This window comes from Pleurodeles waltl, chromosome 8 (assembly GCF_031143425.1).
Source record: "Pleurodeles waltl isolate 20211129_DDA chromosome 8, aPleWal1.hap1.20221129, whole genome shotgun sequence".
NCBI lineage: Eukaryota > Metazoa > Chordata > Amphibia > Caudata > Salamandridae > Pleurodeles > Pleurodeles waltl.
In genome coordinates this window covers 1,066,763,682-1,066,907,860 of record NC_090447.1, presented here as the reverse complement: position 1 = coordinate 1,066,907,860, position 144,179 = coordinate 1,066,763,682, and positions in this window count along the sequence as shown.

Below are 144,179 nucleotides of genomic sequence, written 5' to 3'. Positions count from 1 at the left end.
AAAATGATACCTCACTTGTGTGGGTAGGTCTAGCGCCCGCGACAGGAAACGCCCCAAAGTGCAACGTGGACACAGCCAAATTGGTGAAGGAAAACAGAGGTGTTTTTTGCAAAGTGCCTACCTGTAGATTTTGGCCTGTAGCTCAGCCGCCACATAGGGAAACCTACCAAACCTGTGCATTTCTGAAAACTAGAGACCTAGGGGAATCCAAGGTGGGGTGACTTGTGTGGCTCGACCAGGTTCTGTTACCCAGAATCCTTTGCAAACCTCAAAATTTGGCTAAAACAACACATGTTCCTCACATTTCTGTGGCAGAAAGTTCTGGAATCTGAGAGGAGCCACGAATTTCCTTCCACCGAGCGTTCCCCGACGTCTCCCGATAAAAATGATACCTCACTTGTGTGGGTAGGCCTAGCGCCCGCGACAGGAAACGCCCCAAAGCGCAACGTGGACACAGCCAAATTGGTGAAGGAAAACAGAGGTGTTTTTTGCAAAGTGCCTACCTGTAGATTTTGGCCTGTAGCTCAGCCGCCACATAGGGAAACCCACCAAACCTGTACATTTCTGAAAACTAGAGACCTAGGGGAATCCAAGATGGGGTGACTTGTGTGGCTCGGACCAGGTTCTGTTACCCAGAATCCTTTGCAAACCTCAAAATTCGGCTAAAAAAACACATGTTCCTCACATTTCTGTGGCAGAAAGTTCTGGAATCTGAGAGGAGCCACGAATTTCCTTCCACCCAGCGTTCCCCCACGTCTCCCAATACAAATGATACCTCACTTGTGTGGGTAGGCCTAGCGCCCGCGACAGGAAATGCCCCAAAGCGCAACGTGGACACAGCCAAATTGGTGAAGGAAAACAGAGGTGTTTTTTGCAAAGTGCCTACCTGTAGATTTTGGCCTGTAGCTCAGCCGCCACCTAGGGAAACCTACCAAACCTGTGCATTTCTGAAATATAGAGACCTAGGGGAATCCAAGATGGGGTGACTTGTGTGGCTCGGACCAGGTTCTGTTACCCAGAATCCTTTGCAAACCTCAAAATTTGGCTAAAAAAACACATGTTCCTCACATTTCTGTGGCAGAAAGTTCTGGAATCTGAGAGGAGCCACGAATTTCCTTCCACCCAGCGTTCCCCCACGTCTCCCGATAAAAATGATACCTCACTTGTGTGGGTAGGCCTAGCGCCCGCGACAGGAAACGCCCCAAAGTGCAACGTGGACACAGCCAAATTGGTGAAGGAAAACAGATGTGTTTTTTGAAAAGTGCCTACCTGTAGATTTTGGCCTGTAGCTCAGCCGCCACATAGGGAAACCTACCAAACCTGTGCATTTCTGAAAACTAGAGACCTAGGGTAATCCAAGGTGGGGTGACTTGTGTGGCTCGACCAGGTTCTGTTACCCAGAATCCTTTGCAAACCTCAAAATTTGGCTAAAAAAACACATGTTCCTCACATTTCTGTGGCAGAAAGTTCTGGAATCTGAGAGGAGCCACGAATTTCCTTCCACCGAGCGTTCCCCGACGTCTCCCGATAAAAATGATACCTCACTTGTGTGGGTAGGCCTAGCGCCCGCGACAGGAAATGCCCCAAAGCACAACGTGGACACAGCCAAAGTGGTGAAGGAAAACAGAGGTGTTTTTTGCAAAGTGCCTACCTGTAGATTTTGGCCTGTAGCTCAGCCACCACATAGGGAAACCTACCAAACCTGTGCATTTCTGAAAACTAGAGACCTAGGGGAATCCAAGATGGGGTGACTTGTGTGGCTCGGACCAGGTTCTGTTACCCAGAATCCTTTGCAAACCTCAAAATTCGGCTAAAAAAACACATGTTACTCACATTTCTGTGGCAGAAAGTTCTGGAATCTGAGAGGAGCCACGAATTTCCTTCCACCCAGCGTTCCCCCACGTCTCCCAATAAAAATGATACCTCACTTGTGTGGGTAGGCCTAGCGCCCGCGACAGGAAACGCCCCAAAGCGCAACGTGGACACAGCCAAATTGGTGAAGGAAAACAGAGGTGTTTTTTGCAAAGTGCCTACCTGTAGATTTTGGCCTGTAGCTCAGCCGCCACATAGGGAAACCTACCAAACCTGTGCATTTCTGAAAACTAGAGACCTAGGGGAATCCAAGATGGGGTGACTTGTGTGGCTCGGACCAGGTTCTGTTACCCAGAATCCTTTGCAAACCTCAAAATTTGGCTAAAAAAACACATGTTCCTCACATTTCTGTGGCAGAAAGTTCTGGAATCTGAGAGGAGCCACGAATTTCCTTCCACCCAGCGTTCCCCCACGTCTCCCGATAAAAATGATACCTCACTTGTGTGGGTAGGCCTAGCGCCCGCGACAGGAAACGCCCCAAAGTGCAACGTGGACACAGCCAAATTGGTGAAGGAAAACAGAGGTGTTTTTTGCAAAGTGCCTACCTGTAGATTTTGGCCTGTAGCTCAGCCGCCACATAGGGAAACCTACCAAACCTGTGCATTTCTGAAAACTAGAGCCCTAGGGGAATCCAAGGTGGGGTGACTTGTGTGGCTCGACTAGGTTCTGTTACCCAGAATCCTTTGCAAACCTCAAAATTTGGCTAAAAAAACACATGTTCCTCACATTTCTGTGGCAGAAAGTTCTGGAATCTGAGAGGAGCCACGAATTTCCTTCCACCGAGCATTCCCCGACGTCTCCCGATAAAAATGATACCTCACTTGTGTGGGTAGGCCTAGCGCCCGCGACAGGAAACGCCCCAAAGCGCAACGTGGACACAGCCAAATTGGTGAAGGAAAACAAAGGTGTTTTTCGCAAAGTGCCTACCTGTAGATTTTGGCCTGTAGCTCAGCCGCCACATAGGGAAACCTACCAAACCTGTGCATTTCTGAAAACTAGAGACCTAGGGGAATCCAAGATGGGGTGACTTGTGTGGCTCGGACCAGGTTCTGTTACCCAGAATCCTTTACAAACCTCAAAATTTGGCTAAAAAAACTCATGTTCCTCACATTTCTGTGGCAGAAAGTTCTGGAATCTGAGAGGAGCCACGAATTTCCTTCCACCCAGCATTCCCCCACGTCTCCCGATAAAAATGATACCTCACTTGTGTGGGTAGGCCTAGCGCCCGTGACAGGAAATGCCCCAAAGCGCAACGTGGACACAGCCAAAGTGGTGAAGGAAAACAGAGGTGTTTTTTGCAAAGTGCCTACCTGTAGATTTTGGCCTGTAGCTCAGCCGCCACATAGGGAAACCTACCAAACCTGTGCATTTCTGAAAACTAGAGACCTAGGGGAATCCAAGATGGGGTGACTTGTGTGGCTCGGACCAGGTTCTGTTACCCAGAATCCTTTGCAAACCTCAAAATTTGGCTAAAAAAACACATGTTCCTCACATTTCTGTGGCAGAAAGTTCTGGAATCTGAGAGGAGCCACGAATTTCCTTCCACCCAGCGTTTCCCCACGTCTCCCGATAAAAATGATACCTCACTTGTGTGGGTAGGCCTAGCGCCCGCGACAGGAAACGCCCCAAAGCGCAACGTGGACACAGCCAAATTGGTGAAGGAAAACAGAGGTGTTATTTGCAAAGTGCCTACCTGTAGATTTTGGCCTGTAGCTCAGCCGCCACCTAGGGAAACCTACCAAACCTGTGCATTTCTGAAAACTAGAGACCTAGGGGAATCCAAGATGGGGTGACTTTTGTGGCTCGGACCAGGTTCTGTTACCCAGAATCCTTTGCAAACCTCAAAATTTGGCTAAAAAAACACATGTTCCTCACATTTCTGTGGCAGAAAGTTCTGGAATCTGAGAGGAGCCACGAATTTCATTCCACCCAGCATTCCCCCACGTCTCCCGATAAAAATGATACCTCACTTGTGTGGGTAGGCCTAGCGCCCGTGACAGGAAATGCCCCAAAGCGCAACGTGGACACAGCCAAAGTGGTGAAGGAAAACAGAGGTGTTTTTTGCAAAGTGCCTACCTGTAGATTTTGGCCTGTAGCTCAGCCGCCACATAGGGAAACCTACCAAACCTGTGCATTTCTGAAAACTAGAGACCTAGGGGAATCCAAGATGGGGTGACTTGTGTGGCTCGGACCAGGTTCTGTTACCCAGAATCCTTTGCACACCTCAAAATTTGGCAAAAAAAACACATGTTCCTCACATTTCTGTGGCAGAAAGTTCTGGAATCTGAGAGGAGCCACGAATTTCCTTCCACCCAGCGTTCCCCCACGTCTCCCAATAAAAATGATACCTCACTTGTGTGGGTAGGCCTAGCGCCCGCAACAGGAAATGCCCCAAAGCGCAACGTGGACACAGCCAAATTGGTGAAGGAAAACAGAGGTGTTTTTTGCAAAGTGCCTACCTGTAGATTTTGGCCTGTAGCTCAGCCGCCACCTAGGGAAACCTACCAAACCTGTGCATTTCTGAAAACTAGAGACCTAGGGGAATCCAAGATGGGGTGACTTGTGTGGCTCGGACCAGGTTCTGTTACCCAGAATCCTTTGCAAACCTCAAAATTTGGCTAAAAAAACACATGTTCCTCACATTTCTGTGGCAGAAAGTTCTGGAATCTGAGAGGAGCCACGAATTTCCTTCCACCCAGCGTTTCCCCACGTCTCCCGATAAAAATGATACCTCACTTGTGTGGGTAGGCCTAGCGCCCGCGACAGGAAATGCCCCAAAGCGCAACGTGGACACAGCCAAATTGGTGAAGGAAAACAGAGGTGTTTTTTGCAAAGTGCCTACCTGTAGATTTTGGCCTGTAGCTCAGCCACCACCTAGGGAAACCTACCAAACCTGTGCATTTCTGAAACCTAGAGACCTAGGGGAATCCAAGATGGGGTGACTTGTGTGGCTCGGACCAGGTTCTGTTACCCAGAATCCTTTGCAAACCTCAAAATTTGGCTAAAAAAACACATGTTCCTCACATATCTGTGGCAGAAAGTTCTGGAATCTGAGAGGAGCCACGAATTTCCTTCCACCCAGCGTTCCCCCACGTCTCCCGATAAAAATGATACCTCACTTGTGTGGGTAGGCCTAGCGCCCGCGACAGGAAACGCCCCAAAGCGCAACGTGGACACAGCCAAATTGGTGAAGGAAAACAGAGGTGTTTTTTGCAAAGTGCCTACCTGTAGATTTTGGCCTGTAGCCCAGCCGCCACATAGGGAAACCTACCAAACCTGTGCATTTCTGAAAACGAGAGACCTAGGGGAATCCAAGATGGGGTGACTTGTGTGGCTCGGACCAGGTTCTGTTACCCAGAATCCTTTGCAAACCTCAAAATTCGGCTAAAAAAACACATGTTCCTCACATTTCTGTGGCAGAAAGTTCTGGAATCTGAGAGGAGCCACGAATTTCCTTCCACCCAGCGTTCCCCCACGTCTCCCGATAAAAATGATACCTCACTTGTGTGGGTAGGCCTAGTGCCCGCAACAGGAAATGCCCCAAAGCGCAACGTGGACACAGCCAAATTGGTGAAGGAAAACAGAGGTGTTTTTTGCAAAGTGCCTACCTGTAGATTTTGGCCTGTAGCTCAGCCGCCACCTAGGGAAACCTACCAAACCTGTGCATTTCTGAAATCTAGAGACCTAGGGGAATCCAAGATGGGGTGACTTGTGTGGCTCGGACCAGGTTCTGTTACCCAGAATCCTTTGCAAACCTCAAAATTTGGCTAAAAAAACACATGTTCCTCACATTTCTGTGGCAGAAAGTTCTGGAATCTGAGAGGAGCCACGAATTTCCTTCCACCCAGCGTTCCCCCACGTCTCCCGATAAAAATGATACCTCACTTGTGTGGGTAGGTCTAGCGCCCGCGACAGGAAACGCCCCAAAGTGCAACGTGGACACAGCCAAATTGGTGAAGGAAAACAGAGGTGTTTTTTGCAAAGTGCCTACCTGTAGATTTTGGCCTGTAGCTCAGCCGCCACATAGGGAAACCTACCAAACCTGTGCATTTCTGAAAACTAGAGACCTAGGGGAATCCAAGGTGGGGTGACTTGTGTGGCTCGACCAGGTTCTGTTACCCAGAATCCTTTGCAAACCTCAAAATTTGGCTAAAAAAACACATGTTCCTCACATTTCTGTGGCAGAAAGTTCTGGAATCTGAGAGGAGCCACGAATTTCCTTCCACTGAGCGTTCCCCGACGTCTCCCGATAAAAATGATACCTCACTTGTGTGGGTAGGCCTAGCGCCCGCGACAGGAAACGCCCCAAAGCGCAACGTGGACACAGCCAAATTGGTGAAGGAAAACAGAGGTGTTTTTTGCAAAGTGCCTACCTGTAGATTTTGGCCTGTAGCTCAGCCGCCACATAGGGAAACCCACCAAACCTGTACATTTCTGAAAACTAGAGACCTAGGGGAATCCAAGATGGGGTGACTTGTGTGGCTCGGACCAGGTTCTGTTACCCAGAATCCTTTGCAAACCTCAAAATTCGGCTAAAAAAACACATGTTCCTCACATTTCTGTGGCAGAAAGTTCTGGAATCTGAGAGGAGCCACGAATTTCCTTCCACCCAGCGTTCCCCCACGTCTCCCAATACAAATGATACCTCACTTGTGTGGGTAGGCCTAGCGCCCGCGACAGGAAATGCCCCAAAGCGCAACGTGGACACAGCCAAATTGGTGAAGGAAAACAGAGGTGTTTTTTGCAAAGTGCCTACCTGTAGATTTTGGCCTGTAGCTCAGCCGCCACCTAGGGAAACCTACCAAACCTGTGCATTTCTGAAATATAGAGACCTAGGGGAATCCAAGATGGGGTGACTTGTGTGGCTCGGACCAGGTTCTGTTACCCAGAATCCTTTGCAAACCTCAAAATTTGGCTAAAAAAACACATGTTCCTCACATTTCTGTGGCAGAAAGTTCTGGAATCTGAGAGGAGCCACGAATTTCCTTCCACCCAGCGTTCCCCCACGTCTCCCGATAAAAATGATACCTCACTTGTGTGGGTAGGCCTAGCGCCCGCGACAGGAAACGCCCCAAAGTGCAACGTGGACACAGCCAAATTGGTGAAGGAAAACAGAGGTGTTTTTTGCAAAGTGCCTACCTGTAGATTTTGGCCTGTAGCTCAGCCGCCACATAGGGAAACCTACCAAACCTGTGCATTTCTGAAAACTAGAGACCTAGGGGAATCCAAGATGGGGTGACTTGTGTGGCTCGGACCAGGTTCTGTTTCCCAGAATCCTTTGCAAACCTCAAAATTTGGCAAAAAAAACACATGTTCCTCACATTTCTGTGGCAGAAAGTTCTGGAATCTGAGAGGAGCCACGAATTTCCTTCCACCCAGCGTTCCCCAACGTCTCCCGATAAAAATGATACCTCACTTGTGTGGGTAGGCCTAGCGCCCGCGACAGGAAATGCCCCAAAGCGCAACGTGGACACAGCCAAATTGGTGAAGGAAAACAGAGGTGTTTTTTGCAAAGTGCCTACCTGTAGATTTTGGCCTGTAGCTCAGCCGCCACCTAGGGAAACCTACCAAACCTGTGCATTTCTGAAAACTAGAGACCTAGGGGAATCCAAGATGGGGTGACTTGTGTGGCTCGGACCAGGTTCTGTTACCCAGAATCCATTGCAAACCTCAAAATTTGGCTAAAAAAACACATGTTCCCCACATTTCTGTGGCAGAAAGTTCTGGAATCTTAGAGGAGCCACGAATTTCCTTCCACCCAGCGTTCCCCCACGTCTCCCGATAAAAATGATACCTCACTTGTGTGGGTAGGCCTAGCGCCCGCGACAGGAAACGCCCCAAAGCGCAATGTGGACACAGCCAAATTGGTGAAGGAAAACAGAGGTGTTTTTTGCAAAGTGCCTACCTGTAGATTTTGGCCTGTAGCTCAGCCGCCACCTAGGGAAACCTACCAAACCTGTGCATTTCTGAAAACTAGAGACCTAGGGGAATCCAAGATGGGGTGACTTGTGTGGCTCGGACCAGGTTCTGTTACCCAGAATCCTTTGCAAACCTCCAAATTTTGCTAAAAATACACATGTTCCTCACATTTCTGTGGCAGAAAGTTCTGGAATCTGAGAGGAGCCACGAATTTCCTTCCACCCAGCGTTCCCCCACGTCTCCCGATAAAAATGATACCTCACTTGTGTGGGTAGGCTTAGCGCCCGCGACAGGAAACGCCCCAAAGCGCAACGTGGACACAGCCAAATTGGTGAAGGAAAACAGAGGTGTTTTTTGCAAAGTGCCTACCTGTAGATTTTGGCCTGTAGCTCAGCCGCCACCTAGGTAAACCTACCAAACCTGTGCATTTCTGAAAACTAGAGACCTAGGGGAATCCAAGATGGGGTGACTTGTGTGGCTCGGACCAGGTTCTGTTACCCAGAATCCTTTGCAAACCTCAAAATTTGGTTAAAAAAACATATGTTCCTCACATTTCTGTGGCAGAAAGTTCTGGAATCTGAGAGGAGCCACGAATTTCCTTCCACCCAGCGTTACCCCACGTCTCCCGATAAAAATGATACCTCACTTGTGTGGGTAGGCCTAGCGCCCGCGACAGGAAACGCCCCAAAGACCAACGTGGACACAGCCAAATTGGTGAAGGAAAACAGAGGTGTTTTTTGCAAAGTGCCTACCTGTAGATTTTGGCCTGTAGCTCAGCCGCCACCTAGGGAAACCTACCAAACCTGTGCATTTCTGAAATCTAGAGACCTAGGGGAATCCAAGATGGGGTGACTTGTGTGGCTCGGACCAGGTTCTGTTACCCAGAATCCTTTGCAAACCTCAAAATTTGGCTAAAAAAACACATGTTCCTCACATTTCTGTGGCAGAAAGTTCTGGAATCTGAGAGGAGCCACGAATTTCCTTCCACCCAGCGTTCCCCCACGTCTCCCGATAAAAATGATACCTCACTTGTGTGGGTAGGCCTAGCGCCCGCGACAGGAAACGCCCCAAAGCGCAACGTGGACACATCACATTTTTTCATTGAAAACAGTGCCTACCTGTAGATTTTGGCCTCTAGCTCAGCCGGCACCTAGGGAAACCTACCAAACCTGTGCATTTCTGAAAACTAGAGACCTAGGGGAATCCATGCTGGGGTGACTTGTGTGGCTCGGACCAGGTTCTGTTGCCCAGAATCCTTTACAAACCTCAAATTCTGTCTAAAAAAACACATTCTCCACACATTTCTGTGACAGAAAGTTCTGGAATCTGAGTGGAGCCACAAATTCCCTTCCACCCAGCGTTCCCCCAAGTCTCCCGATAAAAATGATACCTCACTTGTGTGGGTGGGCAGGTGCCTGCAACAGAATAAGGCCCAAAACTTGTAGAGATAGAGGGGATAGCACAGCAAGTTTATAAGGACATATTCTTTTATACATCTTTAGACTGACTCTGCTTTGGGGACCCACATAAGTGAGGTGTCATTTTACTTGGGAGGCTGAGGGGAACACTGGGGAGTAGGAATTTTGTGCTGGAGTGGTGATCCTACGAAGAAAAGTCAGGAAAATATGCTTTTTTAAGCACATTGAGGTTTACAGAGGAGTCTGGGTAAGAAAATGTTGGGGGATCCACGCAAGCCACACCTCCCTGGACTCCTTGGGGTGTCTAGTTTTATAAAATGTCTGGGTTTGGTAGGTCTCCCTAGATGAAGGCCGCACACAGGACCAAAAACATAGGTGCCCTCTCCCCCCCAAACACAGGTAGTTTTGTAATATATCGTTTTGATGTACCCACATAAGTCTGTGATGTGCCAAACACTAAAATTTTGAAAAGAAACACAGTTAGGTTATGTGAAAAAGACCCCTCACCCACCAACCAAGTTGGTGGCATGCTTCATCATCGGGGTCCCACCTGAGGCACCTAGCGTGTCACAGGTGTGCTGCGACGCCTGATTACAGCGGAGCAGGTTTTGTCATTTTTACCACACATACTGGTTGGATTTGGCACGAGGGTGAGTGATGGTTCAGTGGATCAAATTTTACTAACAAGAGCTTTCACAAAAATGAAATGCACTGTTAGTAACTGAAAGGCAAAAAACTGAACCAATGACTCACAGCTCGTGAGCTGTAAAGCCGCGACAAGGCACCAACCGCTTTACAGTCCATTCACACAACTTTCATACATGACACACACAAGGCCATTCACACCGCCAGCCACGGGCCCAGCACATTACAACACTCACATCGACAGACAGCGCCACTCAAGGGCCCATCACTTACATACGCCCACATGCCTGATACAACAATCACACCAGCTGATGGGAGTGTGTGGACTGGTGTCCGGCTGGCAGTGTGTTGCAGTAGCCAACAGCAAGTCAATATGTACATCCTCAGCCAAGCCCCACTCCACCCACAATGGCATCATTTTTTTAATTTATTTTTTAACAGAGGAACCCCTAATTAAGTAGAAAGAATTACAAAACTACAAACACAAAAGCTCTAACTAAGAACATGACAGAAATGCTAACCATGAAACTAAACACATGAAAATACAAAACAGACATGAGTTTACACTCATGGTTGTTCCCAGAAATTCTTCTGGGTGTGGTAATTCTTAAAACAAGCACCGACACACAGCCCAGGCTTTGAAGGACAATCTGGGCAGTACATTCGAGTCTCCCTCCGGATACCTCTTCGAAAACACACTCTACATTTCTTAGCTGGAAAGTCTTTTTTGGGTGTGGGAGGAATGTGCTCAGCAAAGTGGCGATCTTTCAATCTAGCCACATCCTCCACCACTGCTTCTCTATGAACTCTGGCCTGTTCCACCACAATAAGGCTCTCTATCACTGACTCCTGAAATTTCACAAATGTCATCTTTGACTCTGGAGACCTATCCCTAAACACAATAAAAGCATTGAAGGTTGCTAAGTGGAAGAGGTGAAGTGCTAACTTCTTATACCAAACGAAAGACTTACGAATAGCAGTATAAGGTTCCAACCTCTGGTCAACTCTATCTACACCTCCCATGTGCTTATTATAATCTAAAATGCACACAGGTTTGCGCACTTCAGCAACCTGGCCCCAAACAGTCACAGGGGAAGTACTCTCATCATGGATGGTACTTAGCATGTAGACATCCCTCTTGTCTGAAAATTTCAAAGCTAGCAGCTCCTCGTTCCGCAAGGCACAGCACTGTCCTCTCTCAAGTTTTTTACAGACAAGCTCCCTTGGATAGCCTTTCCGGTTAGAACGGATTGTGCCACAAGCAACTGTGTCCACTCTAAACAATTCCTTGAACAATTGCACACCAGTGTAGAAGTTATCTACATACAAATGGTGACCTTTGTTGAACAGTCGTCTACCAAGATCCCACACAATTTTCTCAGTAACTCCAAAAGTGGGAGGACAACCAGGGGGGTCAATATTGGAATCCCTACCAGTGTACACACGGAAACTATACACATATCCTGTCCTACTTTCAGACAGCATATACAATTTAATTCCATATCGTGCCCTTTTGCTAGGAATGTACTGCCTAAAAACCAAACGACCCTTGAAGAGGACCAAAGACTCGTCCACACTTAACTCTTTGCCTGGAACATAGACCTCCGAAAACCGATCTACAAAATGATCAAGGACAGGCCTAATCTTAAAAAGACAGTCAGAATCTGGGTGATCTCGTGGCAAGGCTAATGCATTGTCAACAAAATGCAGCATCCTAAGAAGAAGCAAATACCGATTACGACTCATGGTCGCTGGAAATATAGCTGTTGCCATCAAGGGACTAGTAGACCAATAAGAAGCCAGTGACGGCTTCCTTATCAACCCCATCAAAAAAGTCAAACCCAAAAACTTTTTTAACTCCTCCAAATTTGTGGGAATCCACTGGGCAGCTCTAGAGTGTGGCCTAAGTCTAGCAGCGTTGTCCCTCAAATGCTGCTCCGCATACAAATTAGTCTGCTCAACAATCTCTTCCAAAAACACATCATCCATGAATAACTCAAAGAAATTGATAGGCATAAAGTTCTCTGTATTGGCGTTACACCCTGGGAGACCAGTAAAGGCAGGCAACTCTGGCTGCTCCATGTTTGGGGCAACCCAGACATCAGGTCTTATAACGGGAAACCTTTCAGCCCCAGGTTGCTGCACTATTGGCACATCAATGTCCTCCTCTAAAACAGGCCCTTCACCTGCACTGAGTGTGGCTTCATCATCAGAAGATTCCCCTCCAAGAGAAACATCACTGCCAGAATCTCTGACTTCCTCCTCTGCCTCAGATGCAGAGTCTGTCTCATAGTCATGATCAGACGGTGACTCAAAAAGCACACCAACCACCTGCTGAGCGGTCATCCTGCGGCTAGCCATGATCTCTCCTGCTAAAATTAACTGGACAAATTCACCACCAACAACCAGCATTGTGTAAGACAAGTAACAAAGTGTAGCTTTGTTAGTAAGAGTTATAAACTCAAAAACTATACCGCTCACTTGCCTGAAAAAGCTTGATTCACCAGCAACTACACAGCAATCACCAATGATATCCCACTAAAAATAAAGAAAGAAAGGCAAATTAGAAATAAGACAAAACAAATATCATTGTGCACAAACCTAAGGACAATTTCACACACAATCCTGCATTTAGTACACCCCCTACAAACATGTCATTCATGCATGGCAACAATACTCCTTTGGAGTAAATTGTTTTTACTTACCTAAAACATGCAACTGTGCAAACTGCAGGTCAACCACCGCCAAAACCGCAAGGAGCCACAGCAAATAAAGCAAAAGCTTTAAACTAGAACAAAAAGGAGGAACATTTTTTTTATCACAAATGCAAAGACTTCTTCAGTTGACAAACACCCCACCATCAAACATTTAGAAATTGGTGCGTAAGTGGATTCTGCCATAGGGGCAGATGGGCCTACTAATAAAATAGACCTGTCTACCCCAAGGAAGCCAGAAAATACCTTTAGTAGTGTGTCCCCATGGAGAGCGACCCTTGCCAAAGGGGACAGCCCTCAAAAAAAAAAAAAAAAAAAAAAAAAAAAGCACACACAACATTATCCCTGGTGCCTAAGTGGCTTCTGCCCCCCTTGGGGGCAGGTGGGCCTAAGAAAATAGGCCCATCTGCCCCCAGGGGGTGTAGAAATGGGCAACAGGTCAATGCCCCCCTTGGGGGGGCGCCCCGTGACCAAGGGGACGCCCCCCCACAAAAATAAACAAATAAAAAAAAATCCCTGGCGTTCTAGTAGTTTCTGCCCCCCTTGGGGGCAGACCAGCCTAAAAATAATAGGCTGATCTGTCTCCAAGGGGTGCAGAAATGGCCTGGGTACATGTGTCCCCAAAGTGGGGGGCGACCCTTGCCCAAGGCCCCCCCATCCACTAACACACACACTATCCCTGGTGTCTAAGTGGCTTCTGCCCCCCTTGGGGGCAGGTGGGCCTAAGAAAATAGGCCCATTTGCCCCCAGGGGTTGTAGAAATGGGCAACAGGTCAATGCCCCCCTTGGGGGGGCACCCCGTGACCAAGGGGACGCCCCCCCACAAAAATAAACAAATTTTAAAAAATCCCTGGCGTTCTAGTCGTTTCTGCCCCCCTTGGGGGCAGACCAGCCTAAAAATAATAGGCTGATCTGTCTCCAAGGGGTGCAGAAATGGCCTGGGTACATGTGCCCCCAAAGTGGGGGGCGACCCTTGCCCAAGGCCCCCCCATCCACTAACACACACACACACACACACTATCCCTGGTGTCTAAGTGGCTTCTGCCCCCCTTGGGGGCAGGTGGGCCTAAGAAAATATTCCCATCTGCCCCCAGGGGGTGTAGAAATGGGCAACAGGTCAATGCCCCCCTTGGGGGGGCGCCCCGTGACCAAGGGGACGCCCCCCCACAAAAATAAACAAATAAAATAAAATCCCTGGCGTTCTAGTAGTTTCTGCCCCCCTTGGGGGCAGACCAGCCTAAAAATAATAGGCTGATCTGTCTCCAAGGGGTGCAGAAATGGCTTGGGTACATGTGCCCCCAAAGTAGGGGCCGACCCTTGCCCAAGGCCCCCCCATCCACTAACACACACACACACACACACACACACACACTATCCCTGGTGTCTAAGTGGCTTCTGCCCCCCTTGGGGGCAGGTGGGCCTAAGAAAATAGGCCCATCTGCCCCCAGGGGGTGTAGAAATGGGCAACAGGTCAATGACCCCCTTGGGGGGGTGCCCCGTGACCAAGGGGACGCCCCCCCACAAAAATAAACAAATTAAAAAAAAACCCTGGCGTTCTAGTGGTTTCTGCCGCCCTTGGGGGCAGACCAGCCTAAAAATAATAGGCTGATCTGTCTCCAAGGGGTGCAGAAATGGCCTAGGTACATGTGCCCCAAAGTGGGGGGCGACCCTTGCCCAAGCCCCCCCCCCCCATCCACTAACACACACACACTATCCCTGGTGTCTAAGTGGCTTCTGCCCCCCTTGGGGGCAGGTGGGCCTACAAAAATAGGCTGATCTGCCCTCAAGGGGGGCAGAAATGGCCCTAAAAGACATGCCCCCCAAAGGGGAGCGACCCTTGCCCAAGGGGGCTCCCCCCCATCCACTACACACACAATCCCTGGTGCCTAAGTGGCTTCTGCCCCCCTTGGGGGCAGATGGACCTAAAAAAAATAGGCCGATTTGCCCCCAAGGGGGGCAGGAAAGGCCAACAGTTCTCTGCCCCCTTGGGGGGGGCGCCCCTTGCCCAAGGGGGCACCCCCCCCACATAAATAAACATAAAAATAAAAAACCCTGGTGATCTAGTGTTTTCTGCCCCCCTTGGGGGCAGATCTGGCTAAAAAGTAGCCAATCTGCCCTCAAGGGGGGCAGAAATGGCACGAAAAGACATGCCCCCCAAAGGGGAGCGACCCTTGCCCAAGGGGGCGCCCCCCCATCTACTACACACACAATCCCTGGTGCCTAAGTGGCTTCTGCCCCCCCCTTGGGGGCAGATGGACCTAAAAAAAATAGGCCGATCTGCCCCCAAGGGGGGCAGAAAAGGCCAACAGTTCTCTGCCCCCTTGGGGGGGGCGCCCCTTGCCCAAGGGGGCACCCCCCCACACATAAATGCACATAACAATATACATCCCTGGTGATCTAGTGTTTTCTGCCCCCCTTGGGGGCAGATCTGGCTAGAAAGTAGCCAGATCTGCCCCCAAGGGGGGCAGAAATGGCCGTAACTAATTGCCCCCCAAAGGGGAGCGACCCTTGCCCAAGGGGCCGCTCCCCGCGTGCCAGAAACAGGTAAGTAAACAAAAAAAAAAAATCCCTGGTGTCTAGTGGGCATTCCTGCTGCCCGATCGTAATGCGATCGGGCAGCAGGAATGCTCAAAGAGACACCGGGGAAAAGGAAAAGCCTTTCCTTTTCCCCGGTGCCTCTTTAGCCCCAACCCCCCACCCACCGGGAAGAGATTCTTACCTCTTCTCTCGTCGCCGCACAGGAAGCAAATGGCTTCCTGTGCGGCGAGGATCCCATAATGAAGTCAGCGTGCGATCGCGCGCTGACGTCATTATGGGGGGGTGGGGGGGTGGGGGGTGGAAGGGGAAGGGCTTCCCCTTCCATCCCCGACTTTGGGGGGTGGGAGGGAAGCACACAGAGGGAGCGAGAGCGCTCCCTCTGGGCTGTGTGCCGAGGACGTAGTGGTTACGTCCCGAGCCACAGCAGCACTGTGGCTCGGGACATAACCACTACGTCCGCGGCACAGAAGGGGTTAAATAACAATTTCATTGTGTTCACCCTAATGTTTCTTATCAATTAATTAATTATCAATTAAACTTTGACTTATTACAATTTACGTTTCCATTATGGCTGTTATTCCAAGGTCTCCATTGGGCAGTGAGTTGTTATCCCGAGAGACATCTCTCACATCTGCTTAGCTTTCGGCAGCAAGCCAAGAAAAATGTCAAGTTTTCAGAATAGATGAGATTACAGATTTAAATAATCAACACAATTCAGGAAATAACAGAAGCAATGTCCATATTTGTCAATTTTATACAAATAAGACTTTTATGCAGTGAGACACTTTATAAAACACAATTTTCAAAATAATAGTTTGCTGCGGTGAGGTAATGTTGACACAAACGTGAGAACTGCAATGAGCGTTATTAGATCTCAAAGGAATATAGAAACTGGCTGTCATATTTCAAAGCTATATATGACATTAGGTCACAATCCATTTATTCACAAATGATCAAGTCCAGACACTGAATAGGTATCACATCTAAAACTATGGGCTGGCAAGGCATCATCTACCGGCTGGCCCAGATATAGGCCCAACCCTTCAGCTACACTCAGTAATGGAGGAAGAAAATGTTCCAATGTAAAAAGTCTCACATGTTAGCGCTTAAGACCCAACCTTCATCTCTCATTTTCAGATCGACTTGGGCTCCTTAGCGAATTGATGCTCCGGGCAGCATTGAAAGCAGAAAGCTACCCTTCACTTTAGCATAGGAACACAACCGTTAAGATGCAGTTGCATGCTAGTTCCTGAACCATGATATGCCAAATCCAGCCTTCAGGCTAGGTCCCAAGATGCTATCTATAGTTACAGGTGAACCGTGAACTACTTTGGAGATATTACCCATCCTATAAGAATCAAGGACCAATGTACCCACCCTTGGGTGATGTAGATGACCTGTATTACAACATGTCTTTCTTGAGGGCTATGCAAGCAACCTCTAATACCTTCCACTGTAGTAAAGCTCTACTACCCCCTCTGCATTGATTATGGTACCCACATAATGCCCCTCAGGCCTCCATGTGCTCTTGAAGTACAGGGCTCTTTCCTCAAATGGCAGTACCCTTCATTTACCCTTACTTCTTCATTCTCAACAACCACATCCTAAGATTGGTGCTTCAGCTCAGGATGAATTTGAGTCTGGACTTTGGCTTAACAGTCCATAACTTCCTTGGTTAGCATACAGCCAGTACCTTTGATGATAGCATGTTCCGTCTGGTCCATGCATGGCTCTGCTTGGTCATGGCCTCATATTGTTTGCATGCAGACAGTACAGGCAGCACCTCGTGGTCAAACGTGCTGCTTCAGTGCAACCCTCGCTAAGCAAGTCATGCCTTGATTACTAATCTTGCCTGTTCCAGTCATATTTTGCCTCCACCCCTTGCTCCCCCTTTCAAACGTTGAATGCCTATCAAGGAGTTGATAGCCAAAGAGCTTTTTTGAGAGGCATTCTGGTTGCTCACACTTGCAGGTACCTATTCTGTCTGTGCCACTCACTGCTAACTATGCAATGTACAGGCAGACCCGGCAGACAGTCATTGAACTCTGGGCAAGAACACCTCCAGTTCTGTGTGACAAAAGCCATTGAGTGTCAGACTTAAAGTTGTGAGCACTTCTAATTTGTGCTTCTAATAGATGCAAGTAGGGAAACATTCCCACCGCTTTAACATGCGATGAATTAGCTTATGCAACTGCATGAAATATTTATAGGCAATTACAATTCACGTACTAATATGTCAGTAATAACAATATAGAAGCAAAAAAATTTTTAATTTTTGGTTGTGAACAAATATAGCATGTGAACATAGAAATAACCATGGTGTTTCTAAAAAGAATCTAAAGGCTAAATACACTTCCCCCTTCTTTGTATGGGTACCGTTTATTATAAGCAGGATCAGAAGTCACTTGATGAAATCCATCTGGGACATGAGATACCTCTTTCAGTTTCTATTGCGAAGTTGTGCACAGAAGGTTTTTCTAAAAAATACAGGGGTCAATAGACCGCGGGGTCATTTTGACTTTCCCGCTGGGCCGGCGGGCGATCGCCAGAAGATCGCCCGCCGGCCCAGCGGGAAAGCCCCTGCAACGAGGAAGCCGGTTCCGAATGGAGCCGGCGGAGTTGCAGGGGTGCGACGGGTGCAGTAGCACCCGTCGCGATTTGCACTGTCTGCATAGCAGACAGTGAAAATCTTTGTGGGGCCCTATTAGGGGGCCCCTGCACTGCCCATGCCAGTGGCATGGGCAGTTCAGGGGCCCCCAGGGGCCCCACGACACCCGTTCCCGCCATCCTGTTCCTGACGGGTTTTACCGCCAGGAACAGGATGGCGGGAAGGGGGTCGGAATCCCCATGGAGGATTCTCTGGCCCAGGGGAAATCCGGCAGGAAACCGCTGGATCCCCTTTTCTGACCGCGAATGGGCACTGAAGCACCGCCAGCCTGTTGGCGGTGCTTCCGTGGCCCGTGGCCCTGGCGGTTTAGGACCGCCAGGGTCAGAATGAGGGCCACAATCTTAAAAGACAAATCATTTTAATATTGGTCAGGAATTCTTTCATGACCTTTTTGAAAATCGCAACCTTTGGTTCATCCATAATGTAGGTATTCCCCATACTTCAAGGATAATATTTACTAAATATAAAATTAATTCAGAATCACAAAGCAAGGGCACACTAACTCAGGAAACTGCTCATCTTGCTAGGGCAAGTGTTTTTGAAGGGTAAAAAGGGGGATGTTAGTGTCCATCACCTGAGAGAATATTACACTATTCACATTATTGTTACTTGAAAGTATTGCACACAGTTGTCTAAATTATTCCAGCCATTCCTTGAAAGTGACATTTGTACCTAAAACATAGGGAGCTTCTAAAGCACACAAGGAAACCAACAACCAGAAATCTTTAGATGATGTTCTTTATTCTTAGTAAAAAGGAAAAGTGCTTGAAATATTGAATTGAAAAAGCGCTTTGGCACTGTTATCCAGATCCTCACTGTCACAATGTCACCTGGTATAGCTTGTTTTCGCAGGAGTGAAATGGACAGCTCTGAAGAAAATTCCCAAGCTCTGAAGAAAATTCCCAACCTCTGTGTTAAGCAAGGAGACCCAACAGTGTGAAAGCCTGTCATGACCAACCCGGATGAGCTGATAGAAGAGATATGCATTTTACATCTGGTTCTCCCTGGGCCCTAGCTATGTCCTCTATCTATCTAGGAACAAATACTAAATTGAGTGTCGAAGAATTCTCTATATTTCCTAAAATAAATAGAAGTGGGTATGTATAATGTAACATCCTGATTTTTTCCCCTTCCATCTAAACGATTGTGAGAAAACAGGGCTCATTGCAGACACCCCCTAACTTTTTGCCCCCATTTTTCACTTTTTCTGGTGTTTTCCTGACTCTGATGGCGCCCTGGGTACTGCTAACCAGTCCCAGGACCTGTGCTCTGTGTAAAATGAGCATGCAAATTAGGCTCATTTGTAGGAAAGTACCATCTTGCCTGGCATGTTACCCCCATATTCCACTGTATATATGTTGTTTTAGTCTATGTGTCACTGGAACCCTGCCAGGCAGGGCCCCAGTGCTCAGAAGTATGTGCCCTGTATGTGTTCCCTGTGTGATGCCTAACTGTCTCACTGAGGCTCTGCTAACCAGAACCTCAGTGGTTATGCTCTCTCTGCTTTCCAAATTTGTCACTAACAGGCTAGTGACTAAATTTACCAAATCACATTGGCATACTGGTACACCCATATAATTCCCTAGTATATGGTACTGAGGTACCCAGGGTATTGGGGTTCCAGGAGATCCCTATGGGCTGCAGTATTTCTTTTGCCACCCATAGGGAGCTCAGACAATTCTTACACAGGCCTGCCAGTGCAACCTGAGTGAAATAACGTCCACGTTATTTCACAGCCATTTACCACTGCACTTAAGTAACTTATAAGTCACCTATATGTCTAACCTTCACCTGGTGAAGGTTGGGTGCAAAGTTACTTAGTGTGTGGGCCCCCTGGCACTAGCCAAGGTGCCCCCACATCGTTCAGGGCAAATTCCCCGGACTTTGTGAGTGCGGGGACACCATTACACGCATGCACTGTACATAGGTCACTACCTATGTACAGCGTCACAATGGTAACTCTGAACATGGCCATGTAACATGTCTAAGATCATGGAATTGTCACCCCAATGCCATTCTGGCATTGGGGGGACAATTCCATGATCCCCCGGGTCTCTAGCACAGAACCCGGGTACTGCCAAACTACCTTTCCGGGGTCTCCACTGCAGCTGCTGCTGCTGCCAACCCCTCAGACAGGTTTCTGCCCTCCGGGGGTCCAGGAAGCCCTGGCCCAGGAAGGCAGAACAAAGGACTTCCTCTGAGAGAGGGTGTAACACCATCTCCCTTTGGAAATAGGTGTGAAGGCTGGGGAGGAGTAGCCTCCCCCAGCCTCTGGAAATGCTTTGATGGGCACAGATGGTGCCCATCTCTGAATAAGCCAGTCTACACCAGTTCAGGGATCCCCCAGCCCTGCTCTGGCATGAAACTGGACAAAGGAAAGGGGAGTGACCACTCCCCTGACCTGCACCTCCCAGGGGAGGTGCCCAGAGCTCCTCCAGTGTGTCCCAGACCTCTGCCATCTTGGAAACAGAGGTGTTTGTGGCACACTGGACTGCTCTGAGTGGCCAGTGCCAGCAGGTGACGTCAGAGGCTCCTTCTGATAGGCTCTTACCTCTCCTGGTAGCCAATCCTCCTTCCTAGGTAGCCAAACCTCCTTTTCTGGCTATTTAGGGTCTCTGCTTTGGGGATCTCATCAGATAATGAATGCAAGAGCTCACCAGAGTTCCCCTGCATCTCCCTCTTCACCTTCTGCCAAAGGATTGACCGCTGACTGCTCAGGACGCCTACAAAACCACGACAAAGTAGCAAGACGACTACTAGCAACCTTGTACTGCTTCATCCTGCCGGCTTTCTCGACTGTTTCCTGGTGGTGCATGCTCTGGGGGTAGCCTGCCTCCTCTCTGCACCAGGAGCTCTGAAGAAATCTCCTGTTGGTCGACGGAATCTTCCCCCTGCAACCGCAGGCAACAAAAGACTGCATCACTGGTCCTCTGGGTCCCCTCTCAGCACAACGAGCGTGGTCCCTGGAACTCAGTAACCCTGTCCAAGTCACTCCCACAGTCCAGTGACTCTTCAGTCCAAGTTTGGTGGAGGTAAGTCCTTGCCTCCCCACGCTAGACTGCATTGCTGGGTATCGCGTGATTTGCAGCTGCTCCGGCTCCTGTGCACTCTCCCAGGATTTCCTTTGTGCACAGCCAAGCCTGGGTCCCCGACACTCTAACCTGCAGTGCACAACCTTCTGAGTTGTCCTCCGGCGTCGTGGGACTCCCTTTTTTGACTTCGGGTGGACTCCGGTTCACTTTTCTTCTAAGTGCCTGTTCAGGTACTTCTGCAAGTGCTGCCTGCTTCTGTGAGGAATCCCTACATTGCTGGGCGTCCCCTCTGTCTCCTCATCCAGGTGGCGACATCCTGGTCCCTCCTGGGCCACAGCAGCACCCAAAAAAAACCTAACCGTGATCCTTGCAGTTAGCAAGGCTTGTTTGTGGTCTTTCTGCATGGGAACACCTCTGCAAGCTTCTTCACGACGTGGGACATCCATCCTCCAAAGGGGAAGTTCCTAGTCCTCTTCGTTCTTGCAGAACACCAAGCTTCTTCCAACAGGTGGCAGCTTCTTTGCACCCTCAGCTGGCATTTCCTGGGCTCCTGCCCACTCTCGACACTGTCGCGACTATTGGACTTGGTCCCCTTGTCTTACAGGTACTCAGGTCCGGAAATCCACTGTTGTTGCATTGCTGGTGTTTGTTCTTCCTGCAGAATCCCCCCTATCACAACTTCTGTGCTCTCTGGGGTAGTAGGTGGACTTAACACTTACTTTTCAGGGTCTTGGGGTGGGCTGTTTTTCTAACCCTCACTGTTTTCTTACAGTCCCAGCGACCCTCTACAAGCTCACATAGGTTTGGGGTCCATTTGTGGTTCGCATTCCACTTTTGGAGTATATGGTTTGTGTTGCCCCTATACCTATGTGCTCCTATTGCAATCTACTGTAACTTTACATTGCTTGCATTACTTCCTTTTGCTATTATCTGCATAATTTTGGTTTGTGTACATATATCTTGTGTATATATCTTATCCTCATACTGAGGGTACTCACTGAGATACTTTTGGCATATTGTCATAAAAATAAAGTAACTTTATTTTTAGTATATCTGTGTATTGTGTTTTCTTATAATATTGTGCATATGACACCAGTGGTATAGTAGGAGCTTTACATGTCTCCGAGTTCAGCCTAAGCTACTTTGCCATAGCTACCTTCAATCAGCCTAAGCTGCTAGAAACACCTCTTCTACACTAATAAGGGATAACTGGACCTGGCACAAGTTGTAAGTACCTCTGTTACCCACTACAAGCCAGGCCAGCCTCCTACATCATTATAATTGGCTATGTCAACTAAGTCTCTAGTATATGGTATGGCACGTAGGTGTAGGGATCCCAGCATAGGTAGTGCACTGCTGAAGTGCCCAGGGCCATTTTAAAGGCAGGCCTATATTGCAGGCTGCTTTTAAATTAAAGTTAAATGCAAATTCGACTTTTAAATTAAAAGTACTTCCAAAGTCTTAAACTACTCTATTTTTACATATGTCACCCCTAAGGTGTGCCCTATGTGCCCCTAGGGTTGGGTGCCTTGTAATTATAAGCAGGGATTTTTACATATAAGTCACCCCTAAGGTATGCTCTATTTGCCCGTAGGGTTAGGTTCAATGTAACTACAGGCAGGGACCTTATAAAAATAGTTTTATAAGCCCTGGTGAGGTAAAATAGCCAAATTCATTTTTCCCTCCCTGTAGTGAATGGCCTCCATAGGCTAAAACGGGGAGACTTTATTTTAATTAACAAAGTCCCCTTAAGTGTCAGATACCTCAAGTGTGGTATCAAATTAATTGTTATAATAAATCCCACAACTTACAATTGTTGGATTTAATATAACTAGTTAAAGGAAAGAGTTTTAAACTCTACCTAAAAAGTTGCCAACTTCAGCTCTGTAGTGCCCTTCTCTGATTGGCCAGCCTCTGGCAGCCTGGTCAGGCTGCCTTATTGATGTGTGAAGTGGCCTGGGATAAACACAAAGGATGTGCCTGGGGGAGGAGAACTAGTTCAGCAGATGGGGAAACAGGAAGGGGGGAGGGCTGCCAAACTGGTCTTCAAAGACAGGGAAAGACATTTGGGCCCACATTTATACTTTTTTAGCGCCACATTTGCGCCGCTTTTTGACGCAAAAACGGCGCAAACTTGCAAAATACAATTGTATTTTGCAAGTTTGCGCCGCTTTTGCGTAAAAAAAAGACGCAAATGCAGCGCTAAAAAAGTATAAATATGGGCCTTGGAGCTTCCCAGCACCTTCCTCACATCCTGCAACCCCAGACAATTAGGTGCCCTATTTATTAGATTAGGAGAGAGCAGGAGAGGGGTGTGTTTAGGATTTTTAGCAACACCAGGAGGTGGGCTCAGCCAGATGTAACCTCCAAATATCAGTTTCAGCCATGATGGATCTTTGAAGAATGTTGCTCCCTGGGACTAATTTTTGCCACACTTCCCAGGAAGTGGGCATCACAGGGCAAGAACCCTGCACCTGATTGAAGGACCAGGAGACCCCTGTTTTTCACCCAGGAGCAAAGATAAATATGGCAGAGCTGCACCCACACCTCAGATCCCTACCAGGTCCGTACAAGGAAGAACATTAGAAGAAGAAGGACTGCCCTGCCGGACCCCTGACCTGCACCTGGACACTGCACTCTGAAGGACTGCACCAGCTGCACACATGGTCTTCACCACAAGAAGGACTTTGCCTGGCTTCAACTGATTCAAGGACGGAATCCCTGTTTGCTACCGGTGAAAAATTGCTAACCAGAGTCTCCTGTCTCAGATCCTGAAGAAACTGACCAACGGACTACTGTCCAGTGGCCATTTTGGAGTTTGAACCAGTTTCATTCTGGGAGTTGTAGTCCGCACCCCAAAGAAGCAACTTAGAGCTTCTGGAAGCTTGGGTGAGCTGTGGGCTCCAAAAGAACCTTAAAAGACCTTCTGTAAAAGATCCAGAAGTTTGGAGACGATTGGAAAACGTTTTGGAAAAAGCTCCATAAAGGGACCTACCCGCCTCGGCAACTCTAGCCGGTTTGCCTCAACCACGACCCGGCCTGACTTGCAGATTCGTCCCACTGAAGAAAATCTCTGAAAAAGTGACTAAGTCCGAATGTAGAAAGTTGACTTGGACCTCCCGCACAGTGTATCCGAAGAGGACTCCAGGGATGTCAGATGAAGATTCAAGTTTGCCCTGGTCGAAGGATTTTCATCTAAAAAATCATCTAAGTCCGAACGTAGAAGTCTTTCCCGAGGGCTCCCGCGACAAGTATCCGGGTAAGTGCTCTAGGGAGGTCAGATCAGACTGGCGACTTCATCCAACTGAAGAAAATCTTCAGGAAAATGACTAAGTACGAAGGTAAACTTTTGACAGAGGCCTCCCGCTTGCTGAAGCCAAGCAGGGCTCCATTGAGGCCGGCTTTAAACTTTGATTTTGTTCTGGTAGAGGTGCGACTAGATTGGCGCTTTTCATTTCCATGCACCAAAAAACACAAATTCTTTACAAATTCATATCTCCGGTTCCCCTTATCCGTTTTTATTTGTTTTGGTGTCATTTTAAAGATAACGATATAAACTATTTTTATAAATTGGTGTTGGATTTTTATTTCTTTTTGTGTTTTATTTATTTACTATTGTGATTTTTAAATGCTTTACACATTTGTCCCCAAGTTAAGCCTTGTCTCTCGTTGCCATGCTACCAAAGGTTGAGCTGGGTATAATTTATTGAGACCTAAGTGGAGGTTAGCGGCCTATTGCTAAGTGTAGGTACTTACCTGCCTGTACCAACAATCTACTTTCCTACAACGATGAGTTAGTGCTACCCTTCTGGATAATTCTCTCTATCTATACTGCACAAAAAAACAGGGTGTGATACTCTGCATACAACTGAACCAATAACTATATAGGTTTTCTATGAGACTACCATACCTATCCTAGAGTCTGAGGAACTTCAGAAAAGATTTCAGAACTTGCAGGTACCATAAGAAAACTAAACATTAGATGTCATGGCTCCCCTTCTGCCACAAGACTGAAGTCGAAACATTAGTATTTTCAAACATCAAACTTTTGTTATCAATGTATATAGTCTGATAATGACTCTATACAGTTCTTTTGTTTATGAAAATCCTCAGAACTTGATTTTGTCCATTCTATAATATATTTGATATTCTTGTTTTCCCAGTGCTTAATTTGTAAATAAAAAGGTGTCTGAATCACAAGAAAAATGCAGCGTACAATAGAAATGCCATCAAACAGGAGCATCGAGGACGCCAGGATTCCAGAACACCAGGTGGAAGACACCACTTCAGGTACATATTGAAGGAAGTCAAGATGCTGCTTCAAGTATATATTGCAGGAAATCACTCAGACGACTAACATTTTCTGGTGGAGCAGCACCTAGCCTTAAAGGCTACGCACTATTCCCTTTAAGGGTGCTGGAGTATCTTGGGCCTGCATTCGGGCAGGCCCGACACTTCCAAACCATTATCAAAATGTGTAGGCTGTCATTGTGAGTGCCATTTTAACTCTGATGGGTGCAGTAGGGGAAGTTGTAGGGCCCACTGCAATTATGAGTTGTGGGATGCCAGTTCCCACATGATAATCTCCATTATTTCCCCACCTCCCAATTACTAGGATTCCTGGTAACAGTAATTCAAGGGTGGGACTTTTTATATGCCAGTTACCAGTCATGCTAGATAGAGTTCATCCAATGGGGCCAACAGATTCCACACTAATTACAAATACTTAATAAACATGTGCCACACAAGCTAGACCACACAAAATATAAGACATTGGCCCTCATTACGACCCTGGGGGTTGGTGGAGAAGGGGCGGTTTTACCGCCAACAGGCTGGCGCTCAACAATTTTGAATTATGACCATGGCGGTTACCGCCATGGTCATCCGCCACTTCTCCGATCAGACTGCCAGGGCGGAGACGACCGCTGGGCTGGAGACTTGGGTCTCCAGCCCGGCGGCTGTCACAATACCGCTGGTGGTATCATGACCTGGCTCACCACCATGGATTTCATGGGGTTGGGAACCGCCATGAAATCCATGGCGGTGAGCACTATCAGTGCCAGGGGATAGGGGTCTCCCCCACCCCCCACCCCCACCGAGTCTTTCCCCGACACCCCCCACCCCCCTGCCACCCCTCAAAGGTGGCAGGACACCCCTCCCCACCCCCACCTCCAACATCACATTACTGATTCACACCTGACACGCACGCAGGCACCACCAACACACATACCCGCACACACACCAACAAACATGCCAACAGCCACACACACAGTCATACACACACACCCACATTCAGACATACACTCACACATCCATACAGACATACATACAGGCAGACACGCACACATTTCCAAACACACAACACCCTGCATGCATACACGCACTCACACACCCCCTCTACATACTCACACGCACACCCCCATGCACACACACAACACACAACACCCCCCAACCACCTCCCCTAATGGACGATCAACTTACTTGGTCCGTTGATCCTCCGGGAGGGGACGGGATCCATGGGGGCTGCTCTGCCGCCAGCACCCCGTCAACAGAACACCGCCACGCCGAATCACAGAACGTGATTCAGTGGGCAGTGTTCTGTTGACGTGGTAGTGGAGGTGAAGCCACCTCCACTTCCCCGCCGACTGCCAGTATGGGTGCTGGCGGCTCTCCATCTGGAATAGGACAGAGGGCTGCCAGCAGTCATAATGTGCAGAGTGGAAAACCGCCTGCACTGGCGGTCTTGAGCACGGCGGTCCCTCGGCGGTCTTGTAAAAATACCGCTGAGGTTGTAATGACCACCATTGATTGGTAAGATCCTATCCTCTATATTTTCTCCAGTAACAAACATGTGAGCCACAGGAGTGCTCATATTTTCAGGTAATTAGATGACTTTGATCAGAATTTGTTTAGGATATGCATCTCTCCTGCATAGTTTGCAATCTTTTCCTCTGCCCTGAATGTCCAATTAAATGTAAATCGCATCCTGAATTATGGATTTTTGGCCTCAGCTTTATGCTAATCTGTGCATGGGGCCTAGGCCTGTCCTTTAGCACAAATCCAGTCCACGACCAATCCTGGAGAGCTTCACAAAGTACACTGTCAATAGAGGATTACTTCTCATGTCACAGGTTCATGCATCTAAGGAGATGGTGACAGCATATTGTAGTTTTGGAAATGCTAATATAACTAGTCCATTTACCTTTGTCATAGGAGTGGAGGGCTACTGGCCTGCTTTTATGAAGTTCTGCAGCTAAAGATGAGCCGGGATCCTTGCTCTGTGATCCTGAGTGCACATATAAGTGATTGGCTGAGCAAATTCAACACACACAAGCCTACTGGTTCGATTTTGGACCCTCGTGGACTGTTCATGTACACTAAAAGGACTTGAGATTCCCGTTCAAAACTGACATGCCTGAGAGTGAAGGTGACGGGACAAAAGACAATGAAGTGAGAAAGGGGGAAATAGGCTTCCCCTTAAAAATATGATTGTGTCCTTTTGATTTAGAAGCCTGCTGATTAGTCTCCCTGAAACTGCTATATTGTGGTTGGTATGAATGAAGGGCTGTCTCTCGACCTGACACTAGTCAGGCGTTGATGTTGATAGTCACATGTAGAATGCTCAAACTTCATTATACTTCATCCGGTGATGACCCGGTTGTAGGGATCATCACTCAAGACAAAGCCTGAGCCCAGAAGAGAGCCATAGAAGGATGCCACGGAATATTTTATGATACATTTTTTCACTTTCAACATCGAAATTGTGGGCTCAAAAATCAAAACATGCTTAGGGCTGTTAACTTAAAAATCAGGTGTGGCTGAAAATGGTCCCAATGACATGGAGTCACAAGTCAGACATTCACTTCATATTAATGATACAGCACATCATGTAATAGAGTTTGCAAAGAGAGCGTCCCTCCTCAATGACTGCATTTATTAAGCAAATATAACTTCTGGGCATTCTGATTCAGGCAAGATGACCACTCGGGCATGTGGTGCAGCAATAATTATTGGCCGTAGTAATTTCCAGCTATCACTGTGAATTTCTACATACCTTTTCTGGGGGACTTCTCAAGTGGTGTTTGTTCTCAGTAATGTTCATTTACTTTCCTAAATTTCTGTTTACCTTATCGGTGTGTGCCTCACAGCTGTAATGGAGTTCACAAGTGACACTCCATAATTGGCACAAAGACTTATCGACATATGTAGATGCAACTGTGAGATGCAACATAGCACACCTTTATGTGGCACTACGGTATTTTGACTCTAAATCATGTCTGCTGTAAACATTTATCTGTGGTCTTTATACATATCACATACATTTTCACATTTACGATCAACAACATGCAACAATCGCGCACATTTTAACTATACATGTAAGCTCTGGCCTGCACTAACTCTGACAAGGCATGGTATGTAAATAGGAGCACCTTTAATTCAGTCTGGAAAAACCTTGGTAGTGGTTCAAAAATCATGCGGGCTTAGGGACAGTGGACTGCATTGATCCCAGTAGCGGCACAAAATCTCAAAGACAAGTATCTGCTTAGAAAGCTGAAGTTCGTAGAATGTTAGGTGAAGGCCCACCAGCCGAAAAGGCTAGAAGCTCTCCGACTAGATTCGGAACAGTCGTAGTATGTGGTTTAACCTGAAAATCTTCAATCTGTTCATTTAAAGAAGGACGTCCTGAAGACTCTCTCCCCTTCTTATAATGCGTGAACCATATCGAGTATGTCTGTGCTGCATTTCTTTAAGTTTGTTTTTAACTGGCTGCCTCAATTAACCTTCAATTGTGGACCGCTCGATGTCTTTGACATGCACTTCCCTCCCTCATCAGCCTCCACGTGCCCCTTATCACCTTGGCTCCAGCGTGTCAGTGTTATCTCCTTTACCAGCTGGCATCTGCCCTGCTAATGCAATAAACCCTTAACCCTTTCAGCCGCCCTCCGATTCTCAAGCGTCTTCTTTAGCGTTTAACCTATTTATATAAAGGTTTTCAAATAATACTTTAATTTTTGATCCATTTTTCATTTATTTAAATATTAAATAGTTTAAAATCTCTTTGGCACATTCCGTTTTAATTAAAAGAAGATACGCAATCCATTGAGATGTGTTTGTCGGTATTTTGTTTTCTTTAGTTGTACCACGTTTTAGTTTATTATTTAGCATTTTTTTAAATTATTTTCACTCGTTAGATGTTGTCTGGAGCATTCAGTAAAATGCAAATTAGCAACGCAGAAGCTAAAAACGTCATCGTGTATAATTTGCTGGAACAAGTAGGGTGCAAAATCGTTGCAGCTTTGAAGAATTGTAACCAAAGTTGTATATTTACTAAAAACGCTCTTTATTTGTTGCCACAGCCCAATATATGCTTGATGTTTTCTTTTGAAATATGCATCTCACAGAGCCTTGAAACCTCTTTCGGTGGAGTCTGGGCTATATATTTAAAAATGTATTATGTTCACTCTAAAACAACTTCCTAATACTTACTTGTTCCCGCAGCCCAATCTGAGTATTTAGGTAAGAAATTTGCGTAATTCATGCGATCAACGGTTGCAGATCCCTAATCGTGATTGAGTTCATTATGTTTTCATCTCCAAATCACAATTACTGCGATGGAAAAGTCGAAATGCAGAAATGATGGTATGAGGAAGGCAACATTGGTGTTCCCTTTAAAAGGGACATGGGCGTTTGCCAGTTTTTTTCAAGAGCTTCACATGCAATCTGCATACTTCAATATCTAAATTTACTTTGCAAAATGGATGACCCAGTGTTATAGGTGAAAAATAAATAGTTTAATGCATTTGTAGGGGAAAGTATTCTCGATAATCTGCAACCAATGCAACTTTCCTTTAGTATTCTTGTTAATTTGTCAGAAATCTACCCGGACCATGTGAAGATTGTTTGGTGAGTAGATTCGAATTTTTAAATAATGTTTGAGCTTTGTATCCTTGTGAGAATGAAAGTTTCTGTAAATAAATAGGGGCACCATTGTATTCCGCTTTTTTTGGTCTCCCTTGACAGGGGAGTTGCCTTCAAGACCTATTGCCACTATTATACACTGTACACAACACTCAAGACACAACACACACAGAGGTACAGCTATACACTTATTTATTCAAAAAGGAGGGTTTGCATCGTCCTCCTCAGCAATTGACTCGTTTGTACAGCCCTGTTTAAGCATCAGCAAGATAGGCTATCCTTTGCATTTTAAGGATGATTCAATTTTAAACCCTTACCAGGGTCGGACCAAAAACCCAAGGCAGCCCATGCAAATTTTGTCAGGCCACCCCACATTGGGCGCATAGTGAGCAAGCCGGTCCACTACAATAGGGCTTGGGGGGGGGGTTCTCCCCTCCAAGAAAATTTGGGAAAGAATGGGACAAACGGTCCATTCTGCAACACATTTTTTATCATAAATTCAACTGTATTATTTTTTAAACAATAGTTGATTACTTTACAGTACACCAGGATACAGCAATCTTTATTGGGACTCTACAATGATTCCCTCACCATCACCCTCTAACAGTGCCTCTCATTTCTCCATAGCCCACGCTCACATGTATTTCATTTGTTTTATAGTGCTTCTCTTACCAGCATAGGGTTTTGGAGCACTTTACATCACACAACATACAGAGACATTGAATCATACATGTGTAAATCAATCTATAGAAAATGTTACATAAGACAAAGGGGACTACAAGGTGAAGGATTCACTAGTCATCCATACTGGTAGGAATTTTTTAAGAGTGCTTGTTCTGGGGGGCATAAACTCAAGATTCAGAATGTAGCACAGTGGTTATGGTTGACTTTGCTAATAACAATTTCCTTCAACCCAAACAAACCCTTTTTTAGCAAACTCAGTACAATCAAAGACTGGGAAAACATAACCTTCTTAATTGTACTATGCCATTTGCATGCAGCTCTTTGATGGCAGTTCCTAGCTCACTCTGCTAGATTGTGATTCTAATTTATAAGCTGCACAGAAACAAAAGGATCTCTGTGACAAAAGCAGTATCTCACTTTGCACATAAAATACTGTTCTGTGATTTTCATTGTATACGTTCTTTGCAAGAGGTATATTAACCCTCTGAGCAACTGTTGGACTTCCGTCCTTTCTGCAGTATCATCCCCAGACTCTTTTTCTTTTCCCTCCAATTATTGCTGAATTTGTTTCTGTTGGCTGTAGGACTCTGGGCACTTTACCACTGCTGACCAAGGCTAAGGTGCGGGTGCTCTGTACTTGAAACATGGTAAGATTGGCCTAGCCACAATTGCCATATTTATTTTACTTGTAAGACCCCTAGTAAAGTGCACCGTAAGTGCCTAGTGACTGTAAATTAAATGCTACTAGTGGGCCCGCAGCACTGACTCTGCTACCCACTATGGTAGCCCTGCAGACATGTCCCAGACCTACCACTACAGAGCCTTTGTATGCAGTTTTAAAATTCCATTTCAACCTGCCAAGAGTACCCACTTGCCAGGCCCAGACCTTCCTTTTTATCACATGTAAGTCACCCCTAGGTTTAGCCCTGGTGTCCCACGGGCAGGGCACCATGAATTTAAAAAGTTGAACATGTACTTTTAGGTTCAACATGTCCTATTAGTAAAAATCTATTCAATTTGTTTTCCACTATTGCATGGCCTAGCTCAACCAAAGGTTAACATTGGGGCTTCCTTTAAGCAGCATTTAGGTGCAAACTTCCAATTGGGAAAAAATAGAAATTTGAGTTTGGTGTCTCTGGACTCTCAATTTAAAACCACTATTTATGGTGAAGTCAGATTTTAAACTGTAAATGTAAAAAATGCCACTTTTAGAAAGTTGGCATTTTCTTTCTTTATCCATTAAATGCCACTGCCTATCTCTGAATACACTTCTTGGGTAGGTGACATCTGGCTTTTCTGCATTCCCTCTAGAAAGTCACACACAAAGGGAGCTGGGGTGTGATAGTTACATCCTTATGGCCCATCATCAGGCTGATGGGCCTTCCTGAGCTGAGGTAGATTGGGAAGGAGAAGCTGACACTTGCACCTGAATAAGGCTGTGCCTGTCCACACACAGAGCTGCATCCCCCCTGTAGTGTGTCTAGAGCCAGGGCAAGAAAGTCAGGGACCCTGTGCTCTTTAAACTTCTCTTTGATCTCAAAGGCATATGTGGGTATAAGTGCTGAACCCTTGACACCCCCCAAATCAATTCACTTTTGGGACCTGAAGAGACTCTGCTAAGAAGAGCTCTACTACAGGAGAGACTGCTACTCTGCTAACTGCTTTGCTGTGTTGGCCTGCTGCCTGCTGATCGCTGTGCTGTGGTCGGGACTGCCTTTTTGCTACTGATAGCGCGTCGAGTCCTTATAAATTACTTATACTTGGACACGCCGGAGGTCGGTGAACCTTTTGACCGGGTTGAGCTCTCCTCATCCAAAGAATTTCCGGATCCCTCAATCAATAATCAATAATCATTTATAATCAATAACCAATACTCGATTAGTAATGAGTCAACAAATTAGTTAAACAGAAAATCAGTAATTGAACACACCATGACCTTTCAGTCATAAATAACCACACCTGTTTATTAAAAGTTAATGAGTTTATTTCCCTAGATTAACAAAGCTAACACAATATAAGTAAGTCTCAAAATCAAATGGTATACATATACGAACATTACTAGCTGTCCATAACGACGGAAGAAACGCAATCTACGCAAAATTTGGATTATAATGCACTCGGTTATAGCAATGCAAATCACTAATAAGAGTAACTGAATTTGACTAATTGCATACATTGGTCAGCATAACAAGATTTCAATTCAGCACGATGCATCAAATGAATACCTCAACTAACCTCTGATTAGCATTGGCATGTGGGGCTTCATGCAAAAGAATTTAATCAACATAAATTTAGAAAAACTTCTAGCTTGGGCTCTGTCAAAATAAGCAGTTGGTACCTAAGAAGGAAAATACAATGAATAATACATTTATCCTTTCATAATTACCAAATACAATCAGCATTCAAGATAAGTCTTCGTCCTTCAGGTACCGGTTCGATCAGCATGGGGCAGATTTCAAAGGGGCAAAGTTTAAGTCAAGTTTTCCTTGCGGAAGCAAGGAAAACTAGGGGGGCAAAAGTTATTGCATGGGCAAGGCAAAGTAAAGTTAAAGTTAAAGTCTCCAGGGTGAGAATTCTTTAAAGTCTCTCTCTCTCTGGAATAGAGAAAAAGCATCAAAGTGACATTAAAATGGCCTCTCGAATCTGGCTTCAAAATGGCATCAAAGAAAAATGGCTGACTTCTCTTCGTCTGGTGGGATTCCCCGCCGCTGCAGCTCCACCTGCCCAGGCTCCTGCCACCTCCCAGCAAAACCAGCAAAACCGTAAGTACTCCCTGCACTCCCCCCGCCCAGCCCCTCGTTACTCACCTCTGTTTTCTGAACTTCTGTCTTCTGCTCTCTCCTCCAACTTTTCTTCGTACCTCCTCTGTCCTCTCTCTGTCCATTTCCCTTTGCTTTCTCCTCCTCCCTCTGGTAGCCATCTTCCTCCATTTTCTGCTCCTCTTCTGCAGCCCACTTGCTGCATGTTCTGCTCTTCTCCTGTGTCCTTCTCTTCCTCCTCACCGCATTTTCCTCGTGTTCTGCTCTTCCTCTGTGTCCCGCTCCTCTTCCTCACCGCATTTTCTTCCTGTTCTGCTCTTCCTCTGTGTTCTTCTCTTCTCTTCTCTTCTTCCTCACCGCATTTTCCTCGTGCTCTGCTCTCCCTCTGTGTTCTTCTCTTCTTTTCTCCTCTTCCTCACCGCATTTTCTTCGTGCTCTGCTCTTCCTCTGTATTCTTCTCTGCTTTTCTCTTCTTCCTCACTGCATTTTGTTCCTGCTCTTCCTCTGTGTTCTTCTCCTCCTCTGCACCCCATCCTGCGTGTTCCTTTCTTCTTCTGTGTTCTTCTGTGTTCTTCTCCTCCTCTGCACCCCATCCTGCGTGTTCTTTTCTTCTTCTGTGTTCTTCTGTGTTCTTCTCCTCCTCTGCACCCCATCCTGCATGTTCTTTTCTTCTTCTGTGTTCTTCACCTCCTCTGCACCCCATCCTGCGTGTTCTTTTCTTCTTCTGTGTTCTTCTCCTCCTCTGCACCCCATCCTGTGTGTTCTTTTCTTCTTCTGTGTTCTTCTGTGTTCTTCTCCTCCTCTGCACCCCATCCTGCAGGTTCTTTTCTTCTTCTGTGTTCTTCTGTGTTCTTCTCCTCCTCTGCACCCCATCCTGCGTGTTCTTTTCTTCTTCTGTGTTCTCCTCCTCCTCTGCACCCCATCCTGCGTGTTCTTTTCTTCTTCTGTGTTCTTCTCCTCCTCTGCACCCCATCCTACGTGTTCTTTTCTTCTTCTGTGTTCTTCTCCTCCTCTGCACCCCATCAGGCGTGTTCTTTTCTTCTTCTGTGTTCTTCTGTGTCCTTCTCTTCTTCTGTGGTCTTCTCTCCTCTTCTTCTGTGGTCTTCTCTTCTTCTTCTGTACTCTTCTCTCCTCTTCTTCTGTGGTCTTCTCTTCTTCTTCTGTACTCTTCTCTCCTCTTCTTCTGGGTTCTTCTCTTCTCTTCTTCTATTCCTCTCTTCTTTTCTTCTGACTCCTCTCCTCCTCTGTAATCCATCTCCTCCCTTCCCTATCTTCTTTCCCTTCCCCTCTATCTGAACCCCCGCCCTCTGCTTTCCCGCCGCCACCACCCGCTCGGCCCCCGCCCCCCCTGCTCCCATTCGTCGCCCCCCTCCCGCCTCCCGCCCCCAGCTGACCGCTCCTCCCTCTTATGGCGGCCGCTGCGCGGCAGAAACAGCGACCCTTGACCCTAGGGTAGGTCGCTTCCCCTGCCGCTGCAGCTCCACCTGCCCAGGCTCCTGCCACCTCCCAGCAAAACCATAAGTACTCCCTGCGCTCCCCCCACCCAGCCCCTCGTTACTCACCTCTGTTTTCTAAACGTCTGTCTTCTGCTCTCTCCTCCAACTTTTCTTCGTACCTCTGCTGTCCTCTCTCTGTCCATTTCCCTTCGCTTTCTGCTCCATCCCTCTGGTAGCCATCTTCCTCCGTTTTCTGCTCCTCTTCTGCAACCCACTTGCTGCATGTTCTGCTCTTCTCCTGTGTCCTTCTCTTCCTCCTCACCGCATTTTCCTTGTGTTCTGCTCTTCCTCTGTGTCCCGCTCCTCTTCCTCACCGCATTTTCTTACTGCTCTGCTCTTCCTATGTGTTCTTCTCTTCTCTTCTTCCTCACCGCATTTTCCTCGTGCTCTGCTCTCCCTCTGTGTTCTTCTCTTCTTTTCTCCTCTTCCTCACCGCATTTTCTTCCTGCTCTGCTCTTCCTCTGTGTTCTTCTCTTCTTTTCTCTTCTTCCTCACCGCCTTTTCGTCCTCCTCTTCCTCTGTGTTCTTCTCCTCCTCTGCACCCCATCCTGCGTGTTCCTTTCTTCTTCTGTGTTCTTCTGTGTTCTTCTCCTCCTCTGCACCCCATCCTGCATGTTCTTTTCTTCTTCTGTGTTCTTCTGCGTTCTTCTCCTCCTCTGCACCCTATCCTGCGTGTTCTTTTCTTCTTCTGTGTTCTCCTCCTCTGCACCCCATCCTGCGTGTTCTTTTCTTCTTCTGTGTTCTTCTGTGTTCTTCTCCTCCTCTGCACCCCATCCTGCGTGTTCTTTTCTTCTTCTGTGTTCTTCTCCTCCTCTGCACCACATCCTGCGTGTTCTTTTCTTCTTCTGTGTTCTTCTGTGTTCTTCTCCTCCTCTCCACCCCATCCTGAGTTTTCTTTTCTTCTTCTGTGTTCTTCTCCTCCTCTGCACCCCATCCTGCGTGTTCTTTTCTTCTTCTGTGTTCTTCTGTGTTCTTCTCTTCCTCTGCACCCCATCCTACATGTTCTTTTCTTCTTCTGTGTTCTTCTCCTCCTCTGCACCCCATCCTGCATGTTCTTTTCTTCTTCTGTGTTCTTCTCCTCCTCTGCACCCCATCCTGCGTGTTCTTTTCTTCTTCTGTGTTCTTCTCCTCCTCTGCACCCCATCCTGCGTGTTCTTTTCTTCTTCTGTGTTCTTCTGTGGTCTTCTCTCCTCTTCTTCTGTGGTCTTCTCTTCTTCTTCTGTACTCTTCTCTCCTCTTCTTCTGTGGTCTTCTCTTCTTCTTCTGTACTCTTCTCTCCTCTTCTTCTGGGTTCTTCTCTTCTCTTCTTCTATTCCTCTCTTCTTTTCTTCTGACTCCTCTCCTCCTCTGTAATCCATCTCCTCCCTTCCCTATCTTCTTTCCCTTCCCCTCTATCTGACCCCCCCCGCCCTCTGCTTTCCCGCCGCCACCACCCGCTCGGCCCCGCCCCCCCTGCTCCCATTTGTCGCCCCGCCTCCCGCCCCCAGCTGACCCCTCCTCCCTCCCTCCTCCCTTTTATGGCAGCCGCTGGGCGGCTGCGCCGCTGGCGCGCCAAAGGCAAGCCCGTCTGCGCCCGTCCACGCCTGGACCGCGCCCAGCGCCACGACCCTTGGCCCCCAGCACTCCCAAACCCCGCAGCACCGCTACGACCCCATCTCCCTCCACGCACTCAACCCGGGACGCTCCAGAACCTGCTTCCAAGCCAACCCGAAACGCACTCATGGACCCTTCGCATGCCTTACCTGCAAACACACCTTCCACTGCGACTGCACCCCGCCCGCCAGCCCATGCGCCAATAACCATCTCAAATGCATCCTCACCAACGCGCGATCCGTCCACAAGCACGCCATTGAACTATGGGACCTCCTGGACTCCACCGCACCGGAACGTCACCTTCATCACTGAGACCTGGATGAACGCCTCCTCGGCCCCCGACATTGCCATAGCCATCCCCGACGGCTACAAGATCACCAGGAGAGACCGCACCAACCAAGTTGGAGGAGGAATCGCCATTGTATTCAAGCACTCCATCAACGTCACCACTTCCACCGAAGACACCCCCCTCGCCGCCGAACACATGCACTTCCAGGTCCACACCGACCCCAGGACCACCCTCAGAGGAACTCTCATCTACAGACCCCCTGGACCACGCGCCCTCTTCAGCGAATCCATCGCTGACTTCATCTCCCCGCACGCCCTAGCCTCGCCGGACTACATCCTCCTCGGAGACCTCAACTTCCACCTGGAGCAGAACAACGACCCCAACACCACCACCCTGCTCGACAACCTTGCCAACCTCGGTCTCAAGCAACTGGTGAACACCCCCACCCACATCGCCGGACACACGCTCGACCCCATCTTCTCCGCCAGTAACCATGTTTCCTTCAGCCAACCATCCGTAATACACTGGACCGACCATAGATGTGTCCACTTCACCTTCAGACGCAAGACTCTCCACCTCCGCACACAACCCATCCCACGCAGACATTGGAACAAAATCCCCACGGAACAGCTACTCTCTACTCTCAGCGACAACCAACCCACCATCTCCACCGACCCCGACAACGCAGCCCTCAGCCTCACTCATTGGATCACCAACTGCGCGGACAACCTCGCACCCCTCAGACGCCTCCCAAGACAGACCAACACCAGGAAACCTCAATGGTTCACAGACACCCTCAAGGAATCCCAAAAAACCTGCTGTACCCTCGAGAAAGCCTGGCGCAAAGACCACACCGTAGAAAACACGTCTGCCCTCAAAAACGCCACCGCGAGCACCATCAGTTGATCCGCGCCACCAAAAGAACTTCCTTCACAGACAGACTGGACAAGAACACTCACAACAGCAAAGAACTCTTCAACATCGTCAAAGAGCTCTCCAATCCTAACGCCAGCTCCAACTCCATCACGCCCTCACAAGATCTCTGCAACTCCCTCGCTACCTTCTTCCATCGAAAGATCACCGACCTACACAACAGCTTCGGTCACCAGACCCAGCCAACCACCACAGAACCTACAACCCCAGCCATCACCCTCAACGCCTGGACTCACATCAGCGTGGAGGAGACCAAAGCTACCATGAACACCATCCACTCCGGTGCCCCCTCGGACCCCTGCCCCCACTTCATCCTCAACAAAGCCGACGACATCATCGACCCTCATCTCCAGACCATCATCAACAGCTCGTTTGCTTCTGCCACCTTCCCCGAGAGCTGGAAACACGCAGAAGTCAACTCCCTCCTGAAGAAACCTACGGCTGACCCCAGCGACCTGAAGAACTTCCACCCCATCTCGCTCCTCCCCTTCCCTGCCAAAGTCATCGAGAAGATCGTCAACAAGCAACTGACCAATTTCCTTGAAGACAACAACCTACTCGACCCCTCCCAGTCCGGATTCCGAGCCAACCACAGCACAGAAACCGCCCTCATCGCAGTCACAGATGACATCAGAACTCTGATGGACAACGGAGAAACAGTCGCCCTCATCCTCCTCGACCTCTCGGCTGCCTTCGACACCGTCTGCCACCGAACCCTAATATCTCCCCTCCGCTCCACCAGTATCCAAGGACAGGCCCTGGACTGGATCACTTATTTCCTCTCTAACCGCTCCCAAAGAGTCTACCTCCCTCCGTTCCGCTCAGACCCCACCGAGATCATCTGCGGCGTCCCACAAGGCTCCTCGCTCAGCCCGACTCTCTTCAATGTCAACATGAGCCCCCTCGCCGACATCGTACGCAAACACAACATCAAAATCACCTCCTACGCCGACGACACTTAGCTGATACTTTCCCTCACCAAGGACCCCACCAGCACCAAGACCAACCTGCAAGATGGAATGAAAGACGTCGCAGAATGGATGAAACTCAGCCGTCTGAAACTCAACTCAGACAAAACGGAAGTCCTCATCCTCGGAAACACCCCGTCCGCCTGGGACAACTCTTGGTGGCCCACGGCCCTTGGCACCGCACCAACCCCCTCAGACCACGCACGCAACCTCGGATTCATCCTTGACCCACTTCTCACCATGACCAAACAAGTCAACGCCGTATCATCTTCCTGCTTCCTCACTCTCCGCATGCTCCGAAAGATCTTCAGCTGGATCCCCGCTGACACCAGAAAAACTTTGACCCACGCCCTCGTCACAAGCCGCCTGGACTACGGAAACACCCTATACGCCGGAACCACCACAAAACTCCAAAAATGTCTTCAGCGAATAGAAAACGCCTCCGCCTGCCTCATCCTCGACATACCCTGCAACAGCCACATCTCCGCCCACCTGAGACACCTGCACTGGCTTCCCGTCAACAAAAGGATCACCTTCCGGATCCTCACCCACGCACACAAAGCCCTCCACAACAAGGAACCCGAATACCTCAACTGTCGCCTCAGTTTCTACACACCGACTCGTCAACTTCGCTCCGCCAACCTCGCACTCGCCGCCGTCCCTCGCATCCGCCGCACTACGGCAGGTGGGAAATCCTTCTCCTACCTGGCGGCCAAGACATGGAACTCCCTCCCCGCCAACCTCAGGACCACCCAGGACCACCTCGCAGTCCGGAAGCAGCTCAAAACCTGGCTCTTCGAGCAGCAGTAACCCCCCTCCCTAGCGCCTTGGGACCCTCACGGGTGAGTAGCGCGCTTTATAAATGTTCTTTGATTGATTGATTGAATAAGAAACGTTCCAAAGTCTTCAGGTTCTTCCATTGGAGGGTCCATGGGGTGGTTTCTCTTTAACCAATGAATGGTGTCCTTCTCTTAATGTTCACCTACGCATAAGGTGTCCTTGGAGTTTTGGAACACAGGTAGCAACAAAGTTGCCAATTAATTCTGCATCAGTGTCCTCATTGTCTGCACCTGCAGAAACTGACCTTGCTTCAAAGGGGATGAAACTTGCCTAGCATGCAACTTTTGAGATAAGTGTATTAGTCATTCTACTGGAAAAATACAGCTTTTGAAAGTTAAAAACACGTCTTTGTTAATACAAGTGAGAACTAAGCAGTTAAAATTGAGACCAGGCGACTAGGCCAAAGCCTCTGCTAAATTTGAGCTAAGCATATAACAGTTTAATGAGAAAATCATAGAATATAGCTGCAATTATGACGGATTACTACATTGTCGATTTTTTATGATTCATTAAGCTCTTTTATAATAATGGCGAACTACTCTGTGGGCACATTTTTCTACACACATTATTTTCTTTGCTAAAATCACATTGTCTTATGAATGTTTGTTAGTCTTTCTTTTTCCTGCTTCATCACTACTTGCTTTGCTGTGTTGACCTGCTGCCTGCTGCGTCTTACCTGGGCAGTGAGAAGGACTGAACATCATCTCTATATCCTCTAGAGGAAGCTTGAGTGACTACAAGGGCTTGCTGGCTTCCCATTGTTCATAAAGTCTCAGGGCCATCAAACACTTTGGCCCTCATTTTGAACACAGCAGGATTTCCCACCGTGTTCAGGCTGGTGGTCTTTTCATCGACCGCCAGCCCACTGGAAAACCCGCCGGCCGTATTATGTTTTCCCCACCAGGCCGGCAGGCGGAGATAGTGTCTCCGCCCGCCGGCTTGGCGGGGGACACAGGCATAACATTGAGCCGCCGCCAATGTTGGTGTGCGGCAGCTGCAGCAGCACCCGTCACGCATGTCACTGCCCGTAAATTGGGCAGTGACATGCGCGATGGGGGCCTGCACGGGGGCCCCTGCACTGCCCATGCAAAGTGCATGGGCAGTGCAGGGGCACCCCCTCTGCCAGCCTTTTCCTGGCGGGATATCCCGCCTGGAAAAGGCTGACGGCATATAAAATATTATCCGCAGGGTAGCACAGGTACCCTGGCGAATGGTGTTTCATCCCGCCGCCAGGCTGCATGGCGGCGGGAGCATGGCGGTGGGTGATGGCTGCCGCTGGCGGCCGTCAACCAGTTCATTATGTGGCGGTTCGGCCAACCATGCCGGCTGGCAGCTTCAGCCACAACTGCCGGCATAGCGGGCCAAACCGCCAAGTTCATAATGACCACCTTTGTCTTCTTGCCACTGCTGTGTTACTCTGCAACCAGTGATTCCTGCAACCGGCTGTTGACAAGGATTAGAGCATGCCTGATCACCAGCTGGTTTTCTGGAAAGAGTAAGTGCCTCATTCTGCTCCTGACTGAGCACTCTGTTGAGCCCAGGATCTGCGATTCCCCATTAAATTGTGCTTCACCCCTCTGAGATGGTGTTTTCCAATCACTGCCTTTCCTGGTGCTGCAGCAGCGCCTCCTTGCCTCATGTTGCCTTAGTGACCAGGGTCATGGCCAAGATGCGAGGCTTATCAGCCACCTACACCCACAGGAGCAGCAGGATGGGCTTGTAAGCAGCTGCTTTCATGTAGAACCTAACAATGCAGGCTCCACTTATGAGGCCACCCTGACATCCCCACAGTCCGGCTCATGCATTGACACTAACACTGGGGATATCCAGCATTGGTGACACCTCCACTCAAGGCACTATGTCCCTGTGGGTCCTGGGGGGTGTGTGTAGCTGACTCACGCTCCCTCACGGGCAGCTCTACTATACAAGAGTTGTGACCTGTGTGGCCCCCAGACTCCTATCTGACTCACTAGTGATTTGGGGGCAGTATTTGTTCTTAATACAGGGTGGCATCATCTGTGGAGGATCCCAGTTTGGATTTTGTCACTACTTCTCCTTGGTCTAGCACTCCTATAAACTTTGTGTTCTGAACACTGTTTTTTCCTGCAATCTTAGAAAAGACATAACTTGACAAATACTTATTACATTTTTGTAATTATGGTCACATTCTGTTTATAATATATTATCCTATTTTCATAAACCTGTGTGGAGTCGTTTTATGGTGTATTCCCTGTGTTTGTGTGTGTGTGTGTTTTACACACTTGTGAAACTTGTGTTTTACTCTATACTTAACACATTGCCTCTTATTGTAAGGACTGACTGCTCTGTGCCAAGCTACCAGCTACCAGAGGGTATGCACTGGTTAATGTAAGTGTTTATCTGACTTACCCTGACTAGGATTGTGGTTCCTATTTGGACAGGGTACATTCCTCTGCTAACTGGAGACCCAATTTCTAACAACTACCGTTGATGAGTTAAAACTGCTGCTAGACAAAACTCCAATCTCTCTCTAGCAGGTACACTAATCACAAGAATTTTCTTGGTACTTTTATTGTTGCCTGAAAACTGTTGGATATACAAGTAGCTCTGCAGTGATTTTAAAACGGACGTATTGCTACAAAACCAGCTTCTCTGTAGCAAAAGCAGCCCCCACCCTTCCAGCCTCCGAGGGAAATGCCTGATGCCCGGTACGGCCAGTCTGGCCTTGACCGTGACGTTTAACAATGGTTACTAGAAATTAGGGCTGGGCAAAATATTGATGTGATGCTTTGAACATGAACAATTTACCCATTTAGGTCTGCTTTGAGAAAGCAGCTTTCTGGCATAGCTTTTGTTACTATTTTTTAAATAGAGCCAACAAGACTGGCTTTAATGTGGTAACGCATTCAACACAGACAGACAGAAAGTTGGCTTGTGTGAGTTTATCATATGAACCCTGACCTCCTGGCTTTGCCAGTGTTTGTTTAATAAATGTGGATGGTTGAAAATAATGTACACTGTTTTTGCAATCATAATTGAAAACACTGGATTAAACACACAAGAAAGAGTCAGTGTGATCCGATTTGGTGCAACAGTCCTAGGTGCAACAGTCACAACGTTGCTCGGCCCTTCCCCAGGAGTTCTGTTCATTTGCAGAATGAGAAGTTGTGCATCTGAGTAAGCACCCTTGAGGCCACCTGTACAGAAAGGGTGATCGCCCAAGCTGCCTATTCCACCCCCAATGGGGCTCTGGCTACATCCTGAAACTACAGCGGGGTGATGGTTCATGTGAGATGGGTACAGCAGCCATCTAGGCAAAATTTCAGCACTACTATTCCCATTTATACACTGCTTGCAATACTGCCACAGATGAAGACATAGCAAACTACCTTGAGGAAATTGTTATTGTCTGGTCCTCAGATGCCCAGAGAGTCTTCCTCAATGAACCTTTCACTACAGAGGAGGTAATGCAAGCCAGAAACTCTTTAGATGCAGCGACGGCCCCTGGCTTGGACGGTATCAAATGCGTATTTTACAAAACGTACTAACACCTCCTTGCCCCCCACCTCCTGGAACCTTATGCACAGTTCCTCCAGACTGGCTCCCTCTCTCCTAACTCTTCAGGAGGCAGTGCTCTCCCTGCTTTTGAAACCAGACAAAGACCCATTGGAATGTTCCTTGTATTAGCCCTTATTCCTCTTAAATTTGGACAACAAAACGCTCACTAAATTATTGCCAACTCCTCTTGCCCTTTTACTTGAAACAATAATTTCACTCTTGCAGTCCGGTTTTGTTCCCCACCGTTCTACCTCGCTAAACCTCTGCACTAATTTTTCAGCACTACACAGGATATCACCTGGGCCACCTGCGGCCCTCCTTGATGTGGAGAAGGCCTTCGACTCGCTGGAGTGGTAGTTTTTAAAAGAGGTTTTATGGAAGCAGGGTCGCCCCAAGGGATTCACTTCCCTCCTTATGTTATTGTACTCACAGCACACACACGTGCCAATGCTCCTTGATGTCCTCTTTTGTCATCTCTAGGGAGGGACTCCTCTTAATCTCCCTCTACGGAGACAACATTCTTGTGCTGCACCCCTCACAGAATTTAGGACCCATATTACATGAGGTTGTTTGGTACAGACAAAACTCAGGCCTCAATATTAACTGAAACAAGTCAGACCTGTTCCCATTTACTGAAGCCATGGCTCCCTGGTTCAGCAATTATCCCATTAGATGGTATGCAGAATTCGTCAAATACCTTGGGATACACATACACCATGAGAAGGAACAGATTATTCACTTGAATTATGATCTAGCCATCAACAACTGGCAACGCAAATAGAATGCAGGATCTCAATCCCACTCTCAATGGCCAACTGGATCACAATCATTAAGATGGTGGGATTACCCCAATTTTTATACTTTATTATTAATATACCTATCCCGCTCATGATCTCCTTCTTCCAGACACTGTGTACATTGCTCCTTTGCCTTGTGTGCCCAGGCTGTTGACCCCGGATTGTCTGGGACACATTAACCCTGCCATATGAGCATGGCTGTTTTGGGATGCCACACTTTCAGCTCTTTTACTAAGTGGCACAATGCCAGTTTGCGTACCATTGGTATCATGGATACCAGCACCTCCCTTACACAATACTGTAAAGAGACAAAACAGGCACCCTGCCTTTATGAGCTATCTTGGGGATACCCTTGCACCCATTGGACATATTGCCCCTCTCTACAATCAGCTGGGCCTGGCGTAAACTCCTCCGTCTGGTGGGCCGTGACCTTTTGTAATGCCTCTCCGTTCCCATAGTGGACAACCCCTGACTTGCGCCCGCCTGTGAATCCCTGGTCAAAAGTACACTAGCCTGCTTTGACGTGAGCAGATTTGGGGACCTTTCCCAGATGGCCACGCTTTATCGCTTGCAGATGACACCAACTTTGGGAGTGCTCCCCTGAGGGACCACTTTATTTTCCACCACATACATAGAGCATTACCTGCTCATATACCCACATACCCCTTGTCAACTAATTAGTTTGTGCCTCTGACAGTGCTGTTTATCAATCCAAGTGGTAGACATTTGCGGCCAAACTATATTACTCAACCTTATCCTTATCCGAATCCGAGATGGTAAACTTAGAGAGATCTGGGAGCATGAACTACAACACCCACTAACTTGCAAAATTTGGTTTTACTGCTGCCAACAAGCCAAATTACTATTTATAAATTATAGACACACACTCATTCACTTCAAATTCTTTAGGCGTGCTTACACCACCCCCAACATATTAGCAAAGTATGATCCTGCCAGGTTCTCACTTTGCCGTAAGTGCCATGTGACTGATGCTGATTTCGCCCACTTGACATGGACATGTCATGCAGGAGGGCAGTACTGGAAAGATGGTTACTCCCTGTTATGATAGACTGTACCCTAAGCCCTGATCAACTTGTCGCTCTGCTGGAGTATGTGTGGAAGATACCTCAAGGGGTACTAAGATTCACTGCTCTGGCTATGAGGGAGTTGGCCATCTATTGGGCCAGCCCTTAGACCCCAACCACACAAACCTGGTTAACTAGCATGGCCTACAGCATTCCCCCTAAAGTATGCACCTCTTGTATCTCTGATGGTAGACCTCCCCACACGACGTGGCATTACTGGGGAGATGCGACCAATATAACAAAGGACCAGCCACCACCAGCCATGTCTCATGCATAGAAGTGCACACATGATCCTAACCAAATTACATATGCTATCAGTGGAATGTGTTTTTCACGTACATTATACTACGATGGCTCAGCCTGTATCATGTCGCTGCTCATTTTGTTCTTATTAGCTGTTCTTTATGGTAACTCTTTAATTTTTGTTTCCCTTTTTTTAACTACTTCTGCTCATTCTTTTTCCCTTTGTACGCCATTCTTCTCTTTCTCTTCTACAATTCTTGTGTCTCATGGGCATATACAACATAGTTATCATTGCACATATTTAAAAGTATGTTTAACACTTCATTATTTCTGCTATAAAACTGATAAATAAAGATTTTAAAAAAATGAAAGTGGTTTGGGGTTTCTATCTCATTTTGTTCCTGGAACATTATCTTCGAGTTGTCCCATTGGGTCAGACAGTAGTCTGCCCATGTTCAGAACTTAGCTTACCAAGAATGCTGCCCTAGATTGTGGGGACACTGACATGAACTTGCTAGGATTTATAGGTCACAAGAGACTGATTTGACTGTGGATATCGTGACACTGGGTTTCACACCGGTAGAATTATATCTTTATTCCCTAAAATTTGCACCAGTTTTCTGATTATTGTAATCAGTTCATAACTGTAAACACTGCTTTAAATGTTTCCGATTTTGGTGGACAATAGAAGATAACAATTACCTCCTTGGGATATCCCATCTGCTTTAGCACCCTACCATTTCACAAGGGCCTTCCTGTATGTTGCCTCACATCCTGGGAGTTACTGAGATACTTCTACCCCCTCACCAAAACCTCCTGCAGCTTGCTTTCTAATTTCTGTGAAAGCAGGTGCTGCCTCTCTCTCATTCTTGTTGGCAGTCCCTGCATCCTCTATTTTTATTGGGGGTCTTCCCATATAAGTCCTGAAATCACAAAAGCTCATCTTGCTGCCACCTCTTACCTTCAGCTGTAAATATTCCTTGCAGCGCCTCTCTCACCAATGTATGCACTGTACTACCACCAAACAGCTGACCAACTAAGTGATCTAATTGTGTTTAAAATGTGAATTTTGCCATATTTTCAATAAGAGAGGGGACAGCTTATTTAGTGGGGACAAATTCTAGATATTTGCAGAAAGCTGGTTGATTTAATTTGCCATGAATGAATTGAAATCAAACATCTCGGTCTTCAGTCTGCCAACATAAATGCTGATTGGGGCCTCAAAGTTGTAAAACTAGAGGCTAACACATCAAAGCTACTTGAAATATGGGTAACAATGGTAATGTTTTGATGATTGTACTACTGAATATCAATGCTCAGAATATTGTGAGACAAAAATACTAAGGACAGAATATCAAGGAACAAAATTAGTGCATATAGAGAAGCATATTTTGACTATTGCTAGGGTCACATCTGCGTGCCTTGAAGATATATGTACTACATAAGTACATATGTGGAGTCAAGTATAGAAAATCTAGACTTATTTACCTGTTGATATTTGTTTTTAGGTATTTTGTTTTTGATATTGTCTCATTAATATTCTGGGGGTTGATATTTAGGTGGCACACCATTTTGACAATTTACAAGGAGCAGACCAAACTGCCTTTTCTCTGAGTAATGAAAAGCCAGATCATCTACACCAAAACAACACTGTGCTACTTGCAGTTACACAGAGTACAGACACTATTTTGGATCTTCTCAGCACATATTTTCTATTCTCTGTGAAGTACAATGGCTGTGTTGCTTTTTATTGGAGGCTGATAATATTTAACTGTGTCCACCTCTATTTTTGAGACCTGCAGTATGGCAAGGTATACTCAAGTAAACCTGAATATAGCTTGCTGCAGCTAGTTATGCTGACGATTCAAATGTCACTACAGCATTATTGGTTTCTTCCAAACTAAGGGGAAATAGCATGCGAGCAGCGTGTTGATGGAGCCAAGTAAAGTGGACTATTAGAAAGTTCTGCAGAAAACATCCTAGTTGAAAATCAAGCCTCAGAAGAGACACAGATCCTGCCAGCTTCTTCCACCACTCTTACCTGGCTCCCACTGTCCATGTTTGTCACTTACTGTTTCATGCAAGGTTTCGGCAGTAACTGACACATTAGACAGCAGGAACTGTGACAAAACAGAAGCTGAGCTTCTGTATCCCTTGCTCTCCTTCATAAGTGCTGATCTGCTTTGTTTCATTTTTTAAGGGTTAGGCAAGTACAGGGGTTGTGTTTGCTTTCCCTTCCCTTCTTTTGTATCTTTGTCTGTCACCGCATAAACATGCCACAGGCAGCGTGGACCATCAGAAGAAAGAAGGGAAGAAGTAGCTGTTTTCCTCACCCACATTCTCTGTGTCTCTCACTTCCATGCACAACTGCACTTCCTGAGGAGAGGGAACCAAAGAGTCTGTGAATTATAGCATTGAAACATTGATGGCAGCAGATCTGTATCAGTGTTTGTAGCCTTATGCTGCTCTTTTGTCTTCAACAGGGTACATATCATTTAAATGTTCTGAAGCCCTTTAAAATGCAATAATGCTGACCAAGCATAAACCCATGGTTGGGAAGGTTAAAAAAATTACTGCATATCAGGCTGCATTCTGTACATCTGCCTCAAAATCAGGCACTTTGCCCTCAAATTATTCCTTCATGACTATGCATATCTTCACCCATTACTGTATTTGCCAGAGATCTTTAATTTTGTCTGCTGATGTGAGGAGTGAGATGCAAAGTTATGTGAAATAATGTCAGCAGACTGGTGTGAGTGAGAAATGGGTACATTGAACATATCTGGCTCAACAAGTGAAGTAAAAAAGGTCAACATATTTCTTACCTATTTAATGTCAGTAATAAGTGAGTTTGAGTGGGGGCTTGTATGATGGACCTTAATTTGCCTTCTGTCCCTTCTTGTTACGGTCACCATTCCTGCTGCCAGAGGTGGCAGCTGAGATGAAGGGCAGGTAGGGGAGCATAATTGAAGCAGCTGTTTATTGCAATGGAAAGCAAGCATTGCTTTTCCTTGTTCTGCTATATTGTAATAGCTTACAATGAAAAGCAGAGGGAATATGTTTATTTTTTGCACTTCATCGACAGAGCGAAGTTAGAATCTGTCTGCATGTTTCTACACATTCCATGCTACTGTAGTTTATTTAAACAGACTTGTTGAGCTACTATAGTTTGTTTTTAAAAATTACTTGTACTGAACTGTTTGAGTACCAATGTCTAACAGGTTTTGGATGTGTTTAATTTTGCACTAGAGGTTTTATTTTTATTTTTGATGTCTGCAAACATGCTCACTCTTTCTTTCTTATGAAAGAGCCACACACCAGGGTTTTGAGTGGTTTGTGGGAAAGGTGATGGTGTGACCATGTACTGAATGGCATGATGTACACCCTGGATTACATGATAAGGATAGTGTAAGTCACCTTGGAGATCCATAACCTAATAAAGGAATTCGGCTTTCAGCCTAATTTCTTTATCTGGCCATGGAATTCCTCAGTGACTTGCACTAGCCTTATAATATACAGCAGGGGGTACTTTATCTTTTATATTATAACATGTCAAGCACAGTCTATGAAAATATTTCTTGCTGTGGGTACCATACTCTGATTGCCTCCTTCCTCAGTTCTTCCCTGTTACACTTGTATAGAAATAGAAATATTTTCAGTACTTATCCAACCACTTTGGTTCCCCAAAACTAGCTGATTATTCACAGTTTTACTTAAATGGGTTTTGGGATTTCACCTTATATTTGGAGCAAGCAGGCTGATGTCCCTTTCTCAGTTTTCATGATGAGCTGAAAATTAACTCAAATCTTCAAATACGGAGAGGTGTTGACAACTATAGGTAATCACAACACAGTTTCTAATGCAAATCTAATTTGCTATATTTTCTGCCACATGGAAAGCCGCACCTTGTACTAAATTCATGGATTTAATGAGCCACTTATCTCATTACTGGTCTGGTTTGTGTGTTTCACTTTTTATGAGGGCACTGTTGTGCCCCCCACCTTTTATGTCACTCAATACCTATTGCCCTATCAGTCTCTCAAATTGGTGTCAGCAATCTTTGTATACAATATTTTAAAACTTTCTAAAACAGCTATAAGGTTGGTTTAGTGCCTTAAAGACATGTAGCTGATTACATAGTACAATGTATTACAGTAGTCAGGAGCGAGCCCTGCAGCTAAAGGTGCAAAAAATACACTCAGGCTGTGTGTTCGGGAGAAAGGCATTTAAAGTTCAGTACAGCGCCCACTATCGCGTGGTCCTTTCCATGAGACTAATCAAATCTCAATTACGAATATGTAGCACGCACGTTGGATATCTGGCCAACAGTGGAGGTAATATTCTGGGAAGAGGTAGGGAATAAGAAGTGTGACATAAAATGTAGCTTGTGTCCACCCTATGAAAGTATTCTTACTCATTTACGAGTAACATCACGTGATGGGCTCTTTAGAATCAGTATGGAATTAATGTTCACTAAGATTGATATAAGGAAAGTTTTGATGCTCACCTTTATGCTTGATGATGGTGGCAGGATAACAATGAGGGTATAGTTGCGGTATACATACATGAAGGATTTAATGATGATGAGGTTCACTGAATATGCGTAAGTGGTGGGACTTTTGATGATGTGCAATGCCTGGTGCAAACCCTGAGTTTGATCTGTTTGAACCGTGCTAATGATGAGAGAGATTGCATGGTAAGGGGACAAACTCTGAATGATTTGCTTTGGGAGCCATTTGAATTGCTGTGAAAATGACAGTGAAATGGTCATATGTACACCCTAGGAATGTGTGTAGACGTCCTTTAGTAGACATCTCAACATTAACTCTCACAAGAATTGATGTGATTATCAAAGAATAATATGGTTGAATAAAAAGTCACACTACGTTGTTATTTAGAATATGATTGTACAGGTGCAAAATTGTTACAGAAGAAAGCTAATAAAAAAATGTGAAACAGAACTTAGTTGGAGAGAGGGCTGTTGTACCATAATGGTGATGTATGAGTTTGAGGGAAACAGTCCACAGATCAACAATTGAGGATGCGCAATGATGTTTTTATAGTTTTCATTGTAAATATAGTAATGTGATGTATTTAAATTTATATATTTGTGTTGGCCTTGATGAAGTTCCAAGGCAGGGCTTAAATACATTGTCCGGGCAGTTGAAATCTGTTGAAGAATGAATAAACGAAGTGAAACATTGATCTAAGTTTGGACATTGCATGTAGTGGAACAAAATGACTGTGAACTGACCCCTGACCATCAATGAATGAAGTATGGATGAACTTTTTAAACACGCCAAAAGTCTTTGAACAGTAAAAGTTGCCTTCCCATGCCTAGAATTGCATATAATGGTAAGAATTGAGGTGTGAAGGCAGTCAGATCTCAGTGTTTGTGCAGCTGTTTGTTTTCATAATTAATACTAATATGAGACCTGTGCGGTGTAGTGGTACCATGACTGCCATATTGATTATTTGTTTAAAGTACTAAGCTGCACGGTAAATAAATTTCTCACCATTTCTTTGCCTTTTCAAAGCTTTTTTGGACCTTATTTCGAGTGCTATGGATAGGTTCTGCTACCACAATTGTGATGGATATCCCGTCTGCCATATTACAAGTGTATTATAGCAAATGGTAGTTGCAATTTGACAGAGGGGATACCTGTCATATTTGAAACAGAGTAGCCTGTCACTGAACTCTGGCCCTTTGTTGTGATCTTAACCCAGGAAAGAAAGTAATGCATTTTAGGGTGCTCAGAGGCAATGCTTCTAAATTCATTTATAATGACACCAGGGATTTGTTTTGAGTCAATTTCATGTTGCGAGGAGCGGCCCTTTGAGGAAGTGTCACTCCCCTTTGGGGGGCAATATGTTTTATACCATTTTTGTGTGTGGGAGGCGGCCCCTTGGGCAAAGGTAGCCCCCCAAAGGGGGCACTTGACTGTTGGCAATTTCTGCCCCCCTTGGGGGCAGATCAGCCTATTATTTTTAGGCCGATCTGCCCCCAAGGGTGGCAGAAGCCATTAAGGTGCCAGGGATTGTTTACTTTTATTTCTTTTGTTGTTGGGGGTGGCCCCCTGGGCAAGGGCCACCCCCCAAAGGGGGAACAGCACTGTTGACCATTTCTGCTCTCCTTGGGGCAGATTGGACTAGTTTTTATAGGCCCATCTGCCCCTGAGAGAGGCAGGAACCACTAGACAGCTGGGAAAACTTCTAAATGTTTGGTGGCGGGCTGTTTGTCAACTGGCGAAGTATTTGCATTTGTGATTATAACAGTTTTTTTCTCCTTTTTGTTCTAGTTCAAAGCTTTTGCTTCCTTTGCTGTGACTTCTTGCGGTTTTGGCAGTGGTTGACCTGCAGTTTGCGTAGTTGCATGTTTTAGGTAAGAAAAAACTATTTACTCCAAAAGGGTATTGTTGACATGCATGAATTATATTTTTGTAGGTGGTGTACTAAATGCAGGATTGTGTGTGAAATTGCCCTTTGATTTGTGCACAATGATATTTGTGTTTTTTTATGTCTAATTTTCTTTTCTTTTTTCTTTTTAGTGGGATATAATTGGTGATTGCTGTGTCTGTGTGGAATAGTTGCTGGTGAGTCTAGCTTTTTCAGGCAAGTGAGTGATATATAACTCTTTGTGTTAAAGCCACACTTTGTTTATTACTTATTTTAGACAGTGCTGATTGTTGTTGGCGCATTTGTCAAGTTACCTTTCTTAGAAAGGATCATGGCTAGCCACAGCGTGCCCACTCAGCAGGTTTTGGTATGCATGATTTTGCGACTGACTCTGCAACTGAGGCAGAGGAGGAAGTACGAGATTCTGGCAGTGAATTTTCTATCCGAGAGTAAACTTCTGATGAGGAAGCCACTCTCAGTGCAGATGAAGGGCCTTTTTTATAGGAGGACAATGATGTGCCAATAGTGCAGCAGCCTAGGGCTGAAAGGTTTCCTATTGGAAGACCTGAGCTCTGGGTTGCCCCAAACATGGGGCATCCAGAGTTGCCTGCATTTATTGGTTACAGGGGGTTTAGAGTCAATACGGAAAGTTGTTTATGGACAATGTATTTTTGGAAGCGATTGTTGAGTGAACTAATTTGTATGCTGAGCAGTATTTGATGGAAGCCCTGTGCCAAACTTATGCCCCACTCTAGAGCTACCCAGTGGATTCCCACAAATCTGGAAGAGATGAAACATTTTTGAGTTTGACTTTTTTGTTGGGGTTGATAAGGAAGACGTCCCTGGCTTCTTTTTGGTCTACTAGTCCCTTGATTACAACCGCTGTATTTTCTGCCTCCATGACTCATAATCGGTGTTTGCTTCTTCTTCGGATGCTGCATTTTGTTGATAATGCTTTAGCCTTGCCATGCGAACACCCTGATTCTGACAGTCTTTTTAAGATTAGGCCTGTCCTTGATCGATTTTCAGAAGTCTATGTTCTAGGGAAAGAAATATCTGTAGATGAGTCTTTAGTCCTGTTCAAGGGCCGTTTGGTTTTTAGGCAGTACATTCCTAGCACGAGGGCATGGTATGGAATTAAGATGTATATGCTGTCTGAAAGTAGTAATGTGCCCCCTTAGGGAGCAACCCTTGCCCAAGGGGCCACCCCCAAACAAAACACACACACACTGATCCCTGGTGCCTAAGTGGTTTCTGCCCTCCTTGGGGCCAATGGGCATAATACAAATAGGCCAATCGGCCCCTAAGGAGGGGGCAGAAATGATCAACAGTAATGTGCCCCTGTGGAAGCAATGCTTGCCAAGGGGCCGCCCCACCCAAACAAAACACACACCCACACCAATCCCTGGTGCCTATGTGGTTTGAGCCCCACTTGGGGGCAGAAGGGCCTGATAAAAATAGGCTGATCTGCCCCCCAGGGGGGCAGAAATGGCCAACATAAATGTGCCCCCAAAACAAAAAACACACACACACACACAAAACAATCCTTGGTGTATAGTGGTTTATACCACCCTTGGGGGCAGATGGGTCTAACTAAAATAGGCTGATCTGCCCCCAAATGGGGTAGAAATGGGCTAAAATAATATGCCTCCCTGAGGAGCGACCCTTGTCTAAGGAGCTGCTCCTCTTTATGTAACTTTAAAAAAAAATCCTTGGTGTCTAGAGGTATCTGGGCCCCTTGGGGTAAGATGGGCCTAATCAAAATAGGCCGATATGCCCCAAAGGGGGGTAGAATGGGCCTAAAAAATGACCCCCTTGGGGAGCAAACCTTTCCCAAGGGGCAGCTCCCTTTATATGTTTACTAAAATTAAACAAAATCCCTGGTATATAATTGGCATTCCTGTAGCACGATCGCATAGCAATGCTCAGAGAGACATGAAAAGGAAAGGAAAAACTTTTCCTTTTCATGCCTCTCTGACCACCCCTTCCCTCATCCTACCTTTGGTTATTGCTGTTTTTCATTTTCTGTCTTAATGTGACTGTTCATATTATTAGCACATGTATAACATTGTGCCTATAGCCTTGCCTGATCCATAGCATTACTTTAAAATGCTGTGTATATGTTTTTGCAGATCACAGATGTGTAGCTGTCTGGAGCCCCAGAATGGATAAAACAAATGTCATTGTTATATAGCCTGGTACAGAGCATCTGTTTTGACATTAGAGTGTGTTCTACTTTCACTGTTAAGGTGTAGTGTTTGTCACTGCACTGTGTTTTGTAAATGCATTCTTCCATACAGTGGTTATGCCATGGCATTTCCCTACAGTTATGACCATATGCTGTCATTATTGCACGTGAAGACACATGTTGAGGGGCGTGTATTCTCTGATGTTTTAGGCATGTTTCCTAACCCCTTTAGAGGATCACTGGGCAACCAGGAACTACTGGGCCCAACCATGGGGGTTGGGGTCTTTTATTCTTAATGTTTCCTGGGCCTGACATATTATAGGGCCTGAGCAACGGAGATTAGTACCCCTTCATCACTTAACTCTCGTAACAGTATAGGTTGAGCAGTTCAAGGCTCCTCAAGGGGCAAGGGGTAGATACAATGGGGTGAATATAGGCTTACAATTCAAAATACATTCAATAGCAGGGGCACATGAATGATTAGCCAATTCAAAATTATGTAAAAAGTAGTATTTATATATTAGGCTAAAGCAAAATATAGCGGGCACGTACTATACACACAGTCACCTGAGGTAAGGGCTCTAGTGTTTGCTAGCTAGGCCCGTGGGACCTACTTCCCTCTCACTATCTCACTAACAGTAGTGGTTATTCCCCATTCATTATATAAGGCATTCATGTTAAGCCACACTGTTAGAAATTGTGTTGTTGATTGACTGGGGTGTGAGCCCGGTCAAGGAACATCCATCACCCCTTGCAGGCTGAACCACAACAAGTCACTAAATGAACCTGTGCTTAATCCTGGGTAGCTTGGCATATAAAGCAAAGTTGTAAATTACTTATGCAGCACAGAAACAGTAATAAAGTAAAAACACAACATGAGAAAAATACCAAGCCAATTTCAAAACACAGAGTAAATTATAATACATTATTTTACACCAAAAGAACAAAAATCCCAAAAAAACGCCAGCCACGGATTTCTAGTCATGTGAGACAGAGTCAAAGTCTGAAAATATTGCCGACCACGTTGGAGTGTGGTTTGAATAGCAGAAGTGGACTGGACCCGGTCAGTGCTAACCTTCAGACTTAGAAAAATGATTGAGAAAAATGTTATACGAAGGCAAAGTGAAGGCAAGGTTGCAGGAGGTGTCCTGAGTGGAAGTGCTGTCGCCAGATAGCCTTAGGTTGAAGCCATGATGAAGATTTCTCCATTAAGGGATGATTTAGATGTTGGCGGTAATGCTCCATCATCAGTTTTGTGTCTGAAAACCTGCCCACCACCATGAAGGTCCACCCGCTTTATTTAGATGTTGGTGGTCCCATAAACTTTAACCCGAGTCCCGCTGACCCTGACTCTGCAAAGGAATCCCATCCACTACCACAGCGGTGTAGGAAAGAGTGGCTTATGGCAGGACTTCAACGACACTTACCGCTGTGCAGGTTTGGATATTCCATACTGTCAAGCAAAAAGTGGTGGTCCGACCGCCACTTCTTACTTGGTGGATTGGATGAAAAGCAGGTGAAAACTTACCTTTTTCCCAATTCAACATTCGTTTCTGGCTGGAAATGACAGAACCCTTTGTTGCTGCTGCCACGGGACCCCAGAGAAAACACATCCCCCCCTTGCTGGACCCAAAGGTAGGCAACCCGCATTGGGTGTGTATGTTGGGTAGTCACTGAACCTGGTCACAAGACCACACGAGACCACTGCAGACATGTACATGTCACAGTAATTTTTTATAAATTACTGTGACATGCATATGTTGGGGACGCAGCTGGGCCAGACATGGATGGGGGACACACTGGTACACAACACATATTGAACACATATAGAACTGTCATTATGGCATCAGTATTCATTGCCAAATGAATGATTACAAGAATGATAGTATATTCACACTTGTCAATTGTGCCAGTTTGTGAACATTGCAAGGAACATGTACCTGTCATGTTGTCTTTGAGTTATGTGTGTGAGTCAGGATGTGTATATGCCTGTGTTATGTGATTGGCTGGGTGAGTTGGAGGGAGGTGTATTGGACGATGTGGTTGTCTCAGCGTGTGTGCCACTGGCATATGGCATGGATGTTATGTATGTCATGTTGTGTGTTGCTGCGTGCAAAACTCAGGTGCGTAGTAATGTGTGACAGTCACTGTTGTGATGTGTGTAGTTGTGCTTGTGTGTGCTTGTGTAGATGAGTGTGTTGGTTGTTATGGTGGTGTTGTGTGTGGGTGCTGTGCCTCTAGTCTGTCTATGTTGTGTGATGGGTATACAAGTATGTGTGTTTGTGGCATGTAGGTGTTGTGTTGTGGTGTAATGTCAATGGATAATGGTCCGTATGTGGTGTATTGTGTCATGTGTGATACAGAAGGACATATAAGTGAAGGGTAGAGTGTGTGTGACTTACCTCTTTTCCACAGCCACTGGCATTGTCCAATGTCCATTGGTTCCACTGATGCCCTGAAACATTTAAATATGGCCAGCAGGAATCCGCCTGCCTGACGGCTGTGGAGAGCAGTCCATTGTGGCAGTCTTCTGCTCAGTCGCAATGCATGTAAATACAGTGGGCGAAAGACTGTCAACTTGGCATCATCTCAAACACGACAAGATCTAATTAGGACCTTAGTCTCTGAAATGGAAGTTGAGAATCTCCAGCAGGATGATGCAAAGGACTGTAGCTCAAGACAGTCCTATGTGGCCGGATACCCCTTTGGCAAAGAACTGCTGAAAAAGATTTGCTGCTGCAGGGAAGAACATAGAGGGAGAAGCCATGAGTAAATCTGACCAGCAATGTACCTCATGCAGATAGGCAAGCAAGTCTGTCTTGGTCTCTTCATAATTCTCTATGCAGTTCTTAGTCAACAAAACATTCGGATTCGGCTATTTGGACATCATTAGCAGTACCACTTTCAAGGGTCTAGGTCTGGAGAGGTACCTAATGGAGGGTCAGGACTCGCTCAAGCTAGGTCTAGGTATGGGTTCAAGATGAAGGAAGCATTTTGTGTCCCTGTGGTTTCTAACTGGAGGCCAGCAAACTATCTTTTATGAATCACTATGAAGTCCTGGGACAGTTAAAGATCCAGTCTTTGTCCCCAGGTAGAAGATAGCAGAGCAGCAGGAAAAACAGGGCTGCAATTCAGCAAGGCAGCAGACTTCAAGAATAGCAGTCCATTCTAGTAACAATCCTTCTAGCAGCACAGCAGTCCTTCTACCTGGCAGAGTAGTCACAAGTCCAGAAGTGTACTGAATGGTTGTTGTCCGAGGTCCTCTTTTTATACGTTGGTGATCTGGTTCCGTAAACTGGGAGAAGCTTCCAGACAGTGGCTTTGAAGTGCATGGAATTTCCTGTCAAACCTGCCCTGGCTCCTAGCTGGCTGTAGTTATAATGTGGGATCATTAAGCATTTTGTGTGAAGGTAGAGCACAGGCTGTTCTATTGCAAGTGGGGCTTTGTTCAGGTTCATCCCCCATTCTGCCAGCAGATGGCTCATTGAAGCACACCTAACCTTTCTGTTGTGGGACTCTATGGGAGGAATTCGCAAGGGCTAACTGTCAATTATTCCTAGTCATGTGACCCAGACCAGCCTACAGTAATAAAGGTGCTAAGGGCAGAAAAATGGCAACTTTCCAAAAGTATCATTTTTAAAATAGTCATTAAAAAACCTGGCTTTACTGTTAAATAGTGCTTTTTACTACAACTCTAAAGATACCAAACAAGAGATAGCAACCAACTCACATTTGGAATTTACAGCTTATTAAATCTAATAAGGAATCACCAAAGTTATCATATGGTAGGGATAGTCATCATATTTGTGAAAAATACATTTAGGAGTTTTTCACTAACAGGACATGTAAAACTTAAATGAACATTTCTAACCTTTTAATTACTCAGCACCCTGCCCTATGGGCTACCTAGGGCCTACACTAGGGGTGACATAGGTAATAAAAGGGGAGTTTAAGGCTTAGCAAGTGGGTTTCAATGTCAAGTCAACATGGCATTTTAAAACTGCATTTGGCCTGCAGTGACAGGCATGGGGCATGTTCTAAGGTGTTATTTGAGTGGGTGGCACAATAGGTTCTGCAGGCGAACTGGTAGCATTACTTTACAGGCCTTGGGTATATGGTACATGACTCTACCAGGGACTTACAGGTAAATTAAATATGTCAACTCGGCAGAAGTCAATTAAACCATCTTTAGGGGAGTGAGCACAAACACCTTACCACTGGTTAGCAGTGGAAAGAACAAATTCAACAAAAAAGTGGAGGGTAAGAGCAAAAGGTATGTGGATGACCCTGCAGAGAAGGCGAGGTCCAACACTTCTCTAGCAGACTTCCAGTCCTGCAATCAGTCTTACCTGCTCCTGCAGGGGTTGCGCTTCCAGAGTCCCTGAGAGCATTTCACTGTGGTGCAACCAGGGCTAATTTCATGAAGTCTCCCTCTGGCAAATGAGGTAGCCAACTTGAATCTGCACACAGGCAATGACCTAACCAATTTAGTGGCTGTCTCCTCTTATCTTGGGATGGGAATCCACTTGCCAGGATGACCCACAGGACCTTGCTACCTCCAAGCGCTTTCCTTTTCCTTACTGGAAACACTGGTCTTGGCAAGCAGGCAGGCACTGGTGCTACAGGCTCCTGGGGCAGGTGGTCTTTGATTTTCTTGGGTAATGTCCCCTCACCCAGCTGGAAGACAAGTGTGCCTTAGTCCTGGTCAGATGCAGATGTCTTGCAGAGTTTTCCCTTCTCAACAAACAGTTCAACTATCCATTTGATAGTCAAGAATATTGAGGGTCTTGAGCTCCTTCTTATAGTCCTTTTCTAAACACCAAATGTAATTTATGGTCTGAGTCTTTGAAGTTTGTGATGGGGGTCTGCTTCCTTTTGAAATGACTTTCCTCCAGAGAGCAGTCTGTCACAGCAGTAATGACTTAAAATCTGATTCACTCCTGAATGTCAGCCACAATGATTTGCACCTCAAAAGAGTACCACAGGTCCCCAGCCTTACTCTTTATGATTCTCTTAACAGCCCATCTTTATCCTGGGTTGTGTCCAGACTCCTAACCAGTTACATCCCTGAATCAAAGAGCAACCTTTGAAGTGTACCAAAGAGGACGTCTCTATCTTTCTTCAGAGTGTATCCTAACCAGCTCTCAGGAATGCAGCAATTCACAAATCTCACTGGGGGCTTTACTACTTCCACATGCTCATCCAGTCAGCCCTGGACCCCCCAAAATAGAACCCAGAGTGCTCATGTAATGTACCAGTCACAGATACACCTTAACACTGCACACACATGTAACCATGTGGGTGCTGCTCAGCCAGTAGGCCTCACTCCAGTGACACAGGAATAAAGGTCTGCTCACTACTACCGATCCCTACATGTTATGATGTCACCACTGCGCTCGAGCTACTTAACTACTGGCAAAGGCAGTAGCCTTACACCACCCTGATAGTAGGACTATGGGCTCCTTCCCAGTCTAACAAGACTGCAATCTGTGAGACAGACCTATGTCATCAGCTTGTGGGTAATATGGAATATGATAAATCCACTCAATATTGTGTTCTGAACAATAATCTTGCACCAATTTACCTTTAAAATGTGACCGATTGTCACTTTGGATTTGGAGTGGGACTCTGTAATACAACATTAACACATCCAATGTTTTGAGAGTGTTTCACTGAGTAACACATTTGCAAGGGACGGAAATTAGGTAGCCAAAATAAGTGTCCACTACTGTGCAGGTGTACTGACACCTGTGACTATTTGGTAGTGGCCCAATATAATCAATCTACCATATTTGCCCCAGCAACTTCCCTTTCCCCAACTGAACTCTGATAGTTTGCAGGACAGATCTCTGTTGTGTGTGTTGACAAATAGGACACTTCATGATCACTGTTTTTATTAAGTCTAGGGGAACATGCATCCCTCTAATGTCTGCCCACGTGTTAGTGACCTTCTCTCCCAGAAGTTCACATTTTTGGCACACCCACTAAGCCATCCCTACCAAGTTAGAATCCTTTGTCGACATTTCTGCCTCTGAGATGTTGGCTTTGTTTTCTCCAAGGGAATCAAACCATTGTTCTAGTGAGTCTGTGGGACAGTGGGCAACTAAGAGATACACAGTAACAGTTCTTAGCTCTAGCATTTCCCAAATGTCTTTGCACAATTCTTTGCCCCATACCTCCTTGGAATATATTTGCCAGTTATGTGCATGCCATGTGGAAAGCCAGGTGTTTAACCTATTGGAGGTAGACCAAGAATCAATATAAATGTGACAGGTCACAGGCAATTCTTGTTTCAGTGACTGATATACAGCATATAGTGCTGCATATTGACTACTCTTCCCATGTCCTGTAGTAGATAGCACCTACTTGGTGACTGGGTTATATGACACTGCCTTTCAATGTCTTTTGGCCCCTACATATGTGGCTGAACCATTGGTAAACCACACATGCTTCCTATCCTCAGGGGAGAAGGATGCAAATGGCTCACCCCCCTCACTGGTGATTCATGTATCTTGTGTACCTCCTGCATCACCTCATCATCCTGTGTGGGGGCTTGTGCCACTTGTTCATACAGGGATACTGTTCCTGCTTGTCCCACTCTGGCCCGGTCCTATATGTACCACTTCCATATTATGACACTAGCTTCCTGTGCATGTCCTATTCGGGTAGTTTTGGATGAACTCCTCACCCACTGCATATTGGGATCTCAGTTTTCAGAATTACATTATGACCTTGGATCATTTGCTCAGTATCCACTAGAGCCCAGTAACTGTTTCTCAAAGGGAGTATATCGCTCTCCAGCATCTGGTAGCTTTTTGTTCCAGAAAACCAGGGTCACCCGCTTTCTGCCCTGTTTTCGCCACATGCTCCAATTTGCAAAATACTCCTGAACAGTTCCATATAACTCAATGTGTCCTTCCTGTACTGACCATAAATCTAAAACCTGTTCAAACGCTTTCTTTGCCAATTCAAATGCAGACTGCTGCTGCTCTCTCTATTCAAACTCATGCTTCTTTATTGTCACTTTGTACAAAAGGGGCAAAATCTAACTCAAGTGAGGGATATGCTGTATCCAAAACCCAAACAATCCAATGAATCACTAAGGCCCTCATTACAACCCTGGCGGTCGGTGATAAAGCGGCAGTAATACCACCAACAGGCAGGCGGTAAAAAAAATGGAATAACGACCATTGCGGAAACTGCCAACACAGACAGCCACTTTAACACTCCGACCGCCATGGTGGTAGCAACAAACACACAGTGGCGGTAACCGCCAACAGACAGGCGGAAGACAATGTACCGCCCACACTATTACAAGGCACCAATCTGCCAGCTTTTCCGGGGCGGTACCAACAACATCAATAGCACAGCAGAAACAGTCTGCGGAACGGAAACCACTCACCTCTCAACACCCAACAAGGAACCAGGACGCCATGGAGCCCGAATTACAGGTGTTACCAATGGTGGTTTACCTCTTCTTCTACAGGAACATCAAAGACGGCGGCGACGACCACGGTGAGTGCTGCACCTAGCACACAGGGGAGGGGGAGGGGGAGGAAAAAGAAAGTGACACACACACGCAACATGCAACACCCCCACCCCCACCCACAACAGACACACAAACACAACCAAATACATCACAGATACAATCCATCACCCCCTAGAAGAATGCAAGGGCCAAATGAAATGATTATCACAAGTGTAATCATCGATAATCCTGATAGGCCAACATAACTTCAAAAGATCAGTATATACAAATATTTACAGCAAGTACACAAGTCTGTATACTGTTCCATTACATGTCCATGGACCAGTAGTCCCAAAAAGCATGGGTGAAGCCCACACATGACACCTGCCTCAAAACGGAGAGAACACTGCAGGGGCATCAGGCCGAAAAAAACACAGGCACCTCAGGGGGAAGGGGAGGGGGGAACACCTCAGCTGGAAGATGGTTCGACGTCACTGCCCCTCGAGGGGGCTCAATGCCCACTGCTTGCTCCTGGGGAGTGCAAGGCCACAGTCTCTCAAGTCTCTCTAGTGGGCGGTTTGCCCACTGCTTGGTCTTAGGGAGTACAAAGCCACAGTCTCTCAAATCTCTCAAGTGGGTGGTTTGCCCTCTGCTTGGTCCTGGGGAGTAAAAAGCCACAGTCTCTCAAGTGGGTGGTTTGCCCACTGCTTGGTCCTGGGGAGTGCAAAGTCACAGTCTCTCAAGTCTCTCTAGTGGGTGGTTTGCCCACTGCTTGGTCCTGGGGAGTACAAAGCCACAGTCTCTCAAGTCTCTCAAGTGAGTGGTTTGCCCACTACTTGGTCCTGGGGAGTGCAAAGCCGCAGTCTCTCAAATCTCTATAGTAGGTGTTTTGCCCACTGCTTGGTCCTGGGGAGTACAAAGCCACAGTCTCTCAAGTCTATCAAGTGGGTGGTTTGCCCACTGCTTGGTCCTGGGGAGTACAAAGCCACAGTCTGTCAAGTCGGTGGTTTGCCCACTGCTTGGTACTGGGGAGTGCAAAGCCACAGTCTCTCTAGTCTCTCTAGTGGGTGGTTTGCCCACTGCTTGGTCCTGGGGAGTACAAAGCCACAGTCTCTCAAGTCTCTCAAGTGGGTGGTTTGCCCACTGCTTGGTCCCGGGGAGTACAAAACCACAGTCTCTGTAGTGGGTGGTTTGCCCACTGCTTAGTCCTGGGGAGTGCAAAGCCACAGTCTCTATAGTGGGTGGTTTGCCCACTACTTGGTCCTGGGGAGTACAAAGCCACAGTCTCTCCACTGGTTCTGGAGGGGGCTTTGTGCCCAGAGTGTTTCATCCTGCCAAGGACTGGCGTAGTGGATGCTGTTCTCCACTGGTTCTGGTGGGGGCTTTGTGCCAAGAATGCTTTATCCTGCCAAGGACTGGGGTAGTGGATGCTGTTCTCCACTGGTTCTGGAGGGGGCTTTGTGCCCAGAGTGCTTCATCCTGCCAAGGACTGGGCTGAGAGTGCTTCATCCTGCCAAGGACTTGGGTAGTGGATGCTGTTCTCCACTGGTTCTGGAGAGGACATGGTGCCCAGAGTGCTGCACCTGGGGTGTGGCAGTTCCCATTCCCTCACCTGGGTGTGTGAGCCAACAGATTTTCAGAGAACAGGTAGCATGATACTCCATGGAGGCAGAGACACACTCCACCTGTAGCAGAGGCAGCAGATGTGCAGGTTGCGGTGCAGGTGGCGGTGCAGGTGGCAGTGGTCTTCGTCCGCCTACCGCGACGCTGCACAACGCCAGCGCAGTTACCTCATTTCCCCTTGTCCCTCTTTGCAGGTCAGGCAGCCGCCATTTCGGGGGCCCACATGGCAGAGCAACTAACTGCGCCACAGCACTTTTGGGAAGGGAATACGGACAGACAGCGCCACACACTGATTACATCACAATAGTGCAGAACACACTTGTGCAAGCTATGTGGTATATAAGCCTCTTCTCAACCTTCTCCTCCATAGGGCACATCTGCTGGGGCAGATGATGAGATGGTGTCATCCTCCGGTATACAGACCCCTGGTGGACCTGTCGACAATGGAAGACAGACACAGCATTATCACCTACAGACTTGATCGTGCCACAATTCATGAACTGTGTGCCCAGTTGGAGCCAGACCTGATGTCAGCTATCCGCCATCCCACAGGAATCCCCCTCTAGTGCAGGTCCTGTCAGTCCTCCATTTCCTGGCCAGTGTTTCCTTTCAAACAACAGTGGCCATGGCATCAGGGATGTCACAGCCAATGTTCTCTAATGTGTTGTCCAGAGTGTTCTCTGCCCTGCTGAAACACATACGCAGCTACATCGTTTTCACCCAGGTGGAGGATTTGCCCACAGTGAAAGGTGACTTCTATGCCCTGGAACATATCCACAACATCATTGGTGCCATTAATGGTACACGTGTGACATTTGTCCCACCCTGCAGGAATGAACAGGTGTACAGAAACCGCAAATGCTACCATTCCATGAATGTGCAGATGGTGTGTTTGCCAGACCAGTACATCTCCCATGTGAATGCCAAGTATCCTGGCTCAGTGCATGGCGCTTACATTTTGAGGAATAGCAGCATCCCTTATGTGATGAACCAACTCCAGAGGCAACGTGTGTGGCTAATAGGTGAACCCAAGGTCCCCACACAGTTTTAATAGGTGTCTGGGTACGGGAGAGTCCCTAAGGGATGGTGTGTGTCTAACAGATACCCCTCGATATTTGCAGGTGACTCTGGTTACCCCAACCTGTCATGGCTACTGACCCCAGTGAGGAATCCCAGGACAAGGGCAGAGGAATGCTACAATGAGGCAGATGGGCGAACTAGGAGGATTATTGAGTGGACTTTTAGCTTCCTGAAGACCAGGTTCCAGTGCCTCCATCTGACAGGTGGTTCCCTATATTACTCATCGAAGAAAGTGTGCCAGATCATCATGGCATGCTGTATGTTGCACAACATGGCTTTGCGACGCCGGGTGCTCTTTTTGCAGGAGGATGGGCCTGATGTTGGTCTTGTGGCAGCTGTGGAGCCTGTGGACAGTGAAGAAGAGGAGGCAGAAGAAGAAGATATAGACAATCGAAACAACATCATCATGCAATACTTCCAGTGAGACACAGGTAAGAGACTGGCACTGCTCCTCTCATATCAGACTACTGTAGGACATTGCTTGATTCTGCCTTTTTACCTCTGTGTATGGACTCTGACAGTTCACTTTGCCTTTACTTTTCACAGATCTGGGTACCACATTCTGCCTTCTGCTATGTTTACTGCTGCCCAACAACTGTCAAACATTGGTATGTGAAAAAGAACATTGACATTGATATTTGTCAGAGAGGTTGTAATAACACACTGGTTAAAGTACAGACTGACTCCAGATAATTTTTTCATTAAAGGGTGTTTATCTAAGTGCTATTCAGTGGAGGGGCATGCGCAATGGGCTTGGGTGATGGTGGAGGAATGTCCATGGTGGAGTCTAGTCTCTTGGTATCACAGGTGCATTGTCCAAGGGGGCACAGGAAGTGGAGTAAAGGCAGTTCAAGGTGGTCAGGGTGACAAAGTGGGACAGAAGCGTGACAATCAGGAGAGTCTTATTTCCTGGCAGGGGTTTTGACAATGTTCTCTGTCTTGTGCCTGGATCGCACGGACTGTTTGCGGGGTGGTTCTCCTTCTGCAGGGGGTGAGGTGCTGGTGGCCTGTTGGTCCTGTGGTGGGACCTCCTGTCCACTAGCACCAGCGGACGTGGAGGGCTGTTCATTGTTCAGGCTAGTGTCAGGGGCCCGTTGGTGTGCCACTGTCTCCTTCATGGTGTTGGCCATGTCTGCCAGCACCCCTGCAATGGTGACCAGGGTGGTGTTAATGGACTTCAAGTCCTCTCTGATCCCCAGGTACTGTTCCTCCTGCAGCCGCTGGGTCTCCTGAAACTTGACCAGTACCGTGCCCATGGTCCCCTGGGAATGGTGGTATGCTCCCATGATGTTGGAGAGTGCCTCGTGGAGAGTGGGTTCCCTGGGCCTGTCCTCCCCCTGTCGTACAGCAGTCCTCCCAGCTTCCCTGTTGTCCTGTGCCTCTGTCCCCTGAACCGTGTGCCCACTGCCACTGACCCCAGGTCCCTGATTGTCTTTGGGTTAGTGGGTTTGCCTGGGGTCCCTGTAGTGGTGGACACACTGCGGATTGACGTGTCCTGGGGACAGTGGCATGGGCCTGCTGGGTGGGTGCTGTGGTGGTGTTTCCTGAGGGGGAGGTTCAGTGGTGGTTTGGGACTGTGGCAGGGGAACCGACTGTCCAGAGGTCCCTGATGGGCCAGGCTGGTTATCTTGATCGAGACATGCAGAGCTGCTGTCGTCACTGTGGGCCTCTTCTGTGGGTGAATTGGATATGGCTGGCATCTCCTGCCCAGTGACATTGGGTAGGGGTCCTGTTGGGGTGTAAATGCATTGTTATTGTTTCTGTGTGTGCCATCTTGTGCAATGGGTGAGTTACCCTCTACTCATGTGCTTGCATTATTGCCTTGGCCCTTGTGTGATTGATGATTTTGTGGCCTGGGTGAGCCTCTCTACTGGACATGCTTTGGTGATGGGTGTCCATGCAGGTCTGTGATGGGTGTCCATGCATTGTTGTCACATGCAGGGCTTGGTATTGGGATGTGTGGGTTGTGATAGTGGGGTATATGTGAGGTGTTGGTGTGATGGGTGTGAGGGTAGCGGTTGGGGTTTGTGATGGCATGCAGGTGCAGGAATAGCTCTGGCTCTACCCGGGTGATTTCCTCCACCATGACACTGGGCTCCTCCTCAGAAAACCTGGGGTGCCATAATGTGGTGTGGGTGATGTGTGAGGTGATGATTGTTGCGCAGTGTGAAGTGTTGTGTTGGTGTGTGTTCTTTGAGGTGCGTGGATGTTGTATGAGTGATGGTGTTGTGTGCCTGTGGACGCTGGTGTTGTGTTTGCTATTCTCTCTCTCTCCCTGCTTATTCCAAAAAAGTCATTGTAAGGGGTTGTGGGTAATGTGGGTGTGTGTTTTATAGTGGTGTGAGTGTGTGGGTGTGGTGTGTGTATGTTTATCAGGTGTGTGTATTTTGAATTGTCCAATGTGGTTGTGTTTTGTAAATGTGTGTGTGTTTTGAGCACGGCGGTGTGTACCGCCAATGGATTACCGCGGTTGAAAGACCGCCACGTTGAGTCGTGGGTCGTGATAGTGTGGGCGTATTCCTGTTGGTGTGACGGTGTAGGTTTTGCTATCACCAGTTTATCACTGACCTTTGGTGTGGCGGACTTGTGTGGGTTTCTGTATTGTGGCGGATTACGAGATGTGGGTTGTAATACCTGTAGCGGATTTCCGCCACGGCCACGGTATCTTGGCTGCCGTCAGCACGGCAGTAAGTGGGATTTAACGCCAGGGTTGTAATGAGGGCCTAAGTCTCCTGCCTATTATGGGGAATGGCAAATCCTAATAGCTTTTGTTTTGCCTGCAGCAATACCTCTCTATGTCCCCGATTTCACTCAATTCCTAGAAACTTCACATTTGAGAGGGTCCTTGTGTCTTATCTGGATTGATCATCCACCCTTTGCTCTGCAAGAGTTCCACAACCCTGTGCAACTGAGTCTGCACCTGTTCTTGTGTCTCTCCCTGAATCATCACATCATCGATATAATGCACCCCTGGAATGACAGATACTTCATCTATGTGTTCTGCCACCAGCCGGTAACAGATGGTGGGGCTATGTACATACCCTTAGGGGAGCCATAACATCTTGTATTGTTTGCCACCTTGGGAGGAGCTAAATTGCTCCTAGCTCTCATGGGCCAATGGTATAAAAAAGAAAGCATTGGCCATATCAATAGTTGCATACCAGGTCCTTTTGTGTTTTTGTATCCTCTCAATTAAAGTGATGGTGTCGGGAACTGCATCAGTCAAAGGCAGTATATTTGTGTCCAATTTGTGGTAATCAATCGTCATTCTATATCACCAATCTGCTTGCATATGAGCCACAAAGGATTGTTTCACTCAATAGTGTCTGGAGCCACCGCACCTGCCTCTATCAACTCCTGTATAGTCTCACTTATTTCCTCATGCCCTCCCGGAATTCAGTATTGTTTCAAACGAACCACATTGGTTGCTGGGGGCACCTTCATGGGGGGTATCTTCAGACGACTCACCCACGCTGCTACCACTGAAATATATCTCTTTGATCCAAACTGATAACAACCATTATCCAAATATAAAGTTATCCCCTTCATATTATCAATTCCCAGTATATACTCTAGGAGGGGCACAATCAAAATAGTGTATTCTCTTTTTGCTTTCCTCCCTATTTTCATTTGAACAGTAGTCTGCACTGCAGGGGTTTGCTTTCTACCCAACCATGTGAGGATGTACTGCTGACCTTTGAACTTTTTTGGATTTCCATAAATTAAAGAGGCCTCCCCACCGATGTCAACTAAGGCCCGAACCCTTCGAACATTTTTTTGCTTCCAGTGAATTTCTAAATCAACATGGGTCCTGTTATGTTTACGAGCCCATCTATGTACCGGAGCTCGGCCTGTTTCCTAATCTGATTTAAGCCCGTCACCTTTTGCCCAAGTCAGGTCTGGATATATGCTCTCCTATCTTCAAGGAGATTCCTCTCCTTCCCTGTTTTCAGCAGTTTACTAATTGCTGTCCAAATCTTCCTCCTCCCTCGTGAAGAAACATTTTTCTCCCTCTATTTTCCTTCCTCTTGCATCTGTGGCTGGCCCCAATTCACTTATTTATTATCCTGCTTGTTCACTTTCCTGCTGCCCTCCTTTCTGTCCAGCCCTCACTTACGGTATATCTCCCACACACTTTTGGTATCTATCCCATCAATCTGCTCCTTGTTGACACCTCTCTCAGTAATGCCAAAAACATGTCTCTCCTAGATACTCTGTCATTGTCTGTGCGACTCTCAGACCTCAAGGGTCTCTCATGTTTTATACACTCTCCCAGCTCACCCAGCTCACAGACAGCATCCAGTATGTTTTTCAATGCATGCTCTGTCTGATGAATAAGGAGAGTCATTAATACCTGCTTGAAAGCTGGAGAAGCAAGGCAAATTATTTTGTTTTGTAATGAAAATAAAAGTGGAGCATCTAACAAATTGTGAGCCTCATCTAAGAGAAAAGCAGTTTTCATACTTTCTTCTTTAATTATTATTAGCATAGTATTGTGTACCAAGGCTTATCTTTTGACGGTCAGTCTGATTCAGTACGATATTTCTGACTACATCCAACAACTACCAGTTGCAACCAGTTAGTTGCTCCTTGATTCCCATAACCTCTAAACTGCTCTTATATTATGGGGTCAGTGCTAAGAGTACAAAAGGTCCTTGCCTCTCGCTCATTCAGTGCCACCCCAGAGGTTCCTATGTCAAACAACTGCACAATCCATGTAAGCAACGATTCCCCAGGTTTTTACAAAACCTATGCATTTTATTGTTGATCTCCTGCTGAGAGTAATCTTCTAAGGAGTGAATCTCACTCCCCCCAACCAGGTTTGTGGAGTGCCCTGTATTTTCTGTCTAAATATAGGCAGTACACAAACCACTTTCTGTTTGTCTGGCTCAAGCTGGTCCCTACCTTTTTTAACCGACTCATCACTGGAATCAGAAAAAATCTGTGGAATCCCAGATATTTGCATCCCAGACTTCAGAGTCCAAATTTAATCCTGCTTTAGCTAAATTAACTTTCTTTTGAATTACTCTACCCCTATGTTTATGTTATCTGTATTGGGCAATGCAAAAGTATTAATTTTATCCTGCAATAAATTATTCTGACAAGACAGGACAGTTATGTTATTTTTAGTTTCAATTAGCTGCCTCTCCAACTTCTGGGGGATTTATCCAACATCACCCATTGCCAACGTCAAGCTGTGTAACAACTGATAACGCGTCCCTTTATGTCAATTTTATACACGTTAGGACTCGTTTTAGGCCGATGAATCTTTTGACCCAGTGGTGAGACACCGTAGAACGAGATAGCTGATCAATATGTCAAGCAATATATCAATGATATAATCAACATATATCACCACAATATACTTCTCTTTAGTCATTGATTAAACTGTCGGCGCAGCCATGACCTTTCAGTAATGAATAACCACACCTTAATGGAGTTTTGTGAATTTTATTCCCTATTGATTACAATCTAATAATAAGAGTATTAATCTCAAAACCAAGAAGCAAACGAGCATAGTCACAATATGGCAACTGTGATAAGATTTTGACAATGCAAAGATCACAAACATAAAAGCACCAATATAAAATATACACAGATCAGAATGCATAGAACATCATATATGTCTCAGTTCAGCATAGCACAAAGTCGGTCGTGTCTGTTGCGTCAGTCAAGGTTAATGCCTAATCTAACCACTAATTAGCATCAGCATGTTGGACTTCATGCAAAACAATTTAGAACACCAATTTAGAAAACATCTAACTAAGGTTTCTATTAAAAAATACAGCAGTTGGTACCTAGAAAGGAAAAGCAGATAGATGAATTACAATAGCAATTGTCATAATTACCCTCCTCGGAATAAGTCAGCATACAGGATCAGTCTTCGTCTTCAGGACATCAATTAGAACACCAACAGTCTATTTCATCTAAGGGACAGGGGACACTTCCCTCATAAGGAGGAGAAGTGTAAAGGGCAGTCTATGGATAAGGATGGTTTAATTAAGTCTCAAATCACCAGACAGAGTGACAGAGTTTCTGGATGCAATCAACATCATTCCCTACCTAATACTCTTGACCCTTCTGTGTCATGAGTTTTTATCCCTTTTTCACAATACATTCCCCCAAAATTCTATTGGATAGTTGCTACACCCCACTATCTTTAACCGATCAAATTATACATTAGGTAATGTAATTGTCACCCCACGATAATTTATAACTTTTTGATTGGCCTTCATAATTGACGTTTTTTCGTAGGTGGCACATCCGGGGTTACTTCATTCTCTAGCACGTTCTTCAGGTCAAAAGTTCTCTTTTCCAGGGTAAAACGTCCTTGAAAGTTTCTTTAATTGTTGCAAAAAGTATAAAACTTATACTAAAGCAGCTAGCATGCGAGTGAGAAAAAGTTAGCATTGATACATTAAACGAAGAAGAAGAGAACAAATGCTGGGTCATGGCCTTTTGCGAATCAGCACACTGAAGAGACAGAAAACACGCCTCAATATGCGAGTTACACAGCTGAGTTTTTGGCTCACACTAACTTAAAACTTAAGGATTCTAATGAACGCAATCTTCGTAGGTGTTGACACATTCAATTAATCATAATGCAAGCAATTATTTCTTATAGTCGACATTAGTATATGTGTATAGTAATTTCTTTATACTTATAAGTATGAAAACATTCAAATGAATAATATTTTATGATTATTAGTGCAGCATTGTTAAGTATAAGCATTTAATATCTAAGATATGTAATCAGTCCGTCCTCTGATGACGCTCGTCATCACACAAATCTTTCTTTGATCTAATTTTTCACCTTGCGCATAATACGCATTTCAACATCTTGCCCTTTATGTGAGCTTTCCCATATCTCATTGAACATTTTCTCTCTTTCATTTCCTTCATTTCTTCTGGTTCTTTTAGTCCAATTTCTTTTTATTTTGTCATTAATTTTACATGCCCCCCATAATCCTAATAAACAAACCAAAACAATTAGTAAACCCATCAGAATTTTTACCAAATGTTGGTAAACCAGCTTCCAACTCGGGCAATTCCCTTTCCAAATTTCTCCCAAACACCAAGTTCTTTCAGATCCTTCAAATCTGTACTATCTCTAGTAAGGTTAGTGAGCATGCTTCTAATTTTCTTACTGTTATCCTGGATAAATGAGCAACAATGACGCTCATTGAGCATTTTGCAGACCCCTCCACTCTTTGCTAAAAGAATGTCTAAAGCAAGCCGATTTTGAAGAGTCATAGCTCTTTCTGCAGCAAGTTCAGTATCCATTAGGAGTATAGCCCCTGTAAAATTAGTCAACATGTTGTCCACTATGGTAGACAACTTTTGAATCTTCATAGAATTCAAGATAACCCCTACTGATGGGATTATAGCTCCAAATATATCGCCAATGACAGCCGCCACTGATTCTCGTTTTTGTCTAGGATGTTGTAATCCAGATGTTTTAGGTATTTGTTTTAAGTCATCAATTTGGTATATCTTTGGGAATACTATCCCCAAATAACATGTCCCATACCATCCCCTAGGGAGACGGTAATAAGCATTTAGCCCACAGATGTAATAGATTCCAGGGATTGCTGGATCTTGTCCATTCAACATAAAGGTCCATTTACTCTGAAACAAAAACACATGCCTTCATTCACTCGTACCCACAAACAAATTGTCTTGATCAGATTTTGGCCTATATATACAGAGCCTTCCTACATGTAATGCATCTATAGCTAATTTGCCTTGCGTCTTGATTGCAGTATAAGCATAATAATTTGCATAGGTACGTTCTTCTAATCCTTTTTCTAATCTTTCTTTCAGTGCTTTGCGTCTATCATCTGTGTGATCTAAAAAGCTTTTCTCTATATGTGATAGTAAGCAAGTTAAATTGTTGCGATGTGCATAAGCAGTCCCAAATGTAAGTGTTGGCTCAAAGAATCCTCTAACTATTTTTATATTGTGCTCTTTAGCTAATTTATTTAAGAATTCAATCACAGGCACAAAGGAAAACACAACATCTAAATTTGAATAAAAGTACTGCACATGCTCTTGATTATAGAATCTTGTTAATAGCAAGCTGCAACTAATTCCATAAGTAAGAGGGAGACTATGATAGGTAACTCCCTCCTGCACAGATGAAGGAATTTTAGTACATACATAACAATCTTTCGCATCCATAGTTTCCACATACTCGTTTAGTAAGCGATAGAAGACATTAGTAGAAAGTTCTCCTTTTGCATTAGTTCCCTCATGCATGTGTCTTGCATCCTGCTCAAATCTCTTCCACGGTGTTAGTGTAGTAGTTTCAGGTTTTGAAGTTGCATTAACAGTCTCTCTCTCTCTCCATGGCATTCCCACAATCACTCCCACTATTATCACTGCACATACAACACCTATTATAAGACCTAACCAACCACACACCTTACTCCTTTTGCTATTATTTCTATTATAAGCCATGTTTGTATAGAATCAGTATAGCAGATCAACAATCAATTTGAGGTTAAACTTTTTTCTTTTCTTTCTGTGTATATTACAGCGTCTTCACTCACTCCAGGACCTCTTTTGTCAAATCAGGTTAGCAGCTTGTCGTAATCAGATTTCTCCAAAGTCAATCCGGTTTTAGTGTCACTTCCAGTAATTTCTAAAGTCTCTCTCTCTTTTCAGTTTTCAAAGGTTCAAATTTTAGCCCAGTTTTCCTTTGAACTCTTTCAGGTACCGTAACATTGGCCTGGTACTTCTCGATAAAAACAGAATGCTAGGAATTCTTGTTGCCATTCAGAGGTTGTAGCGTATGCCCATTCAGGACCTGTATATCTTCTATTTGCAATTCTTTTTCTTTTTAACCTCCGTTCACCTTGTTGTTCTCCTTCACTCAGATCATCTGCTTGAGAAGTATCACTCTCTTCTATTATTGTGTCGTTTGATACTTCCCTTAAGGAGTTGCTTGTCTGGCCAATTGTCGCCCCTATGTGTCTTTTCTCGACGTTTTCCTTCAGGACGTTGGACAGCACCCTCCTCTTGTGATATGGTGTTTTCTCTTGACGGACCTGCAACTGGTTCTGAAGATTCTGACATGTTTTGACTCCTCTCTGCAATTTCTCCTTCTTCTTCTTCTGGTTCTATGTTGGGTTCATGCTCTATCCCGTACCCGTCTAGTTCTGGGAGAACTTCTCCTTGACTTAGTTCTCCTGCTGCCTCTACTGAGATAGGCACTCTGTCACCCATCTCGAACTCACTGACTGTTTGAAGGACAAGGCTGTTCTCAGTGGGCCCTCCGGTAGTCTCAGTTCCTTCTTGACTGTTCTCTGACCCTGAGACCTCTTCTTCTAAAGTTGTTGTGCCGGAAACTTCACGTTCCTCTTCAACAGGACACGTTACCTTTTTCGTGTGACTGGCATGTATCCAGTTGGGAACCCCGGCACACTTTACGGCAGTAGTAGTCGTCAATATTACTTGATATGGCCCTTTCCAACGTGGTTCTAGACACGATTTTCTCACATGCTTCTTGACAACCACCCAATCACCGGCTTGTAGAGAGTGGCCTGGATCGCCAATCGGCTGCAACGTGTTAGCTTCCACCTGGTGAGAAAAAGAGCGAATCACGTCAGCCAAACCTTTGCAGTAATCCAACACCATATCATCTGTAATATTCACTAGTGCATTTGCAGGTACTACTGGTAATCTCATAGCTCTGCCCATGAGGATTTCATGGGGGGACAGTCCCGTTTTCTTGTCTGGGGTGTTTCTAATTGACATCAGCACTAGAGGTAAGGCATCTGGCCACTTCATATTTGTTGCTGCGCACATTTTTGCCATCCTTGATTTCAAAGTACCATTCATCTGTTCTACTAATCCTGATGCTTCAGGACGATAACTACAATGCAGCTTTTGTTCAATGTTGAGTGCGGCACACAGAAGTTTAATCACCTCATTGTCAAAGTGTCTACCCCTATCTGATTCTATAGAAACCGGAAACCCTAATCTTGGTATCAGTTCCCTGAGTAGTAGTTTAGCAACTTTAAGACTGTCATTTCTACGTGTGGGATATGCCTCAATCCAATGACTGAAAACACACACAATCACCAACACGTACTTCAATTCTCCACAAACAGGCATTTCGATAAAATCCATTTGCATTTTGTTGAATGGACCTCCAGCTCTCCCAATGTGGCTCAAAGTTACCACAGTTCCTTTCCCAGCGTTAATCTGTTGACAGATGACGCACCTGTGGCAAGTAATTTCTGCGGCATGTCTGAATTTTGGATTGAACTAATCAATCTTAAAGGATCTGATCATGGCATCTCTTCCCAGATGTACCTGCCCATGATAGAGCCGGGCAAACTGTGACAAAAGGCTATTTGGCAAGACTAATTTTCCCTCCTCTGAAACCCATAGATCATCAGCTCTCTGTACACATTGCATTCTTTGCCAAGAGCGTTTTTCCTCCTTGCTCGCGCGACCTTGTAATGTTTTTAGTTCATCTAAAGTGTCAACCACCCATAATGCTAGATTTAAACACATGTCATTTTCAGTTTGTGGTAACAATTCCCATTGGTCTTTAAACGTTATACAGTTTAATGCACAAAATCTTGCAACTTGATCTGCATAGCCATTTCCCATAGACACAAAATCTTGTGATCTAATGTGAGCACTGCACTTCACCACGGCAATTTCGAGAGGTAACTGAATCGCGTGTAACAAATCTCTTATTTGTTCACCGTTTTTCACAGGAGAACCAGAGGAGGTCATAAAACCTCTCTGTGACCAAAGTTGGCCAAAGTCATGCACAATTCCGAATCCGTATCTGCTGTCAGTATAGATAGTGACTTTCAAATTTACAGCTGCGTGGCATGCCTTAGTAAGGGCGATTAATTCTGCCACTTGTGCTGAAAACACTTTCTCATGCGAGGAGGCCTTGACAATGCCAGTTATGGTACATACCGCATAACCAGCTCTCAGGGTTCCTGCAGAATCTCTTAGACAGGACCCATCGACAAACATGATGCAATCATTTTCTTTCAATTGAGTGTCCTGAATATCTGGACGAGGCTTGGTGCACAACTCAGTCACCTCAAGACAATCATGTTCAAATTCTTCCCCATCTTTAATTTCAGAATTTTCATTTGGAAGCAAAGTTGCCGGGTTCAGTACAGTGCATCTTCTAAGAGTGACATTAGGCGACCCCAGTATGATCGTCTCATACTTAGTGAGATGTGCATTTGTCATGTGCTGCGTCTTAGTTCGTGTCAACAGAATTTCAACTGAATGTGGAACCATTACTGTCAGAGGATATCCCATGACTATGCCTTCACATTGTAAAAGGCTTTGACCAACTGCTGCAACTGCACGCAAACAATCCGGTAAGGCTGCGACAGGGTCCAAGGTAGCTGAAAAATATGCTACAGGGCGATTTGCATCTCCGTGGACCTGTGTTAAGACAGACAAAGAACAAGCAGCACGTTCATGACAAAACAACAGAAAAGGTTTCTCGTAGTCTGGCATTCCCAATGCTGGTGCCCTGCACATGTATTCTCTCAATTCCAAAAATGACTCAAGTTCTTCTTTTGATAGGGTTATAGTATATGGCTCATCTTTGATTTCTTTACCTGTCAATTTTATCAAGGGTTTCGAAATGATTGAGAAGTTGGGTATCCACTGACGACAGTAGCCCACCATTCCCAAAAACATCCTGACATCTCTTTTTGTTGTTGGGGGATTCATTTGTAAAATAGCTGTTATCCTTTCCTTTGATATTCTTCGGGACCGTTTCTCAATCAAATGTCCTAAGTATTTCACTTCTTTCTGACAATATTGTAGTTTTCTGGGGGACACCTTATGTCCATTCTTTCCCAGATGATTCAGTAATGCAATGGTATCATATTTACAACTGTCTCTTGTTTTGGACGCAATTAGCAAATCATCAATATATTGCACAAGAGTCGAATTGAAAGGCAGCACAAGAGGTTCCAGATCCTTTTTCAATATCTGATTGAAAATGGATGGTGATTCAGAAAACCCTTGAGGAATTCTGCACCAACTGTACACCTTGTCCAAGAATTTGAAACTGAACAAAAATTGTCTGTCCTCATGAAGAGGTATCGAAAAGAAGACTTGTGATAGGTCTACTACGGTAAACCATTCAGCGTCACAGGGAACCTGGAACATTGTTACTGCTGGGTTAGGTACCACAGGGCAACATTTTATCACAATTTCATTTATTTTTCTCAAGTCTTGCACAATTCGAACTTTTCCACAGGGCTTTTTTAAACCCATTATGGGAGAGTTACATGGACTCCTCAAGACCTCTTTCAGGACTCCCTGTCTGAGAAAGTCTGCAATTATTTTTGACACCTCAATAAGGACATCTTGGGTCATGTGATATTGTGGCACCTGTGGGAACACTGCATTCGGTTTGATCTGAACTTTGACTGGTTCCACTCCCTTTATTAATCCTACTTCTTTCCCGGTCAAATCCCACACTTTCTCTGTTACTGTTCCTTGCAGTTCGACAGGTAGATCAATCAAAGTATGCATTGGGAATAGAGTAATCAAAGGGTAGTCTTCATTTGTCCCTGTTTCTTCTTCTATAAATTGACTTTCATCTCCCTCATCATCACTATTTGTCTGTACTTCAATTCCATCGTTGGAGCAGGTAATTGAACATATTGTTTTACAGAGTAAGTCCCTTCCCAGTAGGGATACTGGACTTGAATCACATACAACAAATCTATGTAGCCCTTGGAAGTTGCCAATTTCAACTTGTACCGGATCGGTAATCGGGTTAGTCAAATACCGATTTGCTACTCCGACCACTCGTATAGTACGCCCCGAGAGAGGTAATCTTGGGACTTCTGCTCTTCGAACTGTAGAGCGTGTAGCTCCTGTGTCAACCAAGAATGAAACCTTATAGCCCATCACCTTTCCCTCTACATATGGGCCTCTCTGATCCACCTCTATGGATGCTGCAAGCCTGCACTCTTCACTGTCTGAACTATCATCTGACCAGTCCTCATTCATGCCATTTTCTCCTCGTAATGGAAACTGTTGTACAGTCTTGTTTTGATTTGTTACCTGACCTGTGACCTGCTGAGGAAGCATCACCTGCTGCTGTCCCATCGGAGCCATTGGTAATTGCATTTGCTGTCTAGGCACCATAGGAATCTGCTGTTGCACTGGTTGCAATTGTATTGACTGAAAACGTGGCATTTGCATCTGTTGCATGGCCTGTACCCCTTGCATTTGTACCAAATTATTCTGAAAATTTGGATTTTGATGTCTTATTTTCGGACCTCGTGAGTTTTGTAATGTACCAACATTAGTGCTTTGCTGAACTGCACCATCCTGCACCATATTCAGACACTCCAGTTTCCAGTGCCCCACGCCCCCGCACGCGTGACATGGTGACATCCTTTTCGCTCCTTGAACATCATTTTGGATAACAACATTATTCATGTCCGAACCGCGGTTCACAAACCCTCGACCTCAGCCTCTCGGCAGTGCCTGAAACACACCATTCATTTGCGGTTGTTGTTGTATCATCTGCTGAACTCCATTTCCCTGTATTCCAGCCTGTGCAGCCCTTATCTGCATCACCATCACCTTTTCCTTCAGCTTTTTCTGCTTCAATTCGATCTCATCACTACAGTACTTTGCATACTGCAACACCTCATCAATCGGTTTAGCTTGCCAACAAATTAAATGATTCTTAATCATTTGACTAACCTCCGGTCTCAATCCTTCGACGAATCTAAACACAAGGTGATTCATATCTTTCGGTTCGATAGTCTCAGTACCACTGTAATGCTTGAACGCTTTCAACAATCTCTCGTAATAGTCATGTATTGACTCTTTAACCTCTTGAGAGGTCCGGTCGATTTTCTGCCAATCAGTCACTTTCGGCGACACCTTTTGTTTAAAAAACTCAGTCACTTTATGATAATATTTCATCACCTCTTCTGAAGGTGCTCCGGTCACCTTATCTCTCGCCGGCTCCTTCGTCGGCCAATCTACCCCTCTCTTGCACTCGAGCCACAAATCAGGCGGAACAATAATCTCAAACAAAGTATTGAAGTCCTCCCAGAGACAATTTGCAAGTTTCACAAACCTGTCCGTTTGTTGATACCACTCGATCGGTTTCTCTCTCAATCTGGGATAATCATTAGTAAAGGATAGAATATCTCCTCTAGTCCATGGCACATGTACAAGAACACCACCAGCTGTCTCTGTCATAGGTAATATTTTTACTGATTCCAAATCAGGTGAGGTCCTAGCTTGATTAGACCCTGGGCTATCACCTTTTCCCTTATCTCTTTTCTTTGCCTATCGGCTTTCCCATTTCTCCAATGCACCCCAAATCTGTGCACTTTGCAACAATTCTCTCAAATGTGCCTTCGTGCCTGCAGATCTCATATGTTCAAAATCTTTTGAGTCAAAATCTAATCTGTAGCTCCTTTTCAAATGCTTAGTGTTTCCGATATCAATATTGTATTTGTCTGCTAGGTTCGCTAATCTCTGATGTACTTTGCCTACTTCCTTGGTAATCTTGGGACACAAGTATCTTAGTTCTGCCTCTGTGTATGATTCCAATCTATTTACTCCCATTGTTCCTTCCACTAACTCGGCAGCTTCCGCCCCTAGTCGTACAAGGTTCAGGTATTCATCTTGTTTTTCTTTCTCAGGTTCAACTGTAGCCACTGCAGTCTTTTGTGAAGTATAAGTCTTTTCTAACCATTCGTTTAACTGTTGAACTGTAAAACCCTGCAGTGAAATGTTCCCTGCATGTATCATTGGAGAATGTGAGGTATTCGTAGTCATGGTTTGCGGAGTTAAAACTCCCAACCCTGCTTGACGCATTGCTTCTAGAGGTGCTTCTACTGGACTAAGGTCCATTAAGGGTCTTGGTGGTTCATTTACTTGTTCTCCAGGGGCCATTATCTGTGGAGTTCCCATAGACCCTCCTCTTATCGCCTCCTGAGTCATCACTCCCTGGTCACACACCCCTGCTTTACCTTGTGCATATAATGGCACTGGGGGACCGACAGTAATGGGTAAAGATATGGCGGCAGGTGTCTGACCCGGACCCAGACTTCTTGGAGCAGCAACTCCATAGGTCTGTTCCAATGTACCCGGAACAGGTACTAACGGTGGTCCCGCTCAAGGGTTATACCCTGGTATCAACTGTGGTTGTGGTTCAGACACTAATTTCGGAGTTGATTCAATCTCAATTAGCTTTGGCTTTGTGTATATCGGATCCGGAGGCACTATCAAATTCTCAAGCACTGGGACATCAGGGTAGATTTTTTTTATCTGCGGTGGAGGCTGCAACTGTATCGGCATGTCTGGTGCAGTGGGTACACTGACACCATTCTGTGTCAAAGCTGTATCACTAGTCTGTACCGTATCAGTAACTCCCTTTTCCTGCGTCTGGTTCCCAAGATCCAAGCTAGTACTTGGAGCACTGTCGCTCACCGCATATGGTGGCGGACGATCATGTAACAATCTATCCATAAATTCCTCATCATCTGAATCATCTTCCTCTTCCCAGGATCTTTTATTTTCTTTAGATTTGCCTGAGTCTTTGTCGGTTTTACAGGAGGCTTTCTTTCCCTGCATTTCTTCTCCCTGAGTTATCGCTGGGAATAACTTCAACCCGTCTAAAATACCCTGTCTCCACATTTTGCTCTCATTGTCCCACCTAGCCTCTGCATATGATTTTTCTGCCCTTCTCAGTCTTCTCTGAAACCTTTCTTGTCTATGTTTAAGAGCCATCAAATCCCAAATCGCCAAAGCCTCATTTTGTGCCGGTCTTGGAGGTGGTTTCTGTGTACTTAGCATCCACCTTAGATTTTCTAGTACCTTCGGGTTAAACGTCCCATGTTCTGGGAACGCTGGAGACTCTTCTTTCTCTGTTAATTTGCGCCACTGTTTTATCCATAAACAAGGCGCAACACCTTTTTCTTCCATAACCGTATAAGCTGGTGTGCCCTCAGGTGGCGTAGGTTCCCAATCAGCTGCAACAAAATAAACATCTCCCTTTAAAGCGCTCTTGAATGCTTTGACAAAATTCATATTTGCGATTCTCTTATTTAGTTTTTAATCAGAAATGGCTTAGTTCCCAGGACACTTTTCACCCGCCTTCTCAATCTATTGCCTCTCACGGACGGCAGCCAATCCGTGTGCGACCCCTCTCGACATCTGACCTATCTCAGCGCGGCACCAATGACGTCACAATCACACACACTGCAGCTGACAAAGTCTTGCGGCTTGTCCGCTCCTCACTGAACCCCTGCAACTCACACAAACTAATGCAAATTATTGCGAGCACCTTAAAATGACAACACAAATCTGCCGGTTTACTACAGGAAGGGTAACACATTTGCTTCAGAACTTTACAGAGATTTCACTTGAAGCCTCAGCCGCTACTCTCTCCTTATCGGTTCCCGCATACGCAAGCTGAATTCGACCCGCAAATTCTACTCTCGACTTGTCAATGACTCCTTCTAGTGCACTTTAGAATTTGTCAAATCTCCATCGAAGGTTTCATACACACATTATAACTCAAACTTGACTTGTCAACCACACCCGATTGACCTATTAAACCACACAGATTACAACATAAACCACATTTATCTTCATACTCCGGAGTCTTAGACCTCGACAGGTCCGTACACGACAACCAACCACGTGGATAATTTTGAGCAACAAGCGCTACATTCACATGAAGTACGCCGACTTCCCTACTCTCATACTGTGGAGTACGCCCACTCCTACTAAACAACTCTAAATTTGACCTAAATACACACAAAATTTTCGCAATCACCTGCAAAATGCATAAGCTTAGGCAAGCGCAGAGACCCTAACCACACACTCTATGGCGCCGAGAACATTCCCAACTCATTTAGGCAGGCTCCGAGATCCCGGGAAAGCCATTATGAACTTAGAAACCCATCATACTTCCAAATTGCATTATCACAGAAAAACAAATTAAACAATGAATCTCCGTCCTAGGGCCCCCAAGGGCCAAACCGTCGCTCTGCTACCAAACTGATAACGCTTCCCTTTATGTCAATTTTATACACATTAGGACTCGTTTTAGGCCGATGAATCTTTTGACCCAGTGGTGAGACACCGTAGAACGAGATAGCTGATCAATATGTCAAGCAATATATCAATGATATTATCAACATATATCACCACAATATACTTCACTTTAGTCATTGATTAAACTGTCGGCGCAACCATGACCTTTCAGTCATGAATAACCACACCTTAATGGAGTTTTGTGAATTTTTATTCCCTATTGATTACAATCTAATAATACGCGTATTAATCTCAAAACCAAGAAGCAAACGAGCATAGTCACAATATGGCAACTGTGATAAGATTTGACAATGCAAAGATCACAAACATAAAATCACCAATATAAGATATACACAGATCAGAATGCATAGAACATCATATATGTCTCAGTTCAGCATAGCACAAAGTCGGTCGTGTCTGTTGCGTCAGTCAAGGTTAATGCCTAATCTAACCACTAATTAGTATCAGCATGTTGGACTTCATGCAAAACAATTTAGAACACCAATTTAGAAAACATCTAACTAAGGTTTCTATTAAAAAATACAGCAGTTGGTGCCTAGAAAGGAAAAGCAGATAGACGAATTACCATAGCAATTGTCATAATTACCCTCCTCGGAATAAGTCAGCACACAGGATCAGTCTTCGTCTTCAGGACATCAATTAGAACACCAACAGTCTATTTCATCTAAGGGACAGGGGACACTTCCCTCATAAGGAGGAGAAGTGTAAAGGGCAGTCTATGGATAAGGATGGTTTAATTAAGTCTCAAATCACCAGACAGAGTGACAGAGTTTCTGGATGCAATCGACATCATTCCCTACCTAATACTCTCGACCCTTCTGTGTCATGAGTTTTTATCCCTTTTTCACAATACATTCCCCCAAAATTCTATTGGATAGTTGCTACACCCCACTATCTTTAACCTATCAAATTATACATTAGGTAATGTAATTGTCACCCCACGATAATTTATAACTTTTTGATTGGCCTTCATAATTGACGTTTTTTCGTAGGTGGCACATCCGGGGTTACTTCATTCTCTGGCACGTTCTTCAGGTCAAAAGTTCTCTTTTCCAGGGTAAAACGTCCTTGAAAGTTTCTTTAATTGTTGCAAAAAGTATAAAACTTATACTAAAGCAGCTAGCATGCGAGTGAGAAAAAGTTAGCATTGATACATTAAACGAAGAAGAAGAGAACAAATGCTGGGTCATGGCCTTTTGCGAATCAGCACACTGAAGAGACAGAAAACACGCCTCAATATGCGAGTTACACAGCTGAGTTTTCGGCTCACGCTAACTTAAAACTTTTGGATTCTAATGAACGCAATCTTCATAGGTGTTAACACATTCAATTAATCATAATGCAAGCAATTATTTCTTATAGTCGACATTAGTATATGTGTATAGTAATTTCTTTATACTTATAAGTATGAAAACATTCAAACGAATAATATTTTATTGTTATTAGTGCAGCATTGTTAAGTATAAGCATTTAATATCTAAGATATGTAATATTTAAACTACGCTCTCTCACCATAAATAGCTGAGACAGGAGAAACACTCCCCAGAGGGATTCTGTTTTTGAGCAGTATGTCCACCCTCAAAGTGAGTTCCTTCTGTCTCAGTGCCAAGCTTCCCCATCTTCTACACCTTAAACAAACCCAAGAGGAAGAGTTCTGGTAACCTTCCCCCTCCCTTTGAGTAAGTTGTGAAATTCAAGTGCTGGATGTACTTGGTCTGTGTCGAAAACACGCAAATAAACTGCCAAGGCCCCAATGCGCATTCCTGAGACAAAGCCGTATGTTTCTCTGCTGTAAACATTCTCATTCTGGTACACTCATCACCTCCACATCCGCCTCTGGTGAGAATAGTGAAAACACATTCAGTGTAGAAAACAAGCTGTGTGCATGAAAAAATACCTGCGCCACCCATGTGACAGCATTTGAAGCTAAGCTAATCACAAAATTAAGTCAGTGGTGAAGATGGAGTCGATGGTTAAATACAGATAGCATTACAGCTGGCTAAAATGTGTGCCTCTTGTCTATGTTCGCCCTTACCCCCATGTAACATTAAATGCCTAAACAGCATAGAATCTTTGTTTTTGGCCACTTCTAAAAGCTTTTCCATGGTTGCATCCTGCTAAGTCAAGTTTTTGCTGCTTGTATAGCTTTCCTGTAAGAAGACCTAGCTTCCTTTATTGCATATCTTTGACCAGACATGATGGCATTAACAACGTTCACTTATTAAAGGAGGCAACTGGGGTTAAACCACTCACAAGCTCTCTTCTGGCTCACTTTTCCTGTCCTGGATTGCACAAAGAGTCCTCTAATCTCTTAAACAGTCCATCATGAAATTCAAGGATGCTGTTTATGCAGTTCATGTGCATTTTAAGAGATTAGGGGACTGATTTATAAAACTTTAGCGCTTAACTAATGCCAAATGCAAAAGCAGCGCAAACTTACAAAATATAACTATATCGTTTGTAAGTTTGGGCCACTTTTAAGTCAAAATATGACAGAAAGGCAGAGCTAACTTTTCATAAATCAGGCCCTAATTGCTGTGCAAGTGCTTGTATGCATTGAATATATTGCTGTCTTGATAGTTTCTACAAATGCTCATTTGACATTGTTCATATTATTTGTTATAATTAAAAAAATACTTTCTTGAGTTTAGACCTATAATAGATCATTCATCAATGGGCCTGCCAGATGGAGGATTACAGGGACAGTGTCACTTTCATTTCTTGAAGCTACAGGTTGAAAAACATAGTTCAGATGGCTTATATAAAAACCCCTTTTGAAAGTTGGCACAGGCTTACTATCTGTGATCAACCATTACATATTCAAATATCATGCAACAAGGTCAGGTCAATGGTTTGTAGAGCAGACTTTGTCAAATATTTCCCTAGGCTAGCATCAATTGTAGGTATACATTCCCTAGTATGCATCCTCGTTGCTGGCTAAATCACCAGTGAGTACGGAAGGTTTAAAGCGAAACTCTCCACCTAGTACAATTGCTCAATCTTTGCTGTGAGATTTTAGCAAGCAATCAACATGCCTAAAAGTAGGATGTTCTGTATGGTCGTTAGTAGATCTTATAAACATTAGCAACAAGGTAACTTTACCATTACATGAAGATAACTTTAATATTAGTATGTCCTATCATGGACTGTGGATTTCCTTTATTCTACAAGGGAAGTATATTTTTACCCATGGTCATAGGCCACCCGCCACCTGGCCCACTGAAGATTTTCTTGTCACAATTTGAAACCTTCTAAAACCTGGTCTAAATACACAAGTACTCGTCTAAGTCTCTTGTAGCAAAGAAACATCAAAGTCATCAATAAAAAAGCCTCAATCTTTATTAAGAAGTTAAGATTTTAAACGTGCAATGTTCCAGGAGACAACCGAAACGCTTCCAGATTTAGGTACTTCTGGTATCTTTTGAGCTTCTGGAGTGCGTGTAGTGGAATCAGGAGTCAGCTGGTGCTCTTCTAAGCCATTATACTTAATTGAGATGGAGGGTTTGCATTCTCAAATCCCAAATTTTCATTTGCCTGGAGAGCAGATTCTGAGTTAAAAACCATATTAGAAAGAACTTCACCTGTTAGAGACGGATTTTTGAGGTGCCTTCCCATATAGCAAGAGACCCTGGAAGCTGGATGGCAAATTAAAAATGGCAAATGAATATTGGATACTTTAACTGTCACCCCTGATTCAAAATTCGCTATTTCCATTGTGCATTCTCGAGTAGAGTCTGCAGGAGGCAGCGGTTTGAATTGAATCTCTGAACATAATGGAGGGCTGGATCTAAGGCTGAGAGATCAAAGACCCCTTGCTAGAGCTGTATTGAGTAAAGTGACTTTGATGTATTCCCAGTTACTGCTTGTGTGAGGATGGCTCTTTATGCCCACAACATCACTGCTAATAATGGAATAGCTGTGGTGCACACTTCTAATCCAATTGGTTACTTTGTGTGTTAAGGACTCCGTATCTTCGTACACATCTTTCTTCAATCACAGTTTGGGCTTTCACCATGAAAATGTCTCTCTTTTTCATCAGAGGCACGCGGATGATAGAGTAGCTTACCTGTTTGCAGGCCATTGATGGACATTAGAATATTGGTCTCAAGAGAGTTTGCCCTGGGTGCACGGAGAGTTTTAGTATATGGGCGGGATAATCTAAATCTGTTTCCTTGTTGCTACAATCCATATGTAGTACCCCTCCCTCTGGTTTCCTTGGGATAAAATATATGTCGTCTATCTTGACCTGCTTTCTTTTGCAGATTAGCAGAGCTGATAGATAAACTAGGGCATGAGACATGATAAATAGGCAAAGAAAATCTAGCAGTGCATGCCCTGGGAGAACATGGACCCCTTGGCGGTTGGACAACATAAACAGAACAAGCATTGCTGCTACTCTACAGAACTCCCACTAACTGCAGGGAGTTTTTGGTACTGAGCCAAACCACAATATCCATTAATTTCATAACCATAGATTTTAAACCCTTAATTTCTGACTTTATCTGTAGCAACTGGTTGTCTGTTACCCAAAGTTAGTATCAGCGCATGGCGGTACTAAAAATCAGTTTGTGTCCCTTTAGAAAAATTGATGTAATTATAGCAGACAAAATGTTCTGGGGTCTCAATTTGAGCATATCTAATACTGCAGATATCCTGCTGCACCAATGTAGGTGGGGCAATTGCCGGCATGACAATAATTTTCTGTGTTCACTGCAGTTAGGTGTACTTTAAATACATTTATTAAACTGCTGTACTAGAAAACCCCTCCTCTTTTTTAGAAAATGATTGCCTGCTTTTTTAGCTTGCAGCTTCCCCCAGCTGTTGACGAGGCTTTATCCCCTAGCATAATTTTCACTTCCTCAATCAAATTGTTTATATCACTTCAACACATTTTTAGGCAGAGTGTGTCACTGGTGTCCTACTCCTTTTCTCCCTCTAAGGGATCAAGGCAGCTTTCCTCTTTTCTATTTGGGCAGCTTTCCTCTTTTTCTAATTTGGGAAAAAATAGCTTCTTCTAAACAGCACTCCTCAAATAAACTTCCATTAATCAACAGAGTGAGCAAGGATTAAGTCAAGAATCCACATCTCACTTTGGGTCGATGTAGGTTTAATAAAACAAATAGGCATAAAAGAGATCAGTCACATGAGGTCTGCTACTAACTTATCCTCTTTGAAATACCTGCACTTCAGGCGCAAGGGTGCTTATGGCAAAGCCAAGAGCGGTGACTCAGTGGACAGTCGTCTTGCACTATATGGCACCTCAGCTAGATGTAGTCTGCCTCCTAGGCCCCCTCCTTGTCTTGTTGGGTACTAGGCCTTGGAATCCCTGGTATGCATGTCTCGAGCAGCAGGTAGTCATCTCCCTCTATATAGTGCTGTAGCAAGGTAGGGCCTGCCTCCTCTGCCCCCTCATTGTCCTGTTGGGTACTGGGACTTGGAGTCCCTGGTCTGCACATCAGCCTTTGTCACCCCAGGCTTCTTGGAGCTTTGACAGGGGAAAGGAAGAACTTTCTAGGACTGGATAAGAAATCCACCACACACAGAGGCTGAAACAAGGTATAAATATTGTACCTGCAGACCCATTCACCAACACACTTTTGAACCTGAGGACATTACAGAAAGAGAACTGCCCAGCTACCAGAGGACTGCCCTCTGCTTTAAGACTGCCTTGCTCTCTGCGAACCTGAGTGACCCCAAGGGTCTGCTGCCTCATCTCCTGTCTGAGCTACGGGGACACAACAAGCTTCAGAGAACAGCCTGCCACTGCCCTGCTGCACTACACATGCTTGGGCCTGAAACTGGAGTATACAAAAAGTGATGGATGGAGTTCTTGAAATAATCTCAGTCACTGGTATTTACTTGGCTGCGTCCCAATCTATCAGTATTTTGCACACCATGCCATCTCAGTTTAGACCCAGCTATACGTCACCTCAGTCTTGCCCCTGTTCCAATAGGAGCTTTCCAGCCCGAACCACCAAGCCAGGTATGCTGCGAACTGGAACAAAATGAACCCAGAACCAGTTTCACCCTTGGTATGGGCTCATCTGCCCAGTATAGCTTGGTTCTTGTGACACAGTGTGCCCTGGACCCACAACTGGACATACTGGTCCCACTTAGGGCAACACACTAAAGTATACAAATAGTGATGAATGTAATACTTGAATTAATCTTGGCCACTGGAAATTAGTTTGGCCTTTCCCAATCCATCGTCATTTTGTACACAATATGCCACCTCAGTTTGGACCCAGCTATAGGCAAAACAGTCTTGACCCTGCTCCAATAGGAGCAGCCCAGCCTGAACTTCCAAGCCAGGCCCTCCGTGAACTGGAACAATAGCAGCCTAGGACTGGTTCCCCCAGAGTCTTCTTCTATGTAATGTACTATCCACAGACACACAGAAAGTATAGCACGCACATGCACCTACACATGTGCTTTAAAGCACTACATGCTAACCTGATGTAGGCCAAGCGCAAGTCAAGCAGACATTAGCAAAACTATATGAGTGAGCCTGTCAGCTTCATTCCAATGACACAGGCAAAAGGCCTGATCACTCCTATTCATCTCTACACAGTGTGCTGCCCCACCGCACTCATGCTACTTAACTTCTGGAAAAAAGGCACAAGATTTCCATCACAAAAAGGGTAGTGTTTTATGTACCCCTCCCGGTCCACAAGACTGCAATCCATGAGACAGACCTATGTCATAGCACACACACACTCATAGCCCTTGTTTTCTCATGACAACAACAACTAGCAGCAGGGATCCAGACATCGTTGCATCTAGGGCACTCAGGGCAGAGGTACACATCCATCACCATGCAGGAGACGTTTCCATTCCAACATATATTTTGATGGTTTCGTTGATATGTACTCTGGCATGGTTCGCTGTCCATTCATAACTTATTTGCCTATATGTTCTTGTTCCTCTACTAAAGGCCGTAGCTTGTGTATGTTTTGGCAATTGTATTTTTTTGTTGAATTAATATTCGTTTGGCCATGATTGTACATCTTGTTGCACCTTGCTTCATCTTAACCACGGGTAGTGAAAGACGGACTATAGAGGAACTGTCCACTGACTTCAAGAAAAAGTCCTCTGGATAGATAATGTGGGGCTCAAGAGAGAGTCCAGGAAGGGAATGAAATTTGAATATAAACTACGAATATAAAATTGGACAAACATTGAGGGTTATTGTAAAGACAGTGGGGTGATTCCAGAAGCAAAGTAATTGTCCTGGAAGATAGAAATCAGGCAGGTCAGCTATTTGTGCAAGTACATTGATAATACAATATCTCTTTTGTCTATTCTAATATGGCTGGGAAATAATGTTGTGTGGATTTCTTCGCAAAACATTTTTCTTTTTGGTTTCTTGGAGAGCTAGGTGTTTGTGTAAACAACTGATGAAAACTGGGCATTTAGTATACTACTTCTGAGAAGAAAATGAATATAATTTTCAGTTGTGTTTTCACAAATTTCATAGGCACCATATCTTGGACTGACGCTTTAACACTTGAATACACCACAGAGTGATAAGTGTTTCTGGGCCTGTTTTATATTAGTGACGTAACCAGGGGGTCAGCATTATTATAATTACAAGGGCAAGAATGCAAGTGTCTTTCAGAGTATAGTTTCTTTAGTTTATCAAAAGTATGTTTTTTACTTAAGTCTGTCCGGTAATTTGAAGTGAGAAGTGCACAGTATGAATAACTTCACATCTCTTAACCACCAATTTCAAGTAGGAAAACACCACAAACAATAACAACAAATGATCACTACTTAGAAAACTAGAAAAGTTGTGATGAAAAAATGTTTTGTTACAATTCTGACTGTTTCCTAAAGTTGGAAACAGATAAATCTTACTAAGGCAACCCTTGTATTGATGCCATGTCTAGAAAAAATGCATTCTTGGGGTACACCAGTAAATGGGTTTATCCCAGCATCACACAATTCACAGATTGTAGTATGAACATCACCACAGACCATTCAAGCACTAGGAGAAGGAAAAAAATGTATTTTCACAACACAAACATTACCCGATAAATATAATTTAAAAGGTCGTTTCTGTCCTGTGCAAGTTCAAGTTCAGACACCAGCCCAGCTCCTGGAAAGGAGAGACCTTTAAATGTGCTCAAATTGAAAGTCGAATTAGAAGAAATGATTAGAGAATGTTTGAATCTTGATCACATAAACCAATATCAAGAAAGATAATTGGATTACTTGTGCAAAGAAATAACGAGAAGTGGTGTAAGTGTTCATGACAGACAAACTGATTTGACAAATCATTTGACTGCCCACTGAGTCACCCCTCTTGGCTTTACCATACGCACCCTTGCTCCTGAAGTGCAAGTATTTCAAAGAGGATAAGTTAGTAGCAGACCTCATGTGACTGATCTCTTTTATACCCATTTTTGTTAATTAACTGGAGATGTATCAATTGAAAACATGCGTTGTTCAGTAATACAAATTCATCTAAGTGAATTTAAATAAATGTGTACGCAAAAGGAGTGAATTTGACAAATTTGAAAACAAATGTCACAAAAACATGAAAAGAAAAAGAGACAGATGAAAGAAGTACGTTCAGAAACTAAAGAAACAACTACAGCATACCTTTAACGGAGATATCAGTTGGAAGGTATGTACATGTCTTTTGGAGTAGGGAACTCTCGCATCATGAACAAACAATTTTCCAAATTTGAGAGAAAGCCCAACACAGTGGTGTATAAAAGTGGAGAGATTTATTGAGATTTCAAAAGTGTTATGGGTTGATTTTAATACATGTTTTGATATTGTGCTTCCAAGTGATATGTGGGCAAAATGTAAGACTGCAGTTCAATGACCAGGTGCTAAACCAGCAAGGGATCCTGCAACAAATGTGTCTTCACCTGTGGTAATGACTAAGTGAGGTGAAAATATTTTTGAAGGGCAGAGTTCACAGATTTGAATTATTTGAATTTGAATCAAATGCATCAGAAATCTAAGGAAACTCTGCAAGACTTTTATGAAAGTTTGAGAAAAACATTTCAGCAGCATGCAGGACAGATGTATCTTGATCCAACAGATATGGGTTTTTATTTAAGCATTTTGTACTTGGTTTTAGACCTGAGATTTGTCATGACATACAACAAAATGTGTTGCCAGACAAAGGCCCTAATTATGAGTTTGCCGAGCAGAAAAGGCTGCCCGCCAAACTCCCTTGGTCAGGTTACTGCCTATGGGGCAGCGCTCCCTTGGCACCTATTAGGAGTTTCCCTCTGGGTGGGCAGGCAGAAGCACAGTTTCCACCCACTTGTCCAACAACATTGATGCCGGCTCATAATAGAGCCGGTGGCATTGCTGTTTGGTGTCGGGCGCACCAGCACCCGTTGCGGAAATGACTGACTGCAATGCCAGGCGGGCCCAACCACCCCGTCTCCCACAGCCTTTACATGACGGGGAAGCTGAGATGTAAACGCCGGCTGAGAGAGGCATATTGGGATGCCGGCACCTCCAGGTCGTTGGGCGGCTGAAAAGTGGCAGTGCCGGAAGTCCGACCATGGTGCAACCGCCACAGTCATAATTTCACAGCTGGACTGCCGCTTTGGTGGCGGTCTCACAGCGACTGCGAGGCTGAAGACCACTAGCCTCCTAATGAGGGTTCAAGTCTTTGAATGAGATTTTGAAGTATGCACAGTATTGCAGGGATGAGCAGGAGATGAAACAGTGTAAGATTAAGGAGACGTTTATGTTGGCACAGACTAAAATTACACCATAAGATTTTCAGAATCAGACATTTGTAAGAAATGGTGGTATAGTTCAAGATGTATGTGAAATGCATAAAGGTTGGTTTCAAGCAGGGATGGAGGGTGTGCAAGGCAAAATGGTGTTGTCTCAGGGAGAGAAAGAGGTACTCTGATTGATCCAAGTGCAGGTGTTGATGATGTGACACTGAAGAAGATGACACCTTGTCACCTATGTAATATGGTGGGGCATTGGAAGTGCAAGTGTAGGCTCAATCCAGATAGAACTGTCAATAATCAGATACAAGGTGTAAACCAAATACAGATGCCGAATGTTCCTGTGTGACAGATGTAAGTGCCAATGCAAAATCAAACTCTAATAGTAGCCATGCCTCAAGCACCTGTGGTTCAGTCAAATACAAATAGTGCCAGATTAAATCAGAAACAATTGTTGACAATGAATCAAAATGTGATGCAAGTTAGAAATCAAAATGCAGTCCAGCAGTTTCCCATGTTTGATAACATTGCAATGTTAGATACAGGCACCTTACAATGTCAGTGCCTGAGGTGGGAGGTAGAATCTATGCCTGGTGCAGTCTTAGAAGTAGACCAGAATGGGCCATTCATGGAAGGGGAAGTAAATGGTCACCAAGTGTCATTTTTTGATTCACATAGGAGCTACCCATTCCACTATGAGAACAGCAGGAATACCGGACCTACCCCTCTTGGAAAAAAAGATCCAAGTTGTGGGAGTCATAAACAGACAGATTACTATCCAGATTTCAAAGGAAGTACCTGTAAAAACAGGATCCCTCGAACAAAAAATGTCAGTTTGCTGGTGTGCAATTCAAGTCATGTTAACCTATTAGGAAGATATTTATTGTTCAAGTATCGTTACGCCATCTATTGAATACCACAAGGAGTGAAATTCCAGGCTCATGATGAGTATGTAGATTTTAAAATTGTTTAGCAAGAGACAGTATAGATCTACTCAATTTTAACAACAAAAGATGTGCCTGCAGACTTAATCAGGACAGTTAATCCAAGAGTGTGGGATTTCACAGGGATGATGTTGGATTAGTCAAAGGAGTTGAACCAGTCAAAATAAACATGAAGCCAAATGAAGTTTTTCTCAAGTACACCATCCTATCACTTGAGACCTGAAGTGATAGAAAGAATAATGCCCTTGATCAATGACATTCTGGAAAGGGGCATTTTAAGGCAGATAATTTGGCGTCCATGCAACTCACCAATTATGGGATCGTGAAAGCCCAATGGTAAATTTCAGATTGTTCAAAATTTAAGAAAGGTGAATGATATTGTAATCCCATGTTGGCCTGTGGTACTGAATCCAGCCATCAAATTCCATTCACAGCTGAGTGGTTTATTGTGATTGATCTTTGCCAGGCGTTCTTCTCAATTCCATTGCACGAACACAATAAGCACTTGTTCTTCTTTATGTTCCGAGAGAAAGTAATAGCATGGTACTGTGTCCCACAAAGGTACACTGAGAGCCCCTCCATTTAAACTAAATCTTGAAAAAAAAACTGGAAACAATGTCCTTGCCCCAAAGTTCCCTCTCGGTGCAATCTATTAATTGTCTACTCATTGCATCAAGGACACAATAATCTTGCAGATGTTACACTATTGCATTGTTGAATCATTTGACAGAAAATGGACATAAAGTGTCACCAAACAAATTGCAGTATTGTTAAAAAGAGGTCCAATACTTGTAACACTTATTGAAAAATAACAAGAAAAGTGTCAAGAGAGATGATCAAAACTATTTTGAAAATGAGTCCTCGTTAAATGCAGAAGAAAGTCAAGATGCTTTTGGGAATGGTTGGCTGCAGTAGACAGTGGATACAGAACTTTTCCTTGGTGGCAAAACCTTTACTGAGGTTTATGCACAAAGATGTTCCAGATCCAATTCCATGGGGTAATGAATGCATGAAAACATTCCTAGAGCTGAGACAAAGTCTCTGTCATACCCCGGCACTTGGAATGCCAGACTATACAAAATATTGTATACTGTTTAGCAGTGAAAGGGAGGGCTGTGCTCTCTCAGTGCTAACTCAAATAAATGGAGATGTCAAAAAGCCTGTGGCATATTTCTCTGTAACTCTTGATCCTGTAGCTGCTGCTTTGCCTGGTTGTCTTAAAGCAGTAGTGAAGAAGTCACGGAAAGTGCAAAAACATTTTGATGGGTCATCCTTTAACAGTCATGGTCCCTCATCCAGTCAAGTTATTACTTCCAGGAACTAAAACACAGCAACTTACTAATTCAAGACTAGCTTGTTATGAACAACAGATTCTGGTAGGAAGTAATGTTGTGCTGAGAAGATGTCAAGTACTGAATCCTAGCACATTGTTACTCATACCTCACAGAAGAATAAAGAAAATCCTTCTCCCACATTCACCTCAGAACCCAAAAAGATAATCTCTGGTGTCCCACAAGGATCGCCCTTCAGTCCCACCCTCATTCAAAGAACCATGACCCACCTGGCCAACACCATCAGATGGCATGGACACAACATCATCTCCTATGCCAATGACATCTGCCTCATCCTCTCACTGTGCGAAGACCCCTCCACCACCAAAATCAACTTCCAAAGACGTATGATGAACATTGCAAACTGAATGAAGGGCACCTGTTTCAAGCTCAACACAGATAAGACGGAAGTCGTCATCTTTGGGAACAACACCTCGCTATGGAACAACATTTGGTGGCTTGCTGAACTCGGCGCTTTCCCTGCCCAACAGACTACACCTGCAACAATGTTATCATTTTGGACAGCAAGGTTATCTATACAGAAAAAGGTAAACACAGTCTTGTCTGCTTGCTTATACACCCTATACATGCTCTGTGAGATCTTCAGGTGGCTCCCAATCAACACCAGAAGGTCTGTCGCTCAAGCCCTCGTCATCAAAAGGCTAGACTATGGTAATACACTTTCAGTAGGAATCATTGAATGCCTTCTGTTGGGATTACAGACAGCACAAAGCTCATCAACAACACTCAAGAACCTACACTGGCTCCAGATCCAGAATATATGCTAATTCAAGATGCTGATCCATGCATGCAAAGCCCTGCACAATGAAGAACCAGCGCGTACATTACCAAAAAAATGGCCATCCACCAACCGAACAAACACCTGCGATCCAACTCCCTCTTCCTTGCAGACACCCCCCAGATCCACAGGTCCAACCTCAGAGAATGCTTCTTATCTCACCTGGCAGCCAAAGCTTGGAACAACCTTCCCCTGTACCTCTGGAATGCAGCATCACTTCGGGAAATTAGAAAGGAACTCAAGACATGGGTACTGAAATGAGCAGAGCACCATGAGGCAGCTTGTAACTCCAGCACCTAGAGACCCTTACGGGTGATTTACTTAACTTTATTAATCCTGATTGACTGATCCCCGAGGGAGGGGAATCTGATTATTTTGAACATCCAAATCATGTCCTATTTGTGGATGTCTCATGCTTAAAAACAAATGAAGGTTCTTTGAGAGCAGCATATGCAGTCTGCGCAATTCAAGAAATGGTAAAAGCATCATGGCTTGAAGGGATTTCTTCAGTGTAAATTGCAGAACTAATTGCCCTTACTAGAGCTTGCAGCTTTACAGCACAAATGATAGGTACTATATTTATAGTTTGGTATATTTGGTGTTGTCCATCATTTGAGCAATTATGGTCACAGGGAGGTTTTATGAGCTCATCTGGTTCGCCCATTAGAAACAGGGACATTGCTGTCATGGAATGTGCAGCACATAGGAGTGACAATAGTAACGTCACAGTCGGCAACAGGCATGCTACTGTGCAATTGTGGCCTGTATATTTAACAGCTGATTTACCAATGAAAATCCAACAGAAAATGTCTGTTTCATAATGTTGAGGGTGGCTGATAATTGGGATGAATTGAGACAAATGTAAAAAAAATGCACCAGAGACAGAGAAACAGGTCTGGATCCGGACAGGATGTTGGATAGACAACTACACTGTTTGGGTATCAGTGGATGGAAGACCAGTATTGCCAATCAGTCTGTTATCTCAAATGACAAAGATGGCTCAACTCACCTAGATAGGGACGTAATGATCCAAACTTTTGAACAGTTCTGGTTTATTCCCAGATTCAGAGCCCAAGCAGAAGAATTGTGTTATTGATGTGCAACATGTCAACAAATATATGTAGGCAAACTAACAAACATTAAATTGAGTCATATGGAAAGATCAGGAGGTCTTTTCAACAGGATGCAGATGGATTTTATAGAAATGCCTATTTGCAATGGATTGAGATATGTCTTAGTGATTGTCTGCATCTTTTCCAGATGAGTAGAAGCTTATCCAAGCAGAAGAAATGATAGCCTCACTGTAGCATACTTACTGTCGAGGGACCCAGTACCCAGATATGGCATGCCTGTCTCCCTAGAGTCAGATTGAGGTACTCACTTTAAAAGAGAGACTATAAAACTGTTATGTGCAATATTATAAGTTGAACAGAAGCTCCATTGCAGTTATCGTCCAAAAGCTTCAGGCATAGTGGAGCAACTTAACATAACAATTAAATCAAGTTTGCTGAAAGGTTGTGCTTCCACTTTACTGAAATCACCTGATGCTTTGCTTCTAGTGTTGAGGTGTCTTCGAAGAACACCTCACAGGAAAACTGGTTTATCACCCCATGAGATTCTTATGGGCGGAGCAATGAGATCGCCTTCAGTTCCAGCAAATGTGCTTGTGAATATTACAGCTGACATGGTACTTGATTACTGTAAGGGACTGGCTGATGTGGTACATTCTGTATCTCGGCATGTTGAAGCTGTTGCTGCAAATTCAAGGAGGAGCAGTGTCAAAACCATAGTCTTGGTGGCTGGATCTTAGTCAAGAAGCATGTGAGAAAGTCCTGTTTGGAACTACATTGGAAATGCCCCATATCAAGTAATCCGGATCACAAACATAGGAATCAAAAACTGGGTACACGCTACACATAATTAGAGAGCAATAGTGGGCATTTGTGACAGCGGTATGCACACATGTTCTTATCTTTCACACTCTTAGATTCAGATTAATTTTCTCTGCAAGACTTAGATAAACTTTGCTCTCTGCCTAGACTGGTTTCCTTCAGAATCTGTGACGGTATTCTGTTTGAGTACTGATAGCTTTACTGGCTAGACTGGCTCCTGAAATTAAATCTTGTTCCTTTTGCCATTTCTGACTGAAATTTTTTATTTTTACTGATTTAGAATACTGTGGATAGATTGTGGGAACACGCTTTATGTAAGGTTCTGTAAACCTTATTGAACTAATAAAGAAAATATTTAGAGCTTATGATAAATAAAGCATTCAGCTTTAACTAAAACTCTCATTATTGACTCCTGAAAGATATATATTTGATGTACTGATATTACAAATTGCAGCTTTTATTTCTTTCCCATTCCAAACATCCCGTCCTGGGTGTTTAAGAGTTGCAGAGTAATTTATACATATATGATTCTCCACACTCCCGGGCCTACTTTCCCCGTCTGCACCATAGCACACCTTTAAACTGGTTACATGTAATTTGCTGCTCTAAGGGTAAATGCAAACTTGCACATGTCTTGAGGAAGCACATTAGAGAAATACAGAACAGCTGATTAAAGCCAGACAATGAAATGAAGTGAGTTACTGTACTTGCCTGCAGGGGGATGTCCAGGGGGTCCCTAAACACCTATTTTCCCCTCCAGAGGACTGCCTTTATGGGGGTACACATTATGTGGTACCTTTTTGTTGTGCACAATAAGTGTGTCTCCTAACTGCCTTTGCACTTGCGTCCATAATGTGGTGTGGATGCATAAGAAAAGTGTTACCTCAATTTGCATGGAGCCACGCAACTCTACAAATGAGGGAACACCTTTTTTAAGATGTGTAGGGGTTCAAATCTGAACCTGCAGTATTAGTGTTACAGAAGGGGCTGCCCAAACATGTGGGTCCCCTTCTATAATAACACAGTGCCCTGGGGGAGCAGAAAACAGGCACACAAGCCCTTTGCTACATTAGGGTACTACTTGTAATGTGGTCACCAGTATGTAATCAGGGCTCCAATTTAAAAGGACTTCTACAGTAATCATCCAGAGTTAAAAATAAATGCTTCATAGAAAAGTTAACAAAGCTCCATAATAAATGTGGCTGTCTTCCTGAATTTTGTTTTTGGATGAAACTAGCCAGCAATCTACTTTTTTTACTGGAGAAGATATGATTGGTGGTGATGGACCTGATTCATGAAATGCATCGCTTGAGAACAGAGATGGGCTAAGCTGCTAAATTGCTTCCATGTGTAATGTGAGTAATTTTCATGAAAAATACATAAAAATGCTTGGGCTGTCATCTGCATGACAAAGAGAGACGACACATATGAAAGTCATACACGACAGCCACTCAATCTATTGTGAACACTGATTTGAATGTTATGTGCTGAATATTTTCAGTGTGTGTGGCTGTGGCACACATCAAATTTCACAGTTGCTAAAAGGCATATTCTGCTCTTGTAGGTGAAAATTAGAAAAAGGTAAAAAGGGGAGAAGAAAATAAGTGAAATATATGAAACCAACAATCATGGTTTACTTAAGGTTATGTTTGTGTAAAAACAATTGCCCTGGATTACTTTAGTGTCAGAAAGGTATACATGTACTACCTGATTAACAACACCATTTGTACATGTAAATTCAATTTATACATTCCGGTGCTTGTTTTATGAATGCAACCAATGTATTATCAATCCAAAACACAAACGGAATTATACTGGACCAACGTTTTAATAAAATGTTTCTAGTGTGTGTGGCTGTAGCATACATCAAATTTTACAGTTACGGCAAGGCATATTTTGCTCCTGTGGGAGAAAATTAGGAAAAAAGCAAAAGTGGAATGAAAATCAATATGTGAAATGTATGAAATCAAAAGTCATGATTTACTCAAGATTATATTTGTTTAAAAACAATAGCCTTGGCTTACTTGAGTATCAGAGCACGAGAACAACACCATTTGCACATGTAAGTCCAGATTATGCATTAAAAGTGCTTGTTTTATAAGTGCATACCATGTATTATTTATCCAAAACATTTTTACTCTTGAGGGTGCAATTGAGCATTATGGGGATGCCCAGGAAAGTTGGAGATCATCTACAATCTCAGGAGGTTGGAGGTATTCACAAAGGTTCATTTCGAACCATGTCGTTTTTGGAAAAAGGATGAGATTTACATCTGTCAAGGGTAGGTGTAATTCCCTTTTCATGGTGGACATGTGAAACAAAGAAGCCCACTAATGGGGGTGGTGTGGGAAAAATCACTCCAAAGAGAAACATATTTTTCATCTGGATGAAAAAGTATAAAATATGTGTTTACATAAATGTGAAGGCATGTTTGCAATGCTCAGTTTTGCTAAATGTAAAAATATACATTAGAAACTCCTTGTACATATTCATAGGCAAGGAGTCTAAAACATTTACCAGGAGCACTCTTAGAAACCCATGGCATTACTGTCTCGAGTTTCCAGGAACACTCTTTAAAATCTTTGAAATTCCTAAAATTTGCTAACGCTCCACCCTTGCAGGATAAAAAGTCATAGACGTAGATTTACAATTCTTATGGTGCACCTGACCCATAGACTAAAGCCTTTCATACAAGTCTATTAATATATAAGAAATGTTCTAAAGGCAATGACTTACATAAAACTTAATGAATAAGCTGGACACAGAGTACAATATATACTGCTTTCATCGGACGACAAAAATGAAACATTATAAAGGTTTAATGATAAAATGAATCATATTCATCAAGTGACAATTCCAGACAAAAGTAAGGTGTTACATATGACGGCACAGTGTAAGTGAAGATAAGTGACAAAACTGAGTACAAAAATATATACAGTGCGCAAAACACAAAAAAGGTTCTTAACCAACAGGACGAAATATCAGTTATAGAAGAATAGTTATTCAGTAAAATCTGTGCTTTTAGTTCCAAGTTAATCCTTTCATTAATGTATATGTGGTCAAGAGACAGTAGTTGACGTTTTGACTTCACAGAAATAATTTCCTGTAATAATTGAATGATTCTTCCTCAGCGCAGATGTAACAACCTAGAAAAAATAGAAATTGTCAAAGATTAAGTAAAGACAGAGTGAATCAAGAAAGAAAACCACTGGGTGGATTACTACCTCATGGCTGGTTACTCACTTGGCCAAGCATGAAGTACTGTCTAGAAAATTAGACCATAAAGTACGAAGCAGGGTTGCTTGTACCAAGAGAGAAAACTATAATATAGTTATTGGGCAAAACCAAGAGCAATGTAAATTCTATCTCATTCTAGCCATTCCACATATATTTCAAAATCAAAACTAATATCAATGAAAGTGAGCTCCTTTAACTTCCAAGATACTAATCAGAGAAGCCAGTGGTGACCTGTGCATCTTCTCAGAAGGGTAAAAGGACCATGCTGGTTGCTAAAGCACCAAAGATATAATCAGAACAAAACTGTCATACCTTTCTAAAAGAAATCCATAGAGCATGAAAGCAGTCATCAGAACACTCTTGTAAAAACACCATGAGAACAAGTTGAATTGAAGACAAAGTACTGTGAGCATGAGCACGCACCAAAACTAGGGGGGATAAAGGTGAGGTCCTCTTGCAGTGTAAAAGCAGAACCACTGAACAAAGTCAGTGATGTTACATGCACCTACATTAATGAAATAAACAAACACACCCACAAAAACACATGAACTGATACTCATGAGTGCTTGGGACATGCCGATCGGTGAATGGAAAATTGTATAAATGAAAGAATTACTGAGGGCACATGGTGAAAAAAACCTTCTCATGAATCCGGGAGAACCATTAGAAAAAAAACTTGTATTCATTATTGCTCTTTACTGTGTAGAATGAATGAGCCAATTGTGCCAAAGTCAAAGAAACAGTGCTGTGGGCACAAGAGTGTGGCAAAGCAACTAAGTATACATACCTGCAAGGCCACAACATTGCTCATCAATCAGTGGGTTGGGATGAAGCTTAGCAAACAGCTAGATGAGAGGCAGCCAGACAAATTAAATAGAGTCTATGGGGAGAGTACTAGAGACACATATCCTCAGTTAAGAAATTCATGGGTGCCATCTCGAAAAATCAACGAGTTGACTAAATCGCGAAAAAAGCCAAAGGTAAGTAATAGTCAAAAGAAAACATGAAAAACAATCAAACAAAATAGTTTAATCTGCCTTAAGCAAAACCCAGGGGAGCATCAAAACTGGGTCTGACTCTCAAACAAAGAGGAACCTTTGACTTGAGGCAGCCAGATGTTCAATTAAGTCCATAGAGAGAGGACTAAAGACACATGTTCTCAGTCGGGAAAACCACGTGTTGTGAGTACAAGAGCCAATGATAAGTGATTTTTGAAAGAAAACAAGAAAGCCCAATAAAACACAAAGGGACATATTTAAGAGCCCCTAGTGCTTCCTGGCACCAAATTAGCGTAATTTTTTAAAGTTAATGAGGCCCAACAAGGCCAAAATCCCTGCAGCATATTTACAAAGTGGCACAATGCACGCCATGTGCCACTTTGTAACCCTTTCCGATACATTATGCCCCTGCCAGGCATTATGAATGCAAAGGGAGCATTCCCCCATTGGGGAAGGAGGGGCTGAAAAAATGCTGCAAAGAAATCTAAGAGATTTCTTTGCCTCATTTTTTTAGGGCACTTTTAACTCCTGCTCAGAGCAGGCATTAAACGAAGGTGCACCATTGTGCCACATTTATGAAAAGTGTTGCTACATTACATGTAGTGACACTTTTCTTGCAGCCACTTGCGGCACACCATGGCCCAGGGTAGGGGACAACAGCAACATTTTGGTGCTAACCATGAACAGTACATAGGGGCCTATTGTAAACAATGGTGTGCCCCCTTTTAACGGATGCTGTGAGCAATCGTTAAAAGTGCAGGAAGAAACTACTCAAATAAATCTCTTTTTTTGTCCCCCCCAATAGGGAAATGCCCCCTTTGCATGATTATGCATGGCGCATGCATCATATAGCGTAAAAGGTTACAAAGTGGTGCAATGCACGCATTATGCCAATTTGTAAATATGGCACAGGGAAAAGGTCACCTTAGCATTGCCTTAGAGTCTACAAAATGATGCTAAGACGGTGCTAAAGTGGAGCTAGGCCCTCTTAAATCAGCATCCACTGTTTACAATGGTCCTCAATGGGCTTTGCAGGATTAGCGTCAACATTTTTTACGCTAATCCTGCACAGCTCTGGACTAGCATCAAAAATTATGATGCAGTTGCCTAACTACCGCCATGGTGCACCATATTTGAAATACGGCGCACATGTGGTTTTGTTAGTGGGGCATTAAGAGGCACAAGAAAAGTGGTGCTGCACTGTGTGCAGCACTACTTTTCTTAAATATGCCCCAAAATGTCTGATCTGAACTAAGCAAGATTCTCCGACATCAAAATGGGGGAACTATGTGGGGTCCATGTGGCAGAAAACACTGCTCCAAATGTTCATGGATTTTATTAAAAGAAGCCATATGGCAGAAAACACTGCCCCAAATGTGCATGAAGCCTATTGAATAAAACCACAAACTGGGAAGAGACAGCTGCCCACAATTTTCATTGAATTATAGCACTGAATGAAAATATTTAACCAATCACCATAAGGGGGACAACCAGGTCAGAAACAATCTAACAAGGCAATCAACTCAGATGTATCTATTCCCTGCATTGTGTACCTGCGCTATCGGAAACCCACGACTGCTTGAGTGTCTTGATTGTCCAGGAGCACTAGTTAAAATCTATGACATTCCTAGCATTTGTGGTCCACCCATGCAGACAAAAACTCAGAGGTGTAGATTTTGAATTCTTATGGTGCACCTGACCCCTAGAATTATGCATATATTAAATACTGACATTCTTTTAAATCACAAAGACATGTAGTCAGTTACAGATTCCCAAGTGTACTAACATAAAATTGGTTTTAATCAAATATTGATGGAGCATGTGTAATGTACAGTTGTTTTGTTGATTTTTGTTTCTCAGGCCATTATTGGCCAGATGTATTTTTTCTACACTCAAGATTTGAGAAGACTGAAAAAATGAAATCCTGCATAAATGAAGTTAGAGGTCTGTATCCCAAAACACACGTCATTAATCTACGCACATACACTTATACCTTCGATAAATGTCTGGCTCTCATCAAATTTAAAAAGAATTCAAAGAGTACCCCTGGAAACTGTGACAATCATAGGTTGACAGAAGTAATAATATGAGTAGCCATTTTTGCAGGTTGTATTCTAAACATGCAACTGTCAAGATGCATATGTTTTGTTTCTCCGCGGAGAAACATCTTCCTCACTCAGAAACTACTTTCCTGATAAATGGATTAACTTTGAAGGCTTCCCTCACAATTCAATTTCATGAAATGGATTTTCTCTTAAAAAGAATACATTTCAGAGGGACCAATTGACAAAGCTATTAGCACATTTATTAGAAAATTATATGAACAATTAGCATCATTTACAAGGGAAAAATGCCAGCCTTCATTCACAGAATCAGCAATTATATGATTTCCTTGTCATAAATAGATTTATCATATGGATATTCCACAAGTATGGCCAGTACACACATTGTTAAGGGTTTATTGGTGTTAAAGGATTTGGGTGCCTACTAGAACGCACAGAAATGTGCAGATTTACAGAAATTTATACTCCTTTTCAAGTCTCTACATTTTTTCCACTCAAGAATATGTAGATGCTCAATCCTATGAAGGCCAGAAGTAAAGTTGTTTTCATTGTGGGATGAGGGAGAAACATGGCTACAATTAATCAGTTTAGGGTTACAGGATGTAATCTTTTTGAATAGATCTACACCTTTTTAAATATGCGGCTCCATTACTTAGGCATATATAATGCAAGGTTCGAAAAGGATTCCTCTTTGTGTAGAAAAAAACAACGGTCCGGAGTCATAAAACAAATGTAAATCTATTCTTGCATGTTTTTAACTGGATTTTGAATACATTTTTAATTTTTATGAGATATCACAAAGTTTTTGAGGAGTACTCCCATAAGCTGTGGGCTCAATTCACAACAAAAAGTTAAAGTACATTTGGAGATTTCCTCTCTCTCATTTTCTACCTTAAGCCTTTTTTTAATAAGTTCGCTCTGGAGGAACATGTTCCCTACAATTTTTTTTAAAATGTTTGACAAATGCATTAATTTTGATAAGTATGCCTAGAAAAACACATCAAGCAGACACATTATTACACATATAGGAACAATTTCTTCTATGCCCCAAACAAATTTTGGATGATTCCATGTCCATTTCACCCTGAAATGGGAATTACTCCTGCCTTTGACATTTGTAGATATCTTACTTTTAATAAGTCAAAATGAGGGGTGTGGCTAGGGGGACCACAAGATGGCGGCTTGACTCTGAGTCTTTGCATCCAGTGGGTGACATTGAAGGAGAATGCAGTGGTGTCCGACATCCTTCCTCATGTAGAACTGATTGCCTGGGTCACAAAAGCATTTAGGAGCAGCATGATAAGCTTAAGAGACTGTTTCTAGTTTATTTTCAACTATTTTTTGCCTTTTTATGTTATGCCTCTCATGCTGGCAAATTTTGGCCCCCATTTTGTTTTTTCCCACCATGATGGTGCTGTTAGTTAGAATCTGGTCTCAGATCTACAGAGCATATATAATGAGCATAGAGATTTTATTTGTCTTGATGTATACTTGTCTTCAAATATGAAGGTCTTTTAACATTCTCTCTAGATCACACACTCTCCCTTATTATGTGCCAATTTCTGCCACTTGAAAGGTTCCCTCCTTACGGTTTAGACTCATACTTGCTTCACTAATCACAGACTTGACAAGCTCATTGATTCCTCTCACACTTCACATCCTCATCAGTTCTCACCTGAGAAAGAGCCCCACAAGGCCAAATTCATACCATCAATGGGGTATAGCCAGCCCTCCGCTACCTTCAATCCTTCATTTACTAATGGTTCATCCACAACTCTTCAGAAAGAGTCCGCAAACGGGGGTGGTAAAAGACTCAAGAGAATCTGATCTCTCCCACAAAGTCACCTTCTATACTAACTCTAGAAGATCTTATGGGAGAAATGAATAACATTAAGCCTGTAATGACTGAGTCTAACACTACTCTTCAATGGGTTAAAGGAAATGGATCAACTTAGATTCATGAATTTCAGGAGTTTAACAATGTGTAAGTAACAAACAAATATGGTGTGATTCAAGTTGAGTCAATGGCAAAGGAGTTCAACCTCCTCAAGAGGCAAACTGAGGATTTGGAAAACCATAATAGGTGAAACACCTTATGAATTTGTGGCATTCCCCCTCCAGGAAGTGGCTCAGAAATCATACAATTCCTTTAAACTAATCTTTCTAACCTTACTAGTCTACATGACTCACCTCCTCTTAATATCCAAAGAGATCACTGTCTCAGTAGTAGATTTCAAAGTCACTTCAGTCGTGAGCAATTATTGTCTTATTTCTACAATTTACTGATCTCATGAGCCTTCTTCATGCTGTAAACAATGCATCTGGTCAGGCCACAAGATACATTTTTCATAAAACATCTCAAAAGCCACTGCCGTAAGCAGGAAGGGATTTGTAGCTCTTCGACAACACTGACATTTATGAATGCTTGCTATTGTTTATTCCATCCTTGCCTCTTTAAAACTATCTACAAGGAGAAAAATGTCAACTTTGAACATCCAGACAAGGTACATGACCTCACTCACTCATACAAGGGAGAGGCCCTGGAAATCCCTTTAGCTTAATTGTTTTGTTCAAGAGTTGTTTCATGGTCTTTCTCCTCATGTGAATGCTTCGTTAATGCATATTATTTTATTTGTAGTTTAATTCCCTCAATAATGTCTTGTCCTCCTAATTCAGAGTACCTGGTTTCAATGTCATATTGGCACTGTTCTTTCCTGAATGTGCCCTGCCCTGCCTGTTTGATGTTTGTTTCCTGGAATTCTGCTCTTCCCTTCTATGTTGTTAGGGTAAGTATGTCATAAGTGCGCTCTCTGTCTTTGACCAATACTGTTGAATTATATCTTCATCTTGTGTTACTGGCTTCTCACTACTTATGATATCCAATTTCATTTAGATCGTTCTCCTTCCGGTTATATTCTTTTTTCTCAGTCTATTGGTGGTCATCACCATTTTTGTGGGCCACCACTCTCCATCTTTCACTACTTTCCTTATATTTTGATACTCATGGACTTTTTAGTCCCTACAACCTCTCCTTTCACTAGCTTGTGGGGTTCTTTTGCATACCCCCTTTTATCCTTTCCCCCGTTTGCACCTTTTCTCACTTTCATCCCTTTCCTCAGCCCTTTGCAAGATCTTATTGTGATATCTCTTCGTTTGTTTTTTCTGTTATTCGTATATAACATAATTTTCTCTAATAGTGAATTGTATTGACAAATATCTCCTTTACATTTTAATTTATGGAATATGAAAAGTCTTTGTAACCCTATTAAAAGAGAGAAAATTGTAACTCACATGTCCAAATTAAAACACCAGGTGGCTTAGAGTACACTTTGTACTCCTTTGTACGTTAGGCCATATTGAGGATAGAGTTTATTTTTTTTAAGTGACGGTGCCAATCCAATCTATTATAAGCTCTAAATTTGGAGCAATTCAAACCTCAAATAATGCCCCACTTATAGTGGAGTTAGAATTAACCATCGCTTCTTCATGTTCAAATCAATGGAGATTCAATTTTCTCGCAAGACTCTAATTTTATCTCGAAATTTGAACAAATTATAAGAGAGTTTTTTGACATTGCTAACGCGCCTGGTCCTTAGTAAGTAAACTTACAAGGGGACGCCTATAGTCTAATGAACCTTTTGAATCGCATGAAGTATCCTAGTCATGCAGTGATTACTGTATCTATAATTAGTCATCAATAACCAATGTGAAAAATCAACTACTCATGAATAACCAGAACTCAGAAAGGAGTTAACAATTTTTATTTCCCTATTGATTACAACTCCAAATCATCTGTTAATTCAATCTTTATTCAATCCACTCAATTTCTTAATTTATTAATAGAAACATCATCACTTGAAGAAAACATATGCGACAATGCAATTTCATAAACTAAGAATGCCAGCATTAATAGTGAAGTTCAGCAATTAAGTTCAACAGTCAATTGTCACTGTCAACGTCACCCTTAACAGCCTACCTAACCAAGATTAGCAATAGCATGTGGGATTTCATGTGAAAAACCTTTTAGAGAAAACATTAATTTGGAAAAATCTATCTAAGTAAGAATTTCTATAAACAGCGCAGTTGGTACCTAGAAGAAAAGGCATAAAATTGTCAGTCACATTTTCATAGCTACTTATCCAGGATGGATCAGCAACAAGTCAGTCTTTGTCTTCAGGTCATCAATTAGTCAGCTACGAATCAGGCTCACAGATTTTGAGCCCAGCGACAGCACCTCGGACAGCGTCTCCTGATGTCATCAATTTTCCCCTCGCATCTCCCGATTCAGCACCTTGTCATGACTTTTTATCAGGGTATCTCAGTCCATCCCCCTAATTTTTAATTGGTCAATCAGTCAGCAGATATAACTTTAACCTATAGCTTTTGTTTACCGAATCTACTAATTTCAATATCAGTCTGTTCACAAGATTTGGATTGGTTCACCATGCGATGTTCTCATCATCCAACTCTTCAAGTATCGAAATTGTTGCATGTTCTTCTTCAGTCAGTGCCTCTATTGTTCAAGTCCTGGGAAAGTACGTTTAGCCTGCTCTACACATAATTGCATCAAATTGTTTTCATCATCTCCTGTCCGCCGGTACGTTGCTGAAAATTCTAGCTAAGCAACTTTAACATCGGGCAGTTCAAAGACAGTTCATGCATCCAGTCCCTTGCAAAGCGTTTCAGTATTTCAGCTCTTTGTGTGTGAGGCCCAGGAAAACTAGGCCTTTAGTTCAGCTAATTTAGCACTACAAATCAATGCAAAACATAGGTTATACACCTCATTATGACATATTATTACATTTTACTTATATATTTTCATTATTTCATACAGTTTCAGTTCTATTAGTATATATGGTGATCACATCCCGAGGGCACATTTTCAAACGTGCACATTATTTTTTTTCTATGATTACTTTCTCTTTGAATTTATCATTATTGAACACATATATATCATTAATAATTTTCTTAATTAGCATATCTGCTTCAACAACATCAATACCACCAATGGTTCCAAATGTAACTTCATTTGGGACTCTCAAAGCAAAAGATTGAGGTTTCACTATCAATTATGTCACAACTAAAATGAAGGAGGCCATTCAGGATTCCTGTCTACTACTTAAACTCATCAAACATCTGGAACATAAATATCATTCCACCAATTGTAAAGACACTTGAGCCCTGGTTACTAGATTTAATAAAAATCCCCTAATGATGCGTGTGGCAAACTATTAAACATTAATGCCAAATACTATGGGAGTTGTAATAAAGCTGGTGAATTGCTTGATCATTACTTTAAAATATTTTATTTTTATCTAAAATTACTGCGATTTCTGAGACAGATGGTATCAAACTTTACAAAGATACAGAGAACCTTAATTGCTTTGCGAAATATTAAATTCTCCTCTACACCCCAGGAACCACGCTAATTTTTTTGTACCCAATTCTTGTTTGGTTTACTCTTGTTTGGTTTCTTTGTATTATCTTCTGTGTTTTAATAATGCATATTTCAAACATAAAGAATAAGTCAAAAACAAGTTATGATTTCTATTTACAGCATGAAATGCCCTTGTTAGTTGTTAATGGCCAGCTGTTTCCAGGATGGCCACGGATCAGAACAAATGTTATAAATTTGCAGATACAAGTACGTTTGTGGGTGGGAACACATTTGAGAGCATTCCAACTCTAGAATGCACACTTCGCAACCCTGGCATTAGGTTTACTTTCTTGAAAATGTTTTTGTAGGGAAATCTTATTTTGAAAGAGTAAAAAAAATCTTCTGTGAATGTTAATGGTGGTTTTACACTTTCAAAAAAGGTTACTTTCAGATTTGAGTGAACATCATGTGTACAGATGTGTACAAATGTGTGTGTGTGTGTGTGTGAGAGAGAGAGAGAGCGAGAGAGAGAGAGAGAGAGAGAGAGAGAGAGAGAGAGAGAGAGACTTGGTGTTTTTGAGATCATAGAACAGTATATTAATATCCAGGTAATGCAAATCGTACTGAGTGTAGTTACAGTACAGTTCATTTTAGGACAAATAATAATGAAGACCGACCAAAGAAAAACACTAAAGAAGCCAAATATTGCATCATGTGATACATGTATAATCTGAAATAATGTTAAACTTGCACAATCATTCAGCAGAGTAGTCAGCAGGACATTTGTACATTACTATTTTAGTAGTGTTCAACACTCATAAGCTTGTAATTTTGGTTGTAAAAATATCTGAGAAATTCCACTGTTTTCAAGATCTCACCTGCTCATGAAGTATGGATTACCGCCCTTTAAAAGATAGTGTTCTCTGGGTTTAAAGAGTAAGGATGGCACTGCAAAATGAAGGCATTTAAAGAAGGGAATTAATCCTTAGCAGAATCTAAGGATTACCTAACACTTCTATGTATGTCAGTCTTCTTTGAAGATAATCTTCTCTGAGCTGCTCTGTGCTTTTGACAGTTCCACAACCAGATGTTTAGCACGTTATGCACACATCTGTTCACAGTATTTTCCATGGCGGATTTCAAGAGAATAATTCAGAAACGTCCTGTGTGGCATTTTGTGTAACTGACAGGTTAAAATATCGAGTATTGGCTAGCGCTGTTAAAAAGTTCCTTGTGTTTTGTTGCCACCTGCCTAATTCCATCAAACAGTAGTAGTATCCTCCCCTGGTGCTCTTTCAGAAGGCAAAAAATAACACTGAATACCTGTTTAAATGCTGGTAGTTGAAATTATTTGTTATTGAGTTAATGCACATGCTGCGCAAATATGTGTTCAAAGTCCAGGTCATATGTTCCTGTTGGTTTAAATCAAACGTTCATTTTTTTCTTGTGTACAAAATGATTATGAGGGAGTGTGGAAATAGTAACATCTGTTGTTTACAGTTTAATTAGGGCATTAAAGTGCTGTTTTAAAACACGTTATTATTGTAGGTTGTCTGGATCAGAATACCAGATTTGTACTGCTGATGTCTTGCAAAACGTGGAGGGTTACTTCTTGGTGAGCATGTCGAGGTTTTTAGGCAATATATAATATTATAATGCAGTTAAATACATTTTATCCATAAAGGGTGTTAAAGGAAATAAGGGAGGCGGAAGCGCCCGTCATTATCTTCTTCTAACTCGTGCCTGGCTGGGCACAAGCCGCTGCGTCGGCAGGGTAATGTTCGTCTGATGTAATGCAGGGGCTACTCGTGCACACAGTGTGTGTGACATGAACTGCAGCACTGGGAGTACAAAAAATCAACACTACATCAAGTATTCAGTGGGGTGCGGGGGACAAGAAGTAGAGGGGGAAGCGCAAGATAATAACCTGGTAGCAGGGATGAACAGAGGGCTGGCGGCGAGCAGCGATGTGCAGTGGTCACCAGGGAGATTGAGCTAGGCTTCCTTGAGGACGCAGTGAGGCTTTGTCAGTCGCAAAAGAGGCCTGCCTAGGTGCAGATTCTTCTTGTGGTGGCTCAGCACTCCTGCTTTTGTACTGCCAGTGTGACGCTATTGATGACGCAGAAAAGGAAGGACCAACATATATTCATATATCATGTAACCAAAATCGTATAATGTAGTGTGATTCTAGTAAAGAAAATAATGCACAAGGGAAATTGTGCCCTCGGAGTAGTTCGCCATTATTATAAACAAGCTTAATTAATCATGAAGAATTGAAAAATGTAGTAATCCGTCATAATTGCAAATATGTGCTATGATTTCTTGTTGAAACTGTTTTATGCTTAGCTTAAATTTAGTAGAGGCTTTGGCCTAGTCGCCTGGTCTCAAATTCAACTGCATGGTTTTCACTTGCACTAACAAAATATATTATTTCACCTTAAAGGTTGTATTTTTCCAGTAGAAATGACTAATACACTTATCTCCAAGGTTTCGTGCTAGGCCGTCTCATCCCCTTTGATACAAGGTCAGTCTCTGCAGGTGCGGACAATACAAGTACTGATACCAAAATAATTGGCAAACCTTGTTGCAACTTGTGTTCCAAGGCTCCAAGGACAGTGTATGCATAGATGAGTACTAGGAGAAAGACACTATTCATTGGTCAATTTGAAGCCACCCTATGAACCCTCCAATGGAAGACCCTGAAGTATTTGGAATGTTTCTTACTTAAACCCACTGGACAAAGAGAAGTCAGCCATTTTCCTTGATGCCATCTTTGAAGCCAAATGCCAGACGCCATCTTGGGACGACATCTTGATGCCCTTTCTCTACCCCAGAGAAAGAGACTTTAAGAATTCTCACCCTAGAGACTTTAACTTTAATCTGCCCCGTCTTCCCCATGCAGTAACTTTGCCCCATTCTCCTTACTGCTGCAAGGAAACTTGCCCTAAACTCTGCCCCTTTGATATCTGCCCCATGCTGATCGAACCAGCTACCTGAAGGACGAAGACTTTCCTTGTATGCTGATTGTATTTGGTAATTATGAAAGGATAATTGTATTATGCATTGTGTTTATCCTTTTAGGTACCAACTGCTATTTTGATAGGGCCCAAGCTAGAAGTTTTCCTAATTTTTGTTGATTAAATTTGTTTTGCATGGAGTCCCACATGCCAATGCTAATTAGAGGTTAGTCGAGGTATTCACTTGACGCACCATGTTGAATTGAAATCTTGTTATGCTGACCGATGTATGCAATTAGTCAAATTCAATTACTCATATTAGTGATTTGCATTGCTATAACCAAGTGCCTTATAATACAGATTTTGCGTAGATTGCGTTTCTTCCGCCGTTATGGACAGCTAGTAATGTTCGTATACATATATCATTTGGTTTTGAGACTCATATATATCGTTTTAGCTTTGTTAATATAGGGAAATAAACTCATTAACTTTTAATAAACTGGTGTGGTTATTCATGACTGAAAGGTCATGTTGCATCGAAATACCAACTGTTATTGATTCCTAATGTGTTATTCTGATCTAGAAATAGAGTATTGAGTACCGATTACAATAGTTATTGATTATTGATTTAAGTGACCTGACTATTCTAGGATGAGGAGAGCCCAACTCGGCTAAAAGGTTCACCGACCTCCAACGTGTCCAGGTACAGGTAATTTGTAAGGGCTGAACACGTTATCACTATGCATGTTGTGAAGATTGCAGAGATCACAAAGAGATAAGAGGGCGAAAGAAAATGAAACAGAAAGACACAGTGTGTCAGTGCAATGAATGGAGAAGATATGAAACTTTAGTTGTAAACCCTAACCACCAAGTTAGGGATTTGCTGCCATCCTGAAGAAACAACTACATAGTAAGCCCCCCCTTCTCTCCTTGTTTTTTTTTGGGTCAATGAAGCGGCTCACACCACGAGAGATAGGGGGAAAGGTTGCACCCCAAGCAAAATGAAGCAAACCAAACTTGCTAAAGCACACCTGAACTTATTAGAAGTGGGGCTTCTAGAGCTCTCAATCCAGAACCTTCCCAGCATGACGTAGAAAACCCATGAGAAACAAAGACAGTTGAGACCACCCTTAGGATTGCTTGTAGCCTCATGGAAGAGTCGCTGGATGTAGGATGCTTGCATGCCACCAGAACAACCTTGTTTTCCTCCTCTATGCAATCCAGAGAACTGAATCAGGTGGAACAGAACACATTGATTTCTAATACAATCCATGAACCAACCACTTCAGCTATGTTGGGGCAAAAGGAGGCCATTCATTCCCTACATGGTTCAACCTCAGCTCAAGAAGCTGTCAGAAACACTGGCGAGAAATTACCATATCCTTTATTTGCTCCTAAACCCTTGGCAAACATAGGCATGAAGGAATTGGAGGCTCAAGCTGGCCTCCATGAGGAGGTGGTGGGCATCCAATCACCTGAACATTCTGCATTCCCAAACCCTGATCGTACTGTGATGGTTAACCAGGTTAGATCCACACCCAAGCTTCTTTCAACAGGCTGTAAGATCCTAAAAGGAAATGATCCAGTTAGGACGATAGCTGTACCATGAATGGATACTCAATTGGGAGGCCAGATCTTGGAGAAACTATACAAGCTAAATTCAGCGCATGCCAAGGCATACTAAGAGATACAGATGCAACTAAGCGATCTAAATACCAATTTATTGCAGATTACTAGGCTGGGTGCTGCTGAACCGCAAATCTCTGATTTGGGGGAATCCAGCAGAAGCACTGAAAATTTTGGAGAGAAAGCTAAATAAGAACTTTTGGAAATTCAGACAAAACTGGATGAGTTGGAGAACAGATCCCACAATACACAATTGTGCTTCATAGGAATTCCAGAAGGTGAAGAGAAAGGAAAGGACGCTATTAAATTTATTACAAACTTGGCTCAGAAATATGTCCTTCCTGGGAATTCAGCTGTGACACAGGTTTTCTCAAATATGCATGCTCACTAGGTCCCCTTTACTGAGCCAGCAAACCCTAGGTATCCTCGTGCATTTCTGGTGAATTTTCGCAAATTGCAAATAAAACAATACATTCTCTCTGAGGCTATCAAGGAGAAAGGACTTCAGATAGGGAACCAGGTCTGGCTCAACATCTATTCAGAAATGTCTGCTGCAGTAGGCTGGCGCAGGTCAGAGTTCAAGATGATGTTCGAATTTTTAAAAGCAAGGCCTACAAGCAGCCTTGGTACAGGAGTCTAAATTAATAGTTTTGGTGAAAGGACAATTTCAGGTGCTGAGCTTGGTGGAGCAAGCTAAAGAACTTCTTTAGGAATAGTCCCAAAGAGCCATTAATTAATGAGATAAGAGATTCCAACTTTCAAGAAATTCCAACTTGCTTCATGTTTGTATTATCAAGGCTCAGGAGTTTGCAACCAGAGAAACTGAAGGAAAGGTGATACTTCCAGCATTGATTAACACTGCCTAAGCAGTGGCAGTCCGGGGAATGGTCTTTTAGTGCCATTCCAGAGCACTATGTAAAATGGAAATGAGGGGGGAGGGTGGAAGGTGAGCCAAGTCAGGGATCCAAGATGGGTAGGACTCTCAGAGGAGGGGGATGGGGTAGGATAGTAGTGTAGGTTGGGAAGGGTAGGATTGGTGGGGTGGAAACGTTTCAAAATAAGGGATGATAGCCTTTTTAGTACGGTGCAACATATAAGAAGGTGGATCACTCAGTGTTCATGATGGCTCCCAGAGTGCTAGAATTATTTCATGTACAGTCAATGGCCTCAATAATCAGCTAAAGGCAAGGGCAATGCTTGCTTAGCTTAAGTCTTTATGAGCTAAAATAATCTTTTTGGGTATATTCAAATGCTAGGATCTCCAGTACAGCATGTAGGGCCTGATGACAACCTTGGCAAATGGGATACTCTGTCACAAATTCCGCAGGATATAATGGAACTTGTAAAATGGCGGACAGGCTATCCGTCACAATTGTGACAAAGTATCCCATCCGCCAAGGTCGTAATCAGGCCCATAATCTGGTTAGTTTTTATGGTGCTGTTGAAGATTCTCGACAGACCCTTGAGGGCTTCTATGATTTTGCAAAACAATTAATTTTTGGGGAAGAATTTAACCTCTTACCAAATGTTGCATTGGACACCTCTAGGCTCAATAAACCTCAAAACAAACCTAAATCGCTTAAGGCTATGTGTAGTCATGCACAAGTTTGCTTTAGTGGATCCTTGGAGGAGTGATCACTGCCGCAAGAGACTCGACACTTGTCATTCATGAAGGTTTCACTCATCTCCATGTATTGATTTATTCTTGTATCCTTTTCACTCTGAAGAGCCCAGTCAGAGATAATATCTGACCAGTTTTCGCACCATTCTGCTGTTTAGGTAAATCTTCCTATGGTAAGTCATCGCTATCTGAATTCTAGGTGGGTATTTGATAAGTCTTTAATGGCCAAAGGAGCTCTGTTGTTGTTGTTTGGGGGAGAGGTTGTAACATTTCAGGCAGAAGTAAGAAAGCATGAGAAAGCAAAGGTCCAGTCCATTCAGGCAGTTTTAAACCAGGCAAACCAATGCATTCAAAGTCTCCCACTAAGACAACAAAGAGTGGGGAGGCTTTAGCTCAGCAAAATCTTCAGGCGTACTTTCTCTCTAAGGCAATTCTAAATCACAGTGCAATAATGCAAAAAAGATATGAGGAAAGCGAACACACAGGGAGATACCTGGCTTGGTCAGTTTAACAAAGAACTAATATTTATATGATAAAACTGATTTTAGTTCCAGATGTGGAGGATTTGCTGACCCAGTCATAGATTATGTCTAGCTTTTCTTAGGCATTACACAAAATCTTACTCCAATCCTCAGAACATGACAACGTAAATAGTCACAGGGTGGCTTGAGGGGCTCAATATCCCTGGGAAAATGGCTGAGCAAGTGGAAAATATATAATCAAACCTAATACATTGGCTGAGGTAGCTCAGGCAAAAACAAAAAACGTTCCCAAACGCAAAGCCTGTGGTGCCAATTCAATTCCAGCCAAAATATATAAACTGTTTTCACCACTGTTAGACTTGACAGCCTTGAGGTGGTCAACCCCTAACCTTTTGCCTGCCTCCCTCTACTTTTCTGACACTGGTATTGCTGGTTTTAGGACTCTTGGGACTGCTAACCCGTGCTAAAGTGCATATTCTCTCTCCCTTAAGCCTGGTAACATTGGTGCATACCCAATTGGCATATTTAATGGACTCGTGAGTCCCTAGTAAAGTGCACCACATGTGCCCAGGGCCTACAACTTAAATGCTACTAGTAGGCCTGTAGTACTGATTGTGAAACCCACATAAGTAGCCTCTTCAACATGTCTCAGGCCTGCCGTTGCCAGGCCTGTGTGTACAGTCCACTGCTACTTCGACTTGGCATTTAAAAGTACCATCCAAGCCTTAAACTCCCCTTTTTCTACATATAAGTCACCACTGAGGTAGGCTCCAGGTAACCCATACAGCAGGGTGCTATGTAGGTAAAAGGCAGGACATGTACATATGTGTTTTATATGTCCTGGCTGCTTTCCACTACTATGACGCCTGTTCCTTTAATAGACTAGCATTGGGAATGCCCTCACATACTTTTTAAGTGGTAGATTCTGATGAACCAGGTCATATTTAGTATGGACAGATGGTAATAGAAAATACTGTTTACTGGTGAGGTTGGATTTTATAATGCTATTTTAGAAATGCCACTTTTAGAAAATGAGCATTACTCTGCACTTAAAACCATCTGTGCCTTACAGCCTGTCTTCAATCAGCTTCTGGGCTGGGCTGGTTTGACAGTGTCCTTGTGCATTTCATCTCCATATTGAATGGGTCTTCCTGGGCTGGAAGGTTGGAGGGCCTGACACTTGCATTTCAAAAGCTAGTGGCCTGCCCTCACACAATGGACTGCCAAACCTCCCTAGTGGGACCCTAGCAGACAGGCCTGGAGTGAAAGAGGAACTTTTGCACTCCAACACCACTCTTTGAAGTCATCCCCACTTCAAAGGCATTTTTTTGAGAATATAAACTGTGTCTCTGACACCACCAACCCAGACACTTCTGGACCTGCAACTGCACCCCCACCTGCACCTGCAACCTGTCATGAGGAACTACCTGGCTTCCCAAAGGAATCATCTGGATTGCTTTGCTGAGAAGAACTGCTGCCCTGCTGTTGCCCTGCAGCCCTGCTGCCCTTCTGGACTCTTACTGTGCTGGGAAGGACTCTGACATCCCCAAAAGTGCTCTCCAAGGGCTTGGATTGAGCTTGCCTCCTGTTTTCTGAAGACTCAGGGCCATTATGACCTTGGCGTTCAGGTGACCGCCACGCCGGTGATGGCGGTAGTATTGTTGCCAGGCCTGTGGTAATGACCGCCAAATAATGGCCGTGGTGGTGATCCCTCCCATAGACAGCCAATGTACCACACCAACCACCAGTGTGGTACGACAACTGAACATGGTGGTAGCCAACTACAGGCAGACGGATACATGGATCTGCCCACCATATTATGACATAGCACACCGCCAGGATTTCCAGGGTGGTAGCAATGAAACCAAAAGCCTGGCAGAAACACATCATATGACAGGAGACACTTACCTCCAGGGACACAGAGGAGTCCATGACTGCCATGGAACCTGAACTGCAAGTCTTCCTGATGCTGTACCACACCATGGCCTCAGTAGAGCACCAGCGCCGACGATGATGATGATGGTGAGTACATCTTCCTAGCGCACAAAGGAGGGAGGGAGGTTTGGGAGAGTGACACCCACACGCACAACACACACCATACACACACACCACACATCCAGAACCAGCTCCAGAGTAAATCAACAGGAACAGTACCCAGGAGCAAAGAAAGCCAGGACACATACCTCTGTTCTAACAACTATAATCACGTTGGATGAAAATCCAAAATCTGAAAACATACACAACTGCATTTTTACCTGCAGGCCCAAAGGCCAATTCAAAGTCTCTAATGCCCACAGGGCAAAGTCCAAGCCCCAACCTGACCCCTGACAACATCAGGACTCAACTTTTCAGTGCATCATGTTGGAAATGGTCAGGCACCTCAGGGGGGAGGGGGGATTTTGCGGGGTGGAGGCTCCTTATTGAGAGGGGACTCCTTGCCGACTTGTTCTGGAGGGGGCTCCTTGCCCACTGGTTCTGGAGGGGGCTCCTTGCCCACAGGTTATTGAGGGGTCTCCTTGTCCACTGGTTCTGGAGGGGGGGGTCCTTGCCCTCTGGTGATGGGGGGGCTCCTTACGCACTAGTTCTGGAGGGGGCTACTTGCCCACTGGTTCTGGAGGGGGCTCCGTGCCGAGTGGTTCTGGAGGGGGCTCCTTGCCCACTGGTTCTGGAAGGTGCTCATTGGCCTCTGGTTCAGGATGGGGATCCTTGGCCTCTGTTTTGTGAGGGGCCTCCTTGGCCTTAGTTGTCCTGTCTGCCATGGAAAGCCGGCTACCTAGCTATCAAAAACATACATTTTGCTCTATTAACCTAATCTGGTCAACGCAGCAATGTCTAAACTGGCATATTGGGGCCGCCACTGACTAGTACCCTGTACCCAAATCCAATGCCAGGCAGCAGAGATAGTTATCAAACACACTGTACTCACCCCCTTGTGGCTGCTGTGATCCCCTCAAATGCCCATCCAGCTCTGTATAGGCCACTGCCAGTATGTGGGCCATCAGGGGGATAAGGTTCCCTCATTGGGAGGCCGTCCCCAACTGGGCCTCAGTGGTCTTCTGGGCCCAGCGTTTCAGGTCCCCCCACCGTTTCCTGCAGTGGGTTCTCCGTCTTCTATAGACCCTCAGGGTCCATACGTCCTTGGCGATGGCATGCCACAACCCCTCCTTCTGTTGGGCACAGTCCTGCAGAGGAAACACAAACAGGGGGACAACATGAACCAGACAATCAAGCCTATCACACATATGGCCTACAAACTGCATTTGCCCTTCATCAGGCACACACATGACCCATACCCCTGCATTAACACTTCCATCAGCCATACACTCCCAAATGACACACTGCCAACACACACCCACATCTCCATGCAGCCATGTTGCATGCAAAATACACATCGAGTACTCGCCTGTTGGTCTGGAGGCCCCTACAGCTGCTCATACAGGGGTAGGACCCTATCCACAAGCCTCTCCGATGTGAAAGCTGTTGGCTGTTCCCCTGTTGCACATGCCATGGCAAGTTCCAGACAAAGGTCACGGCAGCACATGCAGTGAAGATGTCGTCCTGTGGGGAAAGACAGGAATCAAGTGAAGTGGTAGAAATAAAATGGCGGTCAGGTCCGCGGCGGTAAACACCATTACCGCCAACGTTGATCATCAGTGGTTCCCAAATTCCATAGAGGGCCATGTTAGCCAATGAGGAATTGCACAGTAGTGCAGACAGCCTCCTGCCATTACGTGGACACTGGCAGAGTGAGGTCACTTCCACCTGTCCCTGCATGCAGGACATGCGGTTGCCATTTTCTAAAGCTAGTACACATGTACAGATTAATAAGTGCGTCATTGTAGTAGAATGTACACACCTAGACAATTCCAGTGTCCAACATACAAGCATGCTCTGTGTACACTACTGTAGTGTGTTCAAGGTTCCTGTTGTCACTCCCTTCTTAATTTTGGGTCCCTTAGGTACCAACCACTGTGGAGGAATAGGAAGATGAGGCAAGAACCCGTGTGCAGACCCCTTGTGGACTTAGCTACACTGGAGGAAAGGGACAACATACTCACTTATCATCTGGACAGGGCCACTATCACAGAGCTGTGTGCTCAATTGGAGCCTGATCTGCTACCTGCTATCCATTGCACCACAGTAATACTTGTGCAGTTACTCTCAGTTCTCCATTTCCTTGCAACTGGCTCTTTCCAGGTGACAGTGGGCTTGGCTGCAGGAATATCACAGCCAATTGTCTCTATTATGCTTGCAAGGGTTTTGGCAGCCTTGCTCAAACACATGTGCAGCTTCATCGCATTCCCCCAGGTAGATGATTTACCCACTGTGAAGGCTGGATTCTATGAAATGGGAAATATACCACATGCTATTGGGGCCATTGACGAGACCAATATTACCTCAGTCCCTTCCGGGGCAAATGAACAGGTGTACAGGAATAGGCAGAGTTTCCACTCACTCAATGTCCAGATGATGTGCCTTGCTGTCCAGTACAACTCCCACGTCACTGCCAAGTATCCTGGGTCAGTGCATGATGCCTTTGTCCTGAGGAATAGCAGTGTCCCACAGCTGATGGCACAACTACAGAGGCAGAGAGTGTGACTTATAGGTGAACCTGAGTCCCCACCCAATGTATGTCAGTGTAGGTCTTCAGGACTCATACCCCATGCCATTGTGCATGGCTAATGTGTGTCCCTCACTTCTTGCAGGCGATTCCACCTACCTAAACCTGTCCTGGCTCATGACCCCTGTTAGGAATCCAAAAACAGGGGCTGAGAATAGGTACAATGATGTTCATGGGAATACCAGAAGGATTACTGAATGGACCTTCAGGCTGCTGAAGGCTAGGTTCAGGTGCCTCCTTCTGACAGGTGGATCCCTTATGCTACTCCCTGAGAAGGTCTGCAGGATTGTTTTTGTGTCCTATATGTTGCACAATTTGGCCCTCAGACAGCATGTGCCCCATCTACAGGAGGAGGGGGTGACAATGCAGCTGTGACAGCATTGGACACTGAGGACAGTGAGGAGGAGTATGTGGACAACATCACACATATGATCCAGCAGTACTTCCAATGACATTCAAGTAAGACAGTTGAACTAAACATTTTTCCATTTCAGTGTTGTGTCCAAGGGTGTTTATTAAACTTTTGTACACAATGCAAAGTGCAATGGAGTGAGGTGATGGTTGGGAATAGTCCAGTGTAGTGGTACAAAAACAATAGTGGCTATGCTGATGGTTCGCACCTCCGTATGTATGCATGTAAGGGTATTGTTCATTTAATATGATTTTTCTTGCCAAGGGTGCCAAACCGGTACCGCACCTAACCACTTCAGGTGCAATCGTTTTGGTTGAAACAACCAGCATCAATCAAAAAAGAGATATGTAGCAGGGCACACCATGAGAATCTGAAGAGTCCAATCCTTGATGTGCTAGATCAATCAACGCAGAACAAGGGTACGTAGTACGTCATGAGGATTTTATTCATCCACTGTCATATGATTCCAATCAAAGCAATAGCCAGTTCAGTGACAATACAGCCGACATGTGTTTCATCAATATGACTTCCTCAAGGCCAAAGTATAAAAACTGAGCCAATTGCACAAATTCTGGCAGTTATCCTACATCCTGGACATAATGAAAGTCCTTTGCAAGAGGTGTAAATAGAGCTAATGGTATGCTCTTGTTCAATAGAGAGCTACAACCTTGATAAGTCGTAGTTGCAGAGGTCCATCACACGTTTGTAGACGCCCTTGTTGTGCGTTGATTGATCTAGCACATCAAGGATTGGACTCTTTGGACTCTCATGGTGTGCCCTGGTACATATCTCTTTCTTAGTCCAGTGTAATGGGACAGTCTGTTTGTGACACAGGTCCAGTGTCCGAGTGGCAACAGGAAGGGGAGAAATGGCAGTTCAAAGTGGACAAAGTGACACAGTGGAACACAACGGGGACATTCAGGAGGGTCTCATTTCCTGGTGGAGGTCTTGCCAACTGTTTTGAGTGTCTGTCTGGGTCGCACGAACGGTTTGCGGGGTGGCTCACCTTCTGCAGGGGGAGGGGTGCTGATGACCTGTGGGTCCTGTGGCAGGGCTTCCTATCCACTAGCTGCAGCAGATGTGGAGGGCTGGTCAGTACAATGGCTAGTGGAAGGGGCCCATTGGTGTGCTGTGTAGTCCCTCATGATTTTGGCCATATCACCCAACACCCCTGCAATGGAGACCATGGTGGTGTTCAGGGCCTGCAATTCTTGCTTGATCTTCTGGTGTTGTTCCCCCTGCAGCCACTGGTTGTCCAGCATGATGTTTATCACCTGACCCGTCTTGTCCTGGGATTGTTGGTAAGCCCCCAGGACATTAGTGAGTGGCTCCTGGGCAGTCGGTTCCCTGGGCCTGTCCTCCTCCTGGCACAAAGCTGTCCTCTGACCGTCCCTGGCCCCCTGTGTCTGTGTCCCCTGAACAGTGTACCCACTCCCACCAACCCCAGGACCCTCATTGTCTTGCCTGTGAGGTGTGGACTGGGGTCCCTGTACAAGTGGGCACACTACTGATTGACGTGGCCTGGGAACAGAGGTCTGGTGATGTTGCGTGGTTGCTGTGGTGTTAGATTCTGAGGGAGGAGGCTCTGTATTGGACTGGGTGTGGGCTGGGGTAGCCGACTGACCAGTGGTCCTTGATGGGCCAGAGAGTTCATCCAGATCCAGAGCTCCAGAGTTTCTGTTTTCACTGGGGGCATCTTCTGGTGGGGGACTGGTTAGCTGTGGCACCTCCACGCAGCTGAGATTGGCTGGGGCACCTGTGGGGATGTAAGTGGCATATTATGCTACATGTCTGTGACATATTCTGCCTAACTAGTTTCCCCTATATTATTGTTGTTGCCCTGCAAAGGCGTTGTTTGTGTTTGGTAATGGATTGTGGGATTATTATTTCTCCATGCTGGACATGCATTAATGGCGGGTGTACATGCAGGACTGGAAGGGATGTGCATGCAGTGGGTATGGCATGCAGGGCTTGGAATTTGGGTTTGTTAATTGGGGTAGTCCACTGTTTAGGATGGAGTGGGGTGATGGGAGTCAGGGTGAGGGGTTGAGATGGCATGCAGGCATGGGGGGGTGATAGTTAATAAATGTTGACTCACCAGTGTCCAATCCTCCGGCTACTCCAGTGAGTCACTCAGAATGCAGGATTGCCAAAGCTTGCTCCTCCCATGCTGTCAGCTATGGGGGAGAAGGTGGGGGGTCCACTGCCAGTCCTCTGGATAGCGAGCTGGTGCATTGTTGCACTGGAATGCACCTTCCCCGGTAGGTCGTTCCACCTCTTCTTTATGTCATCCCTTGTGCATGGATATAGTCCCATGGCGTTCACCCTGTCCACAATTCTCCACCATAGCTCCATCTTCCTGGCAATGGTTATCCGCTGGACCTGTGCTCCAAACTGCTTTGGCTCTACCCTGACTATTTCGTCAACCATGATCCGCAACTCCTCATTTGTGAAACAGAGGTGCCTTTGTGGGAGATCTGAAGTGACTCTATTTAATTGCTTCTCCGATGTATTACTAGACTCTCTCAAGGCTCACTATTCAGAGGGTACTCCAATAAGGTATGTAGGGATTTGGGTACCCCCTAAGGTTGATTATCTATTTACACTACATTTTAAACCTACATTAAAAAAGATAAATGGTTTATTGGAATTGTGACAGAACCTTCCTTCATTGATTATTAGGCAAGTAGCTCTAGTCGAAATGATTATCCTTCCATTACTTTTGTTTTTGAATATTATTATAAACGTTCCTCATGTCTTTTTTCATGCAGTGAATTCAGAATTCAGGGAATGTATTTGGAAAAACAATAAGCTTTGAATGAAGATTCAGGTATTGCAGCTAGTTAGGGAAGAAGGAATGTTGGCCCTCCCCACCATTAAGACATTTTGCCAGGTAGCATGTCTAGATTGGTTAACCAAATCCTTCCCATTCACCTCAAGGATAGGGAACTTTTGTCTTGACCTTATGTTGATGGATGTTAAAAGTAATTTCTTCCCTTTTATAGAAATTCCGAGGCTGTCTTAAAAAACCTAGATATAAGACCCTGAGAAAATTAATGGAGCATTTTAATATAATTTGAGAGGGATATGGGATTCCTAGGCTCCATTCGCAGCAGAAACTAGTGAATTATATTCTGCTAGGGCTGCATTTATCAACTTTCACATTCCTTCATTGGTTTCTGCTAGGCATTAAGACAGTGAAGGACCTTGATTGTAATAGTGAATTTATTAGGTGGAATAGACTGGTGGAGATTAATCCTAGTGCAAGTCGATCCCTGTCTTTTAGTTTCATCCTAAATAAACAGTTCTGCTCAGGATATAGACCAAGTGAGGTATCTTTTGGGGATGCACATGGGAAAGCCTATTTGTATACCAAACTACGTGTATAGGCAACTGGGATAGATGATTTCAGCCAAAGCAGAGTGAGGCATTGATTAGAGATCTCTTACAGTCTCTAGAAGACTCAACAGGGTGTCAACTGGATAGAAATCAATGGCAGCCATATAATCGTACGAGCCAGAAGGCATTGCATACTGCAAATTTAGGGAGGATATATTTGTTCAGCAAATGGATTCTGTACTGTATGTCAAAAAATTTACAAATTACCCAAAGGCAGATTCCTTCTGTTTTAGGTGCAGCAGGTGAATGGGGAATGGCTGCATATGATATTCACATGGAAGTACATAGAGGATTTTTGGCTTGGCATTTCTGCTGAATTAAGTGTAAGATATGGGCATAGTAGCACTCCAAATGTGCATTCAGCACTATTTGGTATTGTGGTCACCCACTTCTGAGATCTCTATACCACATCCTCAATTGGTTTTTATTGCAGCTCTAGTGGCCAGATTGTTAATTATTGGCTAATTGGAAACCTAATGTAATTCCCATGGTTTCTCAATGGATTTTAGAAAAGGAAAAGATTTGAGCTGGAGAAATTATGGGCCATATTAACAAGGAAGTGATGCATCAGTCCCAATGCGCCACTTTTCTTGCGTGCCCCTATAGCCACTTAACAATACCATGGTTGCACCGTATTTATAATACGGCACACCGTGGTACACTTTTGAACAATAGCATTAACATTTTTGACGCTATTGTGACGCTTTGCTGCACTAGAGTCAAATATGTTGATGCTAGTGCAGCAAAGTGCAAGGAGACCCAATGAATAAAATGGGTGCATCACTTTAATGCCTGCATTGAACAGGCAATAAAAATGATCCAGAAATGGCTCAATTAAATATTAAAGGGTTCACTGTGCCATTTTTGTGGGCATCCTAACACCGTAAAGCCCCCTTTGCTTATAATATGCCTGACAAGGCATAATGTAGAGCAAGGGGTTGCAAAGTGGCACAATGCATGCATTGCACCATTTTGTTAGTATGGCGCAGAAAAAATTGGCTATAAAAAATGACGCTAATTTGGCACAAGGATGTGTTAGGGCCTTGTAAATCTCGTCCTATGTGTGCAAGGAGATTGGGCTCCCTCACTCATATAGATAGAATTTGGAGTATTTGGGAGGTGGGGAGTAAAGAATGAATTAAAGGCGGTTGTATGCTACTGGATTACTGTATGTTATGTAATGAGGAATTAATTAACTACATGATGTGCTATGGTAACAAAGACTATGCTACCAATTAACTGCTATTACAAAAGACATTGGAAGTAAGTATTTATTTGACAAGCAACATTAGCATTGTCCCAATAAAATGCCTTCAAGGCATTACATATCTTCCCCCCTTAACATAAACAAATACTAAGGACAATAATTTTACAAACTAATAACCTAATCTGAAAGTAGGATGTGCTTGTATCCCAAAGCTGACAAGCTGTGACATGATGCCCACCCTAATGAGCAAAGAGCTATGCAAAAATAATCTTCCAACCAAATAGGCAGTCTCCTGAACCTTCTACTCTGTTCATTCTTGGAAGAACTTTCTTCACCTCTATTATCATTCCATTATCACGGTCACCTCCACTTTTCTAATCAACTTCTAATCCCTCATACTAAAGCAGACTCCTGTTCTCTGCATCTGCTCATCACTTAGCATAAATCCACTATAGTCTCTTCTCATAATTCTTCTCCTCTCCACAAACACCATTGTTCTGATAAACTGGAACTCTTTTCCAGTTCCATTTATTTTCTATCCAATAGAATCAGATAGTTACCGTAGACCTCCTTCACTTCATAATTTCCTCAAACTGTTTTAAAGTCATTGTTCACTGAGATTCATTTCACTTCCACTTAATCACCCTCCCACCTAACATTTGACTCTGTTATGTATATATTTCCTTTTATGCTTTCCAGTCCACTACATTTTATTCCATACATTTCTAAAATAGTTTAATCTCATCCAAAGTTAAATGAGTGCTATTTTCCATACTCAAATACATAGAGTACACTTCCCTCTTGAAAAAAATATTTGGATCCAACAATGTTACAAGACACACTGCTCTCCCTCTCGAATACTACTTCCTGTCATTTTGAATGAACATCCGATGATCACTGACGCAAACCATTCACTCTTGTGTAAATCGTTCAGTTGTCCAATGAAATCCAAACATACACTTTGCCAATGATTGCTTAGAACCCAAACAACACCAAAAATCTACCTTTACTCTTCTCTTTGTCAACATCTGACCCAGTGCCATTTGTGAGCCAGACTCATCATCTTTCCATAAACACCATTAGTAGACACAAATTTACCCCTCACATCGACATTCTCCCTTCACACACAAGGCCTGATTCACAAAGGTAAATTACACTTTTGAGTAAGTTTACACTTTTCAGTAAGGTTACTACTTTTTGGTATTCACAAACTGCAGTCTTGTAGTAACTTACATTTCTGTTATAACTTACCTTTATTTAGTAAGTCTAGAAATACACATGGCAACCACTGGTACTGCAACACTTACCCATTGAAACTAATGGAGTGAGGGATGTACCACAAAATTGTAAGCTGCTACTAAAGTATACACTACTAGAAAAGTGCAGTTTGTGATTAGTGAAAAGCAGTAAACTTACTGAAAAGTGTTCATTACTACAAAAGTGCAGTTTGTGAATATAACTTTGTAGAAAGTTCTGTATTTCTACATATTGTACTGTAAACTGCAGTTTGTTAAGCATGGCCTGAGAAGTAATCTAAAACTTGTGCATATGGTCCTACTGTATACTGCTCAAAACTCTACTCCTTTCACCCTCCAATACCATTTTGTTAGTGGTTTTATACCACTGTTCCTTGCAACACCATCATACCTCTCCATGATATCCTTGATGCTGGTCACAGCTTCTTTATTCTCAGTGCTTCTGACAACCTTCTGATCCATAGCTTTCTATCACACCAACAACCTAGACAGACAGGCAATCTGATACACCATTAAGGGTTATGCTCTAATGTTTCCCCCTACTCTTGGTGCCAATCATGCAGAATGTATCCCAACTCTACCTCTTAAAAACCCTAATCAAAGATTTGTGACCTTTGGGTAAAACAGAACCTTGCCTTCAAATGTAGGTTCTGTACTATTCAAAAAACTACACCATGCTGCTGTCAACAATTTATTTCTGTATTAAATGTGTGAGAGAAAAGTAAATGCAACTATTTTCCGTACACTGTCCTGTACAAGAGATAACACAGCACCAAAAAATTAGTCCCTGGCATCCACTGCCAAGATGGTATTCTTCCTAACATCAATATGCTGAATATGCCCACATTGCTTATTTCACTCTTAGTGCATTTAATTTTTTTTTGCTGGATTTGACGTGATTCCAACCCCTTCTCTTAACCCCATAACAGCTGGTGCCCCTTCCCCCCACTTTTCAGCTATATGGGGGAGTTTGCCATTAGATCTCCATAACTTATATTTCCATGCCAAGTTTGTGTCCTTTTTTCCATGATCATGAGAGTTCTAAAATTACCCTAGGTTTGTGGATTCCATTGGCAGGGATGGAGAAAACAGACAAAATATAGCAGAATTTTGAGTTTTAGGGGAAAAGTAAAAGAAAAGTCCTCTGGATGAAAGTGTCTGTTTTTTTCCCCAAAAATGTCATCAACAAACAACTTGTTTTGTTAAGGTCACTTTCTTCACGGCTTTCAGGATCATGCAGAGCAGAATACAAAACAAATTTTTTACCACAGTTTGGAATTTTTCAAAAAGTTAGTCCATTTTTCCTAACTTTCTGTGGTATCAACCTACTTTTTGTGTGTGGTGTAAATCAGTGATCCAAAAAAGGGTGATGTAAAAAAGCGATAGATTTCTGAAAGGTAGACAAAATTCCAAACTCAGCAAGATGTCATATACGTAGATCCCTCATGATTTTCCCTCAAAAAATAATTGTTGAAGTAAAGAAACACCGAAAATGAGTTGGGGAAAAAAGGCAATTTTTGACAAAGTTTTCAACTGTAGGTTTTTTGTCACAATGACTGATTCACAAAACCAATATACCATTACATCTGTTAGACCCTTCTGTTTGTAGGGATATATAGGATCTGTAAGTTGTTCAAGAATCTTAAGAACCCAGAGCCAAAAACTGAGCTCCACTGTTCAATGGATTTTCAATGTGAACGGGTAAAGACCAATTGATTTTTGTGAAAACTGTAGAGTGAAAAAATGGGTATCAAGGAAACCTATGTATTTCTGAAATGGACATGAGATATGGTGTTTAGGAGCTGTGGTGAGTTGTACATCACTGAAGGTACCTGTACTAGCATATAACGTAGAGGGCATATTTCAAAATGTCTTTTTACTTGCACACCCGCTCACATATGGAAGGCACAAATACATCAAAGTCCAATTGGTAATAAAAAATCCCAATTCTATGCTCCCACATGTTTGGCAATAAAAAACAGTAGCACACTTGTGTGGGTAGGCCTAGTGCCCACAACAGGAAATGGCCCAAATCACAACATAAATGCATCACATTTTTCCACCGAAAATGGAACCTTGTCTTGGAAAGTAGGAAGCTGTCAATTTTAAGCCCTAGCTCAGCTGGCACCTAGGAAAACCTAGCAAATATGCACATTAAAAAAAAAAAGTTACCTGGGAGAATCCAAAGTGTGGTAACTTGCATGGCTCTCACTAGGTTACTTTACCCAGAATTCCTTGCAAATCTCAATTTTTATTTAAAAAAACCCACATTTTGCTCACAATCCTGTAACGGAAATTTCTGGAATCTGTGGGGTGTCACAAACTTTCTTCCACCCAGCATTTCCACAAGTCTTCTAATCTCAATAATATCTCAACTGTGTGGGTAGGCCTAGAGCCTGCGACAAGAAATGGCCCAAAATGCAACATGGATACATCACATTTTTCCACTCAAAAATAACCCTTTATTTGCAAAGTGGTTAGCTATGATTTTTTAAATCCCATTTTTAAAACTAGACATCTCACGGAATCCAGGGTGGGGTGACTTAGGTTACTCTGCCTTTTTTTTTTTATTTACCCAGAATGTCTTGGGAGCCTCAAACTTTGACTAAAAGACACATTTTCCACACACTTCTGGGGTGGAAAGTTCTGAAATCTGTGGGGAGCTGCAAGCTTCCTTCCAACCAGCTTTCACCCAAGTCTCCCAATAAAAATGGCACCTTAGTGGTGTGGGGAGGACTTAAGCTAGCAACAGGAAACTGCTCAAAATGAAACATGGATTCATCACATTTTTCCACTCAAAACTGATCTTTTATTTGCAAAGCTGGTTGCTAAGGACTTTGTGCCCTAGCTCACCTGGCACTGAGGGAAGCTAAGCAAAATTGCACATTTTTGAAAAGTAGATACCTGGAGGAATCCAGAAAGGGGCTCTCTCCAGGTTTTTTTCATACACAGAATTCCTTGCAAACTTCAAATTTTGACTACAAAATCACATTGTTATCACATTTCTCTGATGGAAATTTCTTGAAACTGTAGGTAGCCACAAACAACCTTCCACTAAACATTCCTACATCGTACCTCAAGTGTGTGGGTTGGCCCTCAACAGGAAATGGCCCCAAAACACAACATGGATACAACACATTTTTCCACTCAAAACTGATCCTTTCTCAGCAAAGTTGGTAACTATGGACATTGGGCCTGGGGGAATCCAGGGTGGATGACCTGCATGGTTCTCACCAGGGATTTTAACCCAGAATCCCTTGCAAACCTCAAACATTGACAACAGAAACACATTTTCCTAACTTATCTATGATGGAAATGTCAATGGGAGTCCCCTTATGAGGATTTGATCTGGTTTATCGAATATGGTTTGATCTGTTCCTATTGTGGACACTAGTCCCAGCCATGCACATGGTGCAGTGCTTTTATCACCACAAGTGGGGTAATGCTGTGTGGTAGGATTTTTTTACATTCCTGCTGATTCCAGAAGTTTCCATCACAGAAATGTAAAGAACATATGTGACTATAGGCATAGTTTGAGGTATGCCCGGCACTGTAGGTAAGAAAACCTCATGGGATCTGCACAAGGCACACCACCCTGGACTCCCTTGGTTGTCTAATTTTCAAAAATGGCTATGGCCTGTAGGTTTCCAAGGATGCTGGCTGAAGATGAACCAAAATCCCACAGCTACCCCTATCGTGGATCTCTTGATGTAGCCCTTTAGGGCCTTTTGTGTCAAAGTCTCTTGGCCCACCCACACAAGAAAGGTACTATTGTTATTGAAAGGCTTTGAGGCCATTTTTGGCTCCCCACAGATTTCAGAAGTTTTCCTCACAGACATGAGGGGACAGTGTGCAGTTTTTAGTCAACGTTTGTGTTTTGTAGGACATTATGGCTGAGAAAATGCTGTGGGGTCCATGCAATGCACACTATCCTGGACTCCCTCAGGAGTGTAGTTTTCAGAATTCTATGGGTCTGGTAGTTGTTTCCAGGTGGCAGCCTACTCAACCCCAACAAGTGAAGCCATTGCTCATGAAATGATATTTGAAGTTAGCCACATTCTCCTGACCCATATGTAGAAAAAACCTCCGAAGCAATCAACATTCCTCTAGTTTGCCCTTGGGATGGGATTTCTCAGTCTGCAATGGAGCAGAAAGACTATTGAGTCTTTAGGAGTGAGGGTGTGGCAGATGTTAGTATGGGCAAGACCCACCCAGTTATGTTATTTAAAAAATTTATTGTGGCCATACAATGGGCGTTGGGGTACGCCAGGGCAAATTAGGGCAAATCTCTTGCCTTCCCTGGGAGGTGAGAGAGAAGACTGATTTATTCCTATTTTGGGATGAGATTGTGGCCAATGCCAGAGTGCAGTACCTACACTGCTTTCTTTTGCTACAAATATATATATATATAAAACCTAGTGGCACTTGCCACTAGGAAGTCATTGTTAGGATAGAAGATGCAGTTTTTTACTTGCCTATATCTTTAGCGCCGCTTAATAAACCTTCACGAAAATTACTCAAACAATTTGACACTCACGTAAGCTGCTGTCTGGAAATTTTCAATTGTTTGAATCCTGTAGGGGAGGCCCATCAGACTCCCCACATTCCTGGGAACAACCACCTCCCCGGGGCTTCAAGTTATTGGCATACGGGGGCTGCATGCTCCCCCCCCCACAGCCCTGGGGACAGTCACCTCCTGAGAGCTTAAATCAGAATTAATGCAGGGGGCTGCCCGGCCCCTCTCCGCCTCCCCAGGGACCACCATGTCCCCAAGGCTATAGTAAAAATAATCATAGGGGGTCTGATTTAAAATCCCTTAGCGCCAGGGAGCATCACCTCCCAGAGGAACTTGTTGTTTGAGGGGAGCTGCGTGGCCCCCTTCAAGGAGGAAAAGCCACTGATGCCCCTGGGGACCACATCCTGCCATGTCATGGGTTGCCCACCCCCGGGACAAAGATGTTTGCAGTGGCTCAGTTGCAGCTTTGATAACTACAGCCAAGTCACAGAAAACACTGCTTTCTGACAGCGGGACCTGTCAACCATGTCCCGCTGTCATAAAGCAGAGTTTTCATCTGTCTTCCGTGCATGCAGGTATGCGTGCAGGGAAGACAGATGAAAACATTGCTCCAGAAATCAGGGAGCTGCTGTTATAAGCAGCTGCCTGCTTTCTGGAGCAATGGGGCTGCAGGGTATTCCTCGAGGCTCCCCCCACACTCACAGATAGCCCATAAAGGGCAGTAAAACATTTTTAAAAAGAATAGGGTGGGACAGCGGGGATGCCTTGAGGCTCTCTCCTCCCCTTGGTGGAGGACTTGAGGCTCCCCCCAATGTTTCAGATAGGTCATAAAGGGCAAGAAAATATTAGCACAAAAAAATATATGAATAGCTCAAGGGTGAAGGTCACAGTCCTTCACATTGAGAGCTGAGGGTTTGAATCATGGGGTACCCCTGGTCATTTCCCTCCTTTATTTTTTCTTCAAGCGGAAATGTTTAAGATTCATGCCAAAAGGCGATCTTACTCACTTCAATTGGCAAAGACATTTTTATTTTCAATTTTGCAGAACTATCTCATTCTAAATATATCATCCATCAGACACTAAAAAACCTTCTATCTCTCTCCCTCCTACTTCCTTTCTCTCTCTCTCTTTCAATCTCTTTCTCCCACTTACCCACTCACTATGACCATTAAGCAACCACTCACAGACCGACTCAGACATTTATGCACCCACTCACAGACCCACTCAAACCCTCACACAAACACTCAAACACTTAAAGCCCCACTCAGACCTTCATGCACCCACTCACAGACCCACTCAGGCACCCACTCATACCCACTCATACGCCCACTTAGACTCTCACACACCCACTCACAGACCCACTGACACCCTCATTCACACAATTACAGACCTGCGAAGACACTGATGCACCTACTAAGAAACTGATGATCGCACTCTTACACCCAGACAGAGATTCTCACAGCTAATTCCGAGAGACACCCTCTTAAACCTATTCTCACACACAAAGAGACAGGCAGCAGTCAACTCCTGCTGCACATGGCCAAAGGCCATGCATGGTTTGGGGTTTTCTGCAGGGTCTGGCTGCAGGCCAGGCCTTTTAGGCAACCCCTGTAATGCACAGGCAAAGGCCTTGATTGGTACAAGGTTGGGTGCTTATAGGGGTGACTTGTGACCAACCGCTGACCATGCGTGGTGGAGGTTGCAAAAACATAGAAATTCACACAAAAAAACAAAAGTTACAGGGACATTATAGTTAGGCAATAGAATTTAAAAAAATTGAAATTCACTTAAAAGAACAAAGGTTACAGGGACGTTATAGTAGGTAGTTATAGTTAGGACTTAGTTTCCAGAGGAAAGGCGTTTTTACTTTGGCAATAACTTTAGTGCTGCTTGACTAATCTCAATAACATTTTCAAAACATACTTCAGTGAGTTCAGCTGCTGCCTTGAAAGTTTTCGGAAGATCCATCAAGCACCAGAATCGCTGGATGGAAAAACACCAATATTAGCAGAAGGCTAGCTCTTGGGCCACAAAATACACTTTTTTGTGATTCGTGGTAAATCTGTTCAGATATTACTGTTTAACAAATATAGATATATAGGGATGCGGATCCAGGGGATTCGCTGGCCACAACCTGATAGAAAAGTTGCAGCCACCATTTTATTTGTCCCATTGGCTAGTAGGTGGGAAAGGATGAGTGCAAAAACATATTATGGATCATGAAACAGGCATTCTGACACATAGACAAGCCCCTTGGAGACTTCTTGTGGGCTAAAAATTGCCCAATTGTTTTTCACTCAATCCGTGGATCCACGCTGTGGATTTTCTGATCCAAAGAAAAATTGAAGATAAAAAACCATGAAACTACATCCAACCTCATGCTGCGCACAGAGGAAGGCTGTACGCAGCTTGGGTCTGTGCGCAGCTTGGGTTTGGGTGCATGCAGGAGGGTTGGCTGCTGAATCCAACCCACTCTATTCACAGCCTTCACTGCTGATTGTATGTATGTGTGTGCATGCTAACAAAACCATAAAAATTCACTGAAAAAACCAAAGGCTACAGGGACGTTATAGTTACATTCTGAATTTTGCCCACACAAAACCATTCGCGCCCTAAGGTAAGTATAATTTGCGCCCGAGCCATACACAGTTTTCTTATCAATAATTTTATTGCAAATGTTGCAGAGATAATATCAAAGATGCTACAGAAGATGCCATCAATTATATAATATGTGGAGTAATTAGCTGTACATGACAAAGGCGTGAGTTATAGTTACCTTAAGGTGAGAGTTACAGTTACTTGAAATAACTCTAATTTTAACTGATTCATTTCCATGGTTTTGTACGAGTAAATTCTGAACCAAACTATAACGTCCATTTAGCCTTTGGTTTTTTTAACATAAAGTAATTTTAATTACAATATGTTAGCCCAAACTCAGTTGGGTGAGGCCTTCGGCTGTGCCTAGCAGGGGTTGGTCGCAGGGCCTGGCCTGTGGCTAGGCTCTGCAGCGAAGCCCTTATAAACACCCAATCTCACGCCGTGCACTTTCCTTTGGCCATGCACTGCGGGGGTTGACCACAGCCCTTGTCTCTATCAGTGGATCTATGAGTGGGTGTGTGAGTGTCTCAGTGGGACTGAAAGTGGGTGTGTGAGTCTATGAATGGGTCTCAGTGGGTGCATGAGTGTCTGAGTGGGTGTGTGAGTGGATGCATGATTCTCTAAGTGCATGTATGAGTAAATGAATTAGTGTATGAATGAGTCAGTGAATTATTTAAAAAGTTTTTGTGCTTAGTCTTGAATATTCTTGAATATCCTTGATATGATGAAATATCATTTTAAAGCCATAATTTGACCTAAACACATCCCTATATCACACCCCTAGGGTCAGGGTACCTCCACCCTGACCCTTTATACCAATTATCCTTTTTATTTTCAGCCTGGGAGACCTTCTGCCATAACATAAAATGGTGGCTGCAACTTTCTAGTCAGGTTGTGGCCAGCCTGCCAATTGCAGCACTTCTATTCGTGCACACATTCACAAAAATTCACAACTTGTGATTTATTTGCGGCCAGAGATATAAACATTTGGATTTTCCTTCATTTCTCATAAACTACTGAACAAATGTACACCAAATAACCAAAAGCATAATCGGCATACCCACAGCTATCTTTTTGCCGAATTTCGTGTAATTCCATCCAATCGGGCTGTAGTCGTGTCTAAATCTCCTATGGGAATTAACATGGGAAACACAACTTTTTTGATCCCCCTCCTTTTCTTGGCCCTGATTGATTGATCATCCCAAAACTTTCCATTTGCAACAAGAATCACAAGGTCACTTTTTTTTGGAACATTTTGTGGCAAAAATATATGCAAGTCAAAAAATGCTTTTTCTATGGAAATATGGTCCTAAAATATGTATATTTTCATCACCTTGGAAAAAGTTTTACTTCTGCCCTGCCAAAAGTAAATGTCAAACTTTTTGCAGTGTGGTTAGGGAAATGGGAACATTTCATGAAAACCCTTAAACATGCAAGTTTGTAGGTGTGCACAGACTCAAAAGGGCATTTTTGACCCTGGGACTTTCTTTCTCTCTTCCTCCAGCCTTGATGTAGATTTCCAGGAAGGTGGTAAAATCAGGGCATTGCTAGAATCCACATCCTGCTATAAAATGAGTCCTTGGCATAATCAGGGAGACTGTTATTATAGTTCTGATATGATGAGAATGCTGCCAGTGTTGGCCCTAGCAGTCTCTGCAAGTTTTCACATATACTTGTAGTGAAAAACTCATAAATTTGTTTTTTCACTTCCTCCCATACGTCAACATTAGGGATTCCTTATTACCTGTAGTAAGTTGGAATTCCCAACTGGGAGCTGCTGGCTATGTCATGTTTTGTGTCTTTGAAATTGTGGCAAAGAGCTCTATTTAATGGTAAAGTCAGGTTTTTGATCACAATTATAAAAATGCCACTTTTATAAAGTTGGCATTTTTCTGCCCTCAGCCCTTGGGTGCCTATAGCCTGGCCTGGGTCAGATGACGGGTGTAACTGGCAGACGTTGTGAATTCCTACCAGGCAGTCATACAATGGAGAAATCAGTTGTCCCTGAAAGGGCCATTTCCCGGCAGGATCGTTGTGGAGCTGAGCAGAGCCCCACTTACAACTGAACAGCCTGTGTTCTGCCTTCACACAAATGGTCTAAGGACCCTACATTGCCACTACATTCAGCTTGGAGCCAAAGCAGAGGAGGCAGGGAATTCCATGGACTTCAAAGCCACTGTCTAGAAACTTCTCCTATCTTTCAGAACTAGAGCACTATGGTATAAAATAAGAATATCAGACACCAACTCTTCAGTACACTGCTAGACCTGTGGATACTCTGCTGGGAAGAAGAAATGCAGTGCTGCTATAAGAACTGTCACACTGCTGGACTGCTGCTCTGAATGAACTGCTGCCCTTTTGTGCTTGATTGCTACCCTCTTGCCTGGGGAGGAAGAACTGGACCTGCAACATCATCTTGAACCCAGGTTCTGAGAATAGCCTACAGGGCCCATCTGCTGGCCTCCTGATTTCTGCGTCAGGGACATAAAAGGCTCCTGACAGCTACTGGTCCTGGCTGCAGCAAGTTCCTGAACCCCAAGTGGTTTCTCTTAGATCCTGCATTCTTGGTGTGGCTCACAAGCTCTTTAAATCAAGCTTTTGGTGTCTTTGCAACTACAAACAGTCCTGTTCACACCTAGAATGCACCGCTTGCACTGAAATTCAGTGTGACCCAGCGGCAAGCCCATCTGTTTTCACAGCAAGCATTGATAGCCTGTGGAACACCGCCAAAGTGAAGCACCAGCCCACATATCTGTGACACCCGGCCTGCTTCTTGTACCATGCCGACCTCCACCTGAGATGCTCTTCTTGTTACCCATGACTCTGTTAAATGTGAACAGGACACTTGACACCAAACTTGAGAAGGTAAGCTGTCAGTGGGACTAATCGGGGACTGCATCTGACCTGCTCTTCGTCGTGGTTGGCCTGCACTTTTGACTTTGACGCAGCCCAGCGCTACCCGATTGCCACTGTTGGTGCTTTATGCATTATGGGACTATTTTACAGTTTATTTTTTTAAATGTATAACTCCATTTCTACTGAATGGATTTGTGTTGTATTGGTCTTTTTATTTATTACATTTTCTTTGTTTTTTCAACCTGGTGTAGGATCTTTTGTGTGTAGTGTTTTCACTGTTTTACTGTTTGAAGTATTGCACAAATACTTTACACATTGCCTCTTAGTTAAGCCTGGCTGCTGTGTGCTAAGCTAACATGGGGTAAGAACAGGTTCATTTGGGGTTTGCTTTTGTCTTACCCTGACTAAGATTGTGGTTGTGCTTGACCCCAGTCTAACAGTGGCGCAATTCTAACAGCCATAATTTGTCACCTCAGTGCATGGCACCAAAGGGAAAAACAGATTTTTGTTTTACAGTACAAGTAGATTTATGAAGCATCCCATCTCATAGATAAATATATATTTTATTAAATTCCACACCCCTGAACTCTGGTTATTATAATAAAGAGTACAACCTGCCCAGGTGTCCTACTAAAGGCATGTTGTGGGACAGAGACAACAGGAATTTCCTGTGAACTAGGGAAACTACTAGCTTCTTGCTAGCTCCTGGTTCAGGATTTATGGGCTCTCTTATGAGAAAACATAATACCTCACATCCTTTCGCTTGCTGACTTGTTCATGGCAAAAGTGAAGGGCACTGAACATCTGCCTGGCACAATTTAATTGGGCTAGGCCCTCTAGCATCTAAAATTCTCTGCATCTTTGGCAGTGATGCAAACTCCATCACCTAATCCCCTTCAGATGTATAAACTGCCTCTTCCTCAGAAGCAGGAGAAATGCCAAAGCCTGTGACCTCTCAACATCTACTATGATCCCCTCAGTACATTTCTCTGACCCTTGCATATGCAGGATGGTTCCAGTCTGTTCATAAAATTGACATGCCATTCTGTGCTTTGGTCAATAAAGCTGGCATAGACCAATTACTGTAGGCTTCTGGTTCTCGTACTAAATCAAGCGCAATTGAATAATTTCCCAGTAGACATTCAGCACCTTGTTTCTCTCTCACTCCTACATCAATCTTCACTGACTTGCCCAGTTTTAATACCAAATATCAGACATTTTGGTACTCCAAGTATTTCCCACTGACTACAAAGCCTGTACCACTGTCACCAGAAATATTCTCCTCTGGTTTGAGGACTTCATCTCAACTATAGTCTTATAGGCACATCTTTTCCTCAGTGTAGAAACCTTCCTCCCATTCACAATAGCTTCCGAACTATTGTGTTTGGAAGGAAGAACTTAAGTCCATATGATCCTTTTCCAAAATGTCCATCACTATCAGGTTAAGTTCAAAAGGCACTCTCAGGTCCCTTCACCTCAACATACCTGCTATGATTGATGACGCTAGTGCACCTTCCTTCAACAGTTCCTTTTGTAATGTTCCTCCTTGTGAAACTTTCTAAAGGTATCACCTTAGGCTTGAAAGAACTGTCCTGTCCTCCTTTCACTTTGCGTTCCTCACCTGCAACCTGATTCCCTTTTTTGCTTATGTACTCCATTGGATCCTTCGGAATAACCCCAGTCCGTACCTTCTAGTAAAAAGAGATTTCTCCCTTTGAATTAGAGTCATGTTCCCCCGGCCCCCTGTTAAACCTGTTAGCAAACCACAGAGATGTATACCACCTCTTTCCTGAAACTTCCATCCTGCTGAGGTCTAATGTTAGGTGGGTCCAATCAACTTCCTCCTGCAAAGATCTGATTCCCTTCCTCATTTTCTTCCTCCTAAATATCTGTATAGAGATCAAGATCCCTCCGGCTGTACCTTTGAAGATCTCCCACACAATTGAGATGTCTGCAGAGGAATCATTGATTGCAGAGAAACTCACTATTTTGAGGATGATTAAATCCAGAACATCCTGCTCCACTGTGATTGTCCTGTGAAGTACTTATCATCAGGTATTCCCTGGAAAGGAACATCACATCTCAAAAGCAAAACACTCCCAGATGATCTGAAAACCCAATAGCATGATGTGAGATTGTTTGGCTGGGAAAGGAATGAGATCCTAAAAACTAACCAATCCTGGAAGCAGAGTTATATTGCTTTGAATAATAAGCATATGAACTTCCACTCTCCTTCAAATATCTCCCACCCCTAAATGTTAAAAAATATCCTCAAAGATATTTATTTATTAGTGGAATTTAGTCTAATATCTGGGTTGAAATTAAAGTCCCCCATTAAAACATCTCCTTGTAGGGTACATTGTTCACACCTCATCTTTAGTAAATGGGTTGGATTGTCGCTTACTAGGCCATAGTACGATGCAATATTAATTTTTCAATTATTTATTTCCATTGGAAGTATGGCCCAATACTGTTCTCCATCTTCAGTTAATAGGAAACATCTCCCTTGCACTCCCTTTTTGAATCTAAACTCCACCCCCCTTTGTGTCGGTTTAGCTGGGGAAAACAAGCCTCCCATTATTGTGCTTGCTTTATAGCCCCTTTCTCCTTTATTTAATGTGTTTTTGAAGCAAGATTTTGCTTGAATTGAATTGTCTACATCGAGCAAATATGGCCTCTCTTTTCATTCTATTGTTTGGCCCGTTCACATTAAAGCTAATTACTGACAGATCCCTCATTATCAAATATACAATTTCTATAGAACTGATCCATCCACTGTTTCTCTTTCAACTACCTTTCCTATACCTATCCGCATATCATTTCTATCGCTCATCCTCCTGTCTTTTCTTTTCCATTTTCCCAGCCAAAATATAAGCATTCCTTTCCAACCCTATTTCGTCTCCTGGCTACCTGTCTCACAAATTCCCTCATCCCCCACATCGCCTCGCGCCCCTCTTACCTCCTCCACTCTGCTAACCTCCTGCATGCCTGACCCACCCACGACACATAGCCCCCAACCGTTAACTGTTAATTCTTCCCTTTCTCCACAATGCTTTGTTTAGGCACCTTGGATGGCTTCAGCATCTAGGCCCTTCCCAGAAACCCTGCCTTTCGTTCTGCAATCACCACCCCTCTACCCCCACCCACCCTGGTCTCAGACCTTTCCTAAATCAGAGAGAAAATGTCTGGCCTTTCAACAAGGCAGGTTGGTCTAGTTGGGCTTCTGACCACTTAACCTTAAAAGCATGGATCATCAGTTTAAACTCTCACCGTCAGTGAGATGTTTCACAGGTTATGCTACAAAATATTTGAAAGGAGAAATATTTCTCTACATTTATAGTTTTACATTGAATATCCTTCCTGAGAACCTTTTCCAAAATCCAAAAGGCCTAAAAGTACACAAGTAGTATACGAGGATTTCTTCCATCCTTTGGCATCATTCCTGAGGGTACTCTATGGGCTCTTGTTGTGGATAAATCTAACAAAGGTTCTTTCAGGACACAGGAAGAAATCAAATTAGTTACGGCCTCTGTCATGTCCAACTCTCTTTCCCATTTTCCTGGAATTTTGACTAAGCACAAGCTAGAACAGAAAGAACGATTTTCCATATCTTTAATCTTCTCATCTCTTTTGCATGTGCAGAACCATCCGCATCTGATTATTGACTAAATCCTTCATATGGGTACTCTCTCCGCCACTTCTGGTCTGGTGGGCAGGCAGATCCATTATCTTTGTCTCCAATGTTTCCTCCAATTTATTAGCCATGGTGATCCATGATTCTTTAATCTCTTGCACTTCCTTTAAAAGAAGCTGAAACATGACGTAGTCCCTAAGCCCACCAGGCAGATTGCAGAATGCAGCATACTAAGAAAGAGAAAAAACGAGGAGAAATAAAGTTATTTCTTCTCGCTGTGACTCTATAGAAAAATGTGTAGCATTTTAACACCTTACCAAGTTTATCTGCCTAGGTAAATTTGGGAATGCATCAAAATCTATGGATTGATGTATATAAATGGTTACATTCCTCCCACAGAATGTTTCCCCAGCGCAGAATAATGTAGGACAGTGACTTGCACTGTCTTGTGTTACTCCAAATTTACCAAGCAACGCAGGGCCACGAAAGGTGGACTTGCGTGTCTTGCTAAGTCTGACTCAAGGCTTGTGTTGCCCTTGCATCACCCTTCAGATAGGCGATTGTATGATACATCTTGGCCACAGTTTGTAAAACCTACAATTTTTCTTCAAAAAAACTCAGAGAAAGTTGTTCTAGAACATCGCTGTAGCAAAAGCATGACTTGTAATTGTGTACATTTATATACAGGACCTTCAAAAGGAAATGAGGGTGAAGGAGCTAAATGGAGCATGCTGAATCAGGATACCTTAGGGACCGCATAGTGATGTGGGGGGCACTTTAAAATAAAGTGGATGCTTTTCTTTATTAAAACTCACAGATGATGAGAAAATTATGTTTTTTCAGGGACAGCATTACAACATGTATCTTACAAACGCTATGAGCTAAATTGTTGCTCCAATGACTACACAGGTCAACAATAGATGTTGTTTAGGAACAGGCAAAACCATTTTTTCAGGCCTAATAGGCCTAATTTTTCACAATATGTACACATATTAAATGACTATTACTTGGCACCCATGTGAAAAATGTGGTATGCCCTTGCAGGTTACAATTACCACGAGATACATGCTCAACGTCTTTTTCCATCCAAGTTCTAAAATCAAATGATAAACATTGTTTAGAATAGCTCATTAAGTAAAGTCACACATGAAGGACGTGAGTCTCACGCTGCAATTTGTAGTACGTTTTGAAGTACTACAAAACTTACTACAAAATGCAATTAACAAACTACATGCAGAGTTTAAAACTCTGTACATTCGCGCTTCCTATACATAAGTGTGCAGAGTTCTCCGCACCTTGGGAGTCCGCAACCGGGGCAGAGAACTTCGCACATCTAGGTATATTGAGTGCAGTGGCTTAAAACTCTGCACGTAGCTTGAACACGTAGTTTGTGAATAATTTTTCTGAATTTTGTGTGAGGAAGGGTGTAGTGTCGGTGACGGCCGGCACTACCATTCAAATAAAACAGCTAACACGGATTGTTTACTTGTTAAATGCGGGGCTCGGCCCGACACGTGCCCACAGCCTCCTCACTCAGACACGGTGGTTCTCAGTGTCTGACGCGGCAAACCCTGCACACGCCCCTGGCCGGCCGCTCCTTTATTACCCGGGTCACATGACCTTGGGTTAAACCAATATAGGACCCTCTACAGGGGGAAACACCACGAGGTGCAGAGGAGTGGTCACACCCCTCCAGCACCACACAACTAGGAAGTGCCCGCCGCACAGTTTCATCACTGGTGCAACACTACATTCCTCCTAAAAATTAAAAAACAATAACTACACACAATTCAGATTAACACACATTAAACATCCACAAGATGGTCACAAAGTCTTATGGAGGGGGCAGGATTATGACGCAGATGGTACCGAGTATTTTCCACCCGCCCTGAACTCGCTGATGGAAGTGAGGCAGGGGAGGACGCGTCGTCTGATAAAAAGACTGGCGGGACACCAACTTGACTCTCAGTATTGTCTTCATCACAATCATCACCATTATGAACCGAAGACAGATCATCATTAGATGCATGGACCTCAGCATCCACTGAAGATCCTTCGGGACAGTTAAACATCTTGAACAAAGACACATTCCTGGTCACCACATCCTTTCCTCTTCGAGCCACCACCAACGAGCCACATCGCTTCACAATCATCCAGGGAGAAGGATCGAAAGGCATGTGGAATTTGCTGCCAGAGTGGTGGCCTTGAGCAACACCCGATCTCTCACTTTCAGATCAGACAGCCTTGCTCTCCGACGACGGCTTGCAAGCTCATTAGTGGAGGACCGGCGGTTATGTAACTGACCAGGATCAATGGGACTGGGAACCCATGTCCTGTGATGTGGTATGGAGTCCACCACCGGCCGTCCAAACACAACATGCCCCGGAGCTTTACCAGTTGTCGAATGGGGAGTCTGACAGTAATTTCTCAAAAAGGAATATATTGAATATTCACTTTGCAGGCCACTGGCATTAGCAATGCGTAACACCTTGTTCAACATGCACATAAAACATTCAACCTTGCCATTCGCCTGAGGCCACCGTGGGGTTATTCATCGGTGGCGAACACCCGTCTTCTCAAAATATTCAGACAGTTCCTTGCTCTGAAATGGAGGCCCATTGTCAGTCTTGATCTCTGAAATGAGGCCATGAGTGGCCATTATCTTTTCCAGACGTGGAATCACCACTTCTGCAGCAAGACAGGAGATTACTTCCACCTCTGGATATTTGAAAAAATCATCAACCAAAACCAAAGTGTGTCTCCCATCAGGAAGGCTCCCAAAATCCAAACTAGCAGACATCCACAGAGAGGTTGGCCCAGGTTCAGTTTCCACAGGAACCGGGCAATTTGGCTCTCCCGCCGCTTGACACCACTCACAAGTTTTCACCACCTCTTCCACCTGCTCATCCATGAGTGGGAACCATACCTTGGACCGCAACCGCCCCTTTGTTTTCACCATGCCCTGGTGAGCCAGTTGCACCACTCGGGATGTGAGCGACGATGGGATTACCAACGGGCATCCTCGGAGGAGGCACCCCTCAGCATCTACTGTCAGTTCATCTCTCACCTGGTATAAGCTCCCCAGGATCCTTTGTGATGAGGACACCAACTTAGGAATCTGTTCCTCACCACAAACCATTGATTATCACACTGAACACTTTTTGGAGACACTCGTCGCTGGCCGTAGCTTGAACAATTTCACTTACAGAAATAGGTTTAGGCCGGGATCGGTCAGAAATCAATCAGACGTATTCTTCATTCTCCTCTGCATCGTTGATCGCATTATCTGAAGCAGCTCTGGGGTGTCTGGAAATGTAATCCGCCCGATTGTCTGAGCCAGGACGATACTCCAGCTGGCAGCGATAGTCTTGCAGCTAGAGCATCCACTTCTCAATTCTCGGTGGAGGCTTAGAAGCTGTACCGTATGAGTGGCTTATGGTCGGTAGTGACCAAAAACAGGTGGCTATACACATACATATGAAAGTGTTTGCATCCCCAGTGTACCGCGATGGCCTCCTTCTCTATCTGGGAGTACCTCTGCTCCGTCTCAGTCAGAGACCTGCTTGCAAATGCCATTGGGGACCAGTCCTCACAGCTCTGTTTTTGAAACAGTACCGCACCCAATCCCTTTGGGCCCGCATCCACCGCGACCTTTGTTTCTCTCTTTGGGTCAAAATATCTTAAAGTGGTGTCACTTGACAGAGCATTTTTCACTGCCTCAAACGCTCCTTGCTGGACCACACCCCAAACCCACGGTCCTGATGACTTCGTCAAAGTTCTAAGCGGTTGTGTCAGCGATGCCAAGTCTTGTATGAACCGGCCACAATAGTTCATCATCTCTAAAAAACTGCGAACCTCCATCACGCAGGTTGGGGGAGGAGCGTCCTTGACATCTCTCACCTTTGTAGGGTCAGGAGCTACCCAGCAGCGGAGAAGACATAGACAAAAAACTGTATGTGATCCATTAAGAATTCACACTTCTGGCGATGGAGGGTGAGGCCTGATTCTTGAATCCTTCGTAATACCTGTCGGAGCCGGGAGTGATGCTCAGCGATGGTGGGGGCATGAATCAAAATATCCTCACTGACATTGATCATGCCAGGTAGATCCCTCAACAGTTCCTGTATGGTGTTTTGAAATACCTCCGCTGCACTCGATACTCCAAAACTCAAACGTCGATACCTCCTCAGACCCACATGGGTGGAGAAAGTAGTTATATACCTTGACTCCTTAGACAAAACCAATTGGTGGTATTCTGAACGTAGAACCAGTTTGGAGAACCAGCATGACCTGCTGAGCTCCGCTGTAATGTCGTCTATGGTGGGTGTAAGATGTCTATCACGTTTGATCGCCATGTTGGGAAGGCGCATGTCCACACATATGCGGACTTCTCCGGGTTGCTTTGGCTTGCGCGCGACCACTATGGGCGACACCCATGGAGTCGGTCCTGTCACCTTCTCGATTATGCCAGCCTTCTCTAGCTGTTCAAGTTCCTTTTCTACTTGGGGTCTAAGGTGGAATGCTATTCTTCTGTGCCTGAGCGCCACAGGTTGGACAGTCTTATCAATGTGCAGCTTCACCTCCTTGTCCTTAAGGCACCCAATTCCTTCAAAGACCTCACGATACTGGGCTACGAGTTCTGCCACCGCCTCCTGGTGTATGCCAAACGCAAATGTGACAACCCCCAGGCCCTCCGTCGTCTGGCAACCTAATAGCATTCCTTGTCCATCTTCTGCTACATAGACTTTAGCACTAACTGCACTAGACTCATGTGCTATGGTGGCATGGAACATACCTTTTAAGGCTAACGGGGTGTTCTGTCCAAAGGCATACACTCTGATTTTGTCTTTCGTGAGTGTCGGTAGCGGGCTCATGTTCTGATATTCGCTAGCAGCGAGGCTGTTTATAGACGCCCCTGTGTCGACAACAGCAATGATGTCCTGATTGTTCACCGTTACCTGGCATCTGGGAAGCCTCTTCGATGACTGGGTCATGTTCCCAATGGTAAATAATGAATGAATGACATGCTCTTCTGTTTCATCGTAATCCATGTCACTCTCTTGTTCTGATTTTTCGGTTGTGATGTTGACTGCTGCTGTGCTGGTACGTGATTTACCTGACCAACACACTCTCGCGAAGTGATTTAACTTCCCACACTCGGCACACTTCTTTCCTTTTGCCGGACATTCTGACGGTCGGTGTGGTGGGCCACCGCAGTACCCACATTGTCTCTGCTGTTGTCTTGGGATGCGCGGTTTTGTTTTGGTTGTGGGTGCAGTCACCACTTTTACTGCTTCTTCTTTGATGGGTCTATGCAGTGCTGCCTCCATGTGAGACGCCCGTGCCTTTGACAGTTCCTTTGTTTGTCCCATCATGAGGATGTCCCCTAAAGACCCCCCTGATTCCTCGAGGATTTGTTCACGCAGTTTTATTGACGCACACCCCTGTATAACCTGCCCTCGTATTTCTTCTGCTTCATTTGCAAACCGACATGTACTGGCCAGGCCACGCAGTCTCAAATGGAACGAGTCAATGGATTCCTCGGGTTGTTGTCTTGCTTGTCCAAATACGAAATGCTCATAATCCGTGTTCGCCATAGGTTCAAAATGTCTATTGAGAGCTGCTATCAGGGTGTGATGTGTTTTAGGGGCATCTTCTTGAAGGTTCTTGGATATGTTGTAAATATCCTTTCCCCCTAGGTGAATGATCATTGCCCTCTTCTGATCTTCCTCTACCTTCGTTGCTTCAAAAAACAACATGACTCTTGCCACCCAGTCTCTCCATTTTGGAGCTCGTGCTGACGGAGCTCCTTCCTCCACGAATGGTTCTATGGGT